The following is a 143,083-nucleotide window of genomic DNA, read 5'->3' on the forward strand; positions in this document are numbered from 1 at the left end:
GATCATCCTCCAATCAGCTTTCTCTTTCTTGTGAAATAAATAAAATTGCGCTTTTGCTGCACGTTTCCTCAGAATGTGTCAACAGCCTTGCGAAATAGAATCTGTTCCGTTGCCGTCGTGATTGCGGTACTTCTCAGCCTTTTCGCCCTGATTTGCTTTGCATATTTCTTGGATATCGTGATCAAGAAATGAATGAAGCAGAAATCCTCTGAAAATTTCAGCTCGCCAGAGGCAAAGTCCACCAGCACACTGGGAAGTTTTTATGGAAATCTTCAACATTTAACGTAGACGGTTCAAAACGTTAAGCGATTTCACTCTAGTGAACTTGCTTTGGGTTTCGCTGCGCTTCCCTGCCGAATGTCGACTTTTAGTAGAAGTGGAGCGAGACCCAAAACACGAGACACCGTCACGCACCCAGGATCTCCGGCAGCCCATTCCAGACGCACACAGATGTGTTTACACGAACTTCCTAGTCTATACCCTGTATGCTTAATGTAATGAGTGTATAATCGTCGAGTGCGGCGCGCCATCGGCGTGCGCCTTTCGCCGTCCTCCCGCTACTCTGCACTGCCAGGCCGAGAGCGAGACGGATACGACGAGAGCTCTACAGACATCTCTATCGGGAGAGAACAGAAAGCACCCGATGCTCCCTGTCATGGAAGTGCTGCTTCCGAATGTCAGCATGAAAAAAACTGCGATTTGCTTTGCGGTCTTAAAATAACCAAAGCAGATAGCGCTGACAGGCGTAACAATAGCGCCGCGATGGCGGGGGTTGGGGGGCCGAGGGTACGCACGCCATCATGTAGTGCTGTCATCGTCATAGACCGCCGCTTCTTTGAGCATCCGGAACGGAGGCCCGATTCGGCCTCCCCCCGGGCCCCCTCCGGCAGACCCCTCCTCCGTGGGCAGCTGAGCTGAGGAGTTCTGACAGGCTTGGGCACGAGCGCCCGCCGGACCCCCGGAGGCAGCGCTTCCCCCGCCCCTCCGCCCCTCCGCCCCTCCGCCCTCCCCCGTCCCCACATTGAATATGAGCTCCGCTCGAGCCTTGCTAGACAGGTGGTGCCGAAGGGAGGTCTACCGCAAGAACTGGCTCAATGTTTTCACATTGTCACAAGTGTACAAAACCCACACCTTCACCATATTAGGGATTACAGCTCCTGGAAGGTCTCAGCAATCGGCCGTAATGCGCTAGTCACAATGTGAGCCTTTTCCTGCTTTTTCTCATCCGTGGTTAAAATCTCATCTGATTTTTGTTGTTGTTGTTGTTGTTGTTGTTGTTGCCGTTGTTGTCGAGCTCCCTTAAGAATAAGGTGACCTAATTTCCCAGGACAAACAATTAACTGGAAACATTTCTTGAGTCTGTTGTGGACATTTAATGCCTTTCGGGGCATCAGCACCACGGGAGGTGGTTTCCACGGTCCCCAGACGGCGTCTTCTCGACTCCGCCGTCATTGGGTCGCATCTCACCTGTTCTTCGGCAGGTGGAACAGCCGACCAGCTGCACGATTTCCCAATTGCCCGGTGGCCGAGAGGAAGGAGGCCCTTCTGAGGGAACCTCTTAACAATCGCTCATCACTGAAGGCCAAGCGCTGCGTGTGTCCTTTTAATTAAAAACCTGCAGACGTTATGGTTTCGGCTTTTTAATGGGCTGCGCCGATGAGCCCGCAGACAGCGAACTGCTGTGGGAACGTGGGGAAAAAGTTAAGCTGCTTCCGATAAAGGTACTGCCTGAGGAAACAGACAAGTTTCACGTGAGAGGGAGCGAGAGCTTCCCGCTCGGAGCCCCGCTCGGCACCCCACTCAGGCGTAGCTCTGTTTTGACAGCGTGACACAATGTCCACAGGTGTCCAGAAAGCCTGAGCATTTAATTGTTGAGGAAACTCCCCTGTTTGGGACACTGGCCAGTTTTGCTGTGTGCAGAATATAGCTACTTGGAGATGTGGTTTCAGAAAAGGATGTTTCCACCTGGTGAACACATTGTCCCTGCGGCCCTTTCCGTCACCAGCTCAGGGTTCTTCCCTCCAGCCACTGGCGACGAGATGATTGGTTTCACTCACTCCCGCCGCTCCACCTCCACTTTGCGTCTGGGGAATTGACCTTCTTCTGATGCCACCCCAGCTACAGCCTCCTTTATGTGAAGCAAAATCAATTAGATGCGTTTGGGTGAAGATGTTTTGGTTGAGAAAGGCACTTGAAGGCACCTTGGTATTCCAGCACAGCGTGGAGCAACACCGATCAAGGTGAACTTCCCAACAATGGTGCATGTTACACTGCACTTCGACAAGCAAGAGCAGTCTCTGCAAGGAAGGGAAAAGTGAGTCTAAAGTTTGAGCTATTCTGGGGCATCAGATAATGAATGCTCAGAAGTGAAAATTGAATCTAAATGGCATGGGTCTCCTCTCTTGTATTTCATCGTACAAAAGCGTGGCAAGGAAATGAGATTGCTGGCGTTCGTTATTTGCTGAAAGATGAGATTTTCCGCCCACAATTAAGAACTTGCCTTTTTTTCTGAATCACCATAATTTTTATGCATTCCGCTTTGCTCTTAACGCTGCCATAGATAAAATAAATGTAGTTTGAAGCCTCCGTCGATACTGATGGAGGACCCACTGGAATGACTTTTAGGAGCTCGTGTGTTTTAGGGAGCCCCTCGTCTGGGTAAAGGCTGAGGAAGTAGACAGACACACGCACACAACACACCGTCCATCAAAAACCCACATCAGCATTTTAAGTGATCAGCTGCGATCAGTCCATCATCAGTGGCTGGGACAAGGAATTTACTGTTCTTCCAGTAAGAACCCCCTTTTCCCTCCACTCACCCTCAATGTAAATACTGTTTGTTTGCTCACATGCAGTAAATTTAGACACTCTATTTAGCTTAGTCTGGTTTTGAAGGGAATAGAAATGATCTGTTGCTGTGTTTACTGTATGTCTGGGCTCTTCCTGTATTCTGATGAGAATAAATCTCATTTTACACAGTGAACATATAGTCTCGCATTGACTAATCAGTGTTTCTCGGGATTTTGACAGCCGTAATGACAACAATGCAGCCTTATTTTTCTCCATGGAAGCAAAGTAATGAAACATGTCATAATGTAAGTGCTTTGATGTGAGTAATGAGCAAATGTCACGCTCTCATGGCATCGCAATCGCCTCAATTCCCCCCCACCCACCCTCGTCACTGGGAGAAGCAGGCCAGATATCAGGTCACATTTTCATGACGCCATAACTGCGCATTGCATGAGTTTACTATGTATTACACTTTCTCCCTTAAAGCCTGGCTGAGGGTAAATATAGAGCTTCCAGAGCTTTCTTTTTTGAAGGATTTGCTTTCCAAAGTGTCTTCAACAAGAATACTGTAACGACCCGCGTTACTGTTTTAAGCAGGAAATGTGTTTATTGTAATTGGTCAGCGTTCGTTGACGTACGGGGAATATAAGGGGGTGATTGCGTCTGCCGGGAGAGAGAGAAGAGAGCCTTGGGGCGCTAAGCAGGCTGGGATAGCTGGGTAGACGAGCAGGTCCTGGAGGAAACGGGGTCCTCGGACCGAGAGCATTATTTCCCTGAGCGCCGGTGTTCGAATAAACGTTCGAAATGAACGCTGCCTTTGCTTCCTTCTTCGCCCCATCCAAACCCACGGTGCTGCACACCGCAGTACTTCAAACCATCCATCGGGTTGGTTTTGGTCTTATTAATGAATTTGTGGAAGATTCCAAAATCAGTTTTTACTAACGTCAGAAAATTGAAACCGTTGGTTGTGTTGATGGAAAAGAGTAGATGGACACCTTAAAATTATAGGGTTTTGCAATAAATATGTTAAATATGGTAAAGTGAAAACATTCCAAGCTGTTGAAGCAAACAGGACCCTGGGATGAGTTCACTGGGAGGAAACGAGGACCAGGTGTGGCCAATTCAGAAGAAGCAGAACTTCACCAAGACTGGCGATTTTTTGAACTCACTGTCTCTCAGCACAAATTTTAACTTACGGGAACATGTTCAAGTGAGGAAATTTGAGTGAGTCAGAGAATTAAGGAGCTTCATGTTCAAGTTTTCACTGAGGTTCTGTTTCTGTGCTCTAATGTTTTTTCCTTGAATCTCAGTAGCTGTTTATCAAAGAAGAGTCATTTCAGTTTCACCTCTCCCTGTCTAGTCACTCCATGAACATGACACACTGCGGTGTGTTACACCTGCTTATCAATTAAAACTGAAGCCTTTTTTCTGAAACTGGTGACACGGGAATGTGATCCATATTATCATGAGCGTAACCAAGGTCTTGGTAAATTCTCTCAGCAGTGTGATACCGTCACAGCTTATAAAATAAAGCTTTGAAGATTTCTTTGTCCCAAAGCTGTTGCTTTTAGAGGAACTAAATGCACTTTTTATGCACTGAGAAATAAACACGTTTTTCAGAGCAGTGGGACAGAGTCACACACGGGGGACATTAAATAGATAAATTCTATTCATTTCAACAGAATGCCCCTTCTAGAAGCAATCTCGAACATTTGACATTCTATTCATTCCAAGCTCCAATCCCCATGAACTGGGTCATGATTGACTGATCAATTTTAATTCTATCCAAGTCTGACCCCCGGTATTGGCTGAAGCCTCCGTTTATTGAGGCCGCATTCTCCACAGTCCAGAGGAATTCATTACCCCCCCTTCAGATTTATGTAGCATTCTTGTCACCGCATAATTACAAGTTGGGATTGTTTATGATTGCCCCGGCGCATGAATATAAAGTGCTCGCGGACGAGCCGCAGTAAACCGGGCGCTGGGGCAGAGCTGGAAGAAGAACAACGAGGCAGAACGGGAGAGAGCGACGCAGAGAAGAAATACGGGACGGAAGGGAGAAGGAGGTCGATGATCAGCATTAGAACTTCAGCCTCGGCCCATTTATACAGGGGGGCCGGACCCAGTCTGCAAGCGAACCCAAATATACCAGCGAGCCAGTAAGTGGCCTCCCCCTAATGAGATACTGCAAGGTGGCGTGCATCTCCTCAGAATTGTTCCCGTGACATGTAGGGGAAAGGGTGCTGCTGCTGGCGAGGAGGTACACACCCAGATAATGACAGCACATGAAGGAGGCATTGATTTTCTCATCTCTCGTAGCGCTTGCTGTGCCGGGGCACGACGGGCCGTAATTAGGCCCGACAATCAGCCGCGTCCGCAGCCCAGTCCTGCCGGGGAGGAGAGGAGAAGAGAGGAGGGAGAGGAAATCAAACCGGGCGAGCGTCAGGCGTGTGCAGGAAGGGCCGGGGATGTGGCCGTGCAGTTCCTCCGCAGCGGTTAAGGCTCAGAGCAGCGATGTGCGCCGGTAACCATGGAGACCCTCGGACAGAGACGGTAACCTTTTAATTAAATAAACCTGTAGCATCATCTGCGTGTATGCGTGGTACGAAGGAAATTTGACCTGGGAGAGCGCTCACAACGCAAGATTCATTTTTAATATTGTTTGGTGACCTTCCTGTGTGGAGGGGGAACCAAGGGAGCGACAAGAACATGGAACTGACAGAACACAGGAAAATGTGCGGCGAAATGAAATGTACCAAGGTCCTTTTCATCTCCTTTCCTGAGACAATTTACTGACGTATGTGTACATTTATACACTTGCTCACAGGACCTTTACGTGTGTTTTCCTCACTTGAGCACGTTTGTACTCGGGGTCTTAAGCCGCAAAGTCACCGAATGAGAAAATAGCGCCGGAATCCTCTGCTGCCACTCCGTTCAGGTCCCTAATGGGCAACAGATTGACAAAAGTGAAAATTAAAATGCAAATTGGATTGGATCACGATTAAAGTTCAGTTTTGTTGTCACGCCACACACTCCGAATGCCGAGCCCCCTGCGTCCCAACTCTTTTATAGGGAAATCTTTTATTTGTGATCCTTCGGGTTACTCCTTTCAAGGTCCACCCACAATGCATTGCATTTTAAATCCCTTAAATTTTTCGCACACTTAGCTAACGATTTATATTTGTTGATAGGTGTGTAAATTTACGGGAGGGGGGGTCTATCTAAAAGCACAATAGTAGCCTAATGCACTATTATTACTATATATCCTGCATGCTGCATCACAGCATTACAACTCCTTACTCTAACATTCTAGTGTAATGCTGTGTGATACACAGTTTTACACCGCCTTTACACATTAAACTACGAAACACACTCCTTGTTCAGGCCACTGTTCTTTTCTTCCTTTGGTTGTTTTGCAATCATGCTCGGATATTACATTTATTATAATCATAAATGCATCTAATTCGTATCACTTTTCAGTTGTCAAACATGGGTTGCCTAGAACATATAGTGAATAATACATCTAAATGAAAGTTTGTATCAGATGTGTGATCTGATCTAAAAGAGTGATGACTTACAATATGAGGAGGGGTGTGTGGTGTGTGTGTGTGTGTGTGTGTGTGTGTTTCAGCAGCAGCCTGACTTTCACTGATATCCTCCCAGACGTTTAGGATTCCATGAAGAAAACAGACAATGGAGCCCAGAGCAAAGAAGTGCAAGTATCTTTTGTTGCTCTCTGCCTCGTATTGATTGGCCCTGTGCTGTCAGAACTGGCCAAAAGCCACAGAGTGAAACGTCACCTGCTGAGGGGACCTGGTGAGGGGGGGTTATACTATCATTGGGCCCTGCAAGCTAAGGTGATCATTCCTGCAAGATAATGTACAACAATCCCAGTTTGCGTCCAAGTGCACAAAGCAAGTGAACAGAAGTAGCGTCACTCTTACATGACATCGTCCCATCGATGTCGATTTTTCTAGGAGCCACAGCTTTATGTGGAAATATAGTGTCGCACTTGTCTGCCCGTTGGTCCTGTGGAATAGCAAGTAACATTAAAGACCTTCATGGAAGCTTTGGCTGTGATCTGTATGTTAGGACAGTGAGAGGACGACAGGAACAGTCGGTAGTGTAGAGGGTTAGAGCTGCTGTCTTTGGAGCCTAAGGTCGGAGGTTTGCTCCCCACCTCCCACTGTACTAGCCTTAAGCAAGGTACTTACCCTAAATTGCTCTAGTAAAAAAATTACCCAGCTCTGTAAATGGGTAAATAACTGTAACCTTAACATTACAATTCACTTTGGAGAGAAGTGTCAGCTAAACAAATAAATGTATGTAGCGTAAATCTGAACATCTCCAACAAGGGAACAAACGCCCTTAGTCAGCTGCCCTAATAGCTTCATTTTCTATAACTTATTCTAACGCTTCTCTTTTCCTCTACAAATTAAGTTTCCTGTTCATTATTACTCATAATTCACCAATTCCTGCTTCTGATTGAAAAATCTGAACGCATGAGGGACAGTTGATTTGGCGAGCAGATATAAATATCCACGTCTCGTCTCGTCGCGTCTCGGTCGTCGTGGAGCCGCAGCCAGAGCTCCGGCACAAGCAGCGGTGACTCACAGCTTCGCGTCAGGCCTTTGGCGAGCTGCCCGACTGCTCTGTGACCAAGCGGAGTGCGGGGACACATTTTACTTTTTTTGGGTGTGGAGGAAGGCGAGGGGGTTGGGGGGGCGGGGTCCATTTGTCAGAGGTCTCAGAAGGCACATCCTGCCGAATGGGGCCTCTGCGCCATTTCAGAGGTACGGAAAAGTCACATCCATTATTCTCCCTGTCACAAGCAGCCCACGCCGGATCGCCTAGAAGGTCAATTCATCAAGAGTTGAAAAGCTGATTTACACTGACAAGGTTCAACAATGGAGAAGACATGGGGTGAGATATTCCGAGTGTGTCCGTGCACCACTTTTGGCCTCCTCCACTTCCGCATTTACGTCAACAGCCATATAACATAAACTGGCAAACAGTTACAAGGATATAAATTCTAATGATATGGTATTTGTCCATCACTAGTAAAGAAATCATTTTTTAGTCAGACCCAAAGTGTCACCAAAGTGCCAGACATGACACCAGAGATTTAAATATGAAGTAACCTGTGTAGGCTTGTTTGTGTGTGTGTGTGTGTGTGTGTCTGATCTCCATCTGCATTTATTTACATGAACATGCAGAACATAGAGTGCTGTGAACAAGTATTGGTCACCGTTCCAGTTTTTCTGCTTTTTCACCTTGTTGACATTGAATTTGATTAAATCTTTTTTGTTCTAGCAGTAAATGAACGGTCTTGATAGAGACAAAATGACATCTCCGTGGTGTGAAATGACATAATGTGCAGCGATAGGTGTGAAAAAGTCATTGCTTCTTTAGAGACAATGACTGGCTCCATCACCTTAAGCTCCGGCGACTGCAACTGAACACCTCCTGTAGCCGTAGACCAGGGTCTCACAATGAAACGGAGCAATTTTGCTCCACTCCTCCCTGCAATTCTACTTTTTTTAGGTTTTAGAGCTCGAACGGTGCTTTTCGGCTTTTGCCACAAAATCTCAACCGGATTCAGGTCAGGACTTTGACTAGGTTTCCCCCCTTAGCCATTTTAACGTAGACTTGCTTGCATGTTTGAGGTCATCGCTTTGCTGAGTGACTCAGCCGTGCTTCAGCTGAAAATCCCCAACTGATGGCCAGACATCGAACCGTACAATTTCTCGAAGACAGCAAGGCACCAAGGTCCTGCAGTAGCAAAAATGCCCCAAGGCCGTCGCACCCCTGCAGCCGTGCTTCACCGTTGGTTGATGTCCCTCCGCTGAAATGCAACGGTACATCTGACTTTCACCAGACATAACGCAGGCTATGGCCTCCAAAAAGTTCTAATTATGATTATGGTTCAGTCGGCAAAAGGGATTTCTTCCAAAAGTCATGAGAGACATACAGATGCATTTTGGCAAACTAAGCTACAGCTTTCATGTTCTTTTTCGAGAGCAGTGGTTTCCTCCATGTCCTTCTCTCATGCATTTCATTTTCCCACTTTCTTATTAGAGAAGCCTTCAATTCACTGGATATTGTTCCGTGACTCTTTTTTTGATGTTCTTATTTTTTATATTCATTATTATTATAGTTTTTTATTATTATTCATATTATTCTTATTTTCTCTTTTATTTTTCTTTATTCATTATTTAATTTTATTTCTTTTTTTATGATTCATGATTTTGTGCCATGTTAATGGAGAGATTTTCAATCTAGGCCCATTTGCCACAAACTCTCATTTGATGAGTGTGGTTCCTACCATGGTTTGGGTGAGGTGTACAACCTTAGAAATGGCACTTTAACTCTCTCTGGAGTGACAAGCCTCAGCAACTTTTCTCTGGAGGTCTTCAGAAACATTAATTTGAGCACTGAGTGCCTCTACAAATGTGTCTTGAAAACTGCGCTTTTGATGGTAAAGGGTTAAATAGCAGAAAGTGATATTTGACATGACTGGCCTAAGTCAGGTCTCATTGTATTCCAACATTCATTCATTCATTCATTTATTCATTCATTCATTCATTTTCAATAACTACCTGTTTAGGTTGGGGTCACAGGAGCGTGGAACCAATCCTGAAACGATTCGGTTTAAGGCTGCCGGGGGACACCTCAGACAGAACACCAGTCCATTATAGGGTAGCCGAACACACGCACTCATTCACCCACACACTTTAGCGCCACCAGTTTACTTAAACTGCATGACCTTAAAATGTGGGAGGAAACCAGAGCACCTAGAGGAAAGCAGTCCAGACAAAGGGTGACCATACATTTCCACAGTGACTGTGCTACATTCGAACCATCCCCAAAAGAGCCCCGGTGCTGTGACGTATCACTGCTACCTGCTTCACCACCTGTATTCAAACAGCTGACTGTAATTATCCCCTTAATGACATGGACTGAAGTTCGGGGGGGCAGTTCATTTTTCCACATCTATGAACGCAAATTTTACTATTCTCCACATTGAGAAATTACATAAAACAATAGTGGTGTCATTTGTCATCTCCTTCAGGCTCCATTCATATAGGACTTGAGCCGCTAGAAATATGTCTTCAGATTTAATAGGTAGAAAGGGTTTTCCATCACAGCTCTGTGTATCCCAATTATATGTAAACGGGAAGGTGTGTATGTCTGTGTGTGTTAGCAAGTTTTGGGGATTGTACTCGTGTGTGTGTGTGTGTGTGTGTGTGTGTGTGTGTGTGTGTGTATGGTTGAAGTCACTGTGCGTGAGTGTGTGATCCCTTCAGCCACTAAATGCTACACTCTCACTCTACCGTTGGGATTTCTCGTCTGTCAGCAAGTGACCTCATCTCCCCCCCAATCAATGTGTCCTCAGTCCAGGTGTCTGCATCTAATCTGGAAAAAATGTGAGAGGCGGAGGGGAAAGAACAAAGCACAAGGTAAATAGCAGTGCAGATGTGGGAATGAGGGGTCATTGTAAAGGCCTGGACAACATTACCCACGAGCCTCTGTAATCGGGAAAGTGTTTCAGGTCAGTAGGTGAGCTGAGTTGGAGAGTTGGATTCACGTTCATTTATTTAGCAGATGCTTTTCTCCAAAGCAACGTACCACTCAGAGCAGACAAGTGCGTTTCTCCAACAGTCACAGAGATACAGATGTAGACGAATGATTCTCAAAGTGCAGTAAGTTAGTCGAAAATCACCGCTTTTGCCAGCACGCATTACATCAGAAGCTGCATACGGAATTTATACTGAGGTTTTTTTTCTCATTTTAATCCATGATGGAGTGAAAGTTTATTGAGCACTTTGGAGATCAGGGGAGAAGTGAGTGTCAGAGATGTGTTTTGAGACCCTTCTTCAACATTCATAGGGATTCAGCAGTTCTGAGTGAGAGGGGGAGGTCATTCCACCACATCAGAGCAAAACTGAAAACATTTGTGCTTCTGATTTTGGACCTTTAGTGTGTTGGACCACCAAGCAGGCAGAGAAGGAGGGGTGTAGCTGTCTCGTTGGGGTGTACAGTGATCGGCTCTTGTAGATTTCGGGGAGCAGATCCATTGACGGTTTTGTGGTTTGTAACCAGAGTGTTGATCTTGATGGGAGCAGGACAGGAAACCAAAAGAGGGGGTTGGGGAGCTGGGGGCAACATGGGAACGCTTTAGTAGGTCATACACACCTCATGTAGTGCAAAACACACTGAGGCAGCATTAACACACACGTGAACACGCACGGCCGCACAGACAACATACACGCTGAATGCTGATAACACATCACACAGGGTCCTGCCGTGTTTCGCCCCCCTGTGAGCGCAGTTCTGTTGCCGTGGCGACTACGTTGGTCCAGAGCGTTTCGCTGGAGGCGACTCGTTGTACCCTTTGGCTGAGTTCCTTCTTCGGAGCTGCGATTGGTCGGTCGCTCCCACACTGACCTCGCTCTGCCTTTACACACACCGCAAGTGTTACACACACGTTACAGTGTTCACAACAACACCTTTTACCAGCTACAAACCACAATAATACAGCGGTAAAATCTCTTTCTCTCTGCGACGGGATGTTTCCCGCCCCTTTGGGACCACACATGGAGTCATGGACAGGCAGTAAAAATATCACTGACATCAAAACAGCAGAAAATAATAAGTTCTTACCAGAGAACAGAAAAATAGAAGAAATGTGAATTTTTTTGTTTTGTTTGCTTTCCAGCAGTTACGCGTTCAAATGGCTTGAGATTTTACTGGAACAAGTCCCGTCAAGCATCTTGTTCCCGAGCCCTTAACCACTGTGTTACATTTTGTCTTTGTGCAGCTTGTGTGTGTGTGTGCGTGTGCGTGTGCGTGTGTGTGCGCGCACCCACCGGTGAGGTCCGAGGCCACTCTCTCCTGCCATGGAGCGACACGCAAGAGTCCTCATAACACATATTAGAGAAATTAATGAAACACCCCAGACAGCAGAGCTCTTAGTTTCCGTCACCTTGCTTGTTCATTTGTTGGGCACAATGAACCCTAATTTTACCGAAAACTCAAAGCCTTGACACTACAAGACCTGATCATCCGCTACACCCCGAAAAGACCGCTACGCTCTTCCACATCTGCCTGCTTGGTGGTCCCACATGCAAAAGGTAAAGCACAGAGGTTCTTTGTTCTGGCCCTGTGGCGGTGGAACGACCTTCCGCTCCCACTCAGAACTGCTGAATCTCTGTCCACATTCAAAAAGGGTCTTAAAACTCACCTCTTCCAGACTCACTTCGCCCATAACCTCTTAAGTTCATGTAAGGCGCAAATATTCATGTTCTATAATTTTGAGATCATACCTGTTAAACAATGGTTAAACAGATACTCTGATACACATAAATGTAAATGTAAGTGAAAACCGCAGCCCTGAGCAGTAGAGCATTGCAAGACATGTCCATCCCATGTCGCTCGCACTGCCGTTGAAGAGGTTCTCCTTCAAAGTGATCTAAATGTTCGGGAAAGACGATCGTTTTGCAGATAACGTGAAGCTCGGATCTGAGCCGAGACCGAATCGCTCACACAGAGACGGGTTCGACTGCAGGGGCTGTCGTCGCGCCCCAGACAACGTGACGGATCTCTACATGTGTACTTACACACGTGCAGTTGGACTAGTTGTTTCCTGCCTGTCTCTGGCCCAGGAAACGCAGTTCTGGCACATTTCTCACTTCCTGAAGTGTCTTGAATCTTTTAAAAGAATTTTTATTCCCCAAAACGCCCCATGAAAGGAGAACCCCATTTTTCCCATGTTTTCCTCCAGACATCTGGCTAACCCATCCCAGTACCATGTTTCCCCAACGCAGGCTTTCCTCTGCCGTCCTGTACAAAATGTACGTGTGTATTGTGTGTATATGTGTGGGTTTACGTGTGGCTGAGTGTGTCTGCACCCCCTCCCCCCCCACCCCGGCTCCTTTTACACCGAATATGATTTATGATATAGTGCGACGTACCACTTTCTCTAATAAACGGCGCAAACAAATTTCCGGCGGTCTTCAATATCGGAGCACCGTCAGACACATAGGATATCTCCCTCAGTGCCGCCGGATGCCCACCTGCCCCCCTCCTCCTCCTCCACCACCCCCACCACACACATGCTGTGCTGGAGACACCCTGGGATTAGCAATTGTTGGGCACTGAATGTCACTTCCTGCACCTGCGGCAGAAGGCGGGCGGGCGGGCGGGCAGAAGGCGGGCGGGCGGGCGGGCGGGGCGGCCGCGCTCATGCCACCTCGACATTCGTTCACGAGGATGGCTTCCACTCGGTTCGGAGGCCGAGCGCGTGAGCGACATCCCGGCCGGCAGCTCCCTCTCGACTCAAATGCGCTCAGCTGAAAAGGAGAGGACTCACGTGGGTTCGCTCCATTCCAGCCCTCCTGGGCACTCGTTCGTCTCAATTCACGCTGCTTTGCGTGGTTTCCGACAACACGTCTATTTCAGAACCCTAATACGTGCGCAGAACTCTCAGGCCTACAGTACATTCACATCAGAGCGTCTCGCTGATTCCTCATCATTATTTCGATATACCGTTACGTGTCCATTGTTAGTAAAGTGTATTGTAATTGGTGTAAAATATGCGTGGGTTGGTTTGAATTGTGTGTGTGTGTGTGTGTGTCTCTACAGCAATCTCCATGTCAAAAGCGATTTGTTACCGTTGTCCAGTTCCCATATGGGGCTGGAGGCGAGGTGAGCGCTGCCACGATCACCATCTGCAGGACCAGGATTATGGTAACAGCGGTTCTTGATGCTGGACACCCAACCTCTCTCGCTGTTGAGTGATGATTGAGCTGTAACTCACACTGCAGAACACTGACACTCCTACACTGGTCTCCAGACGCACACAGTGACATGTTTGACACCACCGCCGATGACTTGCAACCTTGGCTTGTTGACGACGGAGCCGCAACGGCGTAACCTGTCCATCCCCATTGACCAAAATGTCTCCGACACCGAGATCCCACCTTCACCTGCAGCTGAGGAATACTGGGAATTTCTCCATTTCCGGACTCCACCTGGCACAGCAGGAAACCCTCCCGCTCATTTCCCAGCCATCTTTTTGATGACATTTAGGAGATGCGCAGATTGAGGGGGGTGTTTTTCCGCTCCTGCTGGACTGACGTGATTCCAAATCGTGTCTCATTAGGACCGCCTGGCTTGGTTGGTCACGCTGTCTTCAGAACATGCAGTAAATTCTGGATCATTGTAGTCTGACATCTAGACGTTTTTTGTTGTTAAAACGTGGGGGGGGCAGGAAAGCTACAGTTGGTCCTCAAGGTCCAGAGGAGATTCTGCCTGAACTCTGCTCAGGAGATGTCAGCTGTGTTCAGCAGAAACACCACTGCACACATACCGCTGTGCAGCTAGAGGGAGCAGTTCCGCTTGCGCTCGCCGAGAGGCAAACAGGTCACATTGACCACTGGAACATTTAATTCGCCAGGTATCGAGGTGCTTCTTCTGTCAGTGACCTGCTTCAGAGAGCAACCGAGGTCCAGGAACTGCCCAAGTGGTTAAAAGAACGGGTGCCGTTTGTGATCATGAACTCCAGACCGCAAAGCTGCTGGATAAATGTCTGTACAGTCAGTCACCTGACTCTCCAAAACAACTTACCATGTTAAGGTGTTTACAATTACATCCCCATTTACACAGATGGGTAATTCTCCTGTAGGAATTCAGGGTCAGTACTACCTTGGGCAAGGGTACAACACCTGCAGGTGAGGTGCAAACCTACAGCCTTAACCACTAGGCCACAGGCTGCCCACTTATGGCCATAGACATAGTTTTAAAATGCATTATATACTGCAGATATAATCAAAAATAATGGTGTGTGTGTAATTTAACGTTGTGTTATAATGTGAAGAAGCGAAACTTGCAAGCGGTGCATAATAAGCACAGTGGCACAGCGGGTAGCTTGAGTATCTGGGCTGCTCTACTGAACAGAGGTTCCCTGTGTAAAGTTTGCCAGTCCTCCCATGTTTCTGTGAAATGCTTCCAGGTGCTCTGGTTTCCTCGCACACTCCATAGGTATGCCTTAGGTGAACAGGTGACTCAGAAATGGCCCAGAGTGTGTGCGCTGTTCCCACTGCACCTTGCTGTGCTGGGTCTATTGCACACACTTCTTAGAAGGTGAGCGACCTGTATTTCTGTCGCACGTCACTCTGGATAAAGGTATCAGCTAAATATGAATTAATAATGACATATGTATAATTTCAGTGTCACAGCAACATTATTTATATTTTTATTGTTTAATTCGGCTCAGTTTTACTGACTGTTTGAGATTTGTAAGAGTTGAGATGGAGCCCTCGTACCTCTGGATCCAAACGGATGACTTCACTCCATTGAGTCCACACCCCATGGCCTCGTATTGACATGTTGGCCTCTTCTCTCTCCTTGACCCACCAGACCCACATTCAGGGCACAAAAAAACACATAACGTCTCACCCTGACGCATGGGTGTAATATTGCACTCATAAGGAATCGAAATCCAGTTTACAGTTTTATTCTTGTTCATTTTTGGTAGCAGCAAAACGTCAATGTTGTAATTCCTGGACTCCCAGTCGATCCTTTACCCGTACCTTTCGTCAGGTGTGTCACGATGCCGTTCGAGTTCATCCAAAGGAAGATGTGCAGGTCTGAGGTTGTTGGACCGTTCCGCTCGCAGCGACGCTTGAACATTACTGTCAGCAAAGCAGAACATCTCCCCTCCTCCTTCCCTCACCACACAGCTTCTCCCCGCTCACGGCAGGGAGCGATGCGGCCATGTCCGCCCGAGGACCGCAGTCTCAGGGGAGGGGGGGACGGTGTGACCCGGGGACACGCTAAGGAGTCTTTACGAGGGCCGGCGCTCCATCGGTTCTCATTGAAGCACTGATTTGTTTCATTAGGAGGGAGTTGAGTGGCCGCCAGCGCATGGGCACACGGTGGAGGAGAACCGAAGGAACTGCGTGCAATGGACCCCGCGCCAGCGATGGTGGGGGGGTGGGTAAGACGCGCTCATCAACTCAGAATCAGAGTCGGATGTAAGAACGTGTTCGTTTCGCCACTGCAGCCTAAAGTGGGTTTCAGAGCAGCGAATGTGTCCTTTCAGCATCGAAACAGAGGACACGAATAATGAAGGCGCTGTGCACCTGGACCGGCGCAAGCGTCTCTCTCACAGCGCAATGTTGCTGGGATGTTATCAAAATGTTCCGAGCATTTTGCACGTTATCACCAGCTTGTTCTGGTTTGAATCATTTCAGGTGTCTGTTCGAAACATGTCACCATGCCATCCTTTCACTCAGCATCTGCTCTAATGACTTTCACTGTTGTCCTCCAGCTACCGCCTTCACACAGCCCCCTATACATTCATTTATTTTTCAGACACTTTTCTCCAAAGCGACTTCTAACAAACTCTGTGTAGTGTTATCAGCCCACACATGTTATTCACCGCGGTGACCTTACACTGCTAGATACACTACTTACAATGGGTCACTCATCCACACATCAGTGGAACACACACACTCTCCCTCTGTGTCACTCACACACTATGGGGAACCCGAACAGCATGAGTTTGGACTGTGGGAGGAAACCAGAGCACCCAGAGGAAACCCACACAGATATGGGGAGAACATTCAAACTCCACACAGACTGAGCGGGGATTGAACTCACATCCTCTCGCACCACCCTACTCACTGTGCCACCGTGCCGCCTGCCAAGTAACACTTTCTTGGGAGAGCAGTGGGACCGATCGCAGTGAGGGCACTGATCATCCAACGGCAGATGTTCAGAAGTTGTGTCAAAACACAGCATCGTGTTTCACAGCTCAGATGACTTGTTTGGGGAGCAGCGGTGTGCGAGAGCGACCGTGTGACCAGAGCTGCTGCAGGAGCAGGGATCCGGCAGATTGTCACGGAAACCATCGCTGGGGCAACCAGGGAAGGAGCCTCCACAGACAAAGGCTCATGTTGCCATGGTGCCAGAAGGGCCACGGGGTGGGATCTCGGCGGGAGCCCTGCCGGCTCCTGTGGCAACACCTGGCTGAGGTGCGCGTGGGGAGCGTCACTCAGCGACACTGCGGGGAGCCTGATAAAGCCAAAGGGATTCCTTATTGACACAAGAGGGTATTAATCACAGACGATTGTACTGAGTGGCTTTGTCATTTCCCCAGTGGAATTAAAAACAGCCTTATGAATGGAAAGACCTGATTCTCTCTCGCCATGACAGCGAGACAGTCTGGAGACAGACCTTCATCAAGCAAAAGTGACTGTTGTCATGGAGACGCAGAAAAGCCATTTTAATCTTGCGGTTATAATCCCATTGAAAGGAAGCAGTTGAGAAAGAGAGCGGTGTTCGAGACTCGTGATCACAGTTGAAGTAACGGTTACTGTTACCGTTGGTAACCCGTAGATTCCTGAGCAGAAGAACTCGGTACCTTGCCAGAGCGTCCACCTCCCTGGTCCATCAAACTCTGTCCATGGAAACGGAACGTTGGCGGTGGATCTTTTCCATAGTGGCCATTAAGATCACCACCTTCAGCAGGTTATTAGTCATTATTTAGATGACACCTCTGTGCAACCTGAAATATCACATCTGATTATACATCTATGTACCATTCTTTATCCATTTGTACAGCTTTTTACCTAAGGAAGGGGTTCAAAGGGGTAGGAACTAGCAGTGACAATAGTGCACACTGACCGCAGAGAACATGAGTGCGAGGACGTTATTGCAAGAAACATCATGAAACCAATCCAAGAGTCCATTTTTTTGCACATTCCGAAGACGGTACACATTTGAACAGGATATTGTTTGTGTGTCTGTGTGCACATGCTTGTGTGCGTGTCTGTGCATGCGTGTGTGTGTGTGTGTGTGTGTGTGTGTGTGTGTGTGTGTGTGTGTGTGTGTGTGTACACAGCGCTATAATTGCCATGGCGCGATGGGCAGGGGAACTGAGCCTTGAAGAACAATGTGAGCAGTTCAGGACAGTTTCCAAGGGGTAATAAAGAAATTCCAGGGGTGACAGTGACGTTCCTGCCAAAAGGGGATGACAGCAAGTCGGTATGAGGAGTGTGTAAACACACCACGAGGACTGTGGGGGAAATGACTTTCTCCACACTGCACTCCTTCCTCGTTCACCCACCTTCGCTGTAGGTGTGCGCGCGGCTGTGTGACACGTCTTTAAACCAGAAAGGGACAGAGGAAAGGAGGGATGAGAGATAATTAAATGTATGCTGCTGACCGGACCCTCCTGGGTGCTGATAATTCCATCGCGCCTCTCGGGAGCTTTTTGACGGACAAATGTGGAAGAGGACTTCCGTCAACTGCGCACGCAAACGGGGCGTTTTGGGAACTCGTTAACAAGCGGTCCCTGTGTCGACCCCTGCAAACCGACTGAAATGAGAGTGAAATAAACAAGCTTTAACTGTTGGGAGCCCAGTGGAAAAGACTCTGTGCCAAATGGACAGATGGAAATCAAACAGCAGTGTCACTTACACCCCACATTCATCTGTTTTGTAAACTATTGTCCCTGTTCACTTCTAATCAAATATGCTGAGCTCCATCGTATTTGGGAAGACAAGCTACTGTCAGACTAAAGTATTATTATTATTATTATTTGGCTGAAACCCTTGTGCAAGGCAACTTACTCTGTTAGACAAGTCCTGTTACAATGATTTCCCTATTTATTTGGCAGGGTTGTACCAGTTCACGGATCGGGGACGTTCAGCTCACAAGGCAACAGCAACAACCATCAGACCACCTGCTGCCCCAGTTATGCACATTCATATGCATGAAAAGGGTGAGTCGCTTACCCTAAATTGCTCCAGTTACCCAGCTGTATAAATGGGTAAATTATCGTAAGTAGCTTGACGCTGTAAGCTGCTTCGGAGAAAAACATCGGCTAAATGAATAAATGTAAAGGGAAAGTAAAAGAATGGTAACTCGCGCACAGTGCTGCTTGAATGTAACCCTGTAGAGATGCTCATTATTCTTGTATAAAATATTAAAAGAAATATAAACTCCAAGTGTTAGATCTTACAATAAACATAATAAAATGAATAAATTGCTTTGATTTATACACCCACTCTATTTTTTTTTACTACTATTTTTTACTATTCCTGCTTTTTTTAATCACTGCAACTTGGGCTTCACTTACTTTTACACTTGCACTACTTGCATGTTTCGACTACACACATGATTTCCTCTAAAGCATCATATGGAATTGGTCATTACACACCTATTACTGTATGTCAGAAAGACTGCTTCTCATTAAATAACTGTTCTGGTGTAGAAATAAGGGACACGGGGGCTTCACATATGTTCCAGCAGCATGTAAAAAGAAGTAAGTGACTGAGAAGTAAGAAAATATGCCTTTAGCTATAAAATATGAGATGTTGTGATTTCACAGGAGTGTGTATTGTGCATGTGACGGTGTAGCAGCAATCAGAAGACTAGTTTGCCCATAGCTTTGAAAGTGGTGTGTGTTCAGTAGAGATTGCACGAGTGTTTTACGGTATATACCATGGTACCACGAGTATGATTAACCTTGCAATTACTGTCTTGGTACAGACATTAACAGCACAAACTCAGTCGTTGCTTTGACCCAAGTGGTCTCTAGGTAGGAGTGTACCAAACAATGATGACCCACAATTTAACTCAATGACTTTACAAACGGAAAATGGTTTTTACTCTGTTGGAATTACTCTCTGTGTGAAAAAAACACACTTTGTTATGCACAGCTACTGTACATTGGATACTGAGGCCCTAAGGGCAGTGGCATTACTACAGAGGTGTGGGGGTGACAGCAAAATGAGTGTCTTTTAAATTTGTGTACAGTGTTTCAGCAGAAATGTATTATTTTGTATAAAATATTCCTGTCTGTAGTTACAAGAACAAAAACATCGTTCGTAATAAAGCCTAGTTTACATGTATCAGTATTCCTACAAGGATAAAACTCTGTACTCATTGACTGTCTGAACCTTCCAATGTGCTCTGCTCAGAGCTCTCATTATTATCCAATTACAATTACAATTACAATTACAATCACATGGTTTTGTCTCCACGCGCTACAAACTTCTCTTTGCTCTTGTTTCCGTCGCTGCTGCTGCTGTTTTTATAGTTGCTGATTTTGTCACATTTTCTCATGTCTTAGCTAAAATATTGTGGCCATTAGTATTTGTGAACCTATATCACACACACACACACACATTTTCAGAACCGCTTGTCCCGTACGGGGTCACGGGGAACCGGAGCCTACCCGGCAACACAGGGCGTAAGGCCAGAGGGGGAGGGGACACACCCAGGACGGGACGCCAGTCCGTCGCAAGGCACCCCAAGCGGGACACAAACCCCAGACCCACCGGAGAGCAGAACTGTGGTCCAAACCCACTGCGCCACCGCACCCTCGAACCTATATCAATAACATTGAAATGAACAATTTTAATATAGTTCTTAAACATGTTACTTCAAGTTCTCTTGTCTTTTACCCAGTTTTCACTTTGATCACATGACACTGTGTAAACGTAAATACATTTAAGCTGTGTGTATGATATTGTAATTTAAAGGTGTAATTTTAATGTTGCTAGTTGTTTATGTCACTGCTATTGCCAATACATTCAGTGATATCGGGGAATTACGAGTAATTTACGAGTAACATCAGTAGAAAAAACATTACTAAAGATTCTCTATGGTCTGGTACGGGAGGAGGTCCATGGGGGGGGGGGACACCACAAGTTACCGCACTGGGTGACATCAACCCTAGTGACGTCACTGCTTTAGAGTTCTGTGAAATAAATGCATTTTGTGGGCTGAGACACGTTCCTCACTTCAGTAACACTGTAGTGTCCTGTGTCACTTTGGGGCTTCACTGGGGAAGGGAAGCTTTGATATACAGTGCAGACATTAATTAGAGGTTTGTTTCTCTTCACCAGCACACTGACATGTTAAGTAAATGTAGCCCATCACGCCATGTCACTACAGCCAGGTGCAGCTGTTGGTTTGAAGCATCGTGGCTGGAAGCTTTATGGTTCACTGGCAACGGATGTTTGGACCGCGGTAAGAGAGCTTTGCGCTCTGGGTTTATTTTCAGCCACTGGCTTCCCTTCCCTTTACTTGATGAAAGCAGACTATTCTCTTTCCGAATCGTGCCGACGAGTAGCCGTCCTTCAGCACTACAACAAAGAAAGACTCGCAGGGTTAATTAGAAACGACTACAGCTCTGCGCGCGTGTGTGTGTGTGTGTCGGTGTGTGTTTGATGGTGTTTCTGCGTGTGAGTGTGACTGCGGTGGCCTGCGAGTGAAGAATAAAGCAGCTGCTCCTCGCTCTCGTCTCTTAATCGTTGAATTGTGAGCAAAGCGCATCAAGGCACGAAAATTCGCACCAACACGTTGGCTGGAAACCCTTCCGGGAGGCAAATTTCCTTCTTTTCTCCTTCGTCATCTTTGTCTTTGTTCCAGAACAAAGAAGCTCAAGGTAAGGGGGCAGCGCATGGTAAAATGCAGCAAATATTGAGCCTGATTACAATTTAATTTTACCAGATTAAGCGATGAGTGCTTCTGCAGCGCTTCATATCAGTTCAGCAGCCCCGGCCTGTGTTGTCCAGAGACAACGAAAGTTCACGACCCTGGACATCATCACTGTGCGGCAGCCAAGCAGCAGAAGGTGCCGTGTGCCTCATAGACAGGCCACTTGAAGAAAACAGCCCACACTAAGCATTTTGGATCTGATTATGGAGAAACATCTGTTCCCTGATTACCATCAGTGGCCTCTTGCGTCTTTAACGCCTGAAATATGTCAAGCTTTTTTCAGTTTTTAAATTGAAATGCTTGCTTTTAAGGGCTGTCGTGTTTGCATGTGATGCAGTGTGAAACATTCCCAGAGATCACTTGGGTTAAACATTTCTACGGTCATTAAACTTGTTTTTGCTGACACCGGAGGTCATGAAGCAAATCCGGTTCCATAGCATTTTGACTCGTATAGAAGATTCACATTGTTTTGAAATGTAATTAAGGAGCTTTAATGCCCAGGCAGCAGTTTCAATCTACTCCTGATGACCTCCCCCCCCCGCCGCCTCACCCTCATCATCATCATCCAGCATTAATGCTCGCCTTCCATCCTTGTTTGTGAGACGATGTAGGGAGACACAAGTACACAGAGGGTTGAGTGTTTGTAGCTGCCCCCCGACTCCCCTAATGGCACAGTCACATTCCTTGTGTGTGGTACAAAGCCCTCTGCTCATCCACCATGGAAATGAGATCATGTGTCCAGTCAGTCTTCTTTTCACTCCCAACTTCTGTAGCCAGGAGCTTCTGATCGCCTTCATTTGCTGAGCAGCCCCCTCCGATCCAAAGCACAGGTGCAATCTCCTATCAGGAAGATAAATGTCTGGCCTTGGTCCAGATGCTGTGCTTCAGCTCACATATGTTTTCATAAATACTTCAGCAGGTCTCTTTTTGTCATTGCGCTGCACACTCCGGGAAATTCACACCCTTGCCAAGAAAATCCAGTTCACAAAATCTGCTCACTTCCATATTCATAGGATACACTGGGCTAATAACGACACAAGGAATACTTCTAAAAACTGTCATTTTCGTCTTTTCTAATAACAATGAACTAGATTTTTCAGTCTGCAGTTCAGCCTTTTGCCCAGAAAATAAAAATTCAGTCTTTCATGTCTTATAAAACACAACTATGCAAGTTACAATGAACTGAAATTTAAAGGAGACGTGCGTTCTGATTTAAAATATGACAAGAATCAACCGCTTAAAATATAGCTGCTGTGTCTTGTTTGTACAGATTAAGGACATTCGCACTGAGTTTAAATGCATTTTCCTCCTTTTTACACAAGTAGGGTTACTTTTTCTTCTTTCTGAGGTGCTCCTGTTAAATGTCTTCTTTGCTCTTGCCAGACAGCTTATTAAAAAGGCAAAAGAGCAAGTGTGTGCATAATAGGTCTGTTTCCCCATTTAGTTTTGGCTTTTTGTTTTTAATTTATTTTGGTATTTTAGTTCAATTTTGTGGGAGGCTTTTCGACTGGTGCTTAAGAGCAGAGTCCTCCAATCCAACATGAAGAATCCCTGTTTCTTTTCTCCTTCCCACTGGTACCCCCAATGATTCAAGCCACACTTCTGAATTACATTGATTTATCAGACACTTTTCTTCAAAGTGACTTCCAATGAACACTATGTAGTGTTATCGGCCCACATGTCTTATTCACCACAGTGACTTACACTGCGAGATACACTGCTTACAATGGGTCACTCATCCATACACCAGTGGAACACACACACACACACACACTATGGGGGAACCTGAACAGAATGTCTTTGGCCTGTGGGAGGAAACCAGAGCACCCAGAGGAAACCCACATAGAGAACACACAAACTCCGCAGAGACTGAGTAGGGATCGAGCCCATGCCTTCTTGTACCACCCAGGTGCTGTGAGACAGCAGTGCTACTCACAGCGCCACTGTGCCACCCTATTACTGCCCATCATACAACGAAAACACAGAACGTTTGTTGCTTTAGCAGGTGGTAGGCATGATGGGACAGAAGACCTCTGGGAAAGAGGACCACTGCACTTTCAGTCACCGAATGGTGCCAAACTCAGGCGCTGATTTAAAGCGTCGTAAATTAAAATTCACTGCTTTGATGGTCTGCACTGCGTTATGACTTCTTACGACTTGAAATATAAGAAAGGATATGGAATTACTTTGTGGAAACGTTTCAGCAGAGATTTGAGAACGGGTGAGAAGAAACATGAAGGGAAGTGCTCTGAGAATGTGGGAGGGGGCTCCATGGAGAGCACCTGTCTCGTGCCCATATTTTCAGCATCTTTCACACATCTTCAAAGAGAAGACAGCGGTAATGTGGAGTGAGTTGGACACTCTAATTTCAATATGAGGACAGGAATACTTCTCCCTAAGAGGAAATTAGGGGTTTGCATAATGCCTACTGGAGAAGCCTGTGTTGAGGTACCTTCTACACACTTACTGCAGATATATTTATTCAACTCATGCTTTTAACAAAGCGATTTACAGTTATTTACCCATTTATACAGCAGGGTAACTTTACTGGAACAATCAGGGTAAGTACCTTGTTATTCAGGTAGGGACACTACAACAAAGGCAGCAGCTCTAAGCACTGTGCTCCCTCCTGCCCCCACAGTACTGGTTCCCAGTCCCATTTCCCAGTCCAGCTTTATTCCCCAAGATCTGATCAGACCAACTGCATGTCAGGATAAGGATGAAAATCCAACTAGAGCTACAGCAACCTAAGACAGGGGCCGGTGAAAGAAAGAAATTGGCGAGTTCCGTAGTTTGAGTGTCTATGTGTGTGTGTGTGTGTGTGTGTGTGTGTGTGTGTGTGTGTGAGTGACAGAGACGGAGAGAATTTTCATGTGTCCAAAGAAAAGTGCAAAAAGCTTCATCTGGCTTCCTTCAGACCTGTTAGCGATGATGCATGTGGCTGCTGTCGAACCCCAGATGCTGGTGGCGTGTCACTTCTGGGCACGGCTGCCGGAGATGAAGCAGACTGGAGGGAAGTGAGCGATGCAAAAAAGTCACCCTTGTTCAGCACATGTGTTATCATTAAGCCCACAATATATTCTTAATTTCATGATCTATTTTTCATCAAGCATTGATTTGTGCTCCAATTTAGATGACGCTCATTAAGGATCACTTCTCAGCCCAGATCTTTCCTGGAAAGTTGAGCGTGCGCTTGCTCAACATGCTCTCTGATTTCTCTAACTGTGAAGGATCAGAGAGCACCGTTAACATAAAGCATCGCTACGTACACCAGTTAAACTGAAAAGGTGTGAGTGAAGGCTTCCCCAACACTACTTTGTGTCTGTTTCACCTCATTTCAGTTTTGATCCTTTCGGCGTCTTCTGAAACCACTTGCTTCATCGAGGACTGAATAATTTATGGCCCCTTGCTTCTGTTGGAGCTCCTCAGATGTCATACAGCTACATGATGGATTTCCATGTGTCACTTTAAAGCTGTTTGAAACCACAGCAAGCAGGTGTCGGTCCACTGAGCAAGAACAATAGAAAATACCCACTCAGACTCGCAACATGTCGCCTAAAGGAAGACAACTTCATGAAAGTAATAAAAAACGAGAACAATTTACATTCTAATACGGTGGCATTAATATACATGGAGGTATGTGCTGGAAAGATGGGACTGGATGTGCTGAAGCACTGCCACTGAAGATGTGTACATCCTCAGACTGTCGATTGTTTTGGTAACTGATGTGCCTCCTTAGCCGACTCTGTTCTCCGAAACAACTCATTACATAACTTACACTGTTTCAGCCATGCTGCTGAGTATTTTTACTGAGGGAATTCAGGTCATGCACCTTGCTTAAGGGTATCGCAGAAGGGGCCCTACTTGGAGTCGGCCCTGCAACCTTCTGGTCCCGTATCTTAACCACTGTTGGATCTGTTTCAATTTACAGTAAGAAGTCGAGGTGGCTGGTAGCGCAGTGGTTGGAGCTGCTGCCTTTGGACCCACAGGTCTGAATCTCCCTGCTGGTTGTAGTACCCTTGAGTAAGGCACTTACCCTAAACTACTCCAGTAAAATCCCCCAGCTGTACAGATACAGTAACTGTAGGTACACTGAAACCGAAAGTCACTTTGGAGGGAAGCATCAGCTAAATGTATAAATATCAATGTATAGCCATCACCCACATACCCCGTGGTCTCCATTAATGATTTCTAAGGGAATCTGTCCATCAGTATTTTGTTTTTGTCAGAAGATGCTTTCGGGAGCTCATTGCAGTCATCCTGAATTCTCTGGGGCGACTGTCTAGCCTGACAAGTCAGCATCGAGACAATTGTGTTGCCTGTATTTTTGCTGTTTTCTCCCTTGTTGAAGCAAACCTTTTGGGGCGGGGGGAGTTGCTCTGGGGGTCAGCTGGACAGGGATCAAACAGCTTCAAAGATGTGGTCATGGAATTTGATGAGTTTATTCTCGAGAAGTGTTCCTCCACCTCCTTCCAGTTTATTTTTGAAAAGCAGCTGAGCACAATCCTTACAGGCATGAAACGTGTGTGTCTGTGCGCCGCAGTGCGTGTTACTTTCGACCCTTTTCCAGATGCCATCGTGTTGTCCTCCCGTCAGTTTCCTCCCGAGCCCTCGTTTCGAGGGATCGAGATGTACTCGGAAACATGGCTTGCTATTTCTCATGCCCCAGAAAGCAGAGCCGCAGCTCAACACATCCACCCATAGCGTTTCCCAGCTCCGACGTCACTTCAAACCCTTCCGAAAAAAAAATACAGCCACGGCGTCGTCGTTCCCCAGGATGATGCACAAACGCTGTTGAGTGACATCCACGGCCTGCGGTGAAGGGAAAAGTAAACATTTGTCTTCTCAGGGTGGCGTCTCATGAGCCCGGAAATGCTCACTGCCCTGCTCAGGAGCCTCTCGGTGTCAACGCTGAGCAGCACCAAGAAAGACAGATGGACTGACGTTCACGTTTTCTTTGCGTTGTCATTTCTTTCCACTCACTCATCTTTGTTGTCATCTTCATACGCTTATAAAATGGATCACATGGATATTTTTTCTTTTTGCCGCAGATTGGCAGGTGAATCTAAAGGCAAAGTAGAAGAAAAGCAGGAACAAGGTTTCTTCTCAATGACAGACATTCCCACTCCACAGCACCTAGTTTTAAGACTCAGAAATGTAAACTCTGACCTGTGTCGTACCACCGAGAAGGGTAATTGAGGTGCAGTTGTATATTTTTGCACCCTTTAAGTGGGCAAAATCATAAAATCTTTGATAAGTGTCACGTAGCAATGGATTTCAATGTGTGTAACCCAATCCGATGCTACTGAGATGTGCACCGTGAGGAGAACCGCAGACAGAAGGATCAAGACGAAGAGGCTCCTCCAGAACACCCCCCGCCCCCCATCCCCTTCCTCCCTTGACTGTGTTTACAGGCTGTGTCCTCATTAGCTTCTGAGGAGCTCAGCTTAGACACACACATGAAGGGCGGTTGCTCTCCGCAAATTCCACCCAAGGCTGTTCTTCACAAACACTCCCCACTTCTCCGTTGCTGCTCTCTGGGCACTTTCCAGAAAACATTCTCCTATTTTTGGCCCAGCATTTATCAAAGAAGATGAGAGGGCATCCCGAGCATCTCGAGTGGTCTCGCAGGTGTGGCGTTTGTTGCCGCACTTTTGGGCTGCAGGTTCCAGCCCATGCTGAGTCAGACCCAGCACTGAATTGAGCTCCAAAGCCTATTAGGTTGGCACCGTTCATGAACTTCCTGCCCAGGACTCTAACCTGATTTGGGAAGCTATCCCCATAAAAAGTGAACTGCAGCATCTCACACTAATCACTTTTTTCTTACTTTGTGACAGGGCTGCTTTCTCAGGCCTTTTTTTTGGGGCTGCCGCGTCATATTTTTGGTCAAGCTGTCTTTTTTAACACATGTGGTCTCCACCATTTTTATTTTAGCTGTTGTTTAACCCGTTTATGCAGTAGGAATTTGTAGAAAAGCTGTTCAGACCAACTGTCCTGCAGAACGTCTCCCAGGAATTAAACTTGCAACCTTCTGAATGTCTGAACACCTCTTTATGCAAAAAACACTTACAGTGCCCCATTGTGCCTTTTTATTCTCTGCTGAATCAGAATTTGGTTTTTTCACACATGATATCTGACGTTCATGTCTTTTTTTAAGCAGCACACACAGAAAGGCAAGCACTGGACATAAAGCTACCATTTTCGGGGATTTTTCCAGGGATCCAGTGACCGAGGGCACAGTAAAAGGAGGCCCAGGTGATTCGGTTCCTTCTACTGTGCCATCTGTCAGGGTCTGAGAACACAGGCAATAGTGCAGAGAGCCGTGATAAAGCCCGGGATGCCTACCGCAGCCTCTCTAAATGACCAGAACCGCAACAAGAGTTTTAGACCACACTGTCCAGACACGTAGAAGAAAAGCAACGACTGGCTCCAGCTGTCGTGTCGACACCTGCACCTCAAACAACAGCACCGGATCTCAATTAAAGCACCTGGCAGCGATCAGAGCGCTCACTTTCAAAAGACACTCCCCAGCCCGTTCTCACTCGTGGAATCTCATCAAGACAATCGTCCCCTCAGTGCCTATGGCCTGTTCTCCTTTGTCCCTGGTTCATGTTCTTCGTTCCCTGGCTTCTGACCATTCGCTTCGCCCCCCGACTTCGTCTACGGATCTTCACTCCCACTCTGACCGCCGATCAACCGACTCTTCGTCTGTCTTCGACAACGAGAACTCGCCAGATCCCTAAGTTTCAAATAAAAGATCCTGCACTTGGGTCTAGCCTTCTCCGTGTCCTCTGCTCCACGTGACACCATCCTGTAACCCCTGAGCTGAGCGTTTATCTAGAGCTGCTTGTACTGCAAACTAAGTGAACATTTAAAACTGATGAATTTTACACAGAACTTTCCTTGATGGTTGTTCAGGACTCATCGAACTTCACACTCCTCGCCATGAATGATCCTGGGTTGAAGCTGATGGTCTAGTTTACAAAGAAGACACCAGCAACAGTCCTTGAGACAAAAATGAGAATTATTCGTGAAGAAGGAACAGCCCAGTTGTCGGAGCACAAAGGCACAAGGCAACGTGGGCTACAGGGGGCTACAGGAAGCTGTTCTTCGCACTACAAAGTACAGATACACAGGAAACACTTACCAGCTTGTATTTCTACACTTTCACCGTTTCCGTATCGAAAAATTCTTCCATAAGCTTTTCAGACTTTTAATCTTCTAGCGTATGACCTAGGACGCTCACCAGAAGAGGTTGAGTTCTATAACCACTGGGCCTCTTGATCTCAGCGACCAACTGCGGCTGACGTTCACTGTCGATACCCACTTGTCTGATGCAGGGACACCGTGGTTTGGAGCCTATCCTGAAGGTACTGGGTGCTGGGCTAGGCAGAGCGTACCCATGACCGTTGTGCTACCGGCGCCACAAGGCTTCTCCTGCATGCCAGCCTCCCCATGTTTGTGTCTTAAGCGCTGTGGACAAGAGCTCTGACTCACTTAACTGCCACATTTGTCCACCTGTCCAGAAAGAAAGGGCAGGACCTGTAGGATGAGCTCTTCCCAAGAAGCACAACCAAGACCAGCAGGCAGATGCCGTATTGCTGCCCGGTCCTAGGCCTGCAAGCAGTGCGTCTGCTCAGGGGTCACAGTTTGGTCAGAACACCCTTTCTGACATCATGCACGCGTGACACTGCAACAGCTGCACCGTCCGGAACAGCAGGATTGGGAAATAAACCCTGCTGTCCCTCATGTGGCCTGATTATGTCAGATGTCGGCGAAGATCACGTCAAGCGGCGCACGCATGTATCTCTCCACATGCTCCGGGCGAGACAGCGTACGCGTCGCCTCGCCACAAGCGTGTGCACAAAACTGGCGTCTGTTTCGGAGTGGATCTCCGAGTCACCGCCTTTGGACCTTCCCCACATGGCAGAGGGCAGGAATCCTGGGAAAAAAAATGTTCTGAAGGATTGGCGAAGGGCTGGCGAAGGGCTGGAGGAACAGCGCACCAAAAAGCGTCTCCTCTAATCCACATTTAGGTGACACGCTTAACACTGCGTTCTGTTAATAGAAGCAGTGATTACTCTACGTGCGGTACACTGTCATTGACCTGTTCCAAGCAGAGATGCAAAAGTCTGAGCATTTTTTTAAACAATAAGTATGTTTTAAATGTCTACGTTTTCAAAATGAAAGCGAGAGTCCATCACAGTTATTATACTCCAGCAACACTAAATGGTTACACGTGGACGAGCGACATAGCAGCCAGATGAACAGCAGCATATTTGTCTTTGTTTTCTCAATAACAGTTATTAGTGCAACTGCTAAGAATGATCTCTATCGTAGTGCATTCTGGAAGATGGGGTAAAACGCCTTGTGAAAAGAAGTGTCTCTTTATATTAACATCAAACTGCCCAAGGGAATACATGGCAATCACATATACATATGTAAAGGTAGTATAACACAATATAATATATTATAATCATCCATATAAAATGCGGCAATGTGTGTCATCGTTAAAGGCAAATAGTTGCAAGCTCTAATTGTCATTTCACATCACAAGCCTCACAGTATGGATACTAATGTGGCTGAAATGTGGTTATGAATCATAAGGTGATGTTGTGTCAGTGTCGCAGCAGAGCTCTACGGCGCACCCCGGCCCCCAGCGGGCAGGCGCCAGGTCGGCCGTGCCCAAGGTCAGTGGAAACGCCCATTTTTAAGAGCTCTTCAATGGGTACGCCACCCACGGACCCAAGAGCGCATTTCTGTGCCAAAAAACATCGACCCTGCAACTGTTTACTACTAAACTTAACGTAAAGGCCTTTGGCACGGCCGCACTGGCATTTCCGAGCTCCCACTTCCACTGTTTGTTTTCCACTACATTTGTGACACCCCAGGAATTATTTCTTAATGTCACATTGAGTATAGCGCATTGGGTTGCGCTGACGGCGACCAATTTAAATGTCACTAAGAGCTTGCAGATTGCACAGCCCCTCAGGCACCGGTGGCTGTTGCGTGCCACTCTCGGTTATTAGCCACCCCTCATTGTTAGTAAACTCATTTTCAGTAAAGAGCACATCGTCTTTGGAAAAACATGCATCTAGCCCCGAGCGTGCTGCTTTCTTGGAATTTTACAGATTATACCAACCAGGGCGGTGTTATTTTGGGTGTATTATTCCGTGTTTGTGTCTGCTCAAAAACAAATCACTCAGCGTATATATTTGTGCACAGTAATTAGTAGCACAGCATTTCACGCGATGAGAACTGATGGAAGACGAGGCTTGCAATGTATTCCAGCTGCGCACAAGGAAACGCTTCTTGTTCTTTAAGGAAAGTAGCATCAGCCAATCACATCCAGTGTGATCACTAGCCTCGGTGACATGGTGACTAGCCCTAATCGTCACCCTAACCGCCACCCTAACCCAGACTCCTTCTGAGGTCTGTCTCCAAAGTACAGGCCAGTCTCCACTTGGACTCAGAAGTGGAGAGTTTGCCCTGACCTCTAATCCCAAATCCTAACCCTAACCCTAAGGGTGAAACAGTGATTCCAGCATTTTAGCACAACCGTAATAATTGTGCACTTTCTGCCCACCCAGAAGAGAATATGTGACACAGTGCTGAGAGCACAAGAGTGGGAAGGTAGGCTGTAGATGGAACCACTCCATTCTTGTCATCACTGGTCACGTGTACTGGGTGACAAGTCAGGGTACTGGGGTGGTGAGTGGGGGTGGGGATGACAGCACGACTCCCTGAGCATGCCAGCCGGTGACGACTGCAGCGCAGTGACGGGCACGTGAGCTGTCGGAGTGTGCGAGCGCTGTCGGATCTCAAGGCCACGACACCGCCCCTACGCACCACACACCCATCCGGAAAAATCTTACGGACAGAGCAGCTACAGCATGTGATGCTGGTCCGTTGGGAAGGTCCAGCCCTCCCAGTTCCCCTGCTGAGGTGCTTCCCTCCACAAACTCCTCAAACCTACAGCGAGGTGGCGATGAGGGAAGGAAAGCAAAATGAGATTCAATTAAGATTTTAATCTGATTGACAATAAGCCACTTGTAATGCTTTAGCTCACCAAACAGCCTTACAAATTGCCTCGGTTTAAAAAGTCTGAATTTTACATGATATCGGTTATTTATTCATTTAGCTGATGCTTCTCTCCAAAGTGACTTATTGTGTTGAGCTGCTGATTGTGGTTCACCTACTTGCACAGATGGCTCATTTTTACTGTATCGGTTGAGGCGAAGTACCTTCGGGAAGGGCTGGGAGTACAACCACTGCACTGTGTGACACCCGCTATTAAATTGCATCATGCTTTTCAACAGCCACCGGGCGATTTGTGTGTCCAGATGCCAAGACACCGGTGAATTGTTGTCCTTTTAAATGTGCCGTTCTGGTAGTGCAATACTCACACCGACTGAAAAATGTAGGAAGTTACTTTCAGATATTTTTGTGTGCCGTTTAGTATCACGTGAATTGAAATGAATTAATGACTAATTTCATCACAAGAATTTGACTTGAGAGGCTGCACTTCTTTGCTCAACACGTCTCTTTATTATGGACTTATTATTTAAGGCAAAATTACCATGAGAAAGAGTTCATGTGTTTGGGGGCCTGGCTGCGAAACCCTGTTAGAGACACGTCACTCAATTCACAACCTACACCAATGGATCGTGGTTCTGTTGGACAAAAATGTTGTTCATGCTCGTCTGTTAGGGGGATGGGAGGTGGCAAACCACTAGGTCTGTGATTAAGGACTTGTCATCACTAATACGTGTGATAAAGCAGCACCTTGTGTATTTTAGGGGTTTTTTCCTTTGAAAATTGAGCTTGTTCACAAAACCAGCCGATGAACAGACACAGGATCTGCACCGACGTCCCTGCATGGGAGCAGGTGGCTGCCTTCAAAACAAGCGTAGAATCGTTGAATCGCACTGCATTCAAGATAAACTCTCAGTCGAGCGCTGTTCTGAAGACACCTGCAGGTGCTCAGACGTACCCCTGCCAGGTGGCCATCACTTTAGGGTAAAGGAATAAGGTACACCGATGACGGCCAGGTAAAAAAAAAAAACGTGTTGATGTCCTTTGGATCTCCTAACTGATCTTTATTTCAGAAGCATTAAAACTATGTGCTTTTTGTTTGTATAGCTATGTTTAGATAGTTTATTTTGTTCTGGGATGATCAAAATGCTGCTCTGCACCTGGAGCCCACTTTGCCCAATATGCAAGCTTGCCAGAACCAGACAAGTAGAAGCAGTGACAGGTGCTGCTGTCTAAAGAAGACATCTAGAATGCAGCATTAAACACAAGTCAGGGGTGGGCATGGCGAGGGAATCGCTTTCTCAGCTCTCCAGCTTTAATTAGCGAAACCAACCTCCTGGGAGCCGTCGCCGCTGACAACTTCGGGAGAACGCGGTCCGTTTCAGGGGTCATTCTTCCTGCTGTAGTTCTGAAGGAACACACCCTTTATGAGCCCTTCAGCTGCGTAGCATTGATGGGGGGGGTTGTTGCACATGATGGACCACACAGAACTAATACCGTTGAGAGCGTGTGTCTCGCCCCTTCCACTAGGCTCAGGGGTCGCTTACTAGTCCAAGCATCTGTGCAGCGGTTGAAGAACGTAACCCAACAGCACAGGATCTTAGCTGATTGTTTTACCTTCAGCACACACACACAGACACCCAAGCATGTTGAGAGGACGTTGTGTATTAGACAGCCCTCTGCTGCTTCAGCTTCATGCGCCACTGCTTTTGTCAGAGCAATGGAGGCGCAGCCAGAATCAATGAACAGCTGTTATTGTCCCTTCGGACCCGGTGCTGGCCGGTGCTCCCTTACCCGTTCGCTGGGCTCTAAACAAATTTGGCACACGTCTCTTGCCGTCACCCAGGGTGGCACCGCGGCCTGTCTTCACAAAGCCCGTTCGGCGGGTGTAAGGTATCCATCTCCCTCGCGTCCCATCGAGATCCGACGGTGCTCCTGTGACTCCCTGTGCAGCAATTGTTGTGCAGCATCTGATGATTCGTACCATCGATATTTCTGGGCTGGATTTTATGAAGAGCACGTGCATTTGTTGGAAAGCTGGGGGGAGGTTGTGGAGGGCTGGTTATTGATCTGTGGCTTTCTAATCGCCATCTAGTGCCGTTTTGGGTAAAGAGACGTCTGGTGTCGCTTTTGGCAACAGAAGCAAGCCATCAACTCGGAGGAGGATGATGGAGAGTTGATGCTGCGATTGACGGGTTTGGCTTGGTCTACAAGTCCTTCCACAGTTCTGGGATTCAACACCCCCCACTGCTACCCCCCCCCCGGAAAACACTACTTATGAGCACATAGCTGCCCGTGTAAAAATGGGCCGCTGTTATGGTGAATGTAGCGTGTGTGTATGTGTGTGTGGGAGATGAGAGTGTTTGCAAGTGAGACAGGAGGCATGGATCCATAGCCTACACGTGCGCCTCGTGAGAGATGGACAAGCAAAGACAGACAACAAGCGAATGGTCTCCAGGGGGTGGATAGGAAATAATTTTAACAACAATGATAAAATTCATTATTTTGGTTTTGAGCAAGCAGGTAAAACACAGTGAAACAAAGTGGCACTTCGGACTTGACCGCAGAAGGCCACGGGACGCATGATATATGTGCGAGATTTTGCATTTCACTGATGAATGAATGTAGGAATGTAAAGGTTACTCTCCGCTGGACGCCCCTCTCATCTCGAAGGTGCCTTCCTCGACCACGCGGTGGGCGCGCGCTGGGCGTTCGCGGGCATTTATAGTGCGCGCGCCGGCGGCACGCCCCTCAGTCTCGAGCTGCGGAGTCGCATCTTCCATCAAGTAAGTTGAAGGGGACAAAAGAAAACTTCATTTAATTTTAACAGTGAGAAGAAAATTCTTGTTCCCGTTTATGTATCTTTATGATTATTTTTGATTTCGTCAACTGCCGGTGCGCGTTATGTTGTGGTCTTAATTCTGCTGGAAAGAATGATGAGATGAAGGAAAAGTGATCTACTACTTGTTCACATCTCTTTCATCTTTTTTATTTCAACGGGCTTAAATCTTGCCGATATCCAGTGAGTACACGGTTGTCTCTCTTTTCCTTGAAACCTACATTGTGTGTGGTGTCAGTTATCTCCGAGGAACCCTTAAAGCTATCTGCAGTGTAACTTCCGATGTAGTGTGTGTGTGTGTGTGTGTGCGTGTGTGTGCGTGTGTGTGCGTGCGTGTATTGTTCAGCATTTTCTTTCTCCGCAGCAGCAGCTCAATACAATCAATTGCTTTTAGTACCAATCCAATTCACTTAAACGTCCAGCCCTCCCGGCGCATTGCTGCATAAGAGCTACAGATATTGATAATATAATTAATTGCACGGGCCCCTCCCCCTGGAGGAGGCGACTCTCCCACCGCTCCCCGCCGGAGTGAGAGAGAGGACCTGATAGAGGACCTCGGAGTGGAGCTCGCGAGCGTCGCCCGCTTTTCCTGCGGCCCCCCACCTCCCTCACCCACCCCGTCCCCCCCGTCCCCCCGGCCGAGCGGAGCGGAGCGGAGCGGTAGACGCGAGACGGGAGACGGGAGACGGCAGCGCAGCTCCTTCAGCACCGCGGAGAGCGTTTCCGCGGTTTCGAGCGGCCGTCCGGGATGCGGGCCGCCGGCGGCTCCTTCCCCGCGCCCACCTCCACCGGCTCATCGGTCCGCCTGCACTCCGCGCTCCGGGAACTCTGATGGGCGTGTGTGCGCGCGGCGCTGTCCTCCGTGGGATCCTCGCCGGGATACCGTCCGCAGCCCTCGGATGAAGAAGATCAATGTGAGCATCGCCGGAAAGGAAGCGGTGCCTCGTGCCCGCTCCGCCGCTGAGCTCGTGCCTCCGCAGCGCGCCGAGACGGAGACGCAGTGGTCGCTCTCGCGCTCGGAGCGCAGCAGGAGGGATCGGGCGGAGGGATTAACTACTTCTGCAGTCTTTTTCTTTCTTTCTTTCTTTCTTTCTTTCTTTCTTTCTTTCTTTCTTTCCTTCCTTCCTTCCTTCCTTTCCCCAGATGTGTCCTCTTTGTGTGAACTCGACCACAATATGGGCTGAAAACGCACTTCAACGATCGTCCTCGCACTCTTCTCCCAGGGGGGTCTCAACTCATTTCTCTCTTTTCCCTTTTATCTCATTATTCCGTTCCGCAATGTGACAGAACATGTATGGTTTCCAGTGCCAAAGATGAGAAATCCCGCGATTTTACTGAAATTGCTGCCTCTAAATATGACCATTTTAGGGGGAAATAATAATCATGCTGCTCAAATTATCTGAGCAGTGAGTGTCAGTGGCTGCGCTGCCAGCCTTTCACTTGATTTGTGCGTCTCCGCGAGCGCGCGCGTCTGCCTCTGCGCGTGTGCGCGAGTGCTGGACGCGTGTTCTCGCTGAAAGACACCGACCCCACATCTCTCCTGTGTCCCGGTAGCTGCGCTGGAAACCCGCGCCCATGTGGCCCTCGGGAGCGGGCAGCCGGCTGCCGTGTCCTCGCGAGTCGGCGCTCCGCAGGGCGGTCCTGAGCGGCGACGTCCTCGCGCTGCCGCCGCACCACGTGCCCGCGGGACGAAGTGTCCGCGTGTTCATCAGCGCCAACCCCGACGGTAAGACAGCGCAGCGTACCATGCCATGGTAAATAAGTAGTGCAGCTGCCGCTCCCTTGAGCCTCGCTTCCCTCGCCCTTCCGTGGGCGGCCAGGTTGCGCAGCTGCGCTGGAGCAGCAGGTGGCGTAGTGGTTGTGCTTCTGCCTCTTCCCTGGGGAGAGCTGCTAGTGTACTGCTTACAGTTGCTGCCTTTGGATCCAAAGGTTTCGGTTCGAATTCCCCCCTCCAGCTATACTACCCCTGAGCGAGGTGCTTACCCTAAAATTAGCCTGGTACATAAATGGGTAAATAATTGTAACCTTAACCTTCGTTGTAAGTCACTTTGGTGAAGAGTGTCAGCTGAATGAATAAATAAAAATTAACTGTATGTGACAGATTGACTCCGCTGTAGAATCGCATCCTCATCTCTCCCTGTGGGGACAGCCAGTCGTGTAGTGGTTAGAGCTACTGCCTTTGAATCCAAAGGTTGCTGGTTCAATCTCTGCTGCTGGCTGTAGTGTCCTTGACCAAGGTACTTGCTTTAAATTGCTCCAGTAAAAATTACCCAGCTGTATTAATGGGTAAATAATGGTAACCTTGGCACTGTAAGTTGCATTGGAAACAAGTGTCAGGTAGCTGTAACCTGAAGGCCATCGGTTTGATTGTCAAGAAAACACTAACCCTGAATTGCTGCAGGAAGAATATCATGTTGCCCAAATGGGGAAATCATAGTAAAATCGGTGAGAATTGCACATTATAAATTACAGTGGACAAAGGCAACAGAAAAATAAAGGCTAGTTGTTTATAAGCTTCTGCTTTACGAACGTGTCTGTGGAGCGTGCAGTCGAGAGCGGTGTCCAGTGGCAGCACTTCGAAGGAAAGTTCGTTTTTAAGATCCTGATCCACTGGACCTGTTTTCCAAAGCAGTGCAGTATGTTGTGTTGTCGTGCTCTTCGGCTGTGTGTGAGTCCACACCCCCGGTACCGCAAAACAACCCCTACTGTTTGATAATGTTGTGACACAGGGTATCTGAGCAGCAGCCATGTGCCATCAACGTGACGGTCCCTAATTAGTGTAACTGGAATGACAGCAACGTATTTCCCGCATCTGCTGTGACTGCGGGGTGGCAGGAAGAGAGCCTCCGCTGGGACGGCGTCCCTCCGGCTGCCCTCGATTATTACGTTAAATTACGTGGCCAATCAGTGGAAGGGCGATGGATGTGTGGTCCATTTTTCAGGAATGCCCCGTTTGCTGCTCAGGTCCCCTGGTCCCGCAGAGGATGTGCGTCTTTATATCTCAGAATGTGATGGATTAGGAGATGTGAATACTCAGTGTCGGTTCCCCTCGTCTCATCAGTCCCCACCTTGTCATAGGAGACGTATCCTTGTCTGTGTCCCAACTGTGCATGTCTGCTGTTTCTTTTTGGCCCCAAATACCATTCTTAGTCCAAACCTCTGGTGAAGGAAATACATACCAATCAATGAAAAAGTGGTTCAAAACGCATGTGTTTTCACACCCTGATTTCAGTAAATGTCACAGACATTATGGTTCAGGTCATGGTGAAGAACTGTGCACTCAGAAATGTGTGAATCCAGGCTTCTGGGAGGCTGTAAAAATAGTCGCTTCTAAACTGAGTATAAATAAGGTAGAGGACGAGAGAGAGAGAGAGAGAGAGAGAGAGAGAGAGAGTGGGAGAGAGGGAGGCAGACAGAAAGATCATTGCCCCCGATGAATAAGCAAGATAAATCATTTAAACGTATGAAATCTGTCAACATTGGGAAGTCTGTGAAAAAGACAGAAACTCGATTCGCCAGATTTTTTTAAATCATAATGTTGCTCTTGTACTTGTTTACTCTTCCTGCTCGATGTGATTATCTCACCTGACCTTTAGGTTATTGTTAATACCCCCCCACCACTACCGCCACCACCACTCCCCCCATTTGAACACGACCATCGAGGAGCAGAGGCTGTTTGGAGGAGAGAGGGTTTGAGAAGCACACAGAAAGGAAGGGCCCTTTTTCTGTTTGATGGATAAACCCAGTTAATTATATTTTCACTCTTGATCCTTTCACGGGCTCAACTCTTGTCTCAGTTCCTTCAAGACATTTTCAGTAAGTGGAATTCTGTACTTTAAACGCAGGTTCTTCTTCTACCGAATCTCATTTCTTATTCTTTATTCTCTATGAGACATCTGAGCAATTCAGTCTGTTCCTCTTGTTCAAACGTCCTTGTGACTCACTTGCTGGTTCAGCAGCCGCCCCTCAAAAATGCACTATGTGTAAAAAGTGATGCTCATTTTAGTGACGATCCTTGGCTAAATACTTAATGTAATACCTTAATTCAGTAACAAGTGGGGAGCATTGAAGTTCAAAGTCTGGAGGTTTCAGGTTCACATCCCAGGAGTTGAAGTCAAAGCTGCTCCAGCGCTGGCGAAACGTTAGGAACGGTGCACAGCCGGAAGTTTCGAATCTTTAGTGGTGCTTTTACTGCGGTGTTTGGCGTTTAAAGGTCTAAAAGGGGCAGCCCAGAGCTTCCTTCGGCCCCGAGGTCCTAGGTTCGAATGAAACCACCTGCTGTAGTGCTCTTGGGCGTGGTACTTACCTTGATTGCTCCAGTAAAACTTGCCTAGCTGTTTAAATGGGTAAATCAGCATAAGTTGCATAACAGTGTAAGTGTGAGCTACATGAATAAATACAAAGTGCATAAATACAGGTGGTCCCTGATTTACGATGGGGTTATGTTCTGCGAAACCCATCATAAGTCAAAAATATTGTAAGTTGAAAATGCATTTAATACACACCTCTGCGTGACAGACTGGGAGATGCGGATCGCCACCGTTGCATAGCATCCCAAGACAGTATCACACTGCATATCGTTTGCCCGAGAAAAAATCAAAATTCAAATTCAAAGTACAGGTTTCTACTGAATGTATCGCCAGCTCACCATCGTAAAGTCGAAAAAATCGGAAATCGGGGACGACCTGTACAAACCGGCCCACCAAGCAGCAGGGTTAGAGGGACTCATTCATCTGGCAGACCTCAGATGAAGACCAAGGCACCAAATTGGGACAGAGATGCATCCCCCCCTGGCGGAATGTGGGGGTGTTCTCGGAGAGGGATGAGCCCCATCTTCCGGTGCCCTCCTACGGGATTCTCCAGAACCGTTTCTCACTGGGCATTAGAGGGCAGAGTGCGTACACCGCAGGTGTGCCTGGCAGGGTACTTCTGACCAGGTGTGGGTCCCAGAAGGGCAAACAAAAGGCGCCCAGGACCCCTGTGACACACTGCAAGGCCTTCGTCCATCTGCCTACTTTGGATTTGTTCTTAAGATGCAGCTGAAGGGAAAGCAAGAGCCAGGATGTCTCTGGATGTTCGATCCTCGAACGGCCGCTCAGGACACAGAGTAATGTACCATGGCAGGGGGACTCGAGGCGAAACCACGCAAATGATGTGAGGCATGTAAATAAATGGCAGGGACACACAAAGCAATGGGCGCTGCTGGCGGGGAGCAGCCATGTTGCCGGAGCGTCGAAAACACGACACGGCATTAACGAATTGCTCTGACACGGGCTTGACGAACTCGGATGGCATTCATTTCAGCCGGGGGAGCAGCGTGTCAGTCAACCTGGCGGCGTTAACAATTTGCCACGGCTTCTTTCTAAATCAATTAAAAACTGTTATCTCCTCCTGTCACTCGCTGCACATCCAATAGGCACCAAAAGCGAGAGCAATTAATCATTCGGTGCGTCTATCTGATTCTTGCAAGTGCTCACTGGTTTCACCCGAGATGCTGCTGACTGCAGGATGAACGAACGGGCCTCCCACCGCAAAGGGATGAAAGAAATTTGCTATTTTAGAAAAAAAATTGCAGTCTTTCACAGCGAATTGGCTCATGCGGCTGCAGACGAAGCCGAGAGAATGCAGAAGGCAGAATATGACAGGGAATAAACACAACGCCGTGAAACATGGTGAAGAAAAAGAACGTAAACTGAATATTGTGTAAAGCGGAGAAGAATATATGAAAAATGAGGCACCTCGCAGGAAGAACAAATCTGCTCTGGTGTGGCGAGTGGCGTGTAGGAAGTTCCTTCTCTGCATGGATTTCCGAACGCTGCTTCCCTCTCCGAGCCCCCCCACAACAGATAATGAGCCCCCACCCCCCAGCAGTCACATGAGGCAGCTAATGAGTTTCCACACACTGTTAAGCCTGTTTTCCCACCCAAGCAACACAAGGCTCTTAACAGGAAGCACCGTCTCCATTGCAGAGGGTTCGAGAGGATCCCACAGAGTCCTGACACGGGAACGGTCTTCTGGGAAAAAGCCTTATTTGTGCAGTGACCGCATCTGAATGCTAGTGGCCAGTGTGAAAATGTACCCCCCGGCCCCCCCCCCCCCCAGGTTTTCCATTATCGTCAATCATGTCAAGGATTTAACCCTGAAATCCATAAAGCTGAGCAGAACACTTCAGGTCTGCCCGTTTTGGGACCCAGTGCTGGGGGGGAGTGTGGCATTACTGGGAGGCAGTAATGCAGCAGATGTGATTTCTGCAAGCATCAGAGTCAGAGGATGGGGGTGTGTTGGCGTCGGGACAGAAGGAGGGTGTGTGATCGTCCACAGGGTCTCTCCATGTGTCCTCTCTGAGATGATATGTTCAATTTGTGTCCAAAACTGTCTCCAAGGAGCCATTTGTTGCCTTTATCTCGTTTCTTTAAAGGGATAAGCGCGCCAGTGGTTGGCGTGTTAGCATGTTAGCATGTTAGCATCCAGCCCTGCGTCCTTCCTGTCCTGCTTCACGTGGCGCCCTGGCCGTGCGCTATACCCCCCGCGCCCTGTGGTGTCTGTCACCGTGGGCTCAGCCATTCCCCTTTCTGCTCTAGGCAGCGGCAAGTTTATTCGTCCTCTGTGTCACGGCGGTACTACGTTTCCGTGCGTCGCTCGCAGCCTGTCGTTGCGTTCCTCGGCGGCCCGTGGGGTCGACTTTTAAAGCGTCGCCGCGGCGATTATGCGCCACTTGGGCAGGTTTCCCCGCAAGCTCTGGTGCGCACCGTTGATTCTGGGCTCCTCCGTGCGCGTTTCCCTCCTCCTCCTCCTCCTCCTCCTCCTCCAGCTGGCTGCCCTTCCTCACCACACCCCAGAGACGCGGTAAACGCGGTACGGCTGGCGCGGGACTCAGGGGCGCTACGAAGCTGTCGTGTCACGGCTGCTGTGGAAAACCGTCCCTTGATCCCCCGGCCCCACCTGCACCCGCCGCCGTCAGGCTTTATGCAACTCGCTGTCTCGGGCAAACCCAGAACCAAATGGGGCCCGATATTAACATTTAGCGTAGTGATGACACTGAATTAAGGCCGTAAAACAAGCGAAGACGGAGCCTTATTCAGCGCGAAGAAGCAGCTGCGTCTTTCGTACGTGAGACAAACGCGTAGCTGTCATGTCGCGCTTCGCCGAGAGTCAACCGCCTCTGGCGTCGGGCGCCGCTCCGCACCATCTGACGTGAACGTTCACGTCACCCGTAAAAGTCACGAAACGTTCCCTCCGATTTCGCTGTTAAAATTACATGGTCACGTCGTGCAGTTGCTTTGATACCGCCGTCGAAGAAGGAGATAAATTCCGTTTTTTCCCACTGCATTGACGGAGTTATGTTAATTTGCTGCAGACTCACGACGAATGATCGCAGCTGCGGCGAGGCGCGAGGCCCTGGAGCGCTTTCCGATTGGTCGGACTGCCGATGCCTGATTGGCTGCGCTGCTGGGTGATTCCCAGCATTCAGAGAAGGAAGTGAAGACGGTGCCTCTGCAGACTCATGGAGCAAGAGAGTGTAATGAGGCGTGGCTCCCGAAAATAGCCCTCGCCTGCCTCGCAGGGATGCGTTCTCAACACTTGGTGACAGGATGCTTGGGGTGTCCTTTTGCACGCGGTGCGCCCGAAAAATCATCTCTCTCCTGGTGCTGTGAAAGATTCATCGCAAAACATGTATTCGTTTAGCAGACACTTTCCTCCAAAGCAGTTTACAGTGGTTACGGTGGTTCCTGTGTAGTATGTAACTGCCACCTTTATCCGGGGCGACTCGAGACGCTAGATACAGCGTGCTCAACCGTCATTCACGCGCCTGTGCAGTGGATCGGTGTGACGCGCGTACAGTACACACACACACACACACACACACACACACACACTCACACGCTGTGGGCAATTCAGAGTCACCACTGGACTTTGGTCCTTGGACAGAAATCCTCACGACTGAGGGGAAAACTTGCCGACTGCACCCAGACGAGCAGCGACCCAACATACATCCGATGGCAGAGCGCGGGTGCTGTGAGACACCAGTGATACACGCTGCACCGTCTTTTTGTTTAATTTCACATCGCAGCAACGCTGGGCTCCTCTCACTCTCACTCACATTACCTCTCGTGATGTCGGAGGTTAAGGGCAAGTGTGCACCAGTTCAAGATCGGTGCTTGTGGGCTTCATCAGCAATTAGCTCCAAACATCCATGGGAAGATTTTTGCGATTTTTCTTCTGTTTTTACTCTTCCGGCCTTGACCTTTGTGCTTTTCTTTGCAGAGGTCATATTGCAGCCAATTAACGGAGCTTAGTCGACACTTGTGACGAGCTGGTGAAAGCACGGTAAGGCCCGGCCACCTCGCAGTCCAGGATTTTGTGCTCAGAAATCGTGCTCAGAAATAGCAAGGAGGGAAATCAGGGTATGACAGCGGGAGCCAGGGACACAGACTGCTCTGAATCGCTCCTTCTCTGAGGACATTTTAACCGTTGGCGTGGTCTGCCTTCAACAGTGCCTCCACCGCAACCCTTGGGCAGAAACAAAAGTGAGGAGCGGGGAACTGGCCGGGTGAGCTGGACGCGGCCTGTCCTCTCCCATTATGTTAACCCCAAGCAAGAGAAGCAGACAGAGAGAAGGAAGGCGAGAGAGAGAAAGAGGGAGAGGCACACAGGGGGGCGAGGAGAGGGAGAGAGAAAGAGACGAGCCTGCGTTCCGACATGCTCCGCGGGATGTGCCGTGGCCCAGCCGGCGAACGCGGCTTGCGCGGAGCCGCTTAGCCGCTCCGCGTGGACGCGTGGGGTCCGGGGCAGAACGCAAGGCCGTGCCGGGGGGATCCGTGCGCCTGCCGGCTCTTCGGGGTCCCCCGTGGAGACAGAGCGGGACGTGAGCGCGCGCAAGGTCACAGCGGTCGGAACAGAGAAGAAGCCGGGCTCTGGAACGGCCAGTGAGCCGGGCAGTTTGGAAGCAGTGCTGCTTATGTTCTTCTCTCCTTCCACACATGCGCTCATAGGTCCCTCATCCTCTGCAGCTGCACACTGCTGTCACTGCACTGTATCGCAGTCAGAAGAAATACAAATACGGTTCTGTATTGACACCTATAGTGGTATTGCGCTGATAGTCTTTCGGCAGAATTAATTTCACATTAGACTACAATCTTGACCAGAACTGCCAGTAAAGAATTAGTTCTCGTCGGCCGCACGAACCTTTATTATTATCCTATCGATAACACAGAATTGCGCATCTCTATCGCTGCCTGAGTGAAAAAGTCCGTTTTAATCTCTCTTTGAAATGTGCTTTCAATTTTTCTTCTTTTACTTTGTGATTTTGCTTTTGTTTTATCTGTATAATTTCTGCACATCTCTTTTGGTGTTGTTCATGAAAGTGCAAATGTCTTTCTGACTGATATTTCTAATTGCATTTATGAAATACTGAATCAGACCTTCTGTGAACTTGTAAAATACTTAAGTGATTAAGTGTCTTCAATATTCTTCACAAATTACCTCTTTCAGTCAAATCCATTGGCCCCTCGAAGCCTTAAAATCCAATTATGATCAAGGTGAACAAATGAGGGTAAAAGCTTCTCAGAGCAGGTAAAAGGACTACTTTTAGGGTATCCACTCTGTTACATCATTCTTTGCTTTTATTTGTGTATTACACCAATCCTGTTGCTTTTCGTTACCGACCCTGCAGTGTACCTCAGAGCACAGACTCCACATCCGTTTCCAGTTTGCATTCTCTAAATTAGACCCCCCAGTGAAATACTTGTGCCTTCCTACATTAAATCAGCTTGGCTTTTGATTCACGTTGCCGGGTTCCAATTTCTTTCTGTGTCCTTCCATATGAGAGACATTGTGCTGGGGGGGGGGGGGGGGCATTCACTGTTTGTTAGCATCTCTTTCCAGTCCTGTGCTGTTACTGTCAGCAGGCGGTGTTCAGCAAATCACGCTCTTTATGCGGTCCCCCACTGATCAGTTCCTCCCACACAAGCCCGAGGACGAGTCATACCCCTGTGGCTTGTGTGGACAAAATCGTTGTCATGAGAAAAGATTCAGAATAATGACTGTTCATCCTCATGTTCAATTTTGTGGGTAGGGAAAAAAATTAATATTAAGAACAATGATAATAATAATAATAATGATGGTGGTGACGGTGGGGGGGCACAGTAGCGCAGCGAGTTTGGCCAAGGTCCCCTGTGTGGCGGGTCTGGGGTTAGAGCCCTGCTTGGGGTGCTCTGCGAAGGACTGGCGTCCCATCCTGGGTGTATCCCCTCCCCCCTAGGCCCCACGCCCTGCGCTGCGGGGTAAGGCTCCGGCTCTCCGCAACCCCGCTCGGGACAAGCAGTTGTTGACAATAACATAATAATGATGGCAATCAATCGACCAAACCTCAGGGGACGGCACTAAGATGTGGAATATATAGGTTATTTGGAATATAACCTTAAATTTTTGGGAGTCCTTATGGTACTGGATATGGGTGGCCTTTGATAGCATGGAGATGACTTCCAGCTAATCTAGTTGTTCTATATCTACAACTGTGCCAGAATCTCACTCGCAAAGTTGTCAACATTTCCCAGAGTGCATTTATAACTCAGGAGAACCCGTCTGTGACCCGTACTGCGGATACAGCTGCAGTATTTAAAAAAGTTCATTAGCTCGAGCGCTGATTTTCTGTATCTGTATGTTACGTTACAGTCTCCTTTGGTCTGATGGTTCGTTTGCGCGTATCTCACGCTGACTATTGTTCTGGAATGTGCGCGACTAGGAGTGCTCACTGGACTCTATGTTGTGCTCCCGAAGAACTCCAATGAGAGAAAGAGTGAGACTGTCACGGTGACCTGGCCACTGATGCAATCGCTCGTCATGAGACCAGTGTGTAGCCAGCATGGAACCGGTGTGCAACTTGCATCTAACCAGCAGCGTCCCTTGGTCCCTGTTTCAGACACGGAAGCTGAGAGGAATGCCCTGAAGGAGCACGTGTATCCAAAGCTGCGGGACTTCTGCAGAGAAAATTATGGTATCGAATTCCAGGTAATGTGGTGACATCCTCTGGCATACAATACATGTTTGTGTGTGTGTGTGTGTGTGTGTGTGTGTCTGTACACCATCGGCAGCACCAGCTGTTGAGTAATTTTTTGCTTTGAACACTACCTCATGCTGTGTTATTTTTTTCTTTCTTCCCTTTTTCCTTCCAAAAATGTGTAGCTTCTTTAAGATTATTACAAAGTAACGGTGTTCAGTTCTTTGGAGAAATTGGCACTTGTTAGGCAACCTGCTTCTTTGTGATGTTAACAAAGGGCACATCTGCAAAGTCACTTCTAGCCTTTCTGAAAGTAACAGTCGGTGCTGTGGTCCTTGAGCCAATTATGGTTTTCCTCCGATTAGAGCCATCGGCCTGTTTCAGCATTCATGGCATTCATGGCGTTCATGGCACGCTGGACTGGACACGCTTATGACATCAGGGTAACTTTCGCAACCGGGCTGAGCGACAGGCTCTGGCAGTCGCGTTCTTTGCCCAGATGCCATCCATTATACAATAAAGCAGCCTATCAGAAAATTCCATCATTAGCTGTTAGAACCATCCCAGTTATGAGATCAAGTATTTACTAGAGGAACATACAGTGTTTGCCATGGAAACTTGCAGAAAGAGGCATGTACATGCATGAAAATACAGGGAATATAAAGCATGTGCTGCAAGAGCTCGAAGCATCTTGTTTTAGGAGCGCATCCCTTTGATAGGATAGCAGGCCGAGTCGGTGTCTTGATGCATCAACGCACCTCCCAACAGACTCAAACAGGCTAGCAGATACACACCAGTATTTGCATATCTGCTCACCTTATTCCAAGCAATCTTGCCTAGAGCTTACTTGTACATCTCACAGTTTTATATTTTGTCCTTTTACACTGTACACTACTGTAGTACAGGAGAAAAATCTCAGGCGCTTCCGGTTAAAATCAGGAGTCAAGAGTGCAGCCATACTCCTCTGGGATTTGACCCTGCAACTTTCAACTCATATCGCATTGAAAGTGTTTGATCTAAATGGTTGTGGGGACTGAAGCTGCAGTCAAAGCACCCCACCGGCCCCTGGGTGTGGAGAGCGTCTCAGTAGAGGTGCACTAGAGGTACACTACATTTACACTAGAGGTGCACTAGATTTACACTAGAGGTGCACTAGATTTACGCTAGATTTACACTAGAGGTAAACTTATTCCGTTGGCTTTGATGTGTCTCTCATAAAGTGGTTCAGCGAGTGCATTAGCATGAATTCTCCCAGGCTCTGATTAACACATTTACATTGCAAACGAGCCTCGAAGGGTGATGCTATCGCCAAGGTGAAGGTCCACAGTTAAATCTGAGATTTAAAAGATACCGACAACTGCAGCAAAAGCAGCTGTATGAAACACTAGAGCAATTTTATTCCTACTTTAGACATTTTTCAATAAATATTCAGCTGGAAGTTCCATTGATTCACAGCACAGATTAGTTTGGAGTTCAGGTTCATTTACATATTTTGTATTATGGATTAGTGCATAAAACAATCCTGTGATGTTCATTCTTGATAAGAAGAAGGGATTCAGCGCAGTTCGTCCATGAGAAATTCAGTCGTGTTCTGTTTTGGTGGTGTAGGAAAATGCTGGTATCACACTCATCAAACCATTCATCAACCAACGGCTCGAGCCCGGTGATAAAGGTCTTCATCGTCCTGGAAGATTCCAGTAGCGTCAGCATACAAACGCTTGACAAAAGGGCGAACATAACTCAGACACTTTGTTATACTGGTGTTTACAGTACCTCAGGGAAGCAGTGTATCTCAACCATGGTAGGAAAATGCACCTCACACCACAAGAGAATAACGGGAACTCTTTGATCGTGAGAAACCAACTCTGATGCCTGTGGATTTCATGTCTTGTGAAGGATGACTCATCTGACCCTGTGACTCCATACCACTGCTGAGTAGATCACTTCACCGCAGAAGTACGTTTTCAGGTGTGTTAAGTCTGCTCACAGTGAAGACCCCTACTTCTGTACTGGATTAAACTTTGGAATCAAATACTTTCCTTCAAGCCCAAGTCAATGCAGACTTTGCAGACAGTGATGATCACTTCCATGGCAACCACAGTTATCATTCCTCATGAAATTTCTGCATATTGATCAGTTCCTGCCACTGAAGCTCCTACCGAACATGCCCAAAAATCAGCCCTCTCTAAAATCACTCTTTCTTAAAGCCGTGTTACTTAGGAAAATGAGCAAGTGGTTCTGCTCACCATTAATATTGGGGCGCGTAGTGCTCTGGGTTCGGATGGGGCAAAGAAGGACGCACCGGCAGCGTTTGTTTCGAACATTTATTGAAACAACGGCACACAGGGAATCATGCTTTCGATGCAAGGACCCCTTTTCCTGAAGGAGCTGCACCTCAAGCCAGCCTTCCCAGCCTGCTTAGCACCACCAGGCTTTCCTTCCTTCTCACTGGGAAACACTGTCACCCCATTATTTTCCTCATAAGTACAATACAATACAACTATTTACAATCGACCCGTTTTCCTGCCCAAACTCACGGTAACGTGGGTCATTACTGTATACATGATGGCTGTTATCTGTTGAATTCGCTCCGTGACCACCCCTGTGTGGAAACACCTACTTGAAGCAGATTGTTACGCTCATTTAGCCACGTTTTTCCATCCATCCATGTTCATGAATCGCTTGTCCGTATCAGAGCCGCAGGGATCCGGAGCCTAAGGTGGAATTTAGCATTGCCAACATACTCTAATTGCCAGTCTTTGGACTCTGGGGGGAAACCAGAGCACCCTGAGGAAACCAACACAGACATGGGGAGAACATTCAAACTTCACACACACACACTAAGCCGTGCTTGAACCCACACCCAAACAGCTCCGGTGGTGTGAGGCAGCAGTGCCACCATGTCACCCTACGGTATTTCCTGTTATAGCAATTATCTGTGATAATAATGTACTACTAGTCATAGGATACATACTATATTTTTGACTCTTGGGACATGGTAACTGCATGTGTATGTTTAGCTTAAGTCATGTCTACAGAAGAGCAGTAAAAATGTGGGAATAAAATTAAAGTTTTTCAGATAACACAGTTATGAATTATTTCTAGCATCAAGAGAAAAAAAAGAGGAGCGATATGGATATGGTCTAAAAAACGCCCACACTTCCACATGAAAGGCAAAGAGCTTTCTCGCTGTGTTTTGAGATTTAAACTTTTGATGTTGTTTCCTTTATCACAAATTAGACAAGTGTTGGAGCCGAGCACATGGGCCCCTGAGACTTCAGCTCACAGTCCTGATTACTAGTATTTAGACTACATGCTCTTGCATTGTATTTTCTCCACTCCACCTATTCACATGAACACATTATACACATCGTTCAGATCCAGAGCCTAAAATGTTTCCGTTCCATTTATACTGTCTCGTGTTTTTATGAAAACATTTAATTTGGGCATCATGGTGCTGTAGCAGGCGTCACTGGAGTGCTGCTGGTCTGGAAGTAAGTTCAGATGTATCTGAGTCTACGCAGGGTTTGCATGTTTTCTCAGGATTTAAATAAGTTTCCTCTGGGTCCTCCAGTTTCCTCCCAAGGAATGTGTGAGTGAATGAGGGCCTTTGACTAGTGTCCCATCCAACATGTACCCAGCATCATGCATATACATCCAGGTTAACCTCTAGACCACTAGACTACTGATTACTGAAGATGGATGGATGGATGGATGGATGGATGGATGGATGGATGGATGGATGGATGGGTTGGTTGGATGGATGGGTTGGTTCTTCTGACATCTGCTCTGGAAGTCTATTTACACTAGTCCCACGTCTTCATCGGTCCTCCACCTTGTTCTTGTGGCATTCCGCAACTGAAGTGAAAAAGCCGGTGCTGTCGTTGCCGTCTGTAGAGCAGCTATGGCTTTTCAAGGCTGTACCACCCACTCCTTCTTCTGCATTCTCATGCTTGCAGACCTCCACAACGCTGGCCTGTCACGTCTCGTGGCGAATCGCCAGTTCTTGCACAGCTCTATTCTGAAGGCTTCAAAATGTGGTTGTGATGCAGCACGTGGCTGGAGGACTCTCCGCTGTGTCCTCCTTAAGTCAAAGAGACACATGTTCCTCTGTGATAAAAGAAGTAGGCGCTAGACATCCAGCTTCCAATTGCATCTCTTTCCTTGTGCTTGGATGTGTAGGAGTCACAGCTGTAGCTCCATGTCACTGTACTGGATATTTTGCTGTATACCTCATCACAGTCACCGCTTCGCTGCAGCTCCAGTTGGCTTTGTGTCAGAACTAAGGGTCCAGTCCCATCTAAGGCCCAGCTGTAGAACCTTTGAGTGAAGGTTCTTAACCTGAGTTCATTTAGTAGGATGCTCAGACATATAAACATGGAAAATGGTGTACATGGAAGCAATTCAGTAATTAAAAACATTTTTTGTGAACATGTGTGTTACAGCAAAACATGAGTACAGCATATTGTTCTATTTCTTCTACTTCCCCGTCAAACACGTTGCGGCCTGAACGGCTTGACCTTGACTCTCAACTCTTTCCGCAGAAGCCGCTGCTTCAGCATCGGAGAAAGCGGGATCCAGAGCAGGGCCAGAGAGCAGCGGTGCCATTGAAATTGAGGCTAATCTCCTTGGACCTCTGCAGAGCTGCAGCAGCTGTAGATGGATAGGATTAAGGCAGTCTCATTACAGTCACAGTGGGATGTGCTTTAATGGTTGTCGCTGACTGCCTTTTTCACTTTGGGACTGGGATGGCAGCCAATCTCGCGTTGTGGGAGAAGTCAGCATGGGAAAAATGAATCAGCCCTGCCCGACAACACGGGATTGTCCCTAAAGAGAGGTAACTAGCTCTGCAGTTGTGTTTGCGAGAGCACTGATGTTCAGAGGAAACGACAAAGATGCAGGTCTCTGAACCTGGAAAACCTTAAGCTGAACCTTTAACAAAATGAGTAAGTAAGTAAGTAAATGAATAAATAGGAAAACACATTTTTGGAGAGAGAGAGAATGTACGTATACACACACTCACACACACACACACACGCACACACGCACACACGCACACACACACACACACACACACACAGAGTACCCTGCAATGGACTGGCATCCCGTTCAGGGTGTACCCTCCCCCCTCGACCTTCTGTCTAGTGATCCCAGGATAGGTTCCAGACCGCCGCGACCCTGACCAGAACTAGCGATAAATGAAAATGGATGGATGGATATTTTTTCGTTTTAAAGGGGGTCATGATTCTCTGAGACGGAGGTGCAAAATTAATCCTCCTGCAGTTAATCTCTGTTTGCCTGCGGTACATGTTCCCCTTGTTGCCTCTCCAATACCTGATGCATCCTTGGTGAATTTTGCTCCTGCTAAGATATCGCCGAAGCTCATGAAGGTTATCGCTGCTTTTGCATGAGAGACGGTGAGAGGGAATGAGGAGAAGGAGCAGAATCACCCAATTTACTGCTGCCCTACTGCTCTTCTGGGGGCCATAAAAGCACTTAACGAATGTAACGCATTTTGCGTTCAACTTCGTGCCTTTTGCAGTTAAAGTGTGTCCGTTTCTATCGTCCAAACTCATCGATTAACCGTTGGAGAAACGGGTCCGATGATAAAAACGACTCGCACTCAGTTAAATGTAAGTTTTGATTTATGAATCATTCCTCTTTCTCTCCGAGATACTATCTCGTCTCTTCTAGTCGCAAGGTTTCCTTTATGCTCTTGCATCCACCTGCCAGAGGGAGGCAATGGAGCAGTATATTCCCGCAGCCTGCTTTCCCAGCCAGGGGCCACAGCTGCCCGTCCCCTGGTGGAGGTTTTCCATAGAGCTGCAGGCGGAGCTCAAAGAGGAAATATACTGTTCTCCCACAAGGCAACTGGGTAGCTGGGAGGACAGCAGCAGGGTAAAGAGACTATGAAAAAAGCAGCACACCACTGACGTGTTGCACCACAGAGGTGATTCCTTTCATTTTAAATATCCATATGAACTTTAGAGCCTTTACTTTGTGCATGAACATGAAGGTGGGGTCTCTGCATGGTGCCCATTTGACACATGCAGCAGGACACACTAGGAAATGATCATACAGAATAGCTGTACCTAATAAGCAACCCTCCGCAACTGAGTTTGTTAAGACCATCAGTTATTGGTATTTGCAGGCATGCCTACAGGGGCACTAGCACTTTTCTCCAAAGTGACTTACACTGTCAAGAACCATCTTGACACAGCATGGTAATGTTACTCAAGCAGTTTGCAGGTAATTCATTGTTCATGGGTACTAGAGAAGGAGGTGAGACTCAAAACTGCAGCTTTGGGATGCAAAGGGAACAGCTCTAACCACTGCGCTACCAGCTGCCCCTTCTCTTTTGTTTTACAGACTAGCTTTTAGAGGCTCTACAGTCTGGCACTAGGATTGCTGTTGCTCGAGTGTTTTCTGTTACACATTACCATCGTATCCTATTTGTGATCTCCATCATGGGATGCAGGAACTTAGTGCAGCATAGGAATTCAACCCACGAACATGAGGCTGGACCCGAAAGCCGCTGAAAATTAATAAAAGGGCCTTAGAAGAGGCTCTCTCTCTGTGCTTTAACCCACTGAGCTGAGGAAAGAGATGGCCAGGCTCCGAGATTTCCTCTTGTCTCCCTCCATCAGTCAGCCTATTAGTTCCGTGGCTGGTCGCTGAAATTGAATTACCTACAGGCTCCCTGTAGCGGAGAAAATGACTAATGTCTTCATTTAGATTTTAATTACACTGTTTTGTGTTGTAGTCATGCAGATAATAAACAGTGTCCCCCCCAAAGATTCAAACATGGCCTGTCCATCAGTTAGTTCTCTCTTATCAACAAAGGGGGGGCGCAGCGGGTTTGGCTGGGTGCTGCTCTCTGGCGGGTCTGGGGTTCGAGTCCCGCTTGGGGTGCCTTGTGACAAACTTGCATCCCGTCCTGGGTGTGTCCCCTCTCCCTTCAGCCCTACGCCCTGCGTTGCCGGGTTAGGCTCCGGCTCACCGCGACCCCGCTCGGGACAAGCAGTTTCAGCAACTGTGTGTGTGTGTGTGTGTGTGTGTGTGTGTGTGTGAGAGAGAGAGAGAGAGAGAGAGAGAGAGAGAGACCAACAAAGGTACCATCTTCCACTGTGTGTCCTGGTTGTTATGCTGGTAGACCGCGGTAACCAAAGTAGCCTCAGTCTGGAGGAAATCAGAATCAGCAAATGCAGTGGACCTGCCTAGAGGCACAATAAGCCGTTCCTTGTTGCCCATCTTAGCTCTTATGGCTTATAAGGTTACAAAATGTTTGTCAGCAGAACTCATGTCTGTCTGTAACTGTGAATTGCCTGGTAAGTTCGCAGCCTGATGTCCTGTGTTTCATAGACAGAGAAAGGGTGAGAAAGGGATGTATTGCAAAACGAATTTGACTCAACACCAAAAGCGTTTGAAATAGGCACGACGTGCAACATCTTGGCAAAATAATCACAATAATTCATCTGAAGGATTTCTTTGAAGCGTTAAGCTCCTCCTCCGAAGGGAGAGCGTCCCCCGCAATGTCGCCCGTGCCACAACGGAGTTAAGCCGTGCACACGCTTGGAAACACTCTCCTGTGTAACTGGCACACTGCCCGCCTGTGCCGGGGGGCAAACACTGGTCTCGCGGTGACGGTGCTGCCACCCGCAGGCACCCAGCTGGAGAGAGAGGAGCAGCGGCTCTGGTCCGCCTCTCACTGTGCATCTGGCCCTTGTACTACAGAAGCTGCACTCAGAGCCATTCCATACGTAAGGCCACAACTGCAGATGTGTTACTTACGGGTCCTCCCATAGCGCCGGTAGCCATGTGGAACGCAGCATCTGTGCAGCTCTCATTTAGCCGGAAGGCTCCTCCTCCGGTGTTTTCAGCCATGTGGAAAACCGCAGCAGCTCTAGTACATAGTGAAGCTCCCTCAGCCTCGTCCCATAAATAAAGGACATCATCCAAATTGTGACCACTGGGAGCCAAACTCTTGGTCTGCAACTTCTGATGTTCACAGTCTATGAAGGAGACGGAAATTGCAGGGAACGATGACACACTGACTGAGAGGTGCTCGAGTCCAGGAGGATATTTGTTTAATGTCACGAGCGTAGAAAAAAGACAATAAGACCCTTGTAAGGTGACGCCGACAGAGGTGATGGGCTTTTTCTTGTCTCTGAGCAGAGCTTTCGCTGGAGGAGATGAAATGGCTCATTTTCTCAATTAGAACCTGAGGATCAGGATCGAATTAATGTCTGATTTTGATGTAATGTTGACCTTAGGAGCTCCATCCTTCAAAGCGTCCCATGTTCAAGGGCTGTGTGCTACACACTGTCCGCAGTCAAAGTCTGCAGGTTTCAGTAATGAACGTCCCCAGGGACCGCTGTGTGTACTGCTTTTTATTAGTCTCAGATAGAGCCCACAGCCTTGAAACAACATTTATTTAAAGCAAATCCATGCTGCTTCCAGGCTGTTTGTGTAATAATGTCAGAGTTATGCCGATATTACTCTGTGAAGACATAATGAAAATAATACGCACTGCAGAATTATAGGAGGTGCGGTACTGCATCGGGTTTGGCCAAGTCCTGCTCTCTGGCGGGTCTGGGGTTCGAGTCCCGCTTGGGGTGCCTTGTGACAGACTGGCGTCCCGTCCTGGGTGTGTCCCCTCCCCCTCCGGCCTTGTGCCCTATGTTGCCTGGCTAGGCTCCGGCTCACCGCGACCCCGCTTGGGACAAGCAGCTTCAGCAATTGCGTGTGTGTGTGTACAGAATTATATTATGACGTGAAGGCTGCAACGGTTCAGCTGAAAGAAACCAAATGTGTGCATTAAACAAAGTGGGTTTTTATGTGTTCATTTGGAAACGGTGAGTGTAACTCATCTGTGCGCGCGGAAGCATCTTTTCTGTGGGGCGAAGACAGAACTGGAGACGTGTTCTCATCATCCCCAACAGTGAGAAACGATGCTGGTTTCCCTGGGGGGTGAGGGGTATCGTGTCCTTTTCCGCCATCGTGTCAGTGACCTTTGCGCCGCACTGGATGAGTATTTCTCGGAAAGTGGTTCCAGGTGCGCCATCTAATAGTTAGCGGAGTGCATCGTAAATGGGGTGTGGGGTCGGGGCAGGCGAGCGCTTCAATGTGCAGACTCCACCTCCCTCACCCCTCACAATCCAGCCCGGCCGTCCAACCGTTTGCCACAATTCGCGGAGCCTCCGTGGCAGGATAATATTTCACAGTCAGCGAATCCACACAGAACAGGACTGCAGTGAGCAGAGATGGAGCAGAATCCGGAATGAAAGCAAATCTCTCAATTGTGCGCGAATGGGGGGGGTCCGCTCACTTATTTTGAGGGGGGATTTTGGCTGCCTTCCGTGAGCGTGTGCTCCGCAATGGCCCGAGGAGACGGCCAACGGTCCGAAGGGAAGCTGCGAGGCCCGTAGTTCTCGCCGAGACAGTGCGCCGCCTTGTCCTGCTCAGGCGCCCTCTTTCACTTCCCCACAAGCTTCATCGATCAGCGCCATTGTTAATCGCAAAGGGGATCTATTACAGTAAATTGTACTTTAACTTTACACTGCTTGTCGAGCATTTATGAGCGTCTCGTTCGTGTAATTATACAGCTGTTTTAAGCGTTCTGCAAAGGTGTCACACTGAACACGGTGTGTGTGCCTTGCAGACGCTGTCAGGATGTCCTTCTTCTCGGTGTGTTCTCTCACTCCCCCGTACTGTGTGTGGGCCACATTTTGTTGTTATTCCTTGCTTTCGTTCTGCTGAGAATAAACCACTTCATGTGTCTTCCGGCCCATGCAGGTCTGGTCAGAATCAGGAGCTTTCAGGAGTGTCACTGGTACCGTGTGTGTCGCACCCAGGTGGTGGACCTGTACTGGGGCATCGACCCGGAGGAGTGGGACAGCCCGGAGCTCCAGCGGTTGCGGATGAAGATGCTGGAGGAATGCCTTAAGACCTCCGCAGGTCCATGTTTTGTTGTGGGTATAAGACAATATGCCTTTACGCCTAAACTCTGCTTGTCTCTGCTCTGCGCTGAATGCGTCCCTCGTCCTTGTCGCTGTGTGTGTCTGACTCGCCTTCTCCATGCAGCGCTTCTCTTTTTGATGCATGCAGCTCCCGTTGCTGAAGCTGGGGAGCTCAATCTCATTTCCTTCCTTTTCCCCTTTCCTCCGTCCTCTCGTTTTCTGCATGGTGCTCTGTAACCTCGTCCAACAACCTTTTCATGGCGTTCTGTTAAGAGCAGCGAATCCCTTACCCCGAGTGCGCTGCATTCACAGGGACTCAACAAGCAACCTGCTGGGGCTTTTCGACAGTCATGTAGCGCCCTGTTATTGTCTTCTGTCTGCCTTGTGCTGATACTGGTCCAGCGTAGGAAACAACGTGGGGGAGGGTGGCAGGACTGAGTAAAGCACCTCATCTGGGATTAATATACTGATGTTTCAAGGTAAAAATCCAGAGCCCATAATATCGAACTGTGAAATACTTAGTATTTCATTGATGAAGTTGGTGTAATAGAGTGCTGCTGGAAGAGACTTCAAAAAAAAACCCTAGAGTGTCAAACTGATTTCAAATTATTCAAATGCAAATGGCTCACTTAGACATCTTGCTGTGATTGGAATGGGAGATCAAGCAAGAGTTCTGCACTGGGGACAGAACCCAGCACCTGGGCTGGTCCATACCATAATGTGGGGGGGGGTGGTCCATACCTTACTGTGGGGTCCTCATCTTTACCGTAACTGAAATTATGGGACGGGCCCAAAAACACCCGGGGACAGGTTAACTAGACGTTTAATATGATCTGCTATGTGACATTTGTTACAACCCTTAAAACATCAAAAGATGTTCAAATAAATAGTTAAAGGGGGACTGAAAAACTCCGACAAAATATTTATTTATGGAATGAGAAGTAAATTCTGACAGAACATTATATACAAAGAAGGATGCAGTGGCACAGTGGGTTCGGCTGGTGGGCCTTGTGTGGGTCTGGGGTTTAAGCCCTGCTTGGGGTACCTTGCGACTTGGACTTGTGTCCTGTCTTGGGTGTGTCCTCTCCAGCCTTGCGCCCTGTGTTGCCGGGTTAGACTCCGCCTTGCCGCCCCCCGGGACGAGCAGTTTTGTATGTGTGTGTGTGTGTGTGTGTGTGTGTGTGTGTGTCTCTATATATATTACATATAATGAATACATTGAGGTGATTGGGAGGACTTGAAAAACCTGGAATTTCAAGAAATTGTGTTCCAAGGAGTTATAGCTGATTCTTTTTTTTTAATTATTAACGACACAAGTTTCAGCAGAAAACCCAAGGCTACAGTATACCGAAAAATTCATTGAAATTGTCGTGTAGTTCAAATGTTATCTTCTCCGGTAGAAGGCATTTAGACACTGGAGTCAAGCCCATATTTGTCGAGGGAGCTTCTGGTGTGGCCCAGTACAATAAAATAGATTATTATTGCCAAATGTATGAGTAATACGCCTACACTCCATAATGTGTCCAAAAAAACAATTCGGTTTGTAGTTTAATGAGATTATAAAAGGGGTAAATCAAACATATTTGTCAAGGACCTTTTGACCTTTTATGTATCTTGTAGAAATGTTTACAGTAGTAATGCTTTCTCAGTGCCTCGTGGTACATCTTAGCTCACTAACCCAGTTACTGTACTTCATGACACCCATGAGAAGGATTCACGTTATATTATGTAAATATGATATCTTAAATTTTGGAAGGCAGGTTTAATGCGGACCGATCGTCAGCGTTCACCACGCTGATTTCTTTTAAAGCGACTGATATCCAAGTGACTCGGGGGGACATACGGGTACATTTACAGCACAGGGAGCAGCGGACCGCGGTACCTGACTGCTGGCCTGGCGCTGAGGAACCTTGTTGTGAAGTCACTGCCTTGCCAGGAAGTGCAGGACCTGAATCAGTTAAGGTGTCTGTCATTGGATCACACTACCTCAGAGCAGCTGTCTTTTTTCACTCCTGCTTTCACCATAATTTACCGTGCTTCCTTGCGAGAAGCCCGAGGCAGCTGGTCTAATGTCCAGCATAATGGGGATTATATCTTCGTGGCTGTAGGAAGATATATGTTTATGTAGAGTATTCAGTAACTCTTTTGCTCTGTTTAATTAGGCCTTTCACCACTTAAAAATGAATATAAAACTGATTCTGTCATTATAGGCAGCAGAGGGCATTGTGGGTATGAACAGAGACTTAAGTAATGTGATACGTACACTGGTTTGTCCTTAGTTCAATACCCTTGAGCAAAGTGATTAATCTGAAATACGTCAGAGAAATGGACAGTGCATCTCTATGAATTGGTTGTGCATCATCAGCTGCTTTGGATGAACAAGATTTTTGTGACATGTGATCATAATAAGATGGAAACGTATGAAAACACACAAACGTACCTCCTAAGTAGCTCTGTAGTCGCCACCGTCGGAAATCCAGCCCAAAAGGGGCCAGGATGGAACGAGAATTAAATAAATATGTTTCTTTTTTTTTTTGGCTCTAATTTCTGACAAATTGTGCATTTTCCAATCCGATGTACGAAGTATCTAAAATTAGCCAGTGTTGTCACTTTGTACCATCTGGCTGTAAGAGGCGGAATTTAACCAAGAACATGAGCAGCAGCACTTGGACTGTGAGGAAAGCGGCACAAGCAGTGTTTCAGTGTGTCGGGGCTCATCTTCACATGGCCTCTGTTGTTCTCATCAGCAGGTTCTGGCACCGGAGCAGGAAAGAGAGTCAGATGTTGCAGAAAGTTTAGCCCATCTCCCCTGTCGCCTCCATCTCTTTGGCAGGGTTTCAAACGGCTGGTGCTGTCAGTGAGCCCAGCTGGCCAGGGGAATGGAGACATCTCTGCTGGGGGAGTGGGGGAGTGGGGGGGTGGCTGCGCGGAGCGGAGGGGGTCCATTCTCCCCCCTGAAGGAATCGCATCCGCCGTGATTGCGTCTCTGTCGGAGAGCGAGGGGGGCAGTGTGGCACAAGTGCGAGCGACAGCATCCACCGCTCCCGGTCCACTAGCTCTTCCACCACCTCCTCCAGCCCTTCGGAGAAGCTCAGAGGGCTAAAAACAAAAAAAACAGCACTCATTTTGCTCATCTTGAACCGAAGGAGAACACAGAGAACCCTTCTGCTGAGATGACGCAAGAATAAAAATGCAAAAAAAAAAAACCGTCAACAAATACAAGAATTGAACATGACACAAAATGTGCTCCAAGCTGAATATTCCTTGAGCCACAAAGATCTCCTTAAATGAGTGTTTCTGGCTTTCAGCTTTGCACTCTGAGGAAAGCAGCTGAGCATCAGACACGTTTCTCAGGAGCTCCTGAAACAAAAGACTCAGTTCAGCTTCTAAGAAAGGCCCGTCATTCCCAACCCAGGCTGAGGACACACAGTACGTAAAAATACATAAAGTTCACTGAAAATACTCCATGTGTTGCATTTTACTCCTTAGCACAGTTCAAAAGAAGCACATTTCAGAGAAAGCGTGTCAATGGCTGCGTCACGTGTCCCAACCCTAACCCCCCCGGCTACGTATCACCAACCACAGTGTGTTTTTCGCGGTTGTCAACTGGCTTTACTCTGCTATGAAATACTTTTTAGATTAATTAATTTAACTGACACTTTTCTGCATTACAATTATTTACCCATTTATACTGCTGGGTAATTTTACCGAAGCAATTTTAGGGTAAGTACCTTGTTCAAAGGTACTACAGCCAGAGGTGGGGATCAAGCCTACAACCTGTGGGTCCAAAGAAAGCGGCTCGAACCGCTACGCTACCAGCTGTCCCGATGTTATTCTTCCACTCATGCAGTCTGTGCCCGGATGGGAGCAAAAACAAAGGAGGCCTCTAAAGGTAACTGGATTAAAGAACATAATTTGGGTTTGCTACAGTTGACAGTATGGTGTGTAGTACTTACAAAAGCAGTGCACTGCAAGTGTCATAAGGTGCAAAGAATTAATATCATCATCAGAAAAGGAGGTGAGCGTTATTCTTTCAATAGACTAACTTGTGTTTTTGTACTCGCTTAGCTGGAACGGTTCTGTTAAAATTCCCTGCTCAAAAGATGAGGTCTGTCCTGGGACTCAGACCAGCATCCTTCAACGAACACGTTTGCGTTCTTAACCGCTCTGAAGCCGCCCTTTCTGCGGTTCTCCCCTACAGTGTGGTAGGAAGCGATAAGCCGTTCCCTGCTTTAAAGCTCGGTTAACTGTCTTGTAGAGTCATCAAAAGCGCCGAGAAACACAGAGTTCAACCACGACCTTTGCTTTACCTCGGCCTTTTCGACACAAGAGTTCCGCCACAGTCCATCGCACACAAAGAACGCAGACTCCGATACGCCGTCGCCTGCAGCATGGACATGCAAATTCAGGGTCAGCTACCCAAAGTTATCCCACTTTCCACAGCCACCAAAGGTGCAGAATGTCGGGATGGTTAAGAAATGTGGAAGGATTTCTTAGAACCCACTGAGCGGCTCGGTGAGAAGCTCAAAGGGTTTAGCTCAAGAGCAGACCATGTGGCCCTGAACCTCCAGGGGCAGCATGTAGAGAAGAATAGAAATGTGTACTTAGCTCTGTGTAGACCGGTACAGGGTCACCTTTGACATGTGTCGTGTCGGAGACGAGGGACATGTGGGTCTAGAGCCCAGCTGGGATCCACACAGGTTGCGTAGTGCTGTGACTGCCCTGTTGTGCACTGGGTTTTCCGAATTTGTGTTAGAAATGAAAAAATTACATTTTCAAGGAGAGATGTAGAAATTCAGGCTTGGCGGCTGTGCGGTAAGACAGGGCTAAAAAGAGAGGCTGTCGTTTCATTTTGCTCTCAGGGGGTCCAGTATGTTCGGAGGCGCTTGAGAAGGTCGGCTCCGCAGGGAACAGTTTCCGTGCCGTTCGGAGAATCACTGCTATGGCAAGAGCATGTTGCCTACGGAGACAACGGGAAATAACAAACCACTGGGAGCTTATTATTATTATTATTATTATTATTGTTATTTTTAAATTTATTCTTGCAATACCCAAAAGTCGGCCTTCTTGTTTGCAGCAGACTTAGACAAACTCCAATCTGATGGGATTTCTCCCTCAGTTCAGACCCCTATTTTTTTCTCCTCAGTTGGTGAAGAGCAAAAACAAGGGAAATATGTTCAGGGACTTCTGGGGGGAGGACATTTTTATTACTTTGTGTTTAACCTCTGTCCTTCTTCCCTTTTCATCACACTACCCCTTTCCTTCGTCCCCCAACAGGGGCTAGTGGGGGAAAAGTATGGGAGTGTTCGTGTCCCAGGCGAGGTGGAGTCGGCAGAGTTTGAGATGATCCTGGATGCAGCGGTGGAAGCCGGCCTGGACACTCGAATTTTGGAGGAGTGGTACTGCCGGGACGAGAACGCTGTGCCCCCTGCCTACTACCTCAAGCCGAAATCTCAGATGCTGATGAACTACCACAACTCGGTAGGAGGTGGGAGGGGGGGGGCTAGACTACACATAGGGTTAACTTTCATTCACTACGTTAGTGCTGACTTTCTGGAGTTATTGCATGAACGCATTTCAGTGGAGAACTTCCAAGAAAATGATGGCTCTGCATTGTAATGGTTGTTTATTCTAACATGTCCCACCTCATGTCATGACCTTTCAAACACATTTTCCGGCAGCTCGTGGAAAACAGCCGTCTGTGTCAAAGTGTACAGCATCCTATAGCTTTGTAGTTTCAGTTTACAACACTTGGGACTGAGAAAGCATGATGACCCAAGTCATCTGGTCTGGGGACCTCAACGGTCACAGGAGTAGGACTGGATCACGCTAATAATGCTATCCTGGTATCCTGGTTGACTGCTAGCGGTGGAATAAAGTGTTATTCTTAAATACAGATGCATGTACTCCGTACAAGCTTAGCTCCATATTCATCTGATATAGTCGGGAAAGTTGCCTGAGTGGGAAAACACCCACATTTTATTTTTCTATACTACATATGTGTGCTTGTACCAAAACCTGTTGGGTGAGATATATGCATATCTATATATATGTATATATAGATATATATATATATATATTTATTTGAAAGCTTTTCATGTTGCACAAAAAGCTGACTAGTGGAACTGTTGTCATTTAGATTCTCCATGGGGGGGCTGGGATGGGGAAAGCAGCAGGACACAGAAGGCATCTTCTTCACACTGAGAATTTCTCGCCAACACATTACCACATCTCAGTCTCTTCCTCACCCCCTGCTTCCATCTTGCTTGCTTCACCACCCATCCATTTGTCACCTACCCAGTGAGAAGGAAAACAAGCCCACAACCCCAGGCACGGTGAAAACATGGTGAAAATTGAGACAAGGATTGCTTTTGGGCTTCACCCAGGTGGAGTCCGGAAACACCAAGGCCAAGACGGACAAGGCGTGGCGGACTGTGTCGGAGGAGATAAAGAAGATCTTCCGCACGTCCGTCCTGCAGCTCCAGGAGAAAGGCATGATGAAAAGCAACCAGGCCCGGAAGTTCCTCTGTTCCGGTGAGTCGAACGTCCATGCTGCCGAAGATGCTCGGGGATGACTTCTCTGGGGTGGATGATTTACTGGCTGTTGAGGAGCAGTCCTCCATTCAGGAGTCATTCTGTTGTGCAAAGGTGTATCAGTAGGGAAGGGCTGCTCATAACAGTGAAACTGTACTGCAGTGCCATGTGATGTACAACTTTTTTGATGTTTTGAGTTTTACTTTTCATTCTACTTTGAGACAAACACATTGTTGTAGTGAAATGTTGCAACAAACTTTGTTGGAGCCTCAAAGTTACAGAGGACAGTATAAACAAAAAATTTAAAGAACTGGATTCATTAACCATCTTTAATGAGGTTCCAAGGCTTTAGATTAGGGGAAAAGCATATTGCTTGAAAGAGACTTCAGATAGAATGATTATTATGTTATTATTATGTAATATCTTCTTTGTTCCTATTTCTGGGGTGAACCACAGCATATTGATACTGCGGTGGCATTGCTGACGTGCTGGCAACAAAGTCTCCGCTGATGTTTTTGCCAGGGTATTGCTGCTGCTCATGAATTGATCCTCTAATATAAGTCCCTCAAAGAAAAAAATCCCAAGATTTTTGGAAAGTTGTTACAGAACTTCAAATCGTACGCCTGAGACAGCTTGACGCCCACTGCTTGCCTAAGTACATGAGAAAAGTCCCTGTAGCTCTCAGTTGTCCTCTGGCAAAACTTTCACTTTGCCTTTGTGTTTCGACTGATCGATTAATTGATCGAGCCTGTCCACATCTCTTCCCAGCTCTTGAAGATGAGCTAGATTTTGCCCTGGGCAAGCAGACACCTGCTTTTCTGAAGAAATGTGTCTGTTACATCCGGAAAATTGCCAATTTTGACCGGCACGCCCGGCTGCCAGAGATGGCCCGCTACATGGACATCGTGGAGAACGGGGACCGCATCATGCGCAACCAGGAGGCCTACGAGCGACTGCTGAAAGTGCGCGATGAGTTCATCCCCACCTTGGTGGCAGCCTCCAACCTGCGTGTTTACTCCTCTGTCACACACTGCGACATGAAACTGGGTTACTCCCAGGAGGTGGAGAGCCACTACGTGGAGGGCCTCTGCAAGCAGCTCTATGAGGACATGGTAGATATCATCCAGGCCACTGTGCAACAGAACTTTGACGCCGAGACAGACCCTCTCTACGACGAGATCCTGCAGCACTTATCGCTGTGCAAGACCTCTGCCTCGTACTACAAGCACAAGTGCGAAGGACTGAGTCTAGTTCATAGGTATCTTCTGCCAACCAAGTCCGGACGAGTGAGCCCACTGGTGGTGTACGGGGGACCTTGTACAGGGAAAACGCTGCTCATAGCAGAAGCGGCCAAGCAGGTGAGGCGAGCAAGAGAGACCCCCAAAGCAGTCAATGGAATATTTATTGTTTTCACACCCATCCCCCCATTTGTGCATGTGATTTTAGGATGAATGTCAGCCTGTGGGGCGGTGTGGTGGCACAGTGGGTTGGACCGGGTCCTGCTCTCCGGTGGGTCTGGGGTTCGAGTCCCGCTTGGGGTGCCTTGCGACGGACTGGCGTCCCGTCCTGGGTGTGTCCCCTCCTCCTCCGGCCGTACGCCCTGTCTTGCCGGGTAGGCTCCGGTTCCCCGTGACCCCGTATGGGACAAGCGGTTCGGAAAGTGTTTGTGTGTGTGTCAGCCTGTGCTTGTTCCCCAAAGTGGGACCCCCCCAGCGCTGGAAGCTTTCTCCCTCACAATAGTTGAGGCCATGACTTTGCCTCCCACAAATTGTTGAAAACTGTTACCTTTTAGTCCAAAGGTAGGGACTGTAACCACTGTGCTGCCTGCTGCTGTTTCTGTGACTGAATCATAAATATAGCAAAGAATCAATAAGGCCTTTAATACTTGCTCTGCAACCTAATTGCAAAACTAATCCTTTGTTTGTTTTTGAATTTCAGGCTTATTCCTGGCTCCAGAATGAAATGGGCCCAGAGACTGACCCTGTGGTGATCGTCCGTTTCATTGGCTCCACGGAGTTTTCCACTGACCTGCGAACGCTGCTTCAGAGCATCTGCGAGCAGATTGCCATCAACTACTGCTGCCTGATCCGCTTTCTACCCAACAAGATCCGCGAGATGCGGGAGCTGCTGGTGAGCCTGATGAGCGAGTCCTCCTTTCAGCGGCCACTGGTCATCCTGCTGGATGCCTTGGAGCAGCTGTCGGATGCAGATGAGGCACGCAAGCTATGGTGGCTGCCCGTGCATTTGCCACGAACCGTACGTGTGGTGGTTTCCACACTGCCCAACAAGCATGGCATCCTGCAACGATTGCGCTGCCTTATTCAGGATGAGAGCCGCTACGTGGAGCTAACGCAAAGAGATCGGAAGATGTGCAGCCAGACCCTCAAGCAGCAGCTGCTTGCCATCAAACGCAAGGTCACCTCGGGCCAGCAGATCTATGTCAACGAGGCACTGGCCAAGTGCACACTGCCCATGTTTGTCAATCTCATCTTCCGAGAGGTGCAACACTGGAGGTCGCATAAGGACGTGGATGCCACGTCCCTATGTTCAACCGTGCACGAGAGCATTGAGCAAATGTTCTTCTCTATCGAGAACAAGCTGGGGTCCCGGTTTGTGATCAGAGCCCTGGGCTATATAACCATGTCCCGTTCTGGACTAACAGAAATGGAGCTGGAGGACATACTCTCTCTGGACAACAGTGTTCTGAGTGACATCATGATGAGTTCCAACCTGAAGAACCCACTGAGGATCTCATACGACTTTATTGCCAAGCTCAAGGAGGAGCTGGAGGGCTACCTCATAGAGAGGCAGGTTCGGAATGTTACGCTGTTGGTGTGGGCCAACAGGCATCTACACCTCATTGCCCAGAAGCTGTACCTCGGCAATGAGGAGGATGTTCACCAGATGCATAGCCTTCTGGCAGAATATTTCCTTGGGGCTTGGTCTGGAGGGAGGAAGAAAATTTTCCATTGTGACAACAATCACTTTGCCTCTCTGAACATCTCCCATAATCGGAATCCTCATCACCACAGCGACAAGGCCAGCACCGACAAACATTCTTATGACAGGCAGACCCCGGAGCAACCCTGGGTGTTCCAGTGTAACCTCCTGGAACCAGACATCTTCTTTGTCAACCACCGAAAGATGACGGAGCTGCTTTACCACTTGACCCGGAGTGGGCGGACAGATGACCTCATGTACGGGGTCATCATGAACTTCAGCTGGCTCTATACCATGATTAAGATAGGGCAGTTTGACAAGGCACTGGCAGACATTGACCTGGCTTACAGTTACTCACAGGAGAAGGAGCTCAAGTTCTTGGCCACAACTCTTCGAAGCATCAAAGTGAAGGTAACTCGCAATCCTGCCTCTCTGTCTGCCGAGCTGCAACAGAGGCTTCTGCCTGTGGTGACCTCCTTACCAAAACTCCGGCATCTCTTGCTGGAATGTGACAAAGATGGTCCTAAGTACTGCTCCATTGTGCCTCTCCACTCCTCAATGGATGTCACTTACACCCCGGAAAGATTGCCCCTGTGTTCTAGTTACATGCAGATTGTGGAAATCCTACCAACATTTGCCCCTAACATTATCATTGTGGCCCTGGAAGATGGTTCCGTGAGCACGTGGGATGTGGAGAGCCGACAGCTCTTGAGGCAGATTGACACAGCACGCTCTGTCGTCCTGGGAATCAAGCTCACCAGCGATGAGAAGTACCTGGTAGTGGCCACCACAAAGAACACACTGCTCATATATGATAACCACAAATCCTGCCTTCTTTTCGAGGTGGAAATCAAGGGGTCTAAACACTGCGGCGTCACTGGGGGAGTCGCCTTCATCAATGGGTTCACCTTATCTAGCCACCATGCATTAGCTTGGCTGGAGGCCAGCAAAGATGTCAGTGTCATAGACTTAGTCTATGGTTGGCCTCTGTACCAGTTTCACTGCTGGTATGAAGTCACCTGTGTTGAGTGCTCTCCGGACGGACTGTACGCATTTTGTGGCCAGTACCTTAATACTACATCTATCTTCCACCTTGGCAGCGGTGACAAATTAGCTACTGTGACATCTGAGTTCTCTGGGGGATTCATCAAGTCTCTCCTCATCTTGGACACTATTTATCAGATGGTCATGATTGATAATGAGGGCAGCCTTTCGGTCTGGAACACAAAAGAAATCACAAACCCGCGCATCATCGAAGACTACGACTGTCGGGGTGATGACAGCGAGGTGATTGGCATCGAACTCTCAGAGGATCAGCGTTCCATCCTTATCTGTAAGGCTGGTAGCATTGAGGTCCTGGACACACGACTGTGGAAGATGGCTGAAAAGTTCAAAGCCAAACGCAGTGAACGTTTTGTGGCAGCTGTCCTCTCCAAGAATGGCCAGAGCATAGTCGCATCTATGGAGAACACTTCATCAATATTTGTGTGGCGGAGGGACAGTGGACAGTGCATGGCCAGCCTGGTGGAGGTGTCAGGGGCCATTGTGAAGCTCATAAAGTCTACACATCATAATTTACTCTTGTCGGTAGCAAGCAGTGGGGTGCTCTCGATCTGGGACATTGACATCATCACGGCTATGTCAAACATTGACAAAACCGGGAAACGTATTCAAAGCTTGCAGCTTTCTGGTCGAGAGGATTTTGTTTTCACAATGGATGGATCTGAATCTATCCACAAGTGGAACTTCAGCACTGGCTTTATTGAGACTGTGTTTAAGCACGAGGGCACTGTGGAGAACTGTGTACTGACAACATCTGGGGATCTCATGGTCACGTCGGATGACAAATGCAATCAATACATCTGGCAAACAAGCACAGGAGAGAATATCTTTCGCATCAATGGGCAAAAGATCTCCCAACTCCTGATCACCCATAATGACCAGTTTGTGGTCTCTCTCTGTGAGCAGAATGCATCCAGGGTATGGCGGCTGGCCACAGGCCACAAAGTGTGCAATATCCTTGTGAGCCTACAGAATGCCCTGATAACCACAGCTAACACCTTCGTAGTGGGAACTACGAAAAATAAGTTGCTTGCTGTGAGTCTGTGGTCAGGTAGTGTATCCAAAAAGTTCATCTGTGATGATGGCATCACTGTTGTGAATTTCAAGCTGATTCCCGACAGCCCCGATTTTGTGGTTTTCATCACATCTACTGAGACAGTGTTCATCTGGAGCTTGGCAGATGAGTCCATCTGCAGACGGGTGCAGCTTCCAAGCAACTTCCTCAAAAATCTGGAAGACTTTCAGATTTCTCCAAATGGAAAGCTGGGCATCGTGTCAAAGGGAGACGAAAACATCAACGTCCTAGATCTGCACAGCGGCAAGCTGCGGCTTGTCCACGCTGCAGGTATCATCTGGAGGCAGAAGCTATCACGGGACGGGCGCTACCTGGTCTACATTTGTTTCCGGGACTGTGAAGAGGATGATGACGCTGGGGTAGTGTCCAGCCTCATAGTCATGAGGCTTGCTGACGGCAAGAGCATCGGAACTTGCTCCCTCTACAAGGCTCCAACGTTCCTCTGTTTGTCTCAGAGAGCCCTCAACATAATTGTAGGCTTTGAGGATGGCAGCATTGGTACCTATACAGTGGTGGATCGCGTGGATGCAGCGCTAAAGATAAAAATTGCCACCTCCAATAGCCGCCAAATTGTGAATAACGCTTCCCAGAAGGTGAGGCCTAAGTGCAGCACGTTCACCTTCAAGACCATCGCGGACTGTGTCTGGCGAGAGTCTACCGAGGTGTTCTCTCGGGACAGCCCTATAAATGTTTCTGACTCTGGCGAAGCAGACGCACCAACACCCACAAAGAAAAGCGAACTGCTGCAGTGATAGTGCAGTTTTCCAAGTCCGTCCTTGTTTACACCCTAATTCTGATGCAATTCCACACGAACATCAGGTGGCGCTTTAACAGTCAATGAGCAGTTGCAGAAGATTGACCTACAGTTTATCTATTTGTTCATTATCCCAATGACTGTTAACTCATTGGTCACATGAAGGGTAAAAAGTCTAAATATGAAATTCACATCATGTAGGCATTGTTACATGTGACAGTTAAAGAACAATATTATTAATTCAAATTAACCTCTGTTGTGTTAACCATTCTGTTGAAAATACTGTTTCTTTGTTTGTTTGTTTTGGTCTCTCTACATTAAGCCATATTACAGATATGGGAAAATATTGTACTTTTTGGTTCTTTTTAGCTATAACCACTTGCTGCAGAATTTTTAGTACAAATTAATTTAATGATTACTCTTTTGTTATGGTTGCAAAGATACAGATATCATTTTCCAGTACTGTAAAATTTTATGTATATATTTATATGTATACATATCTATTTTTTTGCTGCTACAGTTGTGCTACTCCTTGTGCTTAATGCAATCAAAGTGAGTGCCTGGATTTTTAAATGTTTTTTTTTTTCTTTTAAATTACAGAAACTTTGAAAATGCAGGGAATTTATAAAAACACTCATTATTCCGATTGGAAAATAACATCATGTTAAAATTAATACTCCAAAATTAAGGATGATTTTTTTTTCCAGAACCATTGGATCCCATATGAACTTAGTATGTAATTTTTTTTACTTTACTGTGACCCACATGCACAGATGGAAATGCAAAATCAGCAAGAACACACATTGTTCGTAATGCTGCACACATTCTCGTGAAATTTAATCGGTGGAAATGTAAGAAAAAGTTTTACAAAGGTTCACGAGAAGAACGCTGTAAACAATTATAAATGTAAAAAAATATGTAATGAGATTTTTTTATGTTATTATGTAATGAGAGAATATAAAGGTAAAAAGTTATAAATGTTGAGTTTTGTGATGAAAGAAATATTATGCGATAGAGAGATTGTTTTCAGTGAGTGAGGAAAAAGTGCAGCTTGACACTAGTAATGATGTTCCAGGGTAGTGTTGCTGTGTTTCTGTGCCACAAGATAACTCCTGAATTATATAGAAAGGTTGTTCTGTCCTGCTATGATGCGTGTGTGCATTATCATCTTTACGCGTGTGCATTATTATCTTTTTAAATGGTTCTTGATTTTTCACCTGCCCTAAAAAAACCCCATTCTGGTTATGGATTAAAACCCTAGTTTGTCAGACTGTTAAGACCTGTGAATTTTTTTTTTTTTTTAACAAAAGACTAACAAAATATGTTTCCCTTTTTTTTTCTCCATACTTTTTACAACTTTCAAGGGCTACTCTCTAAAATCGTATGTGTTTACTTTTCGCTGTCGAGGCACTAACTTTTCTGACTAATTTTATAAGTCTAACAAGTAGCAGTATTTAGCTTTAAATATTTACTTTTCCTTAAAGAGTAAACTCTTGTAATCAAAGAACAATGATATTGAGTGTATTTGCCAAAGGTTCCAATTTTGTCTTTTTGTTTGTTGTTTACATTTATTCCCCGTTAAATGGCTCAAAAATTTGTTATGGCAAAAATGTTTAGGTTTTGTGTATGATCAAGTGTTATGTTAGCCATGCAAGACAAAATGTATCATCTTTGCTGAAAAGTGTCCAATTAGTCCTCTTAAATCTTATATTATATGGAATGCCAGTTTACGAGTATATTTGAATGTGTTGATATGAAAGCCGGTATACAGTATATTGTATGTTATGTAACTTGAATGAGTTTTAATAAATTACTTGTTTGCAGCATTAATATATCTGAAATATACTGGTAATGAATGTTTCTACGGTCTTTGTATTGTCAGGACTGACTTACCTGTTTAGAGATTTATATTTTCATAAATGTTGTATTAAAATTTTGTTACAGAGTTGTATAACTGGATTTATTCTAAAAAAAAAAAACTTGTCTGAAGCAATATAAAGTTGTGTGTATGCATTGTTTGGATGGAACATTTTAATGTAATAAAATGGTTATCTTTTGCCCCCAAGTACATTTTTCTTTCTTGGCATTTCGGCATGAATGTTGATTCAGGTTCACTGCATTTGCAAATCAAGTCAGTCTGTGCCCATGTGTAGTGTACTCTCACAGCAGTATTGATTGCAAGCAGGAAAAAAACCAGATTAAATCCATTATATTCTTTAGTGCCATGTATGGAGTCAAGTCTTTCTAGACAACAGATACACATTGTATCTGGTTTACAAAAAAAAAATTCTAAAATTATTCTACATTGCACCAATTGATTCAGAATAAGTCAACTGGACAGGACATGTGAGGAAAATTTAAATAAACACATTATAGGACAACAATAGCATGCATCACAAATTGCTGGATCTTGGTGTGTGTGTTGTTCTTTGGTAGTGACCGATGTGAACACCGTATATTCCCAAAACACTGCCAGAGAGCAGTAAAATTACATTACACGCCCGGACGTCCACCTTCTTGCCTGCAGACACACATTCAGAACCCGTAATTTGACGGTTCTGGGTAGTTGCTTTGGGCTTCCTGGAGGACCGGTGTGTGTGCTGTTTCCAAGGCGACGGGAGGCACAGAGGGACGACGCCCTTCTCTCCTGTTTGGTGTCGGCTTATATCCCCAGGCTCAGGTAAATCCCTTATCAACATGACCTTCCCAAGCACGTTTCCACTGGGCTGCATTTCCAAACAGACCACTTTGTGAGTCTGAATCATTTAAAACATTTAGGGAAATAAATTGTTGACTTTTTTTTTTTTACCGACACAAGGCATTGCAAGGCCAATTCTCTCTATGGCCATTTGTACTGAACCTTTTAAGCTTTGACTATCTGCCCTTCTCCATAATGACCTTTTCCAAATCACGAGGTGAGTCATCCTCCTAAAATTCACCATTAAGTTAAACATCTGAGGACCAGCGTTGTTAACCTTTGTAAGAGCTGAAGTTCAAACTGGACCTTGTATCACAGAGCTTTGCATGCAATACACTGTATCGTCGCAATAGTCCAGAGCAACTCAGATTGGTTGCCTGTCGAAGTCTGGATGCAAACATCATGAGCACTTCTCAGAAGGTTATTCATAGGGAGTGTAAAGCGTTGGCTGCAAGACACTGGATGACCAAACTGGTGCTGAGATCAAGCCCATATATTTACTGCTAAGAATGAAATCAGTACTCAGTTTGAATGACATCACTGTGATTCTGCCATGGCATTTCTACAAGAACTGGCTTTGACACCCTTTTTTTTAATGGGCATTTAGGAACGTGATGTCACAGCTGAGCATGTGAGAATGGATGGTTGAAAATTTACCGCTGTCCTTGTTCACTGAAAATTAAATTATGATATAAATCAGAAAAGCAGTATGTCAGTAAGTGGCACGTTCGGTCTGTGAGGGTCGGGGGGGGCGGCACACACCTGTTTCTACGCACTCACCCTGTTTAACCCATTGCCCGGAAAGTGAGGGAGCAAGACAGACGCACAACGCAGAGCCAGCAGCGCTGAGTGAGAGCAAGAGAGAGAAAGTGAGAGAGAAAGAGAGAAAAAGAGAGAGAGAAAAAAAGAGAGTTGACTAGCACCTGCCCATCAACAGCCAACAGCAGCCCTGAGCCCAAGAACTCGGGCCTCATGAGAAAGCCGTTCCCCTGACCACCCGGCACTGTGTAAATAAACCTACACCTGTTGCACAGTAACTGAAGAAAGTCTCTGTGAAGGAGGGTTGGGGGGTGTCCTGTAGTAGGGGACTTGAGAGAGGCATTTAAAGGGAATTACACACACATCTTCTGAACCCCTTATCCCATACAGGGTCGCAGGGAACCAGAGCCTAACCCGGTAACACAGGGCATAAGACTGGCAGGGGAGGGGACACACCCAAGACAGGACGCCAGTCCATCGCAAGGCACCCAAAGCAGGATTCGAACCCCAGACCCACCGGAGAGCAGGACCCAGTCCAACCCACTGCGCCACCACACCCCCTTAAAGCAAATTACATGAATTAAAAAAGTCAATATACATGTAAATTGCATACAAAGCAACTCTTTTTGATAAAACCACTCGCTCAGAAACTAATTGTCACTGATGTCCTTTAACCGTAAGTCCCTCTGGGAAGGTTTGTTGCTGGATGAGGAATTAGACCCTTGAGCCCTGATCCAGTTCTGGTTTTGAATGATGGCTTCAGGAGATCATGTTGTCAGACTTAGTATGAATTTCGGGATATATAGAATCCAAGCGCAGTGACAGCACGGGCACAGGACCTTCCTGGAGAAATGACGGATCACGAGAGATGTGAAGAAGGACAGAATCTGCTGCTGTCCACTGAGTGCGTGTGTGTGTGTGTGTGTGTGTGCGTGTGCGTGTGTGTGTGTATACCAATGATAGAGAAACTGCCGTCCATTTCAGTGAAATCCTAATGACAGTTCTGTCTGTGACAAGAGCTTCACAGTAATTGCCACTAAATGTAATATGTTAATAATATGGCAATATGTCTGTTATATATTTCATATTAAATCAGAAGCAAAGTTATTTTTCACTGGCAGTTTATTCACACTGCAGTATTTACTGCTTTACAGACACTAACATTTATCTGTCCCTTTTCCCTAAAGCAACTTACAATGTTAATTGATATGAAATTATTTACCCATTTATACAACTGGGTCATTTTACTGGAACAATTTAGGGTGAGTACCATTGGGTACTATACCTGGAGGTGGGAATTGACCCTGCAGCCTTTAGGTAAAAAGGAGACAGCAGTAACCACTACACTACCAGCTGCTGCTTTTTTATACATATTTAACACCATTTGGACATATAGGGAAGCAGAAACAGGAAACACACACACACACACACACACACACACACACACAGAAAGTGTATGAAACTGCTTGTCCCAAGGGGGGTTGCAGCAAACCGGAGCTTAACCCGGCAACACAGGACGCAAGGCTAAAGGGGGAAGGGACACGCCCTGGACGGGACACCAGTCCGTCGCAAGGCACCCCCAGCAGGACTCGAACCCCAGACCCACCAGAGAGCGGGAGCTGGACAAACCTGCTGCTCCACTGCAACCCCACAAACATGAGGAAAATTCAGAAAATTCAGAAAAATATGTCAATTTTCTCTCCTGGATTTGAAGCTGAAATCTACAGGCACTGCTGTCTTTTTCTGTCTTGCACTTGTTATTTACTCTGTTATGGAAATGAATGAATGAATGAATGAATGAATGAATGACAATGGGATTAGCACACAGCCCTGGATGCCCATGCAGAGAGCAGCAACAAACTGCAAAACATCTGCTGGATCACTGCCCCACGCAGATGCCCACACCAGTGGATTTGATGAACATCGATGATACAGATGTTAAACTTTGGCTACGTGAAGCCAGTTTTACAGCTTAAAGCTTGCCCAATGTTGCTAAAGATCTGTTTTTGATCATACGATAAATAAATAATTAGAAATAATAATGAATGAATGGTATCAGGTTACACTGAGCTCTTCTGTTTGTGATGGATTCACCCGGGACCCTCAGACGATCTTGTCGCTGTGCTAGAGACACTAAAAATTGTGTCGTCTTCTGGAGCAGTAGGACCACACATGGAGAAAAGCTGATGGTCACAGAGTCCAGGTCAGTTCTCGAGGTCACTGCTCGCCGGCCACTCAAGGCAGAAGGTGGAGGTACAGTAGCACATGGTAGCAGAGCCCAGCTTCATTGTAGCAGCATTTCACTGCATTTTAAAATCACAGAGAGATGCATAATAATGAGGTGTCAGTGTGTGTATTGTGATTGTTCAGTTCTGCCATAAAGTGATCATAATTGTTGAGTATTTAATAATTGTAAAAGAGTGTCTTGGTGTGAGGGGGTGCAGTAGCACAGTGGAGGGGGTGTGGTGGTGCAGTGGGTTGGACCACAGTCCTGCTCTCTGGTGGGTCTGGGGTTCGAGTCCCGCTTGGGGTGCCTTGCGACAGACTGGCGTCCTGTCCTGAGTGTGTCCCCTCCCCTCCAGCCTTACACCCTGTGTTGTCGGGTTAGGCTCCCGTGACCCCGTATAGGACAAGCGGTTCTGAAGATGTGTGTGTCTTGGTGTGTTATAAACATTTCCTATCATATATATTTATACTTTGTCTTAAATGCTGTTAATTTTTGTACTCTTGGCCCCAACTATGGAAAAAAAATCAATTTTTTTTTTACTGAAGGAGTTAAATGTAGTTGCATCCATGTGAAATTTCCATCAAAGGTCACATGGTACCACAGGGTGTAAAGTTCTGATCCAAAGTCACACGGTATCTCTGGACACACTGTAGTGTAGAGCTCTGACGTAACATCGCATTCTTGCTCTGGCTGCAGGAGAGTGTTCAGTTCTGATCCAAAGTCCCCTGTGAAATTCTGCTACAAGGACACATGGCTCACCTGGGAAGAGCAGAGTGTGAAGTTCTGATCCAGTGTCACGTAATAGCTCAAGGACGTGAGGTTCGGAACAGGTCAAATGACATCTCGGCACACACTACGTTTAAGATCTGGACAGAACACACAGCGTCTGCTGAGATGTTATCTCACACTGGATCAGAACTTCTGATCCAGTGTGAGATAACATCTCAGATCCAGTGTGAGATAACATCTCAGCAGACGCTGTGTGTTCTGGTGACCTTCTCGTCCAAAGTCCATTTGTGTTACTAGAGTGTAAAGTTCCGGCCCAAAGCCACGCAGTAGCTCAAGGTGCGCTGCAAGGCAAGGTTCCGAACCAAGCAGGCCACATGACTTGGCGGTGCCACGTCACGTGCGCCGTCATGCACGCGCTATGCAAAGCTGCGCACGGGGGCCTGGCAGCGAAAGGCTCGCATTCAAATGGGCGCTCGGGGAGGTCGGAGTCCCGAGCCCAGGTGAAGGGCGCAGGGCTCCACGCGCGTCTCGCGCCCCGTCCGTCCGTGTCGGGTGACAGCAAACGCGCGAAACATCAATGAGAAGAGCGGCGAGGCGAGCGCTGAAAAGCAGAGAAACACCTGCGGCCAGGTGGTGCCGGTGCCACACCTTCGTCGGAGCGACAGGTAAAAGCGCCGCCGCGACATGTGGCTCTTTGTCTGCGGTGACATGATGATTTACCTCCGGGGAGCCTCTCCTGTCCTCTCCTGTCCTCACCGTAACCGCGATCGGCGGAGAAACGAGGCGCGACCCCGTGTCCGGTCGGGTTCGGTCCGGTTCGGTCGGGTCGCGTGTCCTCACATCGCGATCGCGGACGACATTCGACTTCATCGTCCGCTTTTACACCGGTACTTTTTTACACTGCGGTGTGGGGATCCCTTAAGGAATGAGCGAGCCGAAGCGAATCATGTGTGTGTCCAGGTGCTCCGCGCTCACCTGAGGCTCAGCGCCAACCTGCTGCTGTCTCTTCGTCCGTCCGTGTGTGTGTGTGTGTGTGTGTGTGTGTGTGTGTGTGCGCGCGCGTGTGCCGCCTCCAGTTTTACTCGCTGCAACCTGAAAAGTTGTGCAAATGCACAATCAGTCGTCCTCTTGATACGCGGCATGTCAGGATGACTCTCCCTCTGCGCTCATCGTGCCGTGGAGATGTCGCGCGCTAACGCTCGCGCTCCGACGCCGGGCACGCGCTCCGTCCCCGTGTGTGAAAGGTGGACGCGGACTTTCTGAGCGCGGCGCTGCACCGGATCCAGGTAAGTTAGAGCAGATGGGAAAACGGTTCATTACAGAGCTGTGGCTCAGGTTCCCGAGATGATCGTGGTTCAGCAGTCAGTGAACTTAAGGTCGGTGTCCTTTTGGAAACTGAGCCAACTGAGCCCCCCCACTACGTATGTTCAGCGCCGCTGGTCAGCTGTGTCCAGCTGTCTCTTAATACTCTGAGACAGCAGGTGTGCTGACTGTGAGCGCTGTGCTGCACATCAGTTACATCATCACGCGTGTCCTGTGTCTTTCCTTCCGAGATGCTCGTTTGAGCCCTTTCTAGATCAGACCTCTTAATCTGATGTTCTTGACACTTCACACAGAGTCACGGAGTTCTGCTCACTCTATGTACTTTAGCTGTACTCTAGCTGCGTCGGTTGTTGCGGAAGCAGGTAGGGAAGATCCCCGTGATCCGATGAAGGGGTTGATGGAAAAGTTTGCTTTGCCAGCAGGTGTGACAGAATGCAAAGTCAAAGACTGAAGGTCACCAGGGGTGTGTTTCACTTTTCTAAATTTGTCGTACTCGTAATCTGTGAGGGAACTTTTGTTCTGCTCTCGTTTCTCAATGAGTAACGCGGTAAGCACGCTGCGCTCTCTGGAGCTCTGTGTGCTAAAGGCAGTCACTGGGGTCACTGCTCTTGAAGACTGAGCTTTGCTACCTCTACCGCTTTCTAAGCCCTTTTAGATAACAGGTCCGCTTGATTAATAGCCTCAGAAATGCGTCACGGAAGCGTTGCAGAGCTACGTCTCTTTGTGCCTCAAGGAGCTTCGTCTGTGGTCTGAGAGAAGCCGCTCTCCAAAGGGCGGTCCGACGGAACAGGGAGAAGAGCGGACCGTGGACGGTCTGTGAGACGGTGCCACGACAGGGAGGTAGATGGTGTGTGGAGTCCCGTCGCCGTTCTAAGGTGGGTCGGGCACAGGTGAGGGTCACCTCTGAGATCTGGGTCGGCCTTGTACCCCAGCTGGGTTCCCATTGGAGCAGGTCAGGACAGGACTTTGGTGGAGGAGCTGATGTTTTCTGCACCACTGTGTTTTCCTTCTTTACCGCCACTCTTACTGTCGTCCCATTCGTGTTAACACCTCTTGACTCAACCAGGTGTGTTACGGACAGAATGACCGATGGGGGGGAGGGGTGGGGGTGCAGGAAGTTGCAGGAACACTAAGTGGCTGCAAGTCCAAACAGATTCCGTTATCTTGTAATAGACTCCTGATACAGTAAGTGAATTGATATGCTTTTCATTTTCACTTAGGCGGGGGCGGGGCAGTTCGCACACAACTTCCTTCGAGAGGATTATCGTTGGGGGGTTTGATTGTGTAAATGTACCTTGTCGAAGTAACACGTCAGCGTGGTCTGAGTGAATCATTGTCTTGGTCCACGCGAGTACATGGCTCCCTGACAGCGTCGCTCTGCTGTGTCACACGCCAACAGGGACAGGGACGGGGACAGGGAAAGGGACAGGGAAAGGGACAGGGAACGGGACAGGGAAAGGGACACCCTCGTTTGCATGTGCGGCACAGGGCAGTGTTATGTGGCGAAGCAGCTCAGCTTCCTGGTTTTCCCTCACGTTTTAACCAGCACGTTAAATGGGACAGGACACTTAAATAACGAACATCTCATGCTGCTCAACACCGTGGAAGGGTGATGCTGTGTGTCCAGTGGAACGAAGAGGCAAAAGGAGCGATGCTGTTCGGACTTTAGGCCCGAGACTCGTGTCCCATAACCAGTCCACTGGACTGTCTCACAGCCAGTGATGTTCTCCCACGTTTGAGCTTCACATCCAGTCAGACAGTGAGGAAGGAGTAGGACATCTCAAATGCGCAATGTTTTCACTGTTTTTGTTATATATACCGTATGTGTATTTCGGTAGGGGTGTGGTGGCGCAGTGGGTTGGACCACAGTCCTGCTCTCCGGTGGGGCTGGGGTTCGAGTCCCGCTTGGGGTGCCTTGCGACGGACTGGCGTCCCGTCCTGGGTGTGTCCCCTCCCCCTCCGGTCTTACGCCCTGTGCTACTGGGTAGGCTCTGGTTCCCTGCGACCCTGTATGGGACAGGCAGTTCTGAAAATGTGTGCGTGTGTGTATTTCGATGAATTTTTTGACAGCTCATCTGCTTCTAGGAGTCACATGATACATACACACACTGTCTGAAGCTGCTTGTCCCACGTGAGGTCGCGGTGAACCGGAGCCTAACCCGGCACCGCGGGGTGTGGGGCTGGAGGGGCAGGGGACACACCCAGGATGCGACACCACTCTATTGCAGGGCACCCCAAGCGGGGCTCGAACCCCAGACCCGCCAGAAAGCAGGACCCGACCACACCCCCCCTTACACAATACATTTGAACAAAATGTCGTGACGCTAGAAAATGAGCAGAGCACTACGTGGCTGACAACGCTCCCAATGCAGTTGTTAACAGCTCAGTTATTACACTTCTTTTCAAAGAGGTTATTTGAATTCCTGAGCTAAAGGCACAGTTTCTATTATCTTATTACGGGTGTTTAGACTGAAAGTGATTACATTTGTCCCTCTGCCAACAAAATGACAGTCAGGACAGCATCTGTTTTATAGTTTTCTTGTCACAGGGTTTTCCTGCTTAGGAAAATGCGAGTGCAGTGGTTAGAGCTGTTGCCTTTAGACCCGCAGGTCACAGGGTCAAATCCCCCCAGCAGCGGTATACCTGAGCAAGGTGCTTACCCTAAAATTGCTCCAGTGACATGAGCCAGCTGTATAAACGGGTAAATAATTGTAGGTAGACTAACACTGTAAGCTGCTTTGGAGAAAAGTGTCACCTAGCTGTATAATTATTTCTTGGAAAAGCAGAGTGACATTTTCCTTCTTTCGATGTGTTACTTTAAAAGCCAAACACTTGGGTATAACAGAAACAAGGCAGAGAACCACTTTTCCTGGTTTAATATTCGTTTGACTTGTGGACTGATAAAGTATTAGCTGTTGTTCATGTTTACCGTGATTGTATCAGTTGTACCAGCCAGTTTTACTTCCTCATTTTTTATTAAATCTGTTTCAAAACTCAATGACTTTTTGATATCGCCATATGAAAGCATACAAATACACACACACACACACACACACACACACACACACATTTTCAGAACCGCTTGTCCCATACGGGGTCACGGGGAACCGGAGCCTACCCGGCAACACAGGGCGTAAGGCCGGAGGGGGAGGGGACACACCCAGGACGGGACGCCAGTCCGTCGCAAGGCACCCCAAGCGGGACTCGAACCCCAGACCCACCGGAGAGCAGGACCGTGGTCCAACCCACTGCGCCACCGCACCCCCCTACCTACCTACAAATGAATAATAAGTTCTTAAAAAAAAAAAACAGCAGTGTGTGAAATTAGAGCATCAGTTTCGGAACAATTACCTGTGGGGTGTATTGCTTGCGGACCCCCCAGGCTGCAGAGCTAAACAGTGAAAGATGTGTTTACTCCATGCTCTCTGGTCACTCGTGACGGCACAGTAATGTTTGTTTTAGTCGTCATGACACATTGTCCTGACAACGCAGCGACTGCCTCACCTGGACTATTAAAGGGAAGAGGCCCTGTGTGACTTTAATGCAGTGTCACTGTGTGTCATACACACTGAAAAAGAACATTAATAAGAAAAACCCTGCGGTGAATGAGTTGAAAAATTCTGCTGTAAAACATTATAAGGAAAAACATGGTGCTTGATTTTTTTTTTTTTTTTTTTTTTTTTTATTATTTTGTTTATGCAGCACCAGCAGGTATTTCCAGAAAGGCTTCCACAGCCATAAACCAGATAAACAGACATGCGATAACGTCTACCTTGTGGTTTATAGAGGTTTGAAAGACATCCCATATAGGGTAGATGGGTAAGATAAATGACAGGCTGTGAGAGGTGTTTGTGGACTCTGGCGTGGAGTTCTTTGCTTTGTGTGTGGTGCTCTTGTTAAATGGGGGGTGGGGGGGGTAGTTCCTCATACCTGGAGCCCTGGATAGGGGGGAGGTCCAGTTTCCTACTCCGTTTTCTGCTCTGTGTGTGTGTGTGTGTGTGTGCGCACGTGCGGGCAGCAGCAGTCGGGATTGCATCCGTCTGCAGGTGAAGTAGGACACCGGTGAGGGAGGAAAGGACTGAAAACGGGAAGGAGGAAGAGCGAGAGATGGAGACACCAGAGACCCTGAGCCAGAGGCGTCCCCATAGGGAGACGAGGAGACGGGGGACAAAGCTGACACTGACATGTACAGTATGATGGCCTGGGACAGAGAGAGGCCAGATTAATTTGTCTTTACTCTCGTCCTCCATGCCCTAGAGCTCGGCCGCCTATCGCATTGCGCTCTCGGTTTTGGCGTGTCCTTTACGCTCAACAGGCTTCAGAAGCTGAATTGAGAAGCTGAAGGAACATCTCCGTCGTCTCCCTCCCTCTGCTTCTACACAACGACACCTGATCTGCAGGCCTTTCTGGGTGTGACTCACACGCTCTTTTGCAGAGATCCAAAAAGTCATATGTCCCCCCTCACTTGCTACTGAAAAATAGCTGCTATTTCTCCCGAGAGAAGTTTCCTTCTCAGTTTTGACACGGAGGTCACGGTACCGAGGAAACGGAGACTCTCTGTGACCGAGAACCAAGCGGAGATACCTGTTTGTACCGGTCGTGCACTGACTGCTTTCGCTGTGGCGGTGTTTAATGGGCTCAGAAAGGGAAATTGGGAATTTGGTGTGGGTCAGCACGTAACTTAGTGCAACATAGTTAAATAAGTGAATCGCTTTTTAATTTTTCCTTTTGTTTTCATATTTAAAATGTCCAGTGAAAAACACGCATGGCGTTGCTGCCCACAAACCCTTCAGGGCCAGACATCATGTACAGCTTTTGAGCACATCGCCCTTCTTTTTCACCCTCGTGCAACCGCCTGGATCATTCGTATGTTGTTATTAGTGTAAATACAGAATGGGCTCCAACAAGGGAGCTTTGTGTGCGGTGAGATCTGTCTCACTTACAGTAAACGCTGCGAGCGCTGAAATGATAGTGGAGCATTGTTGCTCCCCGCTCTCCTGTACGTGGCCTATTCTCCCGGTCGTCTGCTGGCCGCACTGTTTTTGTGCCTCTTCCATTGCTCTGCTGACACCTCATCCGAGCGAAATTTATTCTAACTTGAAAACCACGTCGAACTGCCTGTGAATTTTACGCCGGCCAGCGTGTTTATACTTACTGCATATACTTTGTGGCAGTCGTTCCAAAATCCCTGTTTGTTGCAGCAATAATTTTTGTCAAATGGATTGTTGTTTAATAGGTCTCGAAGGAGCTCTTTATGAAACAAAGAGCTGCCGTCATTCAAATTCTGTTGAACTGAAGCTTAGCTGAGGACTCACTGTGTTTATACTGATATACGTTAGCATATAGATACGCGTACGTATATGCATATGTACAACGTGTACATATAAAATGTATCATCGAAGCAAAAATATTTCCTTCGTAAAGTCACACGTGAGAACTGCTGTTCCGTGTCACCTCTGCTCGATCTTCTTAGGGTTGTTTGCCTGTGCAGTTTTCGCGTAGTTTCTAAGGTGGGCTGTGAGACTTTCCACGTGGGGAAAACCCCAGTGTGTTTTGTGACCTTAGACACGGCGTTGGGTTTCGCCTCGAGGCCCGGACGGATCCGTCATCCGGCATCGTGGCAGGTGGAGGGAAAAGCGGGATGCTGTCAGGAAGACTCGGCACCGCCCTTGCTGGATTTTGACATCGCCGTGTTGACGAGTGGCACACTTGATTGCTGTGTGAGAAGCGTGTGTCGTTGCGAAAGGAGCGTGAAGGTATTTCAGCCGTCGCCGTGTACGTTCTCAGTCATTTTTAATCTCCCGAGAAAATGTGTCCCAAGAAGGTAAAGGTGTAGCAAAGGGAGAAATCCCCCCTTTTGCTATCAATATTCCATCCATAATTGAACAAAGTAGTTGCTCGGCGTGTTTCGCTGGTGTAGGCTGCTAAAAGAGAGGCGTTTGGGCCGCCGTGTGAGAAAGAGCGCCTTTCCGTGCCCAGCGTGATGTGACGTAAACCAAGCGTAATAGCTGCTGCCTTGTCTCTAGGTGTCTTCTTCCCTTGCCACAGCACTGTTTTTAGTATTTATTTTGTAGCGGCCGCTGCCGTGGCGGTCTGAGTCCCCGACACTGTCGGTCCATTCTGGGGTTCTTCTGCTCGTGTCTCAGATGGCTGCAATGAACGCGAAGAGCAGGGAAGCAAGAAGCACGCAGGCCCGAAGAGCTGTAAAATGCCTTGCGGCTGGGTGCGGGGGAGCAGACGTGACGTTCTGACCGCCGTGCCCCTCCCAGTTTGCCCCACAAATACGCACTCCCCCTGCCCATCCCCCTTTGGACACATGACCTGACCCAGCCCTTGTGTACAGAGGCACCGGTTTGATGTTTGCTCTACATGCACCTCTCATCAGCCTGCTCTTTGAGTCCAGCATGTTCCATTACAACACCGAGCAAACGATTCCCCCCCCCAACGCGACCCAACCGCAGCCTGACCGCACTCAAACGCTGGGGAATCGGCCTCAGTGGAGAGAAGAGCTTGTGGACTAAACCTTCAGAAAGGAACTTTCCAGGGTTTACACTCCACAACAGCAGAGAAAAAGGTGATCTTTACAGTGTAATTTGAGGTACTTCTTAATTAAGGGGATCAAAATGCACAATACATACAGACACAGGCTAATACAGACTCAGGGCCAAAGGTTACAGATTTTCGCACAACTACGGGTCGCCACGTTGCACCGTATACTTTCGGAGTCCGGTACTATGAAATTCACGAGAATTATGACGAAGGAAGTCAAATTTTTGATTTGCTTGCACTGGAGAATTGAACATTTGCGTTACCGCACTATTTGTGGACGGAGCCTCTGTTGTACAACATAGCAATAAAAGACACTTTTATGCCAAATAAGTAGCAATAATCATCCTGCTTTCCGTGTGTTCTTCAAAAAGGCGTTTGTGGGATTCCAGAGGAATATGGAGAAGGCCAAATCACGCTCCTTGTTAAATATTTCTGGAACAGATGATTGAACACCATTCCAATAAGTTTTATTCCTCTCACTTTCCCGATAACAGATACATCAAAGAGCCAAGAGCAGCCTTGCATGTAAAGCACGGCCGAGCTATTATTACGTACCGGGGCTGAGGTTTTGTTCCTGGATTCCAAGGGCAGTGTTGGAAGGAAAAGCTGTACCACATGCAGAAAACCAGGATTCATTACTGAAATATAAATCGTGGTCGTGTTCCCGCATCTCTCTCAAAGCATCATAAGAAAAAGTGCTACGGGTATATAATGTAGAGCTCGTACCCCATGGACTGTCCACAGAAGTGAGCTCTTCTTCCTCTTACCGTAATTGCTTCTCTTTCTGGGGGCTGCAGTGAAGTGTCTCAGTCAAGAGATATACTTTAATATGCAAAACTTATTGCTGAGTCAAAGCTTAACTAGATATGATACATCCAGCGGGCCTCTTGACGTCCATTCACAGAGCCCAGAGTGTCCCTGTGCTCCGAAGGTGTGTGTGTGTGTGTGTGTGTGTGTGTGTGTGTGTGTGTGTGTGTGTGTGTGTGTGTGTGTGTGTGTGTGTGTGTGTATATATCGATAGATAGATATACTCTTTGTGGGTTAGTAGTCAACACCTGGGAGGGTATTTTGTATGATGGGATGATAATCTTCAAAGCCAAGTTACAGCTTTTTCAACCGTAAATACATCCTAGTCCTTCTTGGAGCGTATTTGGTCTTGTGTCGTCCTGGTTTATATCTGGACTCTGTGCCATGAGGTGCAGTGGATCTCAGCATTGCAGAACTCTTCACTATTTCACGATGTCTCTTTTTCACGGTTTTGTATTTTCATTTCTCATTTCTCCCTCTGCCGCAGCTAGTAATATCTAAAAGTACTGCAGTTTAACAAAACCAAGTTGTCCCTTTCCATGCCTGCGTCCCCCTTTGGTGCGCTGGGGCTTTTGAGCCATTTATGGGACTGCCTTCAGAGATCCAGCACTTTATGCAAGCATTACACTGCAAGCAGAGAACGCCACGGACGTGTCAAATTTGTCTATATTTGAATATGGGACACGTGTGAAAGCGCCTGCAGCTCCCGGGCTTGCGAGCAAACACCCGTGTGTGTCCAGCCACCGGTTTTCTGCCTCTGCCTCTTCCTCTTCTTTTTCTGGGGAGAGAGGAGGAGTCAGGCGTCAGTCGCTGAGTGAGGCCAAACGCGTTCACGTTGACCCATTAATTATTGAACGAGCGCTGGGAGATACATGAAATGCCAGACCTGGAAATAAGTGTTGAGAGAAAAGGTCACTTGGTCTCCTGTGGACTTCAGAAAAATAGATGGATGAGCACAGAGGATGTCACTTGAGATAATCTATTCAGTTGCTCTATATATATATATATATACACGTGTGTGTATGCGTGTGCGTGTGTGTGTATAGGTAATAAATCTTCACGTGGACTGAGGAAATACTTCAAGTGAAATCATATTTTTTTTTAATGCTAATTTGTCCATTTTGGGTAATATTAGGAATATAGAGTGATACATTTAAATATTCTTCTCTGTCAGAGGCTGTTAGTGGCACCAGTGGTACGGAACACTGGTTCGAACGTCGAGAACATGGTGCGGAGACGGGTGTAACTCCGTCTTTGGTGCACTTTGTGTTTCTGATTAAAAGTTTTCCCAGTGTTACCATCTCCAGGGGTTACAGGTCTGTTAAATAACTTGATTGTTCTTGTTTCACAGCTCTGCCAAACAGCTGGACAGATGGGGTGCAGTTGCTGTAGGATGATAAAAAGGTGAGTAACAGTGAGTAGAAGCAAAAACGTCACCTGGACGGCCACCTTGCCAGCACAACACTAACTCACATCATGAATGCTCAGAGGGGAAACTGCCAGTGTGGTGGCTTGCACTGCTGCCTTTGGCCCCAGAGGTTAGGGGTTCAATCCCACCTCTAGCTGTAGTGCCCTTGCACTGGTTACTTACCCTAAATTGCTCCAGTAAAAATTATCCAGCTGTACAAATGGGTAAATAACTGTAACTGGCTAAAGAGTGTCTGTTCCTTTGGAGAGAAGCATCAGATGAATGAGTAAAAGAGACTGTGAAACCCCAGTGTCCTGGTCAGAAGTGTCACTCTCTTGACCAACTGCCTGAAATCATAGCTCATGTTTACAGGGAGAAGGGTGTGGTGAGAGATCATGAGCAAATTATTTGCTGGCTTCATGTCACTTATGGCTGAGATGAGCTCTGCCGTCACTATGAAATTGCCTCCAGTGCTCATGTGATTCACCCTGCTTAAAAGCACTTATATTTTTCTTTATATTGGACACTTGACATATTTTAAGTGCCGTTTTACTCTCTAAATATAACCAGATATGCCTCATTTTGGAAAGGGTGTTTGTAGCCCAAATGATTTGTGCGAAAAGCTGCCGGTAGCGATGGCGACCTATGGTGACAAAGTGGTGCGCGCTTGCGCCTGGTCCGCTTAATGGGACGAGATCAGGGAATCGAACCCTAGTGATGTCTAGTTTGGCATGAAATGAAGACATGAGAAGAAACTGGGTGTAAATATTTCACTCCCTCGGATGTGTGATCTGCCTCGTTCCATCTGTTCCGCTTGGCCCCTGCGTCCCAACCCCTCGAGACACACACTCACACACACAGAAACCCTGAGTCATCTGGTCGCTTCCATGGAAGAGAAACAGCTGCTTAATGATGTCACATGAGAGGCCCTTGGAAACGGCACGCCAGGTGTGGCACACTGCTGAGCCGGCCTGCGGAGCGAATCCCTTTAACCGCTAAGCTCTGCAACGTGACGTCCCACGGCAACCATGGACGTTGCTTTGGACTCCTCGTGTTGACAGAAAAAAAGCCAAAAGAGGAGGAGTGACCGCTGGACAGTGGGGCTGGATTCATGGGACACCCGAGGCATGAAACTTACCTGTAAACTAAAACGAGAACTTAACTGAGGTAAGTTTTCAAAAAGGGTTTAATACCCTGAAATGGAGGTTTCTAGATGCCGCTTCACCACTGACCTTGGTGTCTCTTCTTGCCTCGGGCTGCTAAAGCAAGGAGATGGGGGTTCCTGTCACCCAGGTCTCCAGCTTGTTTGTAGCTACTGAGAGTGATCGGGGAACACCTGGGTCCTGTCCGTGTCTCACCTTTGTCCCAGCGATCGGAGGAAACGCTTCCTCTTCTTGTCTTTACTGACAACTTGATGAGCGACAAGAGTTTCCAGTCTGAACGTCGCCGCTTCAAGGCCAGGTGCTGTAAGGCAGCTCAAGTATGCAGTGAAGCTGCAGAAATGGATTGAATCGTAGCTGGGTTGGGGGGCGCGGTGGTGCGGCGGGTTCAACCGGTATCCGCTGTGTGGCAGGTCTGGGGTTCGTGCCCTGCTTAGGGTGCCTTGCGATGGACTGATATCCCGTCCTGGGTGTGTCCCCTCCCCCTTCGGCACTGCGCCCTGCGTTGCAGGGTTAGGCTCCAGCTCGCCGCGACCCCGCTCGGGACAAGCGGTTGTGGACAATGGAATGGAATGTAGCTGGTTTCATAAGGAAGAAGAATAACAATAATAATAATTGCCGTTTGACACCTTTGTCTCGACTTCAAGACCGAACTTTGGGCCGGAAACCTTCACACTCCTGCTCTTCTTGTTCCGTTACTCCTGGACATGGAGACTAATGACGAGAGCGACTGTCCGACTCCTTTCGTATCGTTTACACGTTGGGCTCTTCGGTTTATTTTTGGCCCATGTGGACTCGCCGTCCTGGAGCTGTGACGAGAGACTAAGGTGTTCGTAGAGCAGTGTAGCGGGAGATGGTGTGTAAGAGTAGCAAAATGGCTCTGATCGCACTGTATCCGTCCCTTTGTGTCGGTGTGACATTCTGTTGTTTTGTCGGTGCGAATCTCCCTCGATGTGCCGCCCACTCACTCGTCTCCATCCGTGTTGCGCCTCCCAGGACGGGTGTTTCCACTCCCGGTTGCTGCGAATGGGCTTTTTCCACAAGCTGTCTTTGTTTCCTCTGACCGGGAGAGGTGTGGGAAGCGAATCGGCTTTTCCGGAATGTTCCGCCGTCCGAGACTTTCCGTGAAAGAAATAATTGCATGACGAGTGTCGTCTGTCTGTGGCCTTGTGTTTATCTCTTTCCCTCTGTGTCCATTGTAGCTACATCTATGATCCGTCCGTGTCTGAGGATGTTCCCGGACAGAAGACGGACTCCAGCACAAACTCCCTGTACCAGCGCAAACCCTTGGAAGTGGACAGGGACCAGAAGGCGCGAGGCTATCAGAACTTTGGTTACAGCAGCAAGAGCTCAGAGGGGCTGAAAAGGGGTGTGGAGAAGCTGGAGATTGACAACAATGAGATCAACCGCCTGCACGCGGCACTGCCCCCCCAGGAGCAGGGCGGTGATGTTCAGGTGGGCACCGGAGGGTGGAGTCCCTACATCATTGAGCCCGAAGACTCTAGCCAGAGGTGCACGGTGCCAAAGTGCGTGGGTCCTGGAAACAGTCCGCTTCTGGACCGCGAAGGCCTCTGCTGCTGCTCACCTGGCAAGCTCCCCACGTGGCAGGAGGACAGGCAGCCCCCCCACGGGAATCCCCACGAACGAGGTGACGTGTGGGAAGGCCTTCCGGGCGACAGGGGTACGCTGGATGGAGGCTTTGGCTACACCGGTCTGACGGAAACGGGCTACGCCAGCACCGCCAGCCTCTCCACCACCGACACCAGAGTGAGCCACCTGGACGGGGAGGATGACGCGGCATCTACCGGTGTCGCCACAGAGGGCAGGAGCTCCGAGGAGGTGGCGTTGGAAGTGGAGGAGGGAGGCGATGACGCCGGAAGCATCACGGATTCGGACGTGGCCGAGGCGCTGGCGGCTCTGGACGCCGCGACCGCGGGCGAAGATTTTGAGTGACAGCCTCTGGCCGCAAGGGACGGGAGATTACCCAGAATGCCAGCTGGCTTCATTACTTGTGTCCATGACACAGATACTGTGCATAGCCTTACGGAAGAAGGACGGAAGTGATGTCAATACGGTAGAGCTTGAAGTCCGGTGTGCAGGGAATCTGTTCTAATGAATGTCAACATGTACAGCTCTTATTACCCACTGAATTCAGTCTGTGGGTGAAAGTTTTTATCATTCCCACGACAATATATGGAGACACGTTGGTGTTTTTTTAAGTACAGTTTTTTGACATTGCTGCAAGTTTGCGTTCGAGTTTAAAATGACATTTTAAGGTTATGAGGGGGTTGCGCACGTTTTGGAGAACTCCGCTCAAGTGCGTTCTTCCTTTATTACCCAAGAAAACTTCGCTTTGTATTTTCGAAGACCTCTCCCCTGGACTCGGAAGGATCGTCTTAAGAATGATCTGAAGGGCTGTTTACAAAATATTTCTTGTTTTGGTTGCAAATCACTGCTTCTGGGTCAGACGGGTGATAAAATAGGGGTGGAAAAGCAAGTGAAAAAAGTGGTGCGAAAGGGAGAACAGGCCCACAGCCATACAATGTGAATCTTCTGTTATATTGCTTAGATTTTTTTATTCCTCATGGTAATTTGGGCTTTTGGAATACTGTGACATATCTTCTTAATGCATAGGGAGAATCCTGCACAAAACACCTGTTTTTGTATCTGCCTCAACAACAGCATCGTACGGTTTCGCAGCTGTACTGCTCAGATATTTATACCGCCTTAAAATGTTGTCTCGTCATCCTGGATCAGCGTGTATTTCTGCGTAAATGACTCAACTCGATTCCGCATGTGGATGAATGGTGCAAAACTCGCAGGTTCAGCCGCAGCTTTAGCGTCAGCGTGTGCGTGTGTGAGTGTGAGAAAGACGCAGGCTGTGCGAGGGGCCCCCAATGGCTCTGGAAGTGCCCTAAAGCTACAGAATTTGTGAACGTTGGACATGTTACATTTCGTTGTATGATTTTACTCAGAGGAAGAAAGTGCAGAAATTTGTGTATCATCTATGCAGTATGTGTAACAATGTGTGTGTTTGCAGCAGAGTACTGTATACACACACACGCACGCACGCACACATTCTGAGTCTTCCTGTGTCCACATTCTCATCAATTTGTCACTTCCTGTCCGCCCAGTAACTACTGACTGGTTCACCAAGAAGATCTACCGTCTTCCCTGGCGACTCCTGGAAATTTCCTGTTTCATTATTGTGCATTTTCTCACCGCCTCCTTAAGCCCAAAGAGATACCAGCAGACTAGGAGAGACCAAGTGCTGAGAGTATCTACCAGCCCACCTCTGCTGTGTCTGTGCTGGAGAGTAACGTGTGGTTTGCACTCCCTCTGTGTAAAAATATGGTAATTATTCCCATTGGAAAACCTTCACTTTGTGTTCAGTCTATAAGCTGTTTCTATAAGCAGCCAGGGGTGGGGGGGGGGAGGCACCACCACCACCACCACCACCATCTTCCATACATGAATATACAAATTGGGCCGTTTGCAAAGCTCTCTCAAACATGCCCTCTCTGCAGGATATGCAAAGCACTGTGCCAGGTGCCCGTCACCACCTCCCATGGCCGATGGCACGGGGGTTCCAGGTGGTGGAGACGAGTGCCAACTCGGGGTGGGTGGGGGGGGGAGGCGGACGGGAACGAAGAGGAAGAAACAAGTGACCAGAGGCAGCGGGAGAACATCACTCAGACCGGCAGGAAGCGGTCGGCTCGCTAACGCGGGTCGGCGCCGGACTCGTCCCCCAGCCCCGTGCCCAGGGTGGGTGGAGCCGTTCTTCTGCTTTGCCACCCTTGAGGAAACTCCTTTGGCCCAGTCAGCGTGTGCTTGGTGTGCGGTGCTGTCCACTCCTAACTGGGTCCCATTCTGGGTCAGTTCACAGTTATTTCTAGATGGTGCCCATGGTGCCCCCAGGGGGCGGGGGGGGGGAGTGGGAAAGGATTCTCCTGTGGCCGAACCACGAAGAACAGTACATTCTGATCTGGACCTTGGCCGCCGGTGCGCGCTCTCTGTGTGTGTGTGTGTGTGTGTGTGTGTGTGTGTGTGTGTGTGCGCGCACGCATGCTGCACTTGTCCTCATCAGATAATGGAGAGAGAAAGTGTATGTTGTGCCAACTGCAGTTTGTCACCAGAGCCAAGACTCGAAGGCTAAACGAACAAAAAGCAGAAGAAACTAATTTAATTTTAAGTAATGCCTGGATGGATTTAAATAATCATCTGCCTGGATGGAGAAATGTATAGTTTCAGTGAGGAAGAGCCACAGTGTTCAGTGTCTGGGCAGGAACTCTATCAGTTGCTTTATCATGAGGACTTATTCCTAAAGTGATGCAGGCATTACAAGCAAATGTGAAATCAGACCTGAACCCCATATTTTAATGTCATGCGATACACAGACTGACTAGTGTTACTGCACAAAAATGTAAAAGACACAAACGAGTGTTTCTGCACAATTTTTCTCGTGTCTTTTCCCAATCGCCGCGAAGAGCCCATTTCAGTGACATCTACCCCTGTAGGAAACCAAGCAAAGGATCAGTATGAACTGTTGGAGGCGCAGACACGAGGCGGAGAACTTTGGCGTTTATAACGATCCTGCCGCTTTCGGCTCAGAGTTGGAACCTGCAAAGTCGAGCGCTACCTGGTGCATCGTGGGAGATTTGCCTCTGGGCCTCCATAACACCTTCATCTTCTCCGTCACTATGAGAGATTTAAGAGGCACAGGCAGTTATGGCCCCACTGCATCCTTCCAGAATAAAAAGGAGATAATTTATTCCTCGCAGATGCATTGTGGGTAGCTGTGTGTTTGTAAACTTTCCAGGAAAGAAACACCGAGCAGGAAACACTCACCCTGCAAACAGATTCATACATTTATTCACTTATCTCTCTCTTTTTACTGGAGGGATTGAGGGCAAGTACCTTGCTCAAGACTCAGCAGTACCCAGGATTCAAACCAGCAACCTTCCGAGCCAAAGGCAGTAGCTCTCACTACTGTACTATAGTGGCCCCTACATGTGTGTAAGAGTACATCTGTGCAAAGTGTCCTTCGGGCTGTACATGTTCATGTGACAGCGTATCCCTGCATACAGGTAAAACAGCATCATGCTGGTGAAAGGTAAGGTAAGGTAAAAGGTATGATCAGTGGTAAGTGTGTGTCCGGGGATATTATGCGTAGTAGACGGATGTTTCATGCAAAAAAAAAATTGCACAGACTGGGGTGCAGGTACCGGAGCTCTACTTTCCAGGCTCACGCTTTCAAGATGTTGCTCTGCATGGTAAGAGGTCGAAATGCATTTTTCTCCTGACCCAGACTGATCAAGTCCTCACTCTGAAGTTGGCATCCTGAAAGCTCTCTGCTTTTGATCTCATTTTCAGAATTAAATGTGTCCCTCAGAAATGGTCCCGGCGGCAGCGTGAAGGTGGTGAAGTCCACCTCATGCCGGTTGTTACTGTGTACCAACGTGATCCCGCATGTTACGCGCGGTGTCGGGCAGCAGTGTCCGTGACCACGCCGACAGTGGAAAAACTGGAGACCGAGGTCGTTTAACGTTCCTGGAAGCCCGACGGCCGAGGGGCCGCTTTCTGCTAATCGGCAAGGTCGGGTTGCCGGTTACCGTGGCGATACGCTCACTTTCCAGGTGTGCGGCCATTCCAAGGCCACAGTTCCAAGCAGATGACCTTTCTTCACCGATACAAAACTTGCAGAAGGGTGCAGAACCCGTAGCCTTGTTTTTAAAGCCTGTGGAGACCGAGCTTTCACAAGGTCACAGAAGTTTGTGACCAAATGCCGGGGACAGTCAATAATTGACTAGAATGCCCACATTGTAAAACGGCCCTTCTCTCAGCGAACGGCTCTGTGTTTGTGCTCAAAGTCACCGGGCGTGAAAAGGGAAGCGGGTCCAGCTGGACACTGTCTGAAGGAACAGATGGGCTGTAGGCCAGAAAAAGGGCAAGTAGGGAAACAAAGAACAAATAAAACATGTGACTTGGATGTCCAGTGTGGGCGAGCTGAGAACTGCAGTACTGATGCAGCATTTTTACCATATACGTATATTTAGTAAACGTATATACTGTACTACGCAATACATCAGTATAAAACAACTTATCCGAAATGTGCCCAAAAACATTTGGAAGCTGTGCGTTGAGCGAGTGGAAGTGCAGTACTCTACTGCAGGGGGCGCCGTTTCCTCTGTTTCCTGTCTTTTGCTGTTTCCACACCTTTGTGCAGCCGCAGTGCAAGAATGACTGCCAAGCCTCCTCCCTCCTCACTAACTCCGTCTCCAACTCCCCTCCCTCCACTACAATTCAAAATAGTCTGTTCATCGCTTCACTTGCAGAGTACAGTAACAGTTCACTACAGGCTATTGCCTTATTGTAAAATATCACCTGCGCTTATTTAAGCAAATATCATCTATGATGTCTAATGTATCTAAAACTCTCCATCTGCTGGTGTCACGCACTTTTGTACTGTTTTCTGAGAGGCAGGTCACTCTGGAGAAAAGTGTCCGCTAAATTAATAAATGTAAATGTGTTTTATACGGTACTGAACTCACAGGTTGATCGTTGTATTGCTGTTTCACAGGGATCTGGTGAGAAATTGCTTTGGGTTTTTCGGATGGGCTGGAAACACATTAATATTTTTCCCCATTTAAAACAAAGGTAAACAGGCTTTCGGGATCCAAAATGTTGTATCTGCAACATTTCAGGAACGGAGTAATTTAGTAAATAGAGGGCTCGCCCCACACACACACACACACACACACACACACACACACACACACACACTCTCTGTCCCTGTGTCACTCATACACTATGGGTGAACTCAACCTGTGGGAGGAAACCAGAGCACCTGAAGGAAACCCATAGGGAGAACATGCAAACTCCACACAGACCGAGCAGGGATCGAACCCCTGTCTTCTCACGCCATCCAGGTGCTGAGAGGCAGCAGCACTACTCCCTGTGCCATGCATCTATGCTATATTATACCCCGGTCTCAGTGCAGACGTCTGGCGGTATTTAACATGTACGTCAGAGACTGGTATCCTGTGCTTATCGTTTGTTCACCCGATGGCCGCAGGCCACAAGCCAGACAGGCGCCACGGTGACGGGGTGTGTAACACGGAAGAACTCGCACGCCCACAGGATGAACAAACACACGGAAAGGCGCCAGAGCAGCATGAGTCAACATTTGGCGAGAGTTCCGTGATGTTGCGCTCTAACGTCACCCGCCGGGCGGCGTTCGACTTCCGCGTCCTCAGGACAGGCGGAACCGCACGTTATTCCCTGCAGGTGGCAGCGTTGAGCTCCACAAGATTACCGTCCCATCACATTCACAGAGTTTTTCGGCACTAAACATGCTGGCAAATTGGACAAAAAGGTTTTTTAGATGCAAGTTTTTGTGCAAACATTTTTTTTTTTAATACATGAGATCCAACCACCCAAAACTTTCTCCAGTTCTTGGGGAAAGCACAAGAAAATTCTAACATAAATCACCATGACAACCAGCAGCATCGTCTCCAAAAGGCCCTTTGAGCCTCATGGGGAAACGACCGTCTAACAGACTGGGTAGTTTAAATAGGTTTGTTCTCAGCAAACTGTGACAATTAGGTGGAATTTTATACTTTCAAAAATATTGCTCAATTTAAATACCAGTTAACAAGTGTCGTTCCTGGGAGCAAACACAAGATGAGAGTTTGTTTACGTAAAAACGCAAATAGTTTATTTACGTTAAAAACAACTGGTACAAAAGACTCAATGGACGACAACATGATGAATAACGATTGCAGGGGGGAAGAAAGGGTGCAGCATTAGGATGGCAGGAATATTTCCACTAATATATGGAGGCTGCACAACAAAAGGAGCAATTTTAAATGTTGGTTTAAAAAAAAAAAAAAAAAAAAAGAAAAATTTCCCTGTTATCTACAATTAGTTTTATTTAAGTTGGATCAAACAATATGCAACATGGAACACAAGAAGGGCGGGAAGCTACAAAGTCTCCAAGCAAAACTCGCAATAAATGGATAAAACACAGCGAGCATGTTTTCTTGAAGCCGAAACGCCAACAACTGCGATGTAACAGGAAGAGAATTTGACGAAATTACAAACACAACAACAACAACTGTACGTGGAGCTCTGAGCGCCGCACGGGATCAAGCGGAGCTGCAGGACCGAAAGTGGGCCGAAACAGCGGTACCGCGAGGAGAAGCACATGCTGAAGGCACTGCAGCCTTCCTCACTTGGGCTTCACTCACTCACTCACTCACTCACTGTTCTAAGCACAAGGTTCGAACGTCACTGCAATTTTGATCACCATCGATTCAGTGTGTTCAGTAAAGCGAAGCTCCAGAACGTACAGAATAATACTCATTCGCAGCAGATGTTGCTCACGCTGCCGGTTCATGAGAATCGCTTTGGATCTGGATCAATCGCTTTGGATCATTCGGACGTGTGTCTTGAGAAAGTGACACGCACACACGCACTGTGCGTGGTCCAGAGTGTTTGATGCTCCGTTACAGAACGCACCTCGCAGTGGGACACTAGTTTACTGCACCCACCCCCCGACACACACTCTAAGAAACTGCTAATCGAATGAGTCGAGTTTAGTATTTTCTCATAAACCAAAAACATAACGCATATGAACTTCCAGTAAAAAATAATAAAACTCAAATGACAAACACAAGACCCGAAGAACTAGTTATATCAGAGGAAGCAGTAAACCAAGTTAGAAAATTTAGAGGGGTTTTTAAAATTGCAACGACCAAAGAAGGTTTTATATGCATCTATGTTTACATGTATAAATTTGGCAGAAAAGTGAACTGAAGACCACGTGCTTCGCCGGCAATTTGAACGTCTTTATTGCTCCCCAGGAGGACCTGCAACACGCTTCCACCCGTCAAGGACTAAACTAGAGGTAAACGGAGTGGAGTGCGACTGAGGTCAGATCCCACAGGGGAGAGAGCGGACCCCCTTCCCCATCGTGGTTCAGCTTTGGCATCGCAGCGAGGCTGTGCTCTCATCGTGCGGGACGCACACGGTATCGGCCCCCGTCAGGGGGGCTCGGAGCTGTCGTTGTGCAGAAATCTGCTTGCGGCGTGACATTTATGAGCCAGGTGTCGTCCAGCACCCCCCCTCCCCCGCCCCGTTCCGGTCCGGTCATTCGCATCACTTGGGGACTGAAGGTTTTTTACGGCTCCTGCATGGCTTCGCGTCACGGGTTCTGGTTCTTTCTTTGGGAATCCGCTCCTTTCTGCATCACAACTGGTCGTGGGAACAGTAAGAAAACGGTGAAGACTAGAGAGTAAAGTTAAGTCAGGCTGTGGCTCGTGGGACACCAGTGGTCCCATTTCACCGTGGGGGTGGGGGAAGTGTGTGTCAGTGAATACAAGGAGAAATAGTTAAACATTTTTAAAATATAAAGACAATGTGTGTGTGTGAGAAAGACACAGACAAAAATGTAAGGAAAACCCACCTTTAAAATGGGGTCACTTGTCTCTTTCCTGTTAGAAAGACGTGTAAAACAAAAAGATTATTGAGCACAAGGATGTTCCCAAAGAACTGGAGTCACATGTTCAGGCTTCTTTGAAATCACTTATTTTGCACCATTATTAATAAAAATTTAATTGAAATAAATAAAACAAAATCATCATCAGCCAGTTTCCTGTAAAAACCCGGAATGTCTTTGGGTCACTTTCCCTACAGCTTCACTTCCTGCGTATGTATGTATGTATGTATGTATGTATGTATGTATCTTCCTGATGATGCTCTGTGTGCGCGTCCGTCCGTCCGTCCCGGGGCGGTTTCGGCCCTCAGACCTGCGACTCCGAGGCCGTGCGGCTCGTCGGCTCGGACGCCGTGGGAGTCGTGGGCGTCGTGGGCGTGGACCTGTTGGCCTCAGTGATGAGCAGGGTCCTCTTCTCCCTCGGAGCTTTGGGGTCACACTTGGTCACTCGGAACCTGGGCAGGACAGGGCAGGACACACTGCTGTGTAACTGGAAACACAAGCACTTGTGGCAGAGGAGTCCGCCACCAGTCACCATTTACGTCATCAAAGTCGTGACGAGGAAATTTTATAAAAATCTAAGAAAAACATTTTTTCAGCTCAGACCAGCAGGTGGCGTGAGCATTAAAGAACGAGGGCAGTCTTCAAATCCCAGGCAAAGACACTAATGAAAAGTAGGAGTGACTAATGAAAAGAGCGGCACGGTGGCACAGCGAGTGGCGCTGCGGTCTCACAGAGCCTGGGTGGTGCAAGAGGACGTGGGTTCGATCCCCATTCAGTCTGCGTAGAGTTTACATGTTCTCTCTGTGTGGGTGCTCTGGTTTCCTCCCACAGTACAAAGGCATGCTTTTCAGGTTCCCCCATAGTGTGGGGGTGACAGAGAGAGGGTATGTGTTCCACTGATCATTAGTATTCATTCTTAAAGTGAATTAATAAAAAGAACAAACAAATGAGAATGAAATCAGTTTGATTCACACCACAATCCTCACTCAGTGGGACAACGTCCACGATGCTGATCTGTAGCACCTTCACCTCTGGGACAAACATTTCTCAAATTCCATTTATTCTTGAGCCACGGCCACAAAACTCCTTTCCACTGTGCGCACGCACGCGCACACGCGCACACACAGCACAAAACATTTCCACCAAAAAAGCAAAGCTGGTTCAAAATATTCATTAAATCTGAAAATTAAATTCTCGCTTTCATGCAACAGCGACCCTGACACCCTTTAACTCATTCAAATGACAAATAAGTTCAGAACATTTGCATAACTTTATAAAAACAGCGGGGTATAAATTCGATGGACATATTAAACAATAAGACAAGGTGAAACCGAAAGACTCTCAGAAAACTGAAATTATCCTTTCTGATTTATAATGAAGAATGATGTCATCTAATACAGTGTATAAATGTATAGTAACACTGAGGAAGTGCAACAGCAATCGCTCAATATACTTCAAAAGGTTTAGGAAACATTCTGACAAACTCAACTGACTTCTAAAAACTGTTGTACATTTATGTTGGAAACTTGATGATAATGTCAGATATGAAACTAAAGGACAGTCCAGTGCTGTGAACCGTGTACCGTTAACTGATGATACAGGTGTACAGGGGTGTACAGTACCTGTGACGCACCTGCACTCATCACAGGGCTTTGCCAACAGCCACCACTAGGGGGCAGTGTGTCTTCCTCTAATAAAGAACATCACCTCAGAAAGACTGTGTGTGTGTGTGTGTGTGTGTGTGTGTGTGTGTGTGTGTGTGTGTGTGTGTGTGTACGTGTGTGTGTGTGTACCTCATTTCCTAACCGACTTAGTGCTCAAGGAGTGGAGGTCCCAGTTAATGACTAGACACTGATTTTACCGGGAATTCTTTAAATACACCAGAGGAAATGAAAAGGTGAGGTGGGGTTGGGTCACACCTCGGTGGCCCCTCCACGGTCAGTCCTGCCCTTACCTGCCCACGGAGAGGACAGTGACCTCCCCGGCGTGGCTCCGGGTCGCGTGCTTCATATGGGGCCACTTCTTCTGGTTACAGCGGCTGCAGACGCTCTTATGGCCACTGACTCCGCCCACTGTGTGCAGGTGGCTGCAGGTGTGCTTGGGCGCACCTGGCGGTGCCCCGGGTGATATTGGGGTGGTTGGTGGGCTTGAGACAGGAGGTCTGGGGAGGGAAAACAGCGGGCTAAATTTATTGCGCTCCGACTGTCGAACCCAGACTGAGCTGACAGCTCTCAGAACCAACATGCAGGCTCTCGATTTTAAAGAGACACATATTCAAAGCCTTTTTTATATATATATATATACATATACATACACACATACACACACACATACACACACACACACAGCGCTTGGGTTGCGCGATGATCGCCGTTCCATCTGCGCCAGGCATGAAGTTCACATGTTCACCCCATGTTCTCTGGGTTTCCTCCAGGTGCTCTGGTTTCCACCCACAGTCCAAAGACAGGTGTTTCAGGTGAACTGGTGACTCTAAACAACCTGTACCCCTTCCTATCGTAGTAACTTGATAAAGGTACTTGCCCTAAACTGATACAGTAAAAATTACCAGGCTGTATAAATGGATAAATATTTTACATTAACACCATGAGGTCACTTTGGAAAAATGTGCGCTTCATTATTATTCATTATTCACTATTACTGTTATTAAAAATAGCAATAATACTTAATACTGTTATTTCATCAGGGATCAGTCCTCCATAGTGATTTTTTTTATTGTACACAACAGCCCAGTGTTTTAATTTGAATGAGAAGTGAACTTAATAAAAAATGATGAAATGAAAAGTATTTTTGTTTAATAATAAAAACTCATTTCATTTTTATTACTATACCTTTACCTGAGATTGTCACAGCACTCAAGCCGTTATTAAAATTCAATTAAATTCAATTTATTTTTTATAGAGCTCTTCTCACTCAGTGACACACAGTGCTTTAACACAGGCATAAAGGCAAGAAAAACAAACACATGAGACAAACACAAAGACAGCTGACTACCAACTATAATATAATGCTTTTATAGAGCTAGAAGTATGTCTACTAGTCACAGAGGAAAGGAACAAAAACTCCCAATGATCAAATGTCAAAAGTGAGTCATGACATTTCCGTATAACTTTTGACCGTGCCTTGGGGGGTAAAAAGTGACTTTGGAGTTATGAACAAATTAAATTATGAACAGATTCTGGTGTCGGCAACTTTTGCAAAGAGGAAACAGCAAAGTGGGACCGAGTGGCACCGAAAGAGAGACACAGAGACCACTGGGGACAGCTGATACATATAGAGGTTCTCTACTGCCTTCTACAGGCTTCCTTAGGTACTGTAGCCACAGGGCACAGTGACAAGACAGTGACATCTAAAAACAATGTGAATACACTGAACAAAAGACACGGGGGGGGGGGGGGGGGGGGGAGCAGCACGTACACAAACACAAACACACAAACACACTCTCCTCTCTGTCTTTCTGACAAAATGCAGGGCCATTAAGAGCCAGTTCCGATACTTTCCCCACTGCAGTCCTCCATGCTCTTTGCACCCTCATTGAGGGCCACAGAGTGGCGCCATCTAGTGGTCGACTGTTGAATCACAGATCAAACACTCAATCACTGCAACTGGACTCATCCCAAAGTTTCATCACCTGCACTTCAGTCATCCCTCAGCAAGCAGCTAGCAGGACCTTCTGTTTTAGTCTCTAAGGTGGTTTCAACATTTAAAGAACTCTAAACATTATTTTTCTTGTTATTAACCCCCCCCACCCCCCATTATGAGGGGGGTTGATAAGAAAAACTGATGTTTCAGGATCTGTCACCAGCACCACATCACCATGGTGAATAAGGTGTGTGGGCTGATAACACTACACAGAGCTCATTGGAAGTCGCTTTGGAGCAAAGTGTCTGAAATAAATGGATGTAAAATGATACAGTACCAGGTAGCAATCACATTACAACTTCCCCAGTCATCTGTACTGATAGACCAATGGTATAGTGCCGGTTACTCAAAGGAGAGACATGGCTGTACTGTACATCATCAGTCTACAGATATTTTAAAAAATGCAGATGATCACTAGCAAAAAATGAGAAATTGAAGCCATTCATATCACTGAAATTGTTTGGAACATTAACAAGCTAATAAAAAGGTAATTACAATGAAAAAAAAATTAGTTAATTAAAACATACATGGACAGGTTAAGAAAAAGAGCAAATAAATTTAAATCGAGGTCTTGTGTCGCAGCTTAACAACATTTGATGTAAAGTGTGAGAACAGAGTGAATGACCCCCGAGGAACTGCAGAGAAAGTGTACCAAGGAGGCACGGGACACTCGCTCATTCGGGCATCCCGTTCATTTTCCATCCTCTCCTCAAATTAGTTTCGTCAATTACCTGTACGATGGTCATCGCTGCGTCCCACGGTAGGGTTAAAGCGAATGCAGAGAATACAGGAATACTGACTGTGTTACTGTGACCCAAAACATGAGACTGCAGGCAGCTCAAAAGTAACAACAGAAATAAATTAAATAATAAGTAAAGAAATAATCCTTTAGACAAACTGACAGCAGACAGACAGTGTGAGCGCTGCGGCCTGAAGCTCCACGGCGAAACTCACCCATCGGGGTCGATGCTGTTCTCGTGCAACATGGCCTTCAGGGCGTCCGAATTAGCTGGGGAGGAGAGGGGGTTAAGTACTTTTTTTAAAATTTTTTTTTTTTTTTTAAAAAAAAAAAAAAAAAAAGTAAGTTATGCTTGCCAGGTTTCTATCTGCCAGAAAACAAAGAAACTGCATCATTTAAAAATAGTCATTTATATAAAAAAAAAAAAAAAAAAAAAAGAAAAAAAAATACACAGTGCTGCTTGAAAGTATGTGAATACCTTGTGTCTCAGTTTGATCACAAAACGGTTACTTGGTGAGAATCGCCGTTTCTCATGTGACACAATAGGTGTCTAACGACCAATTCCAGATGTGGTCTTAGAGGAAATTGTGTGTAGTAGAAACACACAAGTAGTGTAAATGTGTAAAAATAAGTGAAGCCCAAGCTGAACTGGTTAAATCAGGTAGGTACAGTAAGTAGAGTCATGGGTGTAAATCACAGTCATTTATTCATTCTACAAGTTTAAGATTTAACACCTAGATTTTGTAACTTTAATACTTTATACAAGGACAATGATCATCCATGCAGGATTCCCACACCATCCAGCAGCACTGTGCACATCAACACTCAGCCACCCTGTTACACTCCTGCAGTTGTGTGCAACATCTGAATTTATAGACACTTGGTGTCATTGACCACAGAGCAAAGACAGGTTGGTACTCAGTTTGGAAAGTAAGGTCTAAGTCCATTGATCTTGTCCTCAGGTCCCCCTCAATGCACTGTGAGCGACACCTTAGAACACAGCAACTGTGCGTGTACTGTGCGTTTCGGGACTCCAGACTCCGAGACTAACTGTTACGTTTATTAATAGCAAGGACATAAACACCTTCGCATCAGTGTATCATGTGTGCCATACCTTCATTCTTCATAATGTAGTGGACGATCTGTCCCACGGTGTCATTGTTGGCGTCACTGAACGTGTCGTTAAGCTCTGGGGGGGGGAAGTCACAGAAATGCACAAACGAGAGCTGTTAAGGGTACGGGAATCTCCCCAGGTATTCGAGCCACATCTTCACAAAGGGAGCCCAGACTACACTCTGGGGAGGTGTTCTGCTCAGCAACACAGTCTGAAGAAACATCATGAGAATACATGCAGAGACATCCCTCGATTTACAAACTTTCTGTTCTTCAAAACGGTGTGGATATCAAAATTTCAGATGCCAAAAGTCTATTTCCAATTATTTTAACTGGGGGGAAAAAAATCATGCGTTTCCAGCTCAAACAAAAACCCAACGCAATTTTCCCAGTTATCACTAGAACACTTATTGCATGTAACCATCAACCCATGATGTGAGCAGGACATGAAATAGTTACATTTCCTTTTTCATTTCTTTATTTAGCAGATGCTTTTCTCCAAAGCGAAGCGCATCTCAGAAAACGATAGAAAAGTGTGTTACACCCGTTACCTTTACTTTCCTGCTCGGAAAACCCAGGGCACTTTCCGGGAGTTACAGCTCTGGGTTTGTTGCCACTTTTCTTTTTAACTGATCATTTGGATGAGTAATAAACCAAGAAGAAATCCACTGAGCACATCACATTTATTGTGAACAACTTTCTAAAACTGCACACTGCTGCTGAAATGCGCACACATACATACATACATACATACATACATGACAAACCCCCCCCCCCCCCCCCCCATCAGCTGAAATTTTTCCTGTTCATTCTTCTGCTGTCTCTGCAGTCACTTAGTTAAATAACACACCCAAAATGGTTGACAGACACTCCTGTGGAATTTCATACCCTTGCCATAACACGCCCCCCGCCCCAAGCAACACTCTCACATCCAAAACACACCAACAGACCAAGAGATGTGGTGCAGACACACCAACAAGAGTGCATTACTGCACTTCCAGGATGCACAACTTTTTTCGGACACGCTTTGGATAAATTGTGTTACGCTTTTTTCTCCCCCCATAAGGATCCACCCTATTCTCACAACAAACTCTACACAACTCCTGGTCCAGGTCATGGTGACATCCCACCTGGATACTGCAGCTCTCTCCTGTCTGGCCTTCCCACCTCTGCAGCTGATACAGAACGCTGCTGCACGAGTTGCGTTTGACCTGCCGAAAGGCTCCCATATATCCCCCTCCTCGACTCTCTGCATCGGCTTCCTATAGCTGCCCGGATCAAATTCAACACTCTGGTTACGGTCCACCAAACTGGCGACAGATCTGCTGATCATCTGCTACACCCCAACCAGACTGCTATGTTCCTCCACCTCTGCCCGCCTGGTGGTCCCACACACTGAAGGTCCAAAATGAAAAGCACAGAGGTTTTTGGTTTTGGCTCTGGCTCAAATATGGTGAAACGACCTCCCTCTCTCACTCAGAACTGCTGAATCCCTCTCTACATTTAAAAAGGGTCTCAAAACTCACTTCTCCCCTGATCTCAAAAGTGCATGATAAACATGCGTTTGTTTAATAATTTGTTCACTCACAGAAATGCTTATATACAGTACGGCGACTCATGTAATGTACACTGGTTTATACCGTGGTATGGGACAACTTGACTGTACTCAAGAATCACATTCCTGTATCCAAGTCTCTCCTTCTCTATTGTTCTCCGAGATGCACGTCACTCTGGAGAAAAGCATCTGCTAAACAAATAAATGTAAATTTAAAACTGGGTATCTAAAGCTAAGAGTCGTCATTCCGGAATGACGAATAAAGAGAGTTTGCAAATCGGGGGACACCTGTATTTCTAATCCAAAGCACTGCCTTCTATATACAGATGTAGAAACATTACATATTACTCGTCGGTAGCGTGAGAACTTGTCTGTGCTTTACAGTGGACAGCAATCGATATTGCCGCACAGCAGACACGAGAACCACACCCCTCCGACGTCCTCCTTACAGAGACTCCCACTGACTATGCAGCTACTTTGCTGTCCTCCAATCTCCGAACAGGAAATGCATTAACTAACAAAGAGACCAGACTGTTAGAACTGTCCAGCCGCATCACAGCATTAAGTCAAGTCACTCGCCAAAGAGATGCTGACGCTTTTATCCAAAGCGACTTACACGGTTAATCTACCTGTAATTATTGACCCATTTACACAGCTGGGTAATTTTACTGGCGCAATTTAGGGTAAGAACCTTGTTCAAGGCTCATACAGCTGGCGGTAGGATTCAAACCTGTGACCTTTGGGTCCTAAGGCAGTAGCACCAACCACTATACTACCAGCTGTCCCTACAGTCATACACAAACAGTGGAAAAGTTATATTCACAGCAAACCGTTCCGATGTACATTTATTCTGGTAACAGAGGCTTTTTTCCCCAGGGTGAGGGAAACTAAAGAAAAGTGCATTTCAAACCTTGTGAGGAGCTTCACACACACAGACACAGCTCCTGAAATGCTGTCAGCTGACCCCATAACACCGTTTACACGAGTAGCTGCCTATGGAGTTCGGCGTTATGGGGGGAAAGAGATGCGATCGTGACCGATGGTGTGATGTCAACTTATGGATTTAGGAGACCAGGAGAGAACCGCTTCCAGAAGAGATGCAGAGACCCTTCTTGGATGTTCTTGGGATTCAGCAGTTCCGAGGGACAGAGGGAGCTCATTCCATCGCATCAGAGATAAAAAGTGATGTTCTTCCCGTGTCTGTGTGGGTTTAGACATGTGGTTCAGGTTTCCCCATAGTGTGCGAGTGACACAGAGGGAGAGTGTGTGTGTTCCACTGATTTGTGGATGAGTGACCCATTGCAAGTAGTGTACCTAGCAGTGTAAGTCACCGCGGTGAATAAGGTGCGTGGGCTGGTAACACTACACAGAGTTCACTGGAAGTCGCTTTGGAGAAAAGCGTCCGCTAAGTGAATAAATATAAATAAAACTAAGAACTTTGAGACTTTTGACTTTCAACCTCATTCACTCCCCTTGAACACCTCTACACCACAAGTGAAGCGTACTCCAGACCAGCCATGCCAATCGCCAGAGGAAACCCTAAGGTAAACATCCAGTCAGGCGTGTGTATTCACTGGAGGAAAGGGAACCTTTCACAGAGTGGTTTCTACCACACCGGTCCAACTCGTTTGGGCTCTTTGTGGTACACGAGCGCTACAATCGTGGCCCGAAGGTCCGGCCAAACAATGTTTTTAGACACGTGAATCAGCGACAGGATGCAACGCGGGAAATGTGTTCCCAGAGGTGTTGGGAAAGCCACAGAACTGCTGAAATCTCAGCCAGAGAGCTGGGTTCGAGGCGCACACACTATCCATCCCCCCACGACGACTTCACCCGTGCCCTTCCTTCCCAGCGTACGCACCACCCACGTGACGGCCACCCACTGTAACACTGTGGGCTTTTTGGAAACGCTTCCTGTGTTGATCTCTCTCCCTGACCATTTATGAGGCCTTCTCTGTGAGTAGAAACACTCATTTTTATCTCCCTCCTCCCAGTCCCAAAGGTGGAAAAGTCCAGGGTAGACAAACCCTCCATCGCACGAAAACCTTCGACACCCATGATAAAGATGGCAGTACAAGAGGTAGTAAAGAGCACAGTAAAGAGGTGAACTGAACAAATGGCAACGTGAGGCATGAGCCCATTCTCCGACCCTCTTTATTTTCCCCATCTTCTGCTTGCATCATTTCCACGCATTTGTGCAGCAGCAGTGCAAGAACAACCGCCAAGCATCTACCCTCCTCCACCCAATACAAGATGCAATCAACTGTTCTCTTCACTAGTTGAGTACAGTAACAGTTCATTACAGGAAACTGCCTTTTTTATTTTAAATCTTTGTCTGCATTTTTTAAACAAATTTCATTATTGAATGTTTCTTACTCTCTGCTGCTTATAAAGAAAAGACAATTACTTTCCAAAATGCACTGCCTAGAAATAGACCTATTAATGACATTGTTAAGTTTCAGGGTAAGAGTTTCATGTTGTGCTGAAGTTGTATTGTGTGTGGTTACATTGGCCTTTTTCAGCGTTCCGATATTTGGTGGAAACGGTTTGGTGTTTTTCGATGGGCTGGGAGCGCATTATTTTCTTTTTGTATTTAAAATAGTGGGAAACAGGCTTTCGGTATCTCAAACGTCACTCTCCGCACCATTTCAGGAAAAGATTCATTTCATTCAGAGGGATTGCTGTACTACTGTTGTTACTGTCATTATTACCGTTATCCTCAGTGTTACCCTGTTGCTGCTTTCATCCAAAGAAGCTCACAATATTTAGCCTATTTATACTGTGCAACCAGCTACTTTTACTGCAGGAATGGATAAGTACCTCGCTCAAGGGTACTGCAGAACTAGCAGCAGGAGCTCTGGTATGGACGTGTCCTCACACGAACCCTGCGGAGCCAGACTCCTGTGTTGGCGTGGCCTGGTTCCTCCCACTTGCACACTATGTTTTTACCCTAAGCCAATAGTGAGCTGAGGCCCCGCCCACACACAATCGGCCAATCGCACGCGTTCACAGATAATGACGGACACACGAGAGCGAGTGGAACTGAGGACACGATCATTCTCTTCCGGGTCCAAAATCCGTTTACCGGAGACCAGGATGGCGGCGACTTCCCCCGCACAGTGTTTCTGTACCGCGGTTTTCCCAGTACACCGCATGTGCTCGTCTTTATCCGGCTGAGCCATTCGTAAATTGAACGCATCTGGCTGAAGTGTTCGCCACATAAACTGCACAACTGTAAACACTTTAAGTAGAGCAGCAAAGAGTCACTATAATTTCTATATTGAGGAAAATTCATTTCTTAGAATAATATTTGAAAACAGCCAGTATAAGTACATTTTAACATCTGGTTAAATTTCTGCCCTTGTTTACTGCATCAAATATGTAACAGTACTTACTCTGTGAACAGCTGTGTGTGTGTGTGTGGGGCTTCCTTTGGAATCATGTTCAGTATTAATACGACAACTAAAAGAATAAATTTAACTGGTACTGACTGACCCCTTTGTCCAAGTCCTTGCAGTGCGCGATAACGCTGAACTCTCTATAGTCACTCACTGTTTTATGCAAAACACACACACATGGAGGGGCATTTAGTCTGCAGTTGAGCTGAAACTCGTCTTTAGACAAACTACAGCCAATACAGAGTGTTACAAGGAGCACGATTCTGGATGTTGGCAGGCTGGTTCCCTTCCCCCCAACTATTTGTTTCTTCTTCTTCAGTTTGTTTTCTGTTTTTTTTTTTTTTTTTTTTTTTTAAATAAACTTTTCAGGAACTACTTGTTGAGTCAGGAAGTTCACTTCCCCTGAAGGGATGTGATTTCTGTGTCCATTTAGTCTGAAAATGAGCAGGTGAAACCCACTTCTTTAACTGTGTGAGAGCACGGCCTCAAAGGGTGTCGAGCGACGCTCTTTATGAGCGCAGGGCACACACAGCGCCTCTTGGGTTCTAGTGCTTGCGCTACCACAAGGGCCAACAGAGCAGCACACAGAACACAGGTCAAAAGCTGGATTTTTCAGTAAAGGTTGTTAGTTCTGGATCCAGCGTGGAGGAACGACCTCCCCCTCCCCCTCAGGACTGCTGAATCCCTCTCAACACTTAAGAAGGGGCTCAAAACCCATCTTTTTCCTGATAAAAAAGGTTACATAATACATGTTTAATTTCAACAACCCTTTACTCATGTCATGTGTGCTGTTTTATATTGCGGTATGTGAGGAATTGGCTGCACCCAAGAACCATGTTTCTGTTCACAAGAATTTGGTTTACTAGTTTGGTGAAGAAATCAGAGCTATCCTGTACAAATGGCCATTGACGTCAGACAACTGGGTTGCTGCGAGTTCACTCCTCTATCCACTCGGTCCAGTACAGGTTCACAACCCCTTCTCCGAAACCCGTGGTGCCACATGCGTTTCGGTAGTGTGGTTCAGTTATGTACGTAACAGCCCCGGTGGGGTCTGGGGCAGCACCTCCTAATCCAACACATTAATACTTCTGCAGAGAAACAGATGAATATTCACACTAAATGGGGTAAATAAACACTATAAAGAGCAGTAAGGTTATTTATATTGTAATAAAGCGGTCAATGAAATGTGGCCTGTCGTATTTCTTATTTCTAAGGGAAACGTTCAGAAGAAATTCAGACACAGAGGTTCAAACTGAGCTAAATACCTGCACATGTACGTGCAATAAATGTTCTGTACATCTCGTTGGACCTTGGAGAAAAGAGAACGTCGCTGTTGTCAGTCAGGGTTCAATTTTAGAGGGTTGGGGCCAAAATTTTGAGAAGAACGTTTGGTTTTCAATTTCGGAATTACACATAAAGCGCTATGGAGCTGTATTGCGCTGGTCGTCCAAGGCGCTCACACTTACACCTGGTACCGTATCGTATCCCAGCGCGAGTGCAACTCGTACCCGAGAGCGAGGTATTTCCTCCACATTCCTACGAGCTACGCAAGACCGTCATGTTCCTCCACCAGAAGAGTTTTCTCCCACTCAGTGCGCGAAAAGCAACAATCCAGAGCCAACAGGATGCCAATGGCTGCCTGGAGATGGGGTCATTGGGGGGGGGGGGGGGGGCTTACCCCTCCTTCCTCATGAAACAAGCATACACTGTAAACAGCTGTTCAGATACAACAAGCAAGTGGGGGCTGGGGGGACACAATACCGCAGTTTACTCCACACAGACATCCCAACACACGGGAGACTTCACAATGCCACCTTCCTTATCTTGATCACCTGCATACACTCACACGCCCCAAGTATTTACCGCGTTACCCGTTAACGCACACCGTGCTCCATTCTAGTGTGTAACGAACACGGGCAGCGCTGTACAGCTCAACCAGCTCTTTAGTAAAATCCCATTAATGTCTGTCGAGATCGAGGAGCTGCCCGTTAAGCACTCTTGCGTACGAATGCCTTTATGTGTGGTGCTGGGTTCGCAACCCATCTGTAAGTCAGTCCTTAAGTTACAGGAACGAGTGCCAACAGAAGCTGGAGACACAGGATGGAAGAGACCCTAACCTCAAACCCTAACCCTGACCCTAACCACTAGGGTCCCACCAGCCACTGATGTCCCAAATCTGGATGAATCCAAATTAATCCCAGCAGCACTTTTCACCACATTTCTCACGGTTACACTGTTAACCCCTGAAGCAAAAGGCTACACAGTTAAACACAAACTCTCTTCTCCAATTTTCATTGTAGTTCTTCTCAGATCTGGGGGAACGTGTTTCCGTGGTCCTGCTTTGGCCGGTCACACGGGAGGGGCTGCTATGTTACGCGACTGTCCGGGGGGGGGCGGTAAAGCCTGGCTCCGCCCACTGGTCCCCACAGAATGCCCAACACCCCAGTGACAGATAAGGCCCCGCCCACCTGCAGCACACTCGGGATCCTTGTCCTTCTCGCTCTCCAAGACCTCATCCTCGCCCTCAGCCTCGGTGGTGCAGCGGTAGCCTCTGCGCTTCAGGATGTGGCAGATGAGGACTCCCAGCAGGCCGAGCAGGAAGAACGTGGGCACCAGCACGAAGGCGACGTACTCGGGGTTCTTGGAGCCGGGGGCCAAGGTGGAGTTGTCGCCCGTCGTCTTGGTCGCTGAGCACAGGAGGAGGAGGACACAAGGTTTCAGAAGGCGCGCGGCGAGTCCCGAAGGAGCCGGTCCCGCGCGACCGAGAGCTCAGAAAGGGTGCGAGTTCACCGCCTGCTTGGACCCAAACACTGACGCTGAACAGACCTGTTGTCCAGGAGCAAAAAGCAGAAGATGAGAAAAAGACGCCCTAATGGACACTAAACACTGTCAATGGCAAACAACAGGGGGAAATCTTCTTCTTGGCCAGCAGGTGGCGCAGCGGTTAGCGCAGTCCCCGTCACCTGGAAGGACTCGGGTTCGTACCCTCGCTCCTGATGCAATACCCTTGAGGAGGGGAAGGTAATTAATTAGCCCGAAACTCCCCGCTAAAAATTACCGTTATATAAACGAGGGAAAAAAAAAATCGTACGCAGCTTAATGTTGAGACACAGCACTAACTGACCTTAAGAAAAAGGTGCGAGCAAAACGAGTCCCTGGTAAGCCAACGAATATTTAGGGCCCACAGTGGGACATGTGTGCGGATCCCTCCCTGCAGAGCTTTTATAACTGTTTACATCAGGATACACACAGTGAAAGTTGTGTACTAATAAGATCTAAATAGGACCCCTAATGCTCTTCCATGTTTACTCCGAAGTCCAGGCGGGTCACCGTACTCACAATCCCTACATGAGCCTCGAGAGCAGCCTGAAGAAGAGAGACTCAGATGTACCGTGTTCACAGCACACACCCACAGCGGCGCTACGCACTCGTGTTCGCATTAGCGTGAGGCTACAGTATCTGCAGATGTAAAGCAACACACACACACACACACACACACACACAGCACCTGACAAGTCTGTCTGTTCAGCACATGGGTTCCCCAGGCACTCGACCTCTACTTACGCCACAAAGCTGTATTACACACTCTTACCTGGTTACCTGCGTGTGTGTGTGTGTGTGTGTGTGTGTGTGTGTGTGTACGGATGGGAGTTCTGGCGCTCTGTGCAGCTTGATCGCCGCCTCACACCACACGTCACTTCTGGTGCTCCTCTGCTGGGCAAACACAGGTTCAAAGACGAGTGAACAAAGCATGTATTAAACGCAGGTAAAGTCACTTTCCGAACAGGGGGAAAATGATCCCTCTAATTGGGTTTCGGTGCAACAATTTCGGCTGAGAGTCAACAGGTGTCACTTGACTTTGCAAGGAATCGAGCTGCGAAGCCAAAACCTACCGGCGCAGGTAGAGCTGAGAGACAGGACGCAGCACTAACCCCCCCGGGGCCAACAACGACAACGGTGTGTGTTGTGGACGCGTCCGTAGGGGGAGACGGGTTTTGTAAAGACAGGGCCCAGGTCACTGTCCCCCCCCCCCAAACACGTGCACAACACACACCATCGCCTGGTGGCAAACACACACACACACACACACACACTTTCAGAACCGCTTGTCCCATACGGGGTCGCGGGGAACCGGCCAACCCGGTAACACAGGGCATAAGGCCGGAGGGGACACACCCAGGACGGGACGCCAGTCCGTCACAAGGCACCCCAAGCGGGACTTGAACCCCAGACCCACCGGAGAGCAGGACTATGGTCCAACCCACTGCGCCACTGCACCCCCCTTCGTGGCAAACACAGAGAAACACAAAAAATTTCACATTTTCCTTAGTTGGGGTTTTAATAAAAAAAGTGTTGTTTACTGGTAGCATAGTGCTTAGAGCTGCTGCCTTTGGACTCAAATGTTGCAGGTTCGAATCCCAGCTGTAGTATCCTTGAGCAAGGTACTTACCCTGAATTGCTCCAGCAAAATGACACAGCTGTATAAACAGATAAATCAGTGCAAGTAGATTAATGCTGTAAGTCATTTTGGAGAAAAGAAAGAGTCACATAATAAAGGAAATCATATCTTCCAGCTGTAGGTGACACCTGTTTGCTCCAGACCTCAGCAATGGGTCAAATAATGACTTTTTTCAACACCCAGGATGAGAATGCGCTTTACCATGAAGCAGAGTAAAACGAACACACAGCTGCGTACACAAATAGTATGAAAATATTTTAACTATCCCAGCTGTTTTTAATAAAAGAATATGCAAAGGAAATATTAAGCGTTCTGCACCGTACCTGGACCACAAAGAAATTACTTCTTTAATTTCTTACAGAATCGTAGGCAGAGTAACACTGACAATGTCATTAACTGACCATGCGCGCGCGCGCGCACGCACACACACGCGCGCGCACACACACACACAGTAATGCGAGTCGACTGCAGGAAACACACCACCAAACACACGAGCTCATGAGCAGAACAGGAAAGGTTGCTCATTATATCAGTGCAGCGCGCGCACACACACACAGAGCAGTAAACTTTACCACAGCAGGAGAACATGATAAAAGTACCAACTAAGGACTTCACTACTAGGACATATAGGAGTATTGTGACCCCCACCCCCGGGTCCACTACCAGAAAAGTGACTACTGCGGGTCAGTGCCGTGCGTCACTGGGGTTCTAGGTTCGAATCCCTCCCTGTCTTGTAACTACCGTGTAACGCTGGAAGTCCGTGGACAGTCCCACAGCACGTGCCAAAGCCACTGAGCACGAACACACACACACACACACACACACACACACACACACACACGACGACGACACCGCACTCTGACACTCTGAAAAGCGCGGCGATACAAAGTTGCGTTTGCTTGGAAACAGCGCGCAGACAAGGAGACGGACCGGGCTGCCCTGCGCGGGCGCTCCTGTCGCCGCACACGCCGGTCCCTCACTGCGTTCGCGCTCGCGCACCGCGGATCTTCCGCTCCACACTTTGTGTCCCCCCTAGTTCGAACGGACTTACGCGAACCGACGCCGTGTGTTGTGGTCGAGTCGGCCATGGGGGGTCGCGGACGGAGACGATGTCGCGCTCGCGCTGCGGGAACCGCTAGTTCCGGAGGTGCTCCCGCTTCGGTCCGCTTGGGCCAGCCTCGGCCCGGGCTCTATGTGGCGCTCGATCGTTTCCTCATTCTTCTTGTGGAATCGCCGCTCCCTCCCCCCGCATGCCCCTTAAAGCCGCAGCTCCGCCCCGCGCGGCGCCTCACGCGACTCAGCCGACTGCGGATTCACAAGCGCTCTATTTCTGTCTCTGTCTGTCTCACACACAAACTCTCAAACACTGAAAGCGTTCCAAATCTCAGTTTCCTATCCCTTCTTGTTTTGATTGCGCTGTGGTTTTACTTTTATTTCTGTTTCTACTGCTGCTCCTCGACTTACGAACGGATTGTGACCGTAACTCGGTTTGTCCCAAAGTCGTTACGAAAGCGCGTGAAGAAACGAGACACCATGCAAACGTCCTTGGGGACCGCGAGGTGCCGCAGAACCGGACAAACACAGGAGGGAAAGGGAACCTGGTGGGGAAATAAACGGATCAATAACGCAGCGCGCCGTCCACGTGAACACGCACGTTGATTGACTACGCCTTGTTTGCGCGCGTGCGCGCGCGCGCACACACACACACACACACACACACACACATACATTTTGCACAACTATTCCACTTTTGTTGTCATGTTTGCACAATGTCCTTCACTTTGGGAACTCTCAATATTCGGGTGTTACGGACTCTGTACAAATGTCTCATACAGCTCTGATAAATTAAATACTAATGTTGATAAAATACACTCAGTGAAACCTGCGTTATTAACACTGAGCTACATTCAAATTGAATTAGTTGTAAATGAGTGGCAGTAAAAATATGCCGCATATAAACATACGTACTCATACTACATATAATGTATGTACACATAGGCACAAAGTAACAACATGCATGAATGAGTCAGAAAAATAAGTAGGAAACTAAATGTTGACAAGTGTATGAAGATATCAAGTCACGTAGGTTTCCGCGGCCGTTGTCATTAGACTGGAATTTAGCATCTTCCGGAGTAGACCGCGTTGTCATAGAGACTAATCCCAGCGTTCCGTTTCCTATGTTGGAAACATCCAAGTGTATGAAGAGGCCAAGGCAGGTAAGAGGGATGGTGAGTGAAGCAGAGGCAGTCGTTTCCATGGCGACGGTACTGTCCAGCCTGCCCTGGATCCACAGCCACCGGCCAACATGGAGTCCTTCACCAAGGAGTGCACATGTTTGCGTTTTTATTCGTTCGGCTGATACTTTTCCTCAAAGACACTTACGATGTTACCCATTTATTCGGCGGGGTAATTTAGGCTAAGTCACTGGACGGGGGGGGATTGGAACCTCTGACCTTTGGGTCCAGAAGCAGCAGTTGTAACCACTGCGCAATCAGCTGCCCCGTATTGTCATCTACATCCCCATAATGTAAATAAAACTTCTTTTGCACCCCCCCTCCCCTCCCCAACAGAACACAAGCTTGCTATGATGGAGGGGCTCCAGGTCCCCAGGGACTGGATTAGGGTTAGAGGTTAATGGATAGGATTAGAGTTAAAGCCATTTTGGGGAAAAGCCTGATAGTTCTGCATGTTTATGTGTAGAAGAGTTGTGTACAGTGTTGAGTCCTCGTGGAGACTGAGGGTGCCAGGTTAGACTGGGTGTCCGCTGCGAGTTTCCATGCGCAGGTAGGAAACATCGGTAACACGGCTGGAGGGGTGGTGTGTTCTGCTCTCCCAGTCCTGAGTCCACACAGCCCGTTGTTATTGGACCCTTAGTGTAATCACGGTGTCGCCATAACAAATACCACACTCTAGTACAAGGTAACACAACAAGTGCACTGAGCAGCACCTAAAGTCAAAGGTCCATTGCTGACAAGGTAGTTGGGTCACCTGACCTAAGGCCATGTGTTGTGAGCACTTGTGTGAAGGGGGGTGCTGAGATGTCAGCTGATCAGCACCTCTTAATCAATTGTTCAGATACTTTACCCTGTCTATACAGCAGGGTAACTTTACTGGAGCAATTTTTACCGCAAGGACCTTGCTCAGGGGCCCCAGAGCTGGGATTCAAACCCACAACCATTTTTATTTCACCTTGGTCAAAAATTGTCTGTGGTGGAAACTGCAGTTACCAGCTGGTGACACTGAATTGATTTTAAGAGCTTTTATCATTTCTTTTAATTCCATTTTCTTTTCAAGTCCCAGGAGAGACCCTGGTTTTGCATCCCTTAATAATGAATATGAAATGCTTCAAGAAAATGTTCAGCTATATGGTGGTAAAGATTTTTAGCTGTAAAAATTAAACGTAGGGGCAGCTGGCAGCATGCCATGAACTACTGGCTCACAAATGTTGTTCTTCCTGATGCACAACGTGCAGAAAACACTTGAAGTGGAACTCGGTTATTGTTTGGCTTCCACTGATGTTGATCAGCCGCCTATGCTGTCGGGTGGTTTACCGGTGTCCTTTATTGCGCCACACCAGGGCTTCTCCTGGGACTTGAATGAGCAACCTTCTGGCTGTCTGCCTGTGCCATTGCATCCTAATGCAAAATACACAGAGATAATGACAACAATGAGATACTTTACAATTATTAACGAAAGGAGAGATACACACAGAACCGGTTAAGGCTGAGCAATGTCTATCGTGGCTGCACCGCGGTACAGCAGGTATCACCGGTATGTTGCAGCTCCTGGGCTCTGAGTTCAGGTGTGGATTTGAATCCAGCTCAGTCTGTTTGGAGTGTGCGTGTTCTCTTTGTCTTCACATGGGCTTCCTCTGGGTGCTCTGGTTTCCTACCACAGTCTAAAGACACATGTTTCAGATGGATTGGTGAGTCTAAATTGCCCATAGTGTGTGTGTGAGTGTGTGTGATTCTCTGACATGAATGGGCATCCTTTCTAGGGTGTATCCTGCCTCATGCCCTATGTTGGTAGAATAGGCTCCAGACCCTCGTGACCCTGCACTGGACAAGCAGATACTGATAACGAATTTCAGTGAATGACGGTGTGACGGTGTGTTATGTGCCATCTATAACATCCTGGTTCTGAGTACAATTAACATAAACTCTGAGTTTAAGGTCCTCTGAGTCATGTGACTTATTCGGTCAGGAGTTCAGCCAGGAGAGGTTGAGCTCAGCTACAGAAACGTAAATACAGGGGTCACCAGGACCAGGACCAGGAGCTGCTACTGACTCATTATGTGGAATTTGAAAGGTATGTCCCGGGGCACTGACTTTCCTGTACTTTTATCCGGAGAACAAGACCCACGTCACTGATGTCCACTTTGAGGCTGGCCATGACCGCTCAGCCATGACCCCACATGACCCACTGCCTCCGCCGGATTCAGCAGCTCATCTTCAGTGACGGTTTCAGCATCAGGACACAGGTGCCTCTCCTAGACTCAGGGATGCTGTGAGCTCAGCTAAACGACCAGGCACACCCACCGCGTTCCCCTGAGTGACGCACGTGTCGACCGTACCTCCCAAACACGCTCAGGTGCAGATGATTAAGGAGCTTTATGGTGAGGCAGTGGAACTGGAATGGCAGAAAGCGGAGTCCTCCTACACACAGAGGGCTTTTTTGGGTGGAACGCGGTCTCATTTACACTGGTTTGCTCAAACACCCAAAGGTTCAGTACAGCCTATGAACCGGCCTGATGGAGCCACATGCAGCCCAGCGTCGCAAGAGTATGACTTTAACGTGGTAAAGACCTTTGGTTGCCGATGGTGTGAAAAGGATTCCTAGAAGGTGTTTGTCACTGCCGTGTCTTCTTGCAGAGACGAAACGAGGCAGGTTTCTTGGCACCCGTCACCAACAACTCAGCAGGAATGTTTCTGTTAAGTGAAGGTTACAAATATCAGCTTCCACATGACGTGAGCGATGGAATCTTAATTGTCCTCCCACGGTGCTCCGATGCTGAAGTTGCCCAAAGTGATGATGAGAATGTGCGTAATGATCATGGACACGTGACACGTGAAAGGTCACCATCGCTGCAGGAATCACGCACACGGGACGAGGGTTCGAGTCATGGGACAGAGTCCAAGGGGTTGCTCTCACACCATGTGTCCCCAAGAAGCCCCCTTGCCTTTGTTCACCTCCTGCATCCACAGTGCTCCCAGTGCGTCCCTGGCTCTGTCTCTTTGTTGTTTGTGCATCTTCTTTCATAACACAGAATTATTTCTTTAAGGTCCATATGAGCGTGTAAGAATGTGTGTAAAACTATATACTCAATACTGTACCTGCAATGCATGTATGACACATATAAGACACAGAAGCTCAAGTATATAATGTATGTGTCTAATGTAAGTAATTTTCATATATTTCATACATATAATAATTGCAGTGTATTTATATACATATATACTGTACTGTAGTGAAGAAGCAGAAGAGAGCGTGAGAGTGATACGCCTTCAGAAGAGCTGTGTTGTGGCTCTAGACCAATCACAGCTCGCGTTACAAATCAGCCAATCAGAGCGAAGCACACAAGAGGGGGGGGGCTCAGCACCTCCCCTCTTTAATGTTTGCGGAGCAGACTGTCCATTTTTTAAAAATTATTTTAATTATCTTAACTTTCAAAATTTGACTTGCATTGTTTATTCAGCAACATATATAAATATGTGCATAGTTTTCATATGAAAACGTTGTGCGTACGTGATTATATTACATTTTGTATCAATACATACAAAATACAGAAACGCAATAAAAATTTAATTTAAATCTTGCTCATAATTTTTGAGAAATTATAAGTGACATGGTTTCTCTTGGCACTATGAGCAGTGTTTGTGATCCTGGACGCTGTAACGAGAACGACGACGAAATAGCGCCATCAGGCGGCCAGTTGCCATAGTAACCTTGTACGAGTTATGAATTTTCAAAGGTATGAACATGTCTCCGTTTATTTAATTACTTTCTCGGTGTTTTCTTCCCTTGTCTATTTTCAGAAACCTGCCTTTCTCTAATTTATGAAGGGAAGAAAAGACAGTGAAACAGAGTAGCAGCGTGGCTCCGCATTGATTGAATCAGCTCTGTTTCCAGCAACGAATATTTTATATGTTTATCATATTTATGGGACAAATTAGTCACCAGCTGGTATTTATACTACTTTGAGGAGACTACATCTTTGCTTTATTCGTTTTAACTGAAATGTCGTGCCGACACAGGGAGCGACACAGGATGAGCGCTGGATTTTCAAATGGAACACGTAACTGGCAGTTTTCTGCTGAACTTCATGTTCATACCTTCATAAAAACCACAGCTGCTTTGTACAGAGTGAAACCGGTGAATGAAGTGGTGGGATGACGATTTTATTCAGCTTTAAGTGGTTGTGCATCTTGGTGGAGGTGGCATTTGTTTTACAGACAGCAAAGCTGAGTTAGAAATAGATTATGGGCCAAATTGTTTCGATGAGGTGAGGAAACAGTGTCACATCGCAGGGTGATTTGGGTGCTTTGGGTGCACGTGTCTTCCCTCCTGTCATCAGCAGAGGAAGGGCCGCGGAGGACCAGTCACATTGCGATCCTGAACCGCACAGATTTAATTTACAGCTCAAAAAAACCAAGCATCTCACACAGCTAAAGAGTCCAAATTGGAAAGAAAAATCAGAAGTGGCCATTAGTTTAGAAACGAAGAGGAAGAAAATGGATTTGAGACCGACGCAGATTATCGGAAGTTTTTAATGTTACCTCTTAAAGCAAAAAATATGCAAAATTTTAGTTAGTCCATAGGTCTTTAATCTTAAGTGGTGGGATAAAATGTAAAATACTGGTTTAATATTCTTCACCACAGTAGTTACTATAGTACTGAAACAGGTATGTGATCAAAAGAAGAAGGCGGCACCATATTTACACACAGTTTATTTGAGTAATTGTTGTTCCATTCTGTTCTAAGGAACTGGTGTGGAGCAAAACCAGCAGTTGTTCACTTGACCGAATCAGTGTCACCGGAGGACAAAGGAACCAGTGAAAAAGTGTTCATGTGGCCCTCGATACGTCGCCCTGCACCGTTTGTTGGTGGGAGTTTGTGCAGACGGGCCGCAGCACGGGTGCGAACAGAAGGAAGTCTGTGTTCTCCACAGTGAAACCTTGTCTTCTCAAGTTTTTTTTTTCTTTTTTTCCTAAACCTTCTCAAGTTTCCACCCTCCTCCTCCTCCTCCCCTACTTCTCCCCTTCCCCCTCCGCCTCCCCGCAGAAAACGCCACGATGAAGCTCTTCTTCCAGCCACCAGGGGGCGCGCTTTTAAAACGCGCAACATGCCGTGAGAACAGCGCACTTCCGCAAAAAGGTTTGTATTTCCGGGTCGTGGCGGTCCTGGAGGAATCATAACATTTCAGGAGCGGGAAGGAGCTGCCGCCCAGATGGAATGACTTGTACATTTTCACAGTTTCCGACCTTCTCGCTTTAGACTTCTTCTTTGGGAAGCGCAGAGCCTCAGCCTGAGGGCCCGGAGGGGTGGGGGTCACCATGGCCGGTTTACCGCCCGGAGATCCGCAGCTCGTCTCCATGATCGTCAGTCATTTGAAAACACAGGGTCTTTTTGACCAGTTCCGGCGGGACTGTCTGGCAGATGTGGACACGAAGGTATGAAAGGCGAGGAAGGGGAGGAAGGCGGGGAGGGAGCCGCTCCGCCGAGAGAGTCCGAGAGAGCGCGAACCGGCGGCGCGGCTCCGCCCCTCCTGCTGCTCCGTCGCCGGTTCTGTAACGACGAACGGATCATCGACCAGGGCCTGTTTACGCCACGCAGCAGCAGCAGCATTTGATTGTTCGGCGTTTCTTGTTACCTTTTTGCGCACACAGTTGAGTTGGTGCAGAATAGCGGGACAGCGCGCTGACGCCGGCGGTGGGGAAAAGATTCCTTAAGTTACTTAGGCTTCGCGCGTTTGTTAAATCATGATCATGTTACGTTGTTCTCTCCGCATGTCATCATGTCGTCTCCCTAGTAGGAGGGACACGGTCGAATCCCACTTGTTGATGTTCCTCTGGTGACACTTTTATCTCAACTGTCTTATCTCCTCACGTGACACCTCCACGGCGGGCTGTAGGTAGTGTTGCCACTGTGTGTCGCTTCACGGTAAGGACATTGATTGACTGATCAAGGGTCCCGCATCAACGCAACGGGGGAGGGATTCGAACCAAAAACTTCGTGCTACAAGTCACTCGCTCCCTGTCCTTAATGATTACCACACTGTCTGCGGAACTGGGGGGAAGCAGGTAGCGTAGTGCTTCGAACTCTCTGCCTTTGGACCCAAAGGTCATGTGTTTGAATCCCACCTTCCGCTCTAGTTGTACCTTTTGAGAAAGATCCTTTCAGCCAGTTGCTCTGGTAAATGTTACCCAGCTGTATGAGTGGGTAGATCAGGGTAAGTAGCTCACCGTTGTAAATAGCTTCAGAGAGAAGTGTCCGATGAATGTATGTAAAATAGCTTCTTCTTCCCTGGATGTCTGTACTTTCTTCTATACTGGGGCACTGATCTGCGGTCCTTTGTATCCTGACTCTGCGTGTCTTACTTTCAGCCTGCCTATCTGAACCTGAGGCAGCGGGTCGATAACTTTGTGTCGAACCACCTGTCCAACCACACATGGAGTCCTCATCTGAACAAAAACCAACTGAGGAACAACATTCGCCAGCTGGTGCTGCAGTATGTCTGCAAAACATATGTTTGCTTGTAAAGTACAGATAAATATTAGGTCTGGACAGTGTTTCACTAATACCTGAAATGCTGTTGAATAATCTGAACATTGTTGTTGTTGTTTTAATTACTGTTATTAGGGGAGTGAGAGTGTAGCAAGGCAGTAGGGCTTTGAGGTGGTGACACCACCAGGTGCTTTGATCACACTAGAGAAAAGGCAGCTCTTGTTCACACTGCTGTCATTTTGACACTTAAGTAGTGTATCACTTTGGACAAGGATGTCCTGCGGTTTTGAACATTGCTAGTCACACAGTCTGTTTTACACTAAGTTTACTCTGAACGTCCACAGTGGCTCACCTTAGAAAAACACTGTCTCCTTAGTGTTTTGTTTAGATTCTTGACATGCTTTTCCTGCAGTCGTGATTAAGCAGTGAGTGTTTACTGTTGTGTTTCTCACTTCAGTCTTGGTTTTCATCATGTCAGATCAGGGATGCTGGAGCAGGGGGTTGACAGGATTGTGGCCCAGGTGGTGGATCCCAAAATCCACCACACCTTCAGGCCCCAGGTGGAGAAGGTGGTCCGCGAGTTCCTGTCTCCTGGACAGGTTGCTGATGAGGCCCTGGTCTGTCCAGCTCAAACTGAAGAGAAGCAAGACCAGAACATTCTGACTCCAGGTGATGTATTAGTTCTTTTTAGGTGGATTTCACCCACTCCGTTGAGCTTTAGGATTGTATTGTCTGATGTGTTTGTTTTTCAAGTGACATTCTATAGATGAGTACAATGTCCATCCAGAACAGAACTGGGTGACAGCACCAAAATAAGCATAACAAGAAAATAGAAATTCATTCACATTGGTACATGTAACTACAGCACAGGGGCAAAAGGTTTCAGTATTTAGCAGAGGTGGATACTCAGCAGTGCACTTCAAAAATGGGACCAACTCTCTGTTAATTCATTCAAATTATGATGCAGGTGAAATGATAGCTCTTCTAGTGGAAAATGTCATACATATTAGTGGAGGGATCTTCTGCTGTAGGCCATAGCAGTAAAAATGTAATGTTATTCCAGATGTGTAAGAGCAGTGGACCCACGTTCTGTAGTTTCATCAGAAACAAAACATTCATTGTGAATTAATAAGTTTATAAAAGGAGAAAAATTAGACTTTTTGCTGATAGAGATTCAACTCTTCCAGTAAGTTTGTATCTTATTACATTTCTGGAAATGATTTATCAGGCTTCTAGTAATGTCCAAATATTGAATAATACCTGAGATATTTAGGTTTGACTGAGGTTGAATGTGCTACATGTTTCAAGAACAGTAAGGGCAGTTCCTATAAATGTAGTACACCTCTGAATTTCTCAGTGGATTGATCTGATGGTTTTTCCAGGTCCCTCCATAGCCCTTGCCACATCAGTAGCTAGTGATGCCATGTCCATCCTGGATACCATCACCTCCCTGAACCAAGGGGCCAATTCCTGGATCACTGGTGATAAGCCTGGGGACAAGAGCAGTAGACGGCCTGGTGTTCAATGGACTGCCAATGGGGGCCTGGAAAGGGACCAGGCCCCAGAGGAGCTGCTCCAGGAAGAAGAGTCTGGAGAGCAGGACATGAGTCTTGTGGAGGAAGAGGAAGAGTCAGCAGGACAGGTCCAGGAAGAGAAACCAGGGCTGGCAGTGCAGGAGATGGAGTGTGAAACAGATAAAGCCTCCCAGCAAACAGAGGAAGGGGGTATCGTGGGTGAGGTGGAACAAAAAGGGGAGGAGCATGTCGATGGGGAGGAGCCCAAGGAGCCAGAGGGTGAGACCATGGAGCTTAAAGCAGTGGAGGGCAAAGACAAGGCCAGCGATAAAGTGGCTAAAAAAGTCAAGGAGGAGGCATCAGCCAGAGATGGAGAGACCCCCAGTGAGAAGCACCGCATCCGACAGAAAGCCAGGGAGAGGCTCAAAGAAGGTAGGTGTTGTCCTCGGAGCACAGAATGTTCGTTAATTCTCGTCTAATTGAGCAGGACTTACTGATCGTATCGTACATGAAACCTAAATATATTTTCATTTCTTCATCAACACATACCAGTTATAGCATTAAAAGACAAGCAAGAAACAACAGTCACCTTGGAGAATAAGGTGTCTGGCTGATAACACTACATATTATCCATTGGAAAGCAAAAGCGTCTGCTAAATAAATGTAAATGTAATTTCTTACAACTATTATTGAATGTTATAAAAATGTTAATTTGACTCCCTCGCAGCGGGAGTTTTGCAGAACAAATTGGCCCCATTATGTGGTGTAATGTGTTATTGTTAGTTCAAGTTACCCCCACCTTTTTTATTTTTTAAACTAAACAAGAAAAATTACCTTAACTTTTAAATGTGGAAAATAAATAATTCAAGAACAAGTCCAGAATATCAGAATTGCTCTGAGCATCTTTGTTTACCTTACTTCATGTATCAGACACTTTTCTCCAGAGCGACTTCCAATGAACACTATGTAGTGTTATCAGCCCACATCTTATTCACCAAAGTAACTTACACTGCTAGATACACTAATCACAAGGGATCACTCTCTACATTACTGAAACACACTTTCTCTCTGTCACTCAGACACTACTTAGTTACCAACCCATCTGAACAGCATGTCTTTGGACTGTGGGAGGGAACCAGAGCACATGGAGGAACCCCACACAAACATGGGGAGAACATGCAAACTCCACATAGACTGAGCGGGGATTGAACTTCGTCCTCTCGCACCACCCAAGCACTATGAGACAGCAGCGCTGCTTGCTCTGCCACTGTGCCACCCGTGTTTCACCTTTAAGATCCATATGTTTAAGATCCAGATGTTCAAAACTACACAGTGGTTGCACATGTGGGATTGATTTTGGCTAAATCTCTGTAAAGTTTTCTTCTACTTTCCCCCTTTTGTCCAAAAACATCTGTTTAGGTGAATTTGTGAGTCTAAACTGCTGTGTGTGTGTGTGTGTGTGTGTGTGTGTGTGTGTGTGTGTGTGTGTGTGTGTGTGTGTGTGTGTGTGTATTTAAAATTTTAGTAATTATTACAGAATGTACAGCTAATTGCAGGTGGGGGGGCGCGGTGGCGCAGCGGGTTTGCCCGGGTCCTGCTCTCTGGTGGGTCTGGGGTTCGAGTCCTGCTTGGGGTCCCTTCAACAGACTGGCATCCCATCCTGGGTGTGTCCCCTCCCCCTTCGGCCTTACGCCCTGAGTTGCCTGGTTAGGCTCCGGTTCGCCGCAACCCCGCTTGAGATAAGCGGTGTGTGTGTGTGTGTGTGTGTGTGTGTGTGTGTGTGTGTGTGTGTCTCTAATTGCAGGTGTGTGGACTGTCCGGTTTGCAGATTATTTGTGCATATTTTGTATTATGTAATCATTAAAGATGGAGTGGGGGAAAATGTATGGTCATGCTCTAAAAGTGCAAAAGTAATCTTAAATGGAGCCAGCAGGATTGTTTGTACTTAACTGGCAAACGCATGGACACACAGTGTGTGTGAGCGCGAGCGTGCAGGTTTCTGTTTGCATCGGTGCACAGGAGTGTTGTGTGTGTGTGTGTGTGTGTGTGTGTGTGTGTGTGTGTGTGTGTGTGTGTGTGTGTGGGGGGGGGTTCCTTTTTTTTTTTTTTTTTTTGGGTGCACAGGAGAAGTCGTGCCCCATGTGTTGATTAGCAGACTTTTGTCTTTTATATTGACTGAAATGAGTAATTTCAGCAAGGACACATAGGCTCCTTAATTTTTTTGTAAGTTTTTAAACAGTTCAATATAGTAATTACTGCCTGTTTTAATGTCAGTTTTTTCCCGGAATGCACTTCTTGGTATGATTCCAACAATTTTTACCCAACGCTGGACCCAGTTTTCTCGTATATGACTGAAAGAACATCACTCTGTTCATCAGCAGAATGGAAAATTAATCATCGTGGCAGGTAGTTTACAGAAAAGTGCTCCTGAACTTTGCAAAGTACGAGTTACATCAGTCATTCCCAGTTTCAGTGCGTTAAAACACTGCAGTGTTTTTTGTGGAGCGTACAGATGTTCCTAGCTGTTTGGCCCTAGTTCCAACTGTAACATAATTCATGTGTACGTTTGTCTGTGGCAGAGTACTCCTTGGAAGACTCGGACCTCGAAGGCCTCAGTGACATCACTGTAAGCTCAGTCCACACCAGTGACTTGTCGTCCTTTGAGGAGGAAAGCGATGAGGAGCCGCAACTGTCTGACACCACGGAGGAAGGAGAGATCACCTCTGAGGGTGTGTGCAGTTCTCACTCTGCCTCTCTCATCCTTCTAGACTGTGTCTGTGTAGAGCTAGAGCCAAGTCAATTATTCATGCTAAATTTACCACAGAGGCTCTCAAATGGGCAATTTATTTTAAAAATATTTTCAGTGGGATGACTGGAGGAACCACTTATTTTGTCATTGTTTTATCTCTGCCGTGTACAGATGAGAAGATAGAAGACAAGAAGGCTGCCTCGGACAATGCAGAGAACAGGGAGCGCAAGCCCCGAATGGGTCGGCAGGCTTACGTTCACAAACCCTTCCTGTACTCCCGCTACTATAGTGACTCCGATGATGAGGTTACTGTAGAACAGCGTCGTCGTAATGCTGTAAGTCGGACCTGCCGCCACCCATTGCGTTCTTTAGAATCTCCACGAGGGTGTGGTTTAATACAAAGGTACTCCGGCACTGTGTTCTATCCCAGGCCAAGGATAAGGAGGAGAGACTACTGAAGAGACAGCAGAACAGAGAGAGACTGGAGGAGAAGCGCCGACAGAAGGCCAGCCAGCAGGAAGACAACGGTAACTTTAGTTTTCACTTGAAAACTTTATGCTTTGCATTTATTCTACATCTAACTTGCTGTGTACCTTTAGCTTACTGTATACTTCGTTCCTGTATCCATCTCTGCTCTTTGTACCTTTCATCTGTTGTGCAGTTTTAATCACTTCACTTAACATTTCTTTACTGTACACCTTACACTTGTCTTTTAAGTTCAGTACCCAGTTCGATTCTGTTTCTTTGCGTAAGTTACATGTTTCACTGTGATTCACTTCCTAATGTTTTGTCCTTTTCCTTGGTTTTAATCATGTTAGTCCTCAGATGGTGGTGCATTACATGTTGAAAGCAGGTTATTTATGTCAGTACTGCTTGAATAGTTTGAGTTCTTTTTACTTAGCTGAAAGAAAGGAGACAGCTTCTGCAAGCTCAGAGTTCCAAGGCCCATCTTGCAAGGAGGCACGTAAGGAGAAGAAGGTCTTGGAGAAGATGGTAGCCATCAGCAGGAAAAGGAAGAAACACTCTAGGTTAGTGAGTATGAGCATGTGTTCTGCATGCGGTGGAAAGGATGCATACGTGAGTTTATAAAGGGATGTGGAAAAACAAAGTGCACTCCTTCCTTTCTGTGGTTTTGTATCACAATATAAAATTAAGTCTTCATCAGCTGCACCCTGGATGGGATGCCAGTCAAAGAAACCTAACTGAATTTATATTTTATTTATTCGAACCAAAAGTTTACATACAGAAGCCATGTGTGAAAAGTGTACCCTTAGTGCTTTCATGTCAGGGTAATTGCAGCCAAGTGCTGCTAATTATGTGCACCTCACATATTGCTGTTGAGTGTATATAAAAGCAGTCGCATTCATAGGTCAGGAGTATTGGGGTTTAACACAGCATGCCACAGACATGATGATATCTGAAAGGCAAATGTTGCTGCTAGCGAATGTGGAGTACATTGTTATTTTCTTCAGGAAGAACAAGGTCTCCACATAAATTCGTCTCGATGTCAGACTATGTGATGCTCGTAGAAGTTACTTGTGCTGACGATTTGGGACTGTTTTGTAGACCCAGGACCTGGATGCTTCACCGTCAATGAGTCTAGCATGAATACCAGTGTTTTCATGTAACTGATGTGAGACCATCTGTCTGACAGCTAAAGCTTACCCAAAAATGGATCATGGAACATTAATCCTGGAGCCAGCAATAAATCTATTGAGGAACTGCAGAAAAAGAAAATATTTAGGGTTTTGGAATGGTCAAGTCAAAATCCAGATCTCAGCAAATTATGGGGTGCACTTTTTACTTTTTCCATCCATGGCCTCTGTATATTGATATTAGGATAAACTACAATTTGTCATATCTTTGTCACATGATATGTATCTACTGTTATGGCTTGTCTTGGGCTACGTGAGGGTTATTTTAGTCCTAATATCTAAGACTACGCAATTGAAAAAGGGTGATTTCTTCCGCATCACTGCAAGTTTGTGGCGTGTGCTTGTATTGTGTGTACGTTTTTTGTAAAGAGAAAAATGTGTGTCTGTGTGTGTTTGGTTCTCTGTATATACAGTACCCTTTTGGCCACTGTATTTACTCCATTGTAACCAAATAATTGTTTTATAGGCAAGAGGAAGAAACTGGCAACAAGAAGAAAGGAGACATGTCAGAGGAGTCCTTAAAGAAATCTGATGCAAGTTGTATACCTTTTCCATGAATTTGTTTTTGTATTTATTCTGTGTGTAGAAAGATTCAAAGTAAAAACACTTAAATGTTAGTATTTCTAATGTCTCACTTTGCCTTTGAGACATTTGAAGAGAGGTTATTTACTGTCAGAATCATATATTCAGTCTTAATTTAAAAATATGTTCAAAACTCTTATGTGACGTACTGTATGTGTTATGTTATGAAGCTTATACTGATATGTGACAGTGGGGTGACTGGCTTTTTGTTTTGTGGGTGTTTATGCTAATGCAGGAATTGAAATCAGGTTCCTTAAAGCTTCCTCATCCGAGGTCTGCTAGGAGAATCTCTGAGTCCACCATATCAGAGGAGAGCCAAAGAAGGAAGAGCATTGGGGATAGCCCTGCAACAGTTTCCAATGAGCCTCGAGACCCAAAAAAGCTGTCGGACCGGAGCAAGACCCACTCGTTCATCCTAGACCTGGAGCAGGGGTCTGAGGAGCTACTTCGACACAGAGCTGGGAGTAAATTTGACAGAATCCCTCGCAAAGAGCAAGGGGAAGCCCCCAAACATGTTAAAGAGAGGGAGAGGGTTGAGAAGGAGCGAAGCCTCTCGGATGAACGTGGTAAGTCCAAACAGAAGACCGAGAAGATTGCAGGAGTAAGTCGGACCAATAGTGAAGCTAGCGCGGATGAGAATTGGCAGAAAGATGGCACTCTTATGGCAAAGGTAGCTGCAGAGGAGAAGACAGAGAAGAAGAGTAAGACTAAAGATCGGCGGATCTCTTCATTAGGTAAAGAGGGAGGTGCCCAAGAAGAAGGCTCTCAGAAAGACAGCACCAAGAAAATGAAGGTCCCATCTTCATCAGACGCATTGAAAATGGAGAGGGTCAAGGTGGAGAAGGCTCCTTTGGTGAAGAGTGATGCCAAGCTTCCCTTCAGTCTGGATTCCACAGGCTCTTCTGAGGATAAGTCTGATATTGAGCCTGGATGTGAGAGTGGGAAGAAGAAGGACAGGTATCCTAAGGAGATGATAAAGAGGTCCAAAAGCTACTCTGAGGAAAAACATGTGGACAAGCCCAGGTCAAAATTGGAGACTAAGGATGTGAAGCCTGGTGAGAAAGATGCTGAACGTAAACCCAAACCGGATCATGCTGTCACAGAGCATGTGAAGCCTGAGAAGCCCAGCTCTGACACAGATCTTGATCGGAAGTCCAGGGATGTGGAATGTGGCTCAAAGGTTAAAGCTGCTGCAGTAGATAAATCCAGATCTAAATCCAGAGAGGATTCCAAAATGCAGGCTGGGTCCAAGGTGGAAAAGAAGACTATATTTCATGAAAACAAGAGCAAAGCAACCAAACCTGTAAGTAGACCAAACTTAGCTAAAGAGAGAAAGAAAGAAGAAGGTGTTAAGGAAGACAGCAAGACTTTTGAGGAAAACTTGCATGACAAAGTGAAAGCAGGAAAAGACTCCAAGAGGCTGTCAGAAAAGCTAAGCAAAGATATAGAAACTGTAGTTATGACCCAGAGTGAGAGGAAAAAGGGATCAAGAAGTGAAGAGCTGTCCCCTGGTTCCTCTCTCTCCCCTTCTGCTCAAGAAATTTTGGAACCTGTCTCCAAGAAGCTTGACTCTGAGGAGGATAGAATAGACTCTGAGACAGTGAGAGCCACTGGCCATGTGACCATCATGGATGACACCTTGGATGCCTTGAGTGACATAACTCCTGAACCTGAAGATGAAGAGACCTCAAGACAGGTTGATGAGGACTTAGCCTTTCGGGCAGCGTTGGAAGCAAACCGCCCACTGAGCCCCCTAGAAGGAGCATCAAGCAATGACATGGTCAACCAAGGAGGAAAATGTGTCCCTGGGTTAGTTCAACGGGAGGAAGTCCAGGAAGCTCCTCTAGTAGTGTCAAATGTTGATACCATGTCTCCCAACAGTGAGGTGGAACAAAAATTTCCATCTGTAACATCCCTCCAGGAGGCAGACTTGAAGAGGCAGGAAGCAGCTTTGACCTTATTATCCATGGACCCTGACATGACAGTTGTTCAGAACGTTGCTGTTATTCGCCAGTTTTTTCCAGTGGAGGCTGTATTGCCTGAATCAGAACTGCAAACATCTAGTCCATCAGAAGCTCTCGGGGATTTGGTCCCCAAGGTTGAAGATCGGAGCATAACAGCTGTTCAGCCAATGGATGTGCAGTCTTCAGAGCCATCATGTGGCATTTTCAAGGATGGACAGTCTGGTTTCCAAGGTATGTTAACTCTGTTTCATGTAGCTATTAGTACTTTGGCTATAGAAAGTTTTACCTCCTGAGTAACAAACATTTTGCTTCAGTTTTGGTAGGTGACCAAGGAGTCAGTGTCTCAATGGATGGAAAGTCCACTATGATGCAGGAGGTAAACTTTCTTACATGAAATTGCACTATCGCACTATAGTCAAGGTGTCAAACTTACCCATAATAACGTACATAATTCCATGTTGTGACAGGAGGACAAGTCTGTTGTTAGTGAGAAAAAGGAGAAACCAAGAAAATTTGAAGGTGTCATTGAAGCAAAACGAAATGCCTATCTGTCGGCTGACATAACAGGTACAATATTTGTGTTCTTGCATCAGAGATGAATGCAAGCACCATTAATGCATTTACATTATATGACTGTCAGCTATCTATTTTCTACCCCTTTTCTAGAGGGCATGTCTTTAAGCCAAGGCCTTGAACCTGTTCATGGAGCAACTTCAAAAAAAGAAATGGAGGTTATGAAAGCTATTTCTGCAAACAAAGACCTGGAGCTTGCAGAAGAAGCATCTTCGGGTCAAGGTATGGAGTGTGCCGAGAGCAAAGCTTCTGATGAAGGCCTGCAGGGTGCTGAAAGCAAGGCTTCTGGTGAAGGTCTGGAGTGTGCCAAAAACGAGACTTCTGGTGAAGGCTTTGTGTCTGCCGAGAGCAGGGCTTCTGGCGAAGGCCTAGAATGTGCCGAAAGCAAGTCTTCTGATCAAGCCCTAGAGTCTGCCGGGAGCAAGGCTTCTGGCGAAGGCCTAGTGTCTGCTGAGAGCAAGTCTTCTGATCAAGCCCTAGAGTCTGCCGGGAGCAAGGCTTCTGGCGAAGGCCTAGTGTCTGCTGAGAACAAGTCTTCTGATCAAGCCCTAGAGTCTGCCGAAAGCAAGTCTTCTGGCGAAGGCCCCGAGGGTGCCGAGAGCAAGGCTTCTGGCGAAGGCCCCGAGGGTGCCGAGAGCAAGGCTTCCGAGAGCAAGGCTTCTGGCGAAGGCCCCGAGGGTGCCGAGAGCAAGGCTTCTGGCGAAGGCCCCGAGGGTGCCGAGAGCAAGGCTTCCGAGAGCAAGGCTTCTGGCGAAGCCCCCGAGCGTGCCGAGAGCAAGGCTTCCGAGAGCAAGGCTTCTGGCGAAGCCCCCGAGCGTGCCGAGAGCAAGGCTTCTGGCGAAGCCCCCGAGCGTGCCGAGAGCAAGGCTTCTGGCGAAGCCCCCGAGCGTGCCGAGAGCAAGGCTTCTGGCGAAGGCCCCGAGCGTGCCGAGAGCAAGGCTTCTGGCGAAGGCCCCGAGCGTGCCGAGAGCAAGGCTTCTGGCGAAGGCCCCGAGCGTGCCGAGAGCAAATCATCTGATCAAGACCTGCAGTCTCCCAGTGCTGAGTCTTTGAAACAGGCACCGGAGTCCATCGACATTGAGTGTTCTCAAAAAGAACTGAAGTCTGCCGATGTGTCTTTACAACCGGAATCAGAGTCTCCTGCTTTTCTGTCTTCCAAACAAGAATTGGAATCTGGATTAGCATCATCCAAAGAGGGACCACAACCAGCTACTGTAATATCTTCAGAACTCGGATTGGATTCGACTGTCAAGTCTTCAGAACTGGGACCAGAGTCTGTCTGTGTTGCATCTTCTGACCAGGAAAATGTGGTGTCCCTGAAAGTATCTGCTGCTCAGAAGTCAACTAAAGGCATATCTTCCAGTCATGGTGTTCTATCTGTTGATGGCACCAGTGCAAGCCCAAATGTTGATTCTGCTGATAGAACAGTTTCAAATGAAGACATTGACTCTCGGGACAGGTCTGAAGTGAGTATAGTTATAAGGTCAATTTTTTTTTCTAATGTGACTCAGCACAACTTTTATTTTAAGTATCATTCATCTCGAGTTGTCACTACTTAACCATTCACTAATTCAGTCATGACTTTATTGCACATTTCTGCTAAAATATATTGTCTTAGGAAAGCTTTGTTTAGTTTATCCATCCATTTTTGTAACCATTTCTTGAGGGTCATCCAGAGCCTATTCCTGAAGCATAGGGCATAAAATAGACTGTTGGGGTGTACACCATCACAGGGCAGTCACATATTCACCTACAACGGGCAATTCAGTCACCAGTTCACCTGAAACACATCTTTGAACTCTGATTAAACTGAAGCACCCAGGGGAAACCCCTGCAAACATGAGAACATGCAAGTGCTACACAGACTGAACTAGATTTTAACCCATGTCCAAACTCACCACCCAGGAGCTCCGAGGCACCAACTATACTTGCTGCTTTGTGTTGCCATTATTTAAAATGGCTGACAACCAACAAAATAAATTAAAAGTAAAGATCTTTGCTTTTTTTTTTTTTTTTTTAAAATATTGCATTTTACAGTGGTTGATTTTTAAGTGTGGGTTGTGATGGGAAGTCACATGACAAGTCTTGGTGTGGTCTTTTATGCAGGGTGAAGAGGATGGAGGAAGAGGAGGGGGGCACTCTAAGCTGACATCTGTATCTCTCTTAGAAAGTGGTGAGAGCATGCCTTGTACGCTTGCTGCTAACTCACTGACCACACAAGTGTTCAGTTCTGGGAACTGGAAAAAGGTTTCTCTGTGTGACTCCATTTATACACCCTAGTTTTTTTTTTTCTCTTTTTTTTCTTTTTTTTTCTTGCTGTGAAAAATCCACTATTTTCTGTCTCTGCTCAATTTGGAGTTTGAACTAACAAATTAGTTCAAACCTCAGCTCCTTGCTCTACAGCTGTGATCCAGTGACCTTAAGTTTCACAACCCAGTGTTGCCCTTTCCTCAGAATGTCTGCTGCCTTTCGCCTTTTCTGCAGGTGATGTGTCAGCAGCCACAGAGGAGATGAAGGAAGATGATCAAAGCAAAGAAGAGGCTAAAAATCTTTCTGAAACATATATTGGGGACAGTGAGGAAATTCATATCACTAAAGGTACTGTTATTACACTCTGTGATCCCACAGTCTCTAAACAAAATTAGAGACTGTGATTAATTTCTCCAAAACTTCAGGAGGCAAGTAATTTAGAATTAGGTAGAGAATTTATCCAAAACGTGTGAATCATGTTCAAGGTGAATCCTGATAAGCACATGTGTGTTCTAAGTAAATGTTTTATTCAGCTACTCGTGTTAGGAACATTGGTTCATGTGGTGGAAAGAAACAAACTAACTGCACTTAAGAATCACGGGTCTGCATCTTAGTGTCTCTTTCTGCCAGTGTAACGTACACATTATATTTTCTATGACATCTAAGTTGCTTTGGAGAAAAACATCTGCTAAACAAGTACATGTAAATGTCAGATTGAAGCAAAGCAGTTGTACACAAAGAATGACTTCTGATGCCTGTGTCTTTGCCCAGAAGAGAAACATCCAGAAACTGAAAAGAAAAACAAGCAGGTGAGGGTCTGCTTCTGTAATCATTCTTTTTGTCAATTTCATTGGACCTGGCCTACAAATTTGCATTTTGACACACACCTCTCAAGATTTCAATCTACTCTTTCTTACATCTGTGAGGAAAGCATTTTTGACTGCCTTTTTTTTTTTTTTCCACCTGTGTTCTCTCTACTACTTCCAAAGATTTAGAATCGGAACAGAACAGAACAAGCTTTATTGCCAAGTATGTTAAGGTCTGATCTTGTAATAGTATGTTACCTGACCATATCAAAGGCTCTATTAAAAACAAATGCTCTTGGGTGGTAAAGCAAGAAAGTGATTGCAGGGACATAATTACAAATTCCAGTTCCTTAACACCAAAAATTGTCTTCCGTCTAAAGGAAGATCAACTGGAGCAGCCCCAACAAGTTAAAGAGACTCGCCGAGGCCGGCCACCCAAAATTGTTAAACAAGCCAGTAAGCGTGCACTTCTCTGTTTTCCCAGTCTGTTTGTCACACCATTTCCATGAATGGTTTTTCATAGGAGAGTTACCTGTATGGCTTGGATTTTTTGTATTATAGGTAGCACTTCAAAGTCAGACGTGCAGGAAGAGGAGAAGGGATCAGAGCCATCAGGGACAGTGAGGATCTCTTCTTCCCTTGGTCATTATTCATATGGGTCAAAGGTGCAGCCAAACTAATCCCATTCCCATGAAATTCTGTGATTAGGAGGACAGGCCAGAGGGGAGAGTGACTCGCAAGGGCAGACAGGCCAGTCAGAAATCAGCAGCAAGTAAGGATGCAAGTATGTGACTTTTTTTCGCCTTAATCTTGATGAGCTCAGGTGGTAAATATGACATTGTCTATGACAATACATTTTTGATGGGAAAAGTCATATGTTGCTCTCTAAAGTTATTTGGTCAACTCTTTTATTTTAAGAAATGTTCTTGATCTCTTCTGCACAGGTAAAATTTTGTCCAAGGAGAGCAAGAGCAAAGATCAATCTTCAGAGCCTTCTGCAGAAGTAAATAGAGTTAAATACAGTACACAGATAGAGCTAAAGATAGACCGTTTTTGAAGAGATGCATTGTATTTTAAAACGGTGTGAAGATAATATTCTTTCTGTCATTCTTTAACTAGGATGGAGAATTGGAGGAGGTGAAAGAGACAAGGGCCCGTCGGGGGAGACCTCCGAAGAGCGCCTCCGGTATGGCCCAGAAGGAGTCCGGTATATACTGCTAAACTTTGGAGAGCATATCTGCTACACTTGCTTATGAGTCATGACTTATCAGTCTTTTGACGTGATTGTACCTTTATCCCCTCAGGGAAGGTCCAGAAGGAGGACCGCAGGGGCAATGTTTCTGCAGACTCAGGACCAAGAGCTGAGAGCGTGAGCATAGGCTTTAAGGCACTCTTCATGTTTTTCCTTGATGCCTGCACCAGTAACATTTGAAACATTTGAAGCTTGTATTTTTTTTTTTTTTTGTTCAGTTGTTCATATAGACTGTTGTCAGTTGCTTAAGTGATGTCATGAGTTGATACATTTCTTAATCAAACTCTTATTCACTGCATTAGGATGAAGAAGGTGAGAGGTTGACAGAATCTAAGGTGGAAAGATCTGTCAAGAGAATGGTATCCCCCCTAAGGAAGACCAGTAGGTCTCTCTTCCCACAGGCCAATCCAACCTTGACCTTGTGTTGTTTAAAGCCATGTGTCCATTGGGCCGTGTGTAAACTAAGTCGAATTTGAAGTTGTGACACTACCGAGTTAAACTCAGTTAAATGTGTGTTTAAACCACAGAAGGATTAATCCTTGTACAAATCCTTGTCCTCTCTTTCATCAGGATATTCGTCTCAAGAACCAGAAGAGGAAGGAGCTGATAGTCTAGAAGAGGTTGGACTTCAGTTTCTTTCACTGCTGTGCCAAAAATATTAAGTACTGAAGCGTTTATTAATATTTTGGAAGTGAAAGCAAGGAGCAAGTAGTTTGATCACTTATTAAATGAGCTAAGTAACGTCAGGAGTGTAACAGTTTGGATGAATGAATGAAGTGTAGCTAAATGAAACAGCAATGTGTTTTTGTGTTTGATACCACTAGTATGACCTTAATAGCAACACAATGCTTTCTGTTGAATTGTGAAGGAATCGGAGAAGGTGGCGATGCTGGTGCAGGGAGGACGCTGCTCTAATGCCTCTAAGAGTGAGTGGTTCTGTTGTGACATAATGTTACTACAGCAAAACACACTGGGCTGCAAGGCGAGATACACTGTTGTTAAAGTACACTTTTGGCGATACCTAAGGGCTTTCAGTGGTGTTCCCACAACTTTCAAGGTTATGGAGATGATGATGATGATGATGATGATGATGATGATGAAGACAACAGTACACCACTACACATAATACATTTACACTATAAGTACACAGGATAGCAAGATATCAGGAATTCATGCTAAACCACTCTACCACAAGGCATAATACATTTGCAGTAAACTACACAGTACCACAAACACAAGAATTCTAGAATTCAAGAAAGCTGTAATGTTGGGGGACTAGGTAGGATTTCTGCCTGTGCTTATTAGTTACTACATCTTTTCTCCAGATAACCAGGTGAGGAGAAGTGACAGTGAACCTGAAGTCTCTGCTGATACGGTACGCCACTTGTCTGGTAGTATGCAATGCTGGCTTTTTTGCCGCAGTTTGTTTTAATAATAAGTTTTGAAATGTTAGTAAAACAGCCTCTACTTTCTCCTGCCCTAGAGGGAGGAAGAGGAGAAAAGTGGTACAAAGAGAGGAGGTCGACGTGGACGGGTAGGCCGGCCTCCAGGTGCAGGCAAGGTGTCTTCAGGTGAGCTCCACGGCATGACGGGCGTTTTCCAAAAACAAGGTTATGCCCTCTGACTTCTTGAGACTTGAAGCAAAAGGGAGTGACTGCAGTCATGACTGAGCAGAGAAGTTAATGTAAAATATTAGTGTGTGTCTGTCTGTTACATTGCTTACATTGTGTAGATGGCTGAATGGTTGTAGGGGACTTCAGTATCATTGCAATAGTGTAGCATTGAAAGATCCCTTGGACAAAGGTATCAGCGAAGTAATAATTAAAAACCACTTTGAAGACAAATATATGTTGAATGACTGGCGTCTCGTCCTGGGTGTGTTCCCTTCCCCTCCGGCCTTACGCCCTGTGTTGCTGGGTAGGCTCCGGTTCCCCGCGACCCCGTATGGGACGAGCAGTTCCGAAAGTGTGTGTGTGTGTGTGTGTGTGTGTGTGTGTGTGTGTGTGTGTGTGTGTGTGTGTGTGTGTGTGTGTGTGTGAGAGAGAATAAATGTAAATGTTAAAATTTTAGTGTTTTTAATGCCTATTGTATGTTCTGCTTCTGGAGCAGATTCAACTCCAAAGGACCACAGTGGGGAAAAGGACCTCGGAAGCTCAGAATCAAAAGAGCCAACACACACACGTGCGTTATAAATTCGTGTCCCGTAGCATTAGCAACCACAGTGCTTTCCAGCATCAGAACATGTTTAAGGAACTGCCTGGTAGAATATTGGTCGCCCAGTAACATATCTGACCGTCTCAAAATGATGGCCTGTAATACTGTGTTCCAAGAGCAGATGTTACACTTACATCTTTGCAACTGTAGACCAGTATGAAAAGCTCAGAGCTCTTGGGTGCTATTTTTGGAGACCCAGGGGAGCTGTTTCCAGCTCTGCGTTTTCATGAGACCCTATTTACATTTACATTTATTTGCTTAGCAGATGCTTTTTTTGTGTTCCCCTCACAGGTAGGCCTGCTGTTAAGAGGAAACGGTCTGGGGACATTCTGGAGTCAGGAGGGGTAAAGACTGCGTGCTTTATGGACTTTAACTACATCATGAGAATCCTCATTAGGCCTGGTTGTCTCAACGGGTTTAACATGGATCTTGTGTTTCAAGATGCCAGGAGATGAAAATTAGAAAAATGAACGGTGACTTTGTTCAATTACAATGTGTTTCTGCCTGAAGGAAAAGGGGGAAGATAAGAGCGATGGCCCAGGGAGCCACGCTGCAAAAGTTCCTCGAGAGGACAGTGGTGAGATGTTTTGGTTAAGTTTCACTAGTTGTGGTTCCATTGGAGCACACCTGTTTACAAAGAAGGCCATAGTGTGATCTCAGTTCTCTTGTGTTCAGTGAGCCATTCTGATGACCAGGAGGATGGGAAGGACCCAAGCTCAGCTGAGAAGACTGACAGTGTAAGGACAGGTCTAGAAGTGTACAAGGGCTCGGAAGTAGGGAGAGAGAGAGAGAGAGAGAGGTTGGCTTACACTTTGTCCTGTACCATCCTAGGATGAGGTGAAGGAGCCACTTCCGGAGAAGAAGCCAGGCAGGAGGGGAAGGCCTCCTAAAGCAGCAGCGGCAGCAGCAGCAGCGGCGGCAGCAGCAGCAGCAGCAGCAACAGTTGCCACGGAGCAGTCAGGTACAGGGAGCACGAGGAGGCACAGCGCAGACAAGTGCAGATGACTTTCCTTGGTTGTTGAACTGCACTCAATGAAGGTCACCATACTGTATGCCTCTGCACTCAGCTTTTCTGGGTTTCTTCCACTGGTTATTAGATATAGGGTTGTCCACTTGGTCACCAAATACAGAAGTGAGCACTGCTAACAGTAAACATCAAAGAAAAGACAAAATCCAGATGAAATGTGCTATGTACCATATTAAGAATGCTATGCTATGTGCCATATTAACAAAGATGAAGAATGTGCTATGTGCCATATTAAAGCTTCAACAGCTCACACCTTTAACCGTATTAACCAGAGTTGGTCAAGGCCTGCTATATTACTTAGGTCCAGCTCTGACCTTTCGACAGTCGCCATTTTCTCCTTGCATGTGCCTCGGTAGTGGACAGTGACCTCTTTCCAAATATTAACGTCTCTTGATATTACGCTAATGTTTGTCACACAGCTAAGACCCCGTCAGAGAAGAAGGACGGAAAGGCAGCCGAGGCAGAGGGTGAGCGACAGCAGGAGGGGGAAACCGAGGAGGAAGAAGATGAGGAAGAGACTCGTACAAGAACCACCACGAGATCCGCATCTCGCCTGGAGGCCGAGAGGTAAAGACTGAAGACGTGGTAGCATTGCTTACTTGTGCAAGATGTCATTTCTCTGAATGTCTTTTAAAGCCACCCAAGTGACAACCACTAGAGTGCTCTTGGCATTTGAACTGACGGCCCAAGTCATCAGTCTTTTTCCTTAATTTTTACTACTGTACGCCACCTTGAACGGTGTATTTCGCACTGCTTTGCAATGCATCTTTCATACGCCTCCGTGAGCTGAATTAGTAGCTTGCGGAACTAGCTATTGTCCGAGTCTTTAAATCTATGCTTTTCTGGGCACAAATGAAGTGATGGTTGTTGTTGTTCTCCGTGTTTCAGAAAGAAACCAAGTAAACCTTCGACACGAGCCTTGACCAAACTGACGGGAAAGGAAGAGAGCCCACAGACCACACGGTATGGCAGCACACGTGTGTCTGTGCAGTCAGCTCTTGCATATTATTTTGTTCCTTTGGCTAAAAACTGTGGCATCATCTTTCTCTACAGGGTGGGCAGGGGCCAAGGACGCAAACGAGAAGGCAGCCCCCTCACAGTTCGCACCCGAGGGGGACAGAAGTCGGAGGAGCCCCCTGCCAAGAGATCCAAGCGATGAATGAACGACAGGGCTCATGTAGCACTCGTCTATACTCTCTTGATAGGGTTTGGTTTCTTAGTTTCAGTTGTAAATATCTGCTATTTTGTGGAAAACATGAAGTCCTGAGTGAGTTGTTCTCTAGCAAACAAATAGCTGAAGAGTGAAATAGGAAAAGGGAGCCATGTAATTTGGAAGCTGGAACAGAACACGGAGCCCCGGAACGCTTCTATGGTCACACGTGTGCTTCCCTTAGGGCCTTGTCTCAGCTGAGCACTTGAAACTTCCCTCATACCGCAACACGCACCCCGTCCACGGTGCCGGGGCAGTTTGCTCAGCTCCTTCATCTGCAGCAGGTAAAGTTATATCGGCAGGGGCGCAGCAGCGGCAGTCAGGGGCAATTTACCTGAAGTAGGAACACACAAAGCACCGGAACAGTTTGGGTTTTGCTCAAGCAAATGTTGGCCTCACCTCCTTCAGGTGCAACATTGTGGCATAAAAAAAATGTCTCTTGCGTATGTAATGCATTTTATGTTTTCTGTGTATTATTACAAAGTAGGGCTTCTGAATTTGTGCATCGTGTATAAACTGAGCTTTTATATTCATTCTGTGAATGTAAAGAAGACGAGCCCTTTTCTCGCCTTTTTATGTCTGTGTAAGGTGCACCAGTGTTGACAACTCCTCTGTGTGTTGTTTTTATTTTTTAACATACCTAGCCCAGTGACACAAACTGCTAAATAGTTATTAAATCTTCACACCTTCTGTCCTATGTGAATTTTTATTTATACTTAAATGTATACATATACATTTGTTCTCCTCAGCTGTCAGAAGATAGTCCTTTCAACATTGACCTTAATACTAGTTTTATCCCTGTCTGAAACATCCATCATTGGGAGCGGTCCGGCCACTCTAAGGGCTCTCCTGGTCTTGCAGCTTTTTCCAGGAGTTTGTATGTGTTTATGCATTTCCAAGGCACTTCCTGTCTGTTCCTGGCACTTTTCTCGCTATGTAAGATCCTCATCGTACAGCAATTTAATGCCGGCGGACCCCTGATGCTCCTCCTTGTTCGTTGTGTTGCGCTGCTACTCCTTGCGAAGCAATTGACGCAAGAGCCCAAAAAAGCAGACACACGCAACAGGTACCGTTAGCAGCAATAACACTTGTAGACGCTTGAAAACAAACAAACGGACAGAATAAAAGAAGTGATGAGACGTGGACGTTTACAAGCATTTACTTGCAAACCTTGCTGAGCAGCACTGCTGTTGCCATGGCGAGGGCCGCAGTGCTATGCTCAGGGATGCAGTCTCAACGAGCGCTCATGCCGAAAGAGTGAACCCCGCAGCCCGTTTCCCTCCGGCTTCCACGCTCATGCTGTTTGGGAGCAAACTTACATGCTGCTCGGTCGCCTCTTGGACGGAGCAGCGGAATGACTTCAAGTGTGAGATGGGTAAACAGTTTAGCACGTAGGGGAGGACATTCCTCCTTCCTAATGGTGGATGAAAGTAATGTGGCAACGCTGAAAAATGTCTGCATCGTTTACATATTAAGTACCAAGAACCACTTCATTTAAATAATGGAGGCCTGGGAATTCTTCGTGAAACGAGTAAATAAGTGGAGAGAGGCGAAACGCGCGCTTTCCGAACAGGCGAGCATTCGGGAAAGTAAATGCCGTTCAGTTCGCTCTTCTCCACAGGTATTTCCTGGGGTAAAAATGCAGCGCTAAATATTAGTCCAACACCTTTTTAGAAGTTCTCTCCTGCCACCTGAACTGGCGGGCGAACAACGTGCCGTTCAGTTTACGGTGGGGCGCCCGCGCATCTCTAATGAAATTGTTTGTGTCGTATAAGGACAGCATGTGGGTAGCAGTTCTTCACCCGCTGCCCAGGTAGCGCCACGGGCCTCCTGCATGGGCGTTAAGAGCACGGCTCTCGCCGACACGCGGTGCGCTGGAATGAATCCATTTATAGAGGCCGCAGTCAGACGAGCGGTAGCAACTCGACCCCCTCGCAGCGTTCTCACATTAACTCCCCTCAGAGTTCATTTTATAGTGCAATGCAGACTTGAGGTTTTAGCTCATGTACTATAGTTACTGATGCAGACATGCAGTGGCACTCAAAACTTTGTGTATACCTGGCTAGTAGAGTACTTGGACAAGGGAACTGTGGCCAAAGAGCTGGGAAACGCGTCGGCCGATTTCCTGCTGAAACCGAAGCGAATGCTCCATGAACACAACATGGTTTCCGGTAAGTCTACTCCCTTTTCACCGCATCTGTACTGTGTCGTGTACCCCGGTCGAGCATAGTGCCACGACTGTACTTACGCGTACTACATTTTCCCACGGAACGGATTCGTCAGGCTCAGGCCCCACTGCAGTTAACTGCCATCTGTACTCAACATCTCTTTGCAGTTTGATGGCTGTAAATATGGCACTAAAAAAAATTCAGCTTTTCGCTTGCTCTTTTTTTTTTTTTTCTTTTTTTGGAGACGTGGTCTGATCTATTAGAAACGATTCAGCAATTTGAAAAATATTTTCTAATGTTTCTGTCAGAAATAGTTGGCTTTGACACAACTAATGTCTTTTCCCCTCCTCCTGGCCCTTGAGCAGAACAAGCAGCACTTCCCCTCCTCTTTTACCGCACACTTTCCGCACAGCGTTTCTGACACCAAACACCTGTTAACTTTTATGCGACTTTGAACTCTGTGCCTGAATGCACGCCACTTATCCCCGCAGTCATCGTGTCCAAGTCTGATGGAGATTCCCTCTTGTTCTCGTCTTTTCCGGGAGCAACCGAGTAATAAGCACGCAGCCAGTCCTGTATCGTGGTTTATTCAGAGTAATTCAGGGAGTTCGCTGCTAACTGCAGCGAATTCTCGCTGTTAGGTGCCATTAGGTGCCATTTCATGCCTCCTCGGGCCTTGCTTTCCGTGCTAAATTTAGCTCTTCCTGAATCAAGCTTAACCCAGCTGCTCACCGTATGGAGTCCAAGGGAGCGTTTACACAGTGATGGGGCTTGGAGCAATAATGCATGGAGATCAGGACGTCTGTCTCGGTGCAGAAGTGCTCCATTGAAACGGCACATCCTAGAGAGCACTCAAGCGGCATTTTCTCTTGCGCTGACACTTTTATTGAAGTCTCGAGTGTACGAGAAGGCGACTAGAAAGCACCGGCACTACGGATGTATTCCTGCAACTCCCGCTGCGCGATCCGTGCCAAAGGAGGGAGATGGTAGCTCATTTATCAGCAGAACAGCTTTCTGCAATCGGCAATAAATCACTTCCCATCTGCAGGTCCTAATTGGACTGTAACTGTCTGCCCGCTCAAGTGTGTCCCTTACTATGGAGCCTCTGCCGGTAATACAGGCCAGAGCTCGGTTGTTTTGAATACCTTCCAAGGAGCAGTCGGTCCCATTTGCCCCTCGGCTCGCGGTTCAATTTACAGCGTTACAGCCGTGCCCCAAAGAATCCTTCCATTTAGCATCAAGCCCGTGCAAAGATCATTTTTCTTCCTGAGAGCACCAGTTGTTACTTAGAGGACTAAAAGCATACTTAGGCTTTTCGGGTTCGTGTTTTCGGCATGCTACTTGATTAAGGGCACCACCGTCCAAGTAGATTTTTGGATTTGATATTTGGAAAGGCACAAAAACAAGACTTCAGACCATTTATTTAAATGACACTTGGCACTGGCTTCATAAGCTTTTACATCTGAACGCAATTTTGGAAGGGCTCCCTTTGGAGGAGGGGGCACATTATGGTCTGTCCGCATACGTCCTGCAGACAAACGTAGCGTGTAGCGCCGCCGGGCGAAGCGGGTCGACTGTCGTGGTCGCAAGGCCTGCTTCTACGTTCATTCCGCTCTTTAGATGCGTAGCTCAAATATTACAGTGGGCAGATCTGACACTGTGATTTTACTCTGAATTGATCCCCAGTGCTTAGGCCACGTCATTTCCAGCATACTGTCTGCCTCAGTGCCACTTCGGCCTGTATGGTTCGCAGCAGTAAGGCAACAGCCCAAGGGACCCAAGAGGTGAATTAAGGTCGCTTGAGCACTGAAAGGAACAATTGCTTATTATTATTAATAATAATAGTAACAATATTGCTGTTATTTTATAACAGTACAGGGAATCGTTACAGTTTAAGCATCAACGGTAATAATAAATCCATGTCTTATTTTGCTTTAAGTAAAGTAAAATCGTTTCTGCAATTAAGAGATTTTGTTAAATATTTCATTTAAAACGTTTGTCAGCTTTCTTATTGTAATATCGGTATTTTTTAGAACCAGTATGGTAATTCAATCAATGCATGTTGCAGTAGTAATAGTAATAAGAAAAGTTTATTATTCTTACTTTTATTAATAATAATAATAATAATAATAATATATTTAGATTTGGCGGCTTTATTGTAATATAAATAAAAACGTGTCCCAAGTGGGCTATTCTAGACGTTTCAGAGATCACGAAGTGCGCCGAAGGAAGGGACTTTCTGGCCCACGAGGGATTCCGCTAAGAGCACCGTACTGTGCGCGTGTCTGCGTCGCGTGCGAACCGTTGCCCCGCTGTGTCCAAGTGGGGTCTCGAGGCGCACAAATGTACCTTGCACATACCGTGGATCGTGGTGAAGTGTGTGTGTGTGTGAGAAGGGGACCCGCACGCGGGCCGAACCACGAGGCTCCTCGGACCTCCCGACAAGAACTCCACTTGTCCTCCTTCCGTCCCACTAGATGGCAGGAGACCCTTGGAGGTTCACTGGGGCGCTTTGGCGGCGCCCTTTCCTAGGGTACAGTGTTTACCCTGAATAGGTACAGTCTGAATACCTTGCTGTGAACCCAGTAAACACTGGTAAATCACCATGAAGCGGCTTATTTTGCTGTCTTTGAAGGAAGGAGTCGGGTAAAAAAGGGGAAAAATTGACACGATTCCATCGATCTACACTGTGGATCAAATAGCCCCCCAGTGACCATGACTGGACAGTCCTGCACTAGAGGGACACAGTGGACGGACACACACACGTGCTCGTACTGTAATGGTGCTCGTGACCTGCTTCCTTCCAGCGCAGCGCTTTAACCACCTTTTCCTGGACAAAATCCAGCAGTTGCTCCATGTGGAGGAAAGTGACACTGTGTGACAGTGAAAGGTCACCGAGACCAAGGTGTGAGCGCTGTCTCCAGCTAGCAGCACTCTCTCTCGGAGAATAAATTAATTTTCATTAAATGAAAGTGCAAATAGCCCGAACAGCCGCTTTCCATTCGCCTCCATAGCTGTACGCGCACTTTTGCTTTTTGTGTGCGACGTTATTATTATTATTGGTATTAATGATCACCGACAATTGGAAATGACGTTATTTTATGAATCATGTTGTGAAGTTGTGTGTGTATTTTTGGTTTCAAGTGCCTTAAGCATCGCGTCGAGAGGTAAAAAAAAAAAAAAAAAACAAACTACCAAATCAACTGATCCAACAGTGTAAATTGCATTTTGTACTGGCTGCGAGTCATACTGGACACTGACTGACACGTACAAAAAAGATAAAAGACAGAATTTAATTATAAACTGTGAAACAGGTTTACGGAATTTCTTGTAAAATTCTTAATATTCTTTTTGCGTTATTATTGTTGTACTTTTGGTGAGATGTACGTCGCTTTGCGTCTGCTAAATGAATAAATGCAAATGTAGTTATAATAATAATCATAATAATAATAATAATAATAATAATAATAATTTAGTAATGTAGCTCGGATAATCGTCTCCAGTACAGTCCTGTGTTTTCCAGCTGCGATTTTGGTTTCATTTTAATACTTGACTTATTTTTTGTCTTTCGGCACTTTTCTTCTTTGAGTATCTAAATGACCCTAATAATTATGCATTGACAAATTGTGTAATACACTGTGTTTTTCGGAAATATATATGTTACCAAATTTGTTTTTTTCACCAGAAAATAAAAATTACTTGGTCAAAGCACTGACTTGAGAAATATGTTTCCCACTTTACGCGAGTGTTTTTTTAAGCGGAAGGTTACATTTATTGTAGCGGGATATATCACTTTATGGCTGATATATTATTTGTGACTGAACATTGTATTATTATTTATAATCATGGTTTGTACAATCTATATATAATCATAATCATTACCATATATAAACAGTTGTATTTATTTAAATGGAAAACGTGTAACTGATATAAAGAAACAGTCTGCGTCTAGTCCTCGTTTATATTATATTTTGTGTAGAAACAGCAAAATAATTTCAGTAAAAACGAAAATGTTCCACTTTCTTAAAAATGTAGAATGTTAAAGGCATGCAGAAATTGGGCTGATCATCATGTCCCTCGTGCACATGCTTTAAATTCATAAATCGTATAAAACACGTGCGAGTCCTTCTCAGTCTGCGCGTCGCTTCTCTTTTCCTCCACAATCGTTTCACACACGTCGGTCGGCCGCAGATACTACTGTCACTTGTGCTCTATTGCTCACGTGTGCGTGCAGTTCAGTGCAATTCAAATTAAAGACTAAAGTGCGAAAAGCGCGACTGGAAAGATCTATTTGGACAGGGATCGACGCTCGAGTCCGGGATCGTGTTTTAGAGCAGAAACGGCGCTTCTCTTGCAGCTGAACTTTCCGCGCTGAGCTCGTCTTTACTCTGCGGCTAATTCCGAAGATGACCGTTTGTACGAGTCGCTCGCGTTGCCATGAAAAATCATCATGTCACCAGAAGAAGAAAACAAGAAAAAACAAAAGCGTGCTAGAATGTAAAGGAATTTAACTGCAGAGCCATGCAGCCTGTACGTTCATAAGTGATTTATAATAATATGGGATGTCAGAAAGCAGCGCTCATTGAATTGATTTTGGAAATTGGATACAGACTTCTGTAGTTAAAGGATTTCTGCAGTTTTAATATTTAGCATCTATAGTTCATCTCATCATAGCGGGGAACTTAAAAAAGACAAAAAAGGGGAAAGAACAAAACAAGGGAGAAATGGGGGATATATATGTACATAGCTCCGCTTGTGTTGACCACAAATTATTATGAATTATTTGGCAGGCGAAGAGTTAAAACTTGC

The 143,083-nt window shown here is 46.9% G+C and overlaps 4 protein-coding genes across 11 annotated transcripts; 3 read left to right on the forward strand and 1 right to left on the reverse strand.

The window, feature by feature from the left end:
* The first annotated feature begins 34,866 nt into the window (after positions 1 to 34,866).
* On the forward strand, positions 34,867 to 67,569 carry nwd2 (NACHT and WD repeat domain containing 2). The gene is made up of 8 exons (XM_018735355.2): positions 34,867 to 35,094; positions 35,735 to 35,906; positions 45,102 to 45,190; positions 55,034 to 55,150; positions 60,416 to 60,619; positions 61,525 to 61,672; positions 62,441 to 63,030; positions 63,611 to 67,569. Exons 1-8 carry the CDS (start codon positions 35,080 to 35,082, stop codon positions 67,499 to 67,501), a joined length of 5,226 nt encoding a protein of 1,741 aa, XP_018590871.1. The 5' UTR covers positions 34,867 to 35,079; the 3' UTR covers positions 67,502 to 67,569.
* Positions 67,570 to 74,287: 6,718 nt separating this feature from the next.
* On the forward strand, positions 74,288 to 88,450 carry LOC108924145 (uncharacterized). 4 transcript variants are annotated; one of them, XM_018735342.2, is made up of 3 exons: positions 74,288 to 74,581; positions 83,947 to 83,999; positions 86,366 to 88,450. In XM_018735342.2, the coding sequence occupies exons 2-3, from the start codon at positions 83,968 to 83,970 to the stop codon at positions 87,114 to 87,116; spliced, it is 783 nt and encodes a 260-aa protein (XP_018590858.1). In that variant the 5' UTR covers positions 74,288 to 74,581; positions 83,947 to 83,967; the 3' UTR covers positions 87,117 to 88,450. The 4 variants fall into 4 exon arrangements, with proteins under 4 accessions (XP_018590858.1, XP_018590861.1, XP_018590859.1 ...); XM_018735345.2 differs by lacking the exon at positions 74,288 to 74,581 and adding an exon at positions 74,715 to 75,202; XM_018735343.2 differs by lacking the exon at positions 74,288 to 74,581 and adding an exon at positions 75,540 to 75,601.
* A 4,588-nt stretch (positions 88,451 to 93,038) lies between these two features.
* On the reverse strand, positions 93,039 to 111,208 carry rell1 (RELT like 1). Its single transcript, XM_029256237.1, has 8 exons — positions 110,638 to 111,208; positions 107,596 to 107,814; positions 100,176 to 100,250; positions 99,277 to 99,331; positions 96,617 to 96,823; positions 94,973 to 95,114; positions 94,630 to 94,657; positions 93,039 to 94,418 (listed from the first exon to the last, which is right to left on the reverse strand). Exons 1-7 carry the CDS (start codon positions 110,672 to 110,674, stop codon positions 94,643 to 94,645), a joined length of 750 nt encoding a protein of 249 aa, XP_029112070.1. The 5' UTR covers positions 110,675 to 111,208; the 3' UTR covers positions 93,039 to 94,418; positions 94,630 to 94,642.
* Positions 111,209 to 116,982: 5,774 nt separating this feature from the next.
* Positions 116,983 to 136,788, forward strand: bod1l1 (biorientation of chromosomes in cell division 1-like 1). Of its 5 annotated transcripts, XM_029256251.1 has the most exons (36): positions 116,983 to 117,256; positions 118,190 to 118,314; positions 118,789 to 118,979; positions 119,693 to 120,256; positions 122,404 to 122,553; positions 122,745 to 122,908; positions 123,004 to 123,100; positions 123,475 to 123,601; positions 124,695 to 124,761; positions 125,046 to 127,005; positions 127,089 to 127,150; positions 127,242 to 127,341; positions 127,441 to 128,090; positions 128,322 to 128,813; positions 129,454 to 129,520; positions 129,832 to 129,945; positions 130,369 to 130,406; positions 130,784 to 130,859; positions 130,965 to 131,023; positions 131,112 to 131,187; positions 131,348 to 131,406; positions 131,523 to 131,610; positions 131,708 to 131,772; positions 131,958 to 132,036; positions 132,226 to 132,275; positions 132,524 to 132,581; positions 132,981 to 133,030; positions 133,139 to 133,226; positions 133,765 to 133,836; positions 134,161 to 134,213; positions 134,380 to 134,446; positions 134,545 to 134,606; positions 134,701 to 134,830; positions 135,316 to 135,463; positions 135,785 to 135,859; positions 135,950 to 136,788. In XM_029256251.1, the coding sequence occupies exons 1-36, from the start codon at positions 117,140 to 117,142 to the stop codon at positions 136,053 to 136,055; spliced, it is 6,546 nt and encodes a 2,181-aa protein (XP_029112084.1). In that variant the 5' UTR covers positions 116,983 to 117,139; the 3' UTR covers positions 136,056 to 136,788. The 5 variants fall into 5 exon arrangements, with proteins under 5 accessions (XP_029112084.1, XP_029112080.1, XP_029112083.1 ...); XM_029256247.1 differs by having other exon boundaries at positions 127,441 to 128,813; XM_029256250.1 differs by having other exon boundaries at positions 127,441 to 128,813; positions 131,523 to 131,589.
* The last annotated feature ends 6,295 nt before the right edge of the window (positions 136,789 to 143,083 follow it).

Source organism: Scleropages formosus, chromosome 11 (assembly GCF_900964775.1).
Source record: "Scleropages formosus chromosome 11, fSclFor1.1, whole genome shotgun sequence".
NCBI lineage: Eukaryota > Metazoa > Chordata > Actinopteri > Osteoglossiformes > Osteoglossidae > Scleropages > Scleropages formosus.

Excerpts from the sequence above, each read along its gene's own strand:
- nwd2 (XM_018735355.2), top strand. Across the intron at positions 35,907-45,101 it reads CATCAGCGCCAACCCCGACG|ACACGGAAGCTGAGAGGAAT; the intron begins GTAAGACAGCGC and ends TCCCTGTTTCAG. Across the intron at positions 45,191-55,033 it reads ATTATGGTATCGAATTCCAG|GTGGTGGACCTGTACTGGGG; the intron begins GTAATGTGGTGA and ends TGTCGCACCCAG.
- bod1l1 (XM_029256247.1), top strand. The coding sequence starts at position 117,140 with ATGGCCGGTTTACCGCCCGGAGATCCGCAGCTCGTCTCCATGATCGTC. Across the intron at positions 133,227-133,764 it reads TGCAGGCAAGGTGTCTTCAG|ATTCAACTCCAAAGGACCAC; the intron begins GTGAGCTCCACG and ends CTTCTGGAGCAG. Across the intron at positions 135,464-135,784 it reads TCTCGCCTGGAGGCCGAGAG|AAAGAAACCAAGTAAACCTT; the intron begins GTAAAGACTGAA and ends TCCGTGTTTCAG.
- rell1 (XM_029256237.1), bottom strand. The coding sequence starts at position 110,674 with ATGGCCGACTCGACCACAACACACGGCGTCGGTTCGC. Across the intron at positions 107,815-110,637 it reads AACACACGGCGTCGGTTCGC|CGACCAAGACGACGGGCGAC; the intron begins GTAAGTCCGTTC and ends TCCTGTGCTCAG. Across the intron at positions 100,251-107,595 it reads GGATCCCGAGTGTGCTGCAG|AGCTTAACGACACGTTCAGT; the intron begins GTGGGCGGGGCC and ends TCCCCCCCCCAG.
- LOC108924145 (XM_018735342.2), top strand. The coding sequence starts at position 83,968 with ATGGGGTGCAGTTGCTGTAGGATGATAAAAAG. Across the intron at positions 84,000-86,365 it reads TGCTGTAGGATGATAAAAAG|CTACATCTATGATCCGTCCG; the intron begins GTGAGTAACAGT and ends TGTCCATTGTAG.